At 41.7% G+C, this 144,179-nt stretch overlaps 7 protein-coding genes and 2 long non-coding RNA genes across 11 annotated transcripts; 3 read left to right on the top strand and 6 right to left on the bottom strand.

The window, feature by feature from the left end:
* The first annotated feature begins 3,286 nt into the window (after nucleotides 1-3,286).
* LOC139420844 (uncharacterized) lies at nucleotides 3,287-59,926 on the top strand. Its single transcript, XR_011635546.1, has 2 exons — nucleotides 3,287-3,516; nucleotides 54,995-59,926. It is a non-coding gene; the product is annotated as an uncharacterized lncRNA (long non-coding RNA).
* On the bottom strand, nucleotides 9,007-13,543 carry LOC139420842 (hepatitis A virus cellular receptor 2 homolog). Of its 2 annotated transcripts, XM_071171191.1 has the most exons (7): nucleotides 13,247-13,543; nucleotides 12,196-12,531; nucleotides 11,955-12,005; nucleotides 10,105-10,181; nucleotides 9,858-9,969; nucleotides 9,586-9,616; nucleotides 9,007-9,380 (listed from the first exon to the last, which is right to left on the bottom strand). In XM_071171191.1, exons 1-7 carry the CDS (start codon nucleotides 13,536-13,538, stop codon nucleotides 9,215-9,217), a joined length of 1,065 nt encoding a protein of 354 aa, XP_071027292.1. In that variant the 5' UTR covers nucleotides 13,539-13,543; the 3' UTR covers nucleotides 9,007-9,214. The 2 variants fall into 2 exon arrangements, with proteins under 2 accessions (XP_071027292.1, XP_071027291.1); XM_071171190.1 differs by lacking the exon at nucleotides 9,586-9,616 and having other exon boundaries at nucleotides 9,319-9,380.
* On the bottom strand, nucleotides 14,202-17,158 carry LOC139420843 (T-cell immunoglobulin and mucin domain-containing protein 4-like). Its single transcript, XM_071171192.1, has 7 exons — nucleotides 16,953-17,158; nucleotides 16,348-16,689; nucleotides 15,699-15,773; nucleotides 15,513-15,580; nucleotides 15,320-15,413; nucleotides 15,131-15,167; nucleotides 14,202-14,414 (listed from the first exon to the last, which is right to left on the bottom strand). The coding sequence occupies exons 1-7, from the start codon at nucleotides 16,999-17,001 to the stop codon at nucleotides 14,243-14,245; spliced, it is 837 nt and encodes a 278-aa protein (XP_071027293.1). The 5' UTR covers nucleotides 17,002-17,158; the 3' UTR covers nucleotides 14,202-14,242.
* LOC139422086 (T-cell immunoglobulin and mucin domain-containing protein 4-like) lies at nucleotides 20,073-24,402 on the bottom strand. Its single transcript, XM_071173235.1, has 7 exons — nucleotides 23,468-24,402; nucleotides 22,863-23,204; nucleotides 22,232-22,306; nucleotides 22,046-22,113; nucleotides 21,853-21,946; nucleotides 21,664-21,700; nucleotides 20,073-20,947 (listed from the first exon to the last, which is right to left on the bottom strand). The coding sequence occupies exons 1-7, from the start codon at nucleotides 23,514-23,516 to the stop codon at nucleotides 20,776-20,778; spliced, it is 837 nt and encodes a 278-aa protein (XP_071029336.1). The 5' UTR covers nucleotides 23,517-24,402; the 3' UTR covers nucleotides 20,073-20,775.
* LOC139422087 (T-cell immunoglobulin and mucin domain-containing protein 4-like) lies at nucleotides 27,053-30,118 on the bottom strand. The gene is made up of 7 exons (XM_071173236.1): nucleotides 29,982-30,118; nucleotides 29,377-29,718; nucleotides 28,746-28,820; nucleotides 28,560-28,627; nucleotides 28,367-28,460; nucleotides 28,178-28,214; nucleotides 27,053-27,465 (listed from the first exon to the last, which is right to left on the bottom strand). The coding sequence occupies exons 1-7, from the start codon at nucleotides 30,028-30,030 to the stop codon at nucleotides 27,294-27,296; spliced, it is 837 nt and encodes a 278-aa protein (XP_071029337.1). The 5' UTR covers nucleotides 30,031-30,118; the 3' UTR covers nucleotides 27,053-27,293.
* LOC139422089 (T-cell immunoglobulin and mucin domain-containing protein 4-like) lies at nucleotides 30,426-35,983 on the bottom strand. The gene is made up of 7 exons (XM_071173237.1): nucleotides 35,898-35,983; nucleotides 35,440-35,781; nucleotides 35,229-35,294; nucleotides 35,043-35,110; nucleotides 34,850-34,943; nucleotides 34,661-34,697; nucleotides 30,426-33,964 (listed from the first exon to the last, which is right to left on the bottom strand). Exons 1-7 carry the CDS (start codon nucleotides 35,944-35,946, stop codon nucleotides 33,793-33,795), a joined length of 828 nt encoding a protein of 275 aa, XP_071029338.1. The 5' UTR covers nucleotides 35,947-35,983; the 3' UTR covers nucleotides 30,426-33,792.
* Nucleotides 36,302-48,012, bottom strand: LOC139420841 (hepatitis A virus cellular receptor 1 homolog). Of its 2 annotated transcripts, XM_071171189.1 has the most exons (7): nucleotides 47,829-48,012; nucleotides 47,399-47,743; nucleotides 37,841-37,963; nucleotides 37,528-37,641; nucleotides 37,328-37,398; nucleotides 37,034-37,133; nucleotides 36,302-36,751 (listed from the first exon to the last, which is right to left on the bottom strand). In XM_071171189.1, exons 1-7 carry the CDS (start codon nucleotides 47,887-47,889, stop codon nucleotides 36,609-36,611), a joined length of 957 nt encoding a protein of 318 aa, XP_071027290.1. In that variant the 5' UTR covers nucleotides 47,890-48,012; the 3' UTR covers nucleotides 36,302-36,608. The 2 variants fall into 2 exon arrangements, with proteins under 2 accessions (XP_071027290.1, XP_071027289.1); XM_071171188.1 differs by having other exon boundaries at nucleotides 36,484-37,133.
* A 57,900-nt stretch (nucleotides 59,927-117,826) lies between the features above and the next one.
* LOC139422090 (uncharacterized) lies at nucleotides 117,827-118,691 on the top strand. The gene is made up of 3 exons (XR_011635707.1): nucleotides 117,827-118,124; nucleotides 118,239-118,415; nucleotides 118,512-118,691. It is a non-coding gene; the product is annotated as an uncharacterized lncRNA (long non-coding RNA).
* A 4,154-nt stretch (nucleotides 118,692-122,845) lies between these two features.
* On the top strand, nucleotides 122,846-136,249 carry LOC139422091 (alpha-1A adrenergic receptor-like). Its single transcript, XM_071173238.1, has 2 exons — nucleotides 122,846-123,815; nucleotides 135,714-136,249. Exons 1-2 carry the CDS (start codon nucleotides 122,846-122,848, stop codon nucleotides 136,247-136,249), a joined length of 1,506 nt encoding a protein of 501 aa, XP_071029339.1.
* Nucleotides 136,250-144,179: the final 7,930 nt, after the last annotated feature.

Consider the following 144,179-nt stretch of genomic DNA (forward strand, 5'->3'; position numbering starts at 1 on the left):
ATACACCTAGGTTGGAGTCATTAAAACTTGTTTTTCAACCACTCCACAAATTTCTTGTTACAAACTATAGTGCTGGCAAGTCGGTTAGGACATTTACTCTGTACATAACACAAGTAATTTTTCCAACAATTGTTTACAGACAGATTTTTCACTTACAAATCACTGTATCACAATTCCAGTGGGTCAGAAGTTTACATACACGAAGAAAATGATGTAATGGCTTTAGAAGCTTCTGATAGGCTAATTGACATAATTTGAGTCAATTGGAGGTGTACCTGTGGATATATTTCAGATCCTACCTTCAACCTCGGTGCTTCTTTGCTTGACATCATGGGAAAATCAAAAGAAATTAGCCAGGAACGTAGACCTCCACAAGTCTGGTTCATCCTTGAGAGCAGTTTCCAAATGCCTGAAGGTACCACATTCATCTGTACAAACAATAGTACGCAAGTCTAAACACCATGGGACCACGCAGCCGTCATACCGCTCAGGAAGGAGACGAGTTCTGTGTCCTAGACATTAATGTACTTTGGTGCAAAAAGTGCAAATCAATCCCAGAACAACAGCAAATGATCTTGTGAAGATGCTGTAGGAAACGGGTACAAAAGTATCTATATCCACAGTAAAAACGAGTCCAATATCGACATAACCTGAAAGGCCGCTCAGCAAGGAAGAAGCCACGGCTCCAAAACCACCATAAAAAAGCCAGACTACAGTTTACAACTCCACATGGGGACAAAGATCGTACTTTTTGGAGAAATGTCCTCTGGTCTGATGAAACAAAAATAGAAGTGTTGGCCATAATGACCATCGTTATGTTTGGAGGAAAAAGGGGGAAGCTTGCAAGCCGAAGAACACCATCCCAACCATGAAGCACGGGGGTGGCAGCTTCATGTTGTGGGGGTGCTTTGCTGCAGGAAGGACTGGTGCACTTCCCCAACTAAATGGCATCATGAGAATGATAATTATGGTGGATATATTGAAGCAACATCTCAAGACATCAGTCAGGAAGTTAAAGCTTGGTCGCAAATGGGTCTTCCAAATGGACAATGACCCCAAGCATACTTGCAAATTTGTGGCAAAATGGCTTAAAGTGTTGGACTAGTAACCGGAAAGTTGCAAGTTCAAACCCCCGAGCTGACAAGGTACAAATCTGTCGTTCTGCCCCTGAACAGGCAGTTAACCCACTGTTCCTAGGCCGTCATTATTTGGCTAAGGTGTATGTGAACTTCCGACTTCAAATGTAGATGTCACTTGTTAAATCCACTTCAGTGTAGATGAAGGGGAGGAGGCAGGTTCAAGAAGGATTTTAAGCCTTGAGACAATTTAGACATGGATTGTGTATGTGTTTTATTCAGATGGTGAATGGGCAAGACAAAAAAGTACCTTTGAACGGGGCATGGTAGTAGATGCCAAGCTCACCAGCCTGGTCTCAAAGACTAGAGGTAACATAGTAAATGTCAATCTGACATACAAATTAGTATGATATGTTACTTTTTGGTATGGTTACATAAGACAGATGGTTACTTAAGGCAGAAACTAAAGTAGGGTGGTTGGTTGGGGTGGATGGTTGGACGTATAACGTACACGTCAAGCAACTCAAAAGTTGCGAGTTAGAATATCATGGACAACTATAACACTTTAACTAATTAGCAACTTTCAACTACTTAGCTTAACCCTAACCCCTAATCTTAACCCTAACCCCTAACTTAGCTAACATTAGCCAGCTAGCCACCGAGCTAGAATTAGTCAAATATGATACGTTTTGCAAATTTTGAACATATTGTATGCTTTGAAAAATTCTTACCATATAACACAAATTGAGTGCACAAAACATTAAGAACACATGTTACGAATTACAGTGTATAATGATAGAAGAGAAGCTGTATGGATCTAATTATAAACAAGTTGACTAACATTTAGCCTACCAAAATGTCAGAAAATTATAAGCAGAAACTTATAAGCAGAAACATATATACACTGCACTCCATGCCCCAAAACATGTCTGCTGTCTGACTGTAGCCTATAGTGCCTTTTCTATATTACCAGTTTAGGGTTGGGTGCAGGCCTCAAGATTGTCACTTTTTCACATACAGTGCATTCGGAAAGTATTCAGACCCCTTGACTTTTTCCACAATTTGTTACCTTACATCCTTTTTCTCTACAAACAATACACCATAATGACAAAGCAAAAACAGGATTGTAGAAATTTTTGCACATTTATTAAAAACAAAAAACGGAAATATCACATTTACATAAGTATTCAGACCCTTTACTCAGTACTTTGTTGAAGCACATTTGACAGCGATTACAGCCTTGAGTCTTCTTGGGTATGACACTACATGCTTGGCACACCTGTATTTGTGGAGTTTCTCCCATTCTTCTCTGCAGACCCTCTCAACCTCTGTCAGGTTGGATGAGGAGCTTCACTGCACAACTATTTTCAGGTCTCTCTAGAGATGTTGAATCAGGTTCAAGTCCGGGCTCTGGCTGGGAAACTCAAGGACATTCAGAGACTTGTCTATGCCACTCCTGCTTTGTCTTGGCTGTGTGCTTAGGGTCGTTGTCCTGTTGGAAGCTGAACCTTCGCCCCAGTCTGAGGTCCTGTGTGCTCTGGAACAGGTTTTCATCAATTATCTCTCTGTACTTAGCTCTGTTCATCATTCCATCGATTCTGACTGGTCTCGCAGTCCCTGCAGCTGAAAATGCTCAGTTTGCAGGGCAACCAGCTCTAGGAAGAGTCTTGGTTGTTCCAAACTTCTTCCATTTAGGTATGATGGAGGCCACTGTGTTCTTGGGGACCGTAAATGCTGCAGACATTTTTTGGTAGCCTTCCCCAGATCTGTGCCTCGACATAATCCTGTCTTTGTGCTCCATGGACAATTTCTTCAACCTCACGGCTCGATTTATTTTTTTATTTTTTTTGCTCTGACATGCACTGTCAACTGTGGGACCTTATATAGACAGGTGTGTACCTTTCCAAATCATGTCCAATCAATTGAATTTACCACAGGTGGACTCCAATCAAGTTGAAGAAACATCTCAAGGATGATCAACGGAAACAGGATGCACCTGAGCTCAATTACATAGCAAAGGGTCTGAATGCTTTTGTAAATATGACATTTCGGTTTGATTTTTAAAAATAAAATAGCAAAAAATAATAATAATAATGTTTTCTCTTTGTCATTATTGGGTAGTGTGTAGATTGATGAAGATTTGTATTTATTTAATCCATTTTAGAATGAGGCTGTAACGTAACAAAATGTTTAAGTCAAGGGGTCTGAACTCTTTCCGAATGCACTTATAGTCAGGCTGTTGCTGACAGGTTACAGTTATGGGCGGGTGCGGGTGAACAAACAGCTGACCTGCACACCACTAGTATTTATGACTAAATTTCCCCAAAACATAGACTCTTACCCACTGGGCAAAAAACTGGTTGAATCAACATTGTTTCCAAGTCATTGAAAAAAACGAAACAATATAATGAAACTGAGTGGATTTTTTAAAGTCATCAAGGTAAGGAAATTTTGTGGTATTATCACCCAACTTTGAACCTACATCTAATGGCATGGTGAATTTCTTTGTTGATTTCACCTTGAATTCACGTTAGTTGACAACTCAATCAAATGCTGATGCCTGTGCCCAGGGGCAGTCTCTTTCATTTGACACCCAATTTTTAAATGCTCCTCTGAACTTCACATGTATGCTCATGGGTCCTTTTACATGGAAATGGCCAGATCTAGGAAGACGGTGCTCATTCATCTTTGGTGGTAATCCGTTAATGAGATCACGCTATTCTCCTCTTATTGCAGCTCATGAGATTACACTGTTCTCCTCTTATAGCAGGTCATCGATTTATGCCAGACAACGTCGCTCTCAAAGCGCACTGATCCAGAACTGGAGTCACTCCCTTTAAAACCATTAGCACACTTTCCTCCTATCAGTGTGTCACGCCCTGACATTAGAGATCCTTTTTATGTCTCTATTTTGGTTTGGTCAGGGCGTGAGTTTTAGTGGGCATTCTATGTTGTGTGTTTCTATGATTTTCTATTTCTATGTTTTGGCCAGGTATGGTTCTCAATCAGGGACAGCTGTCTATCGTTGTCTCTGATTGGGAACCATAATTAGGTAACTCTGTTTGATGGCACATAGCCTGAAGCTTCACGGTTTGGTTTGTATTGTTGGCGTCATTTTGAATAAAAGAGAAAATGTACGCTCACCACGCTGCACCTTGGTGTAGTGCTCTGTTATCACAGTGCTCTGTTATCTATACACCTTGGCCTCACTCTTTAAAGAGGTAGTGGGAAAAGAGGAATTATCTTTAGAATTGTGCTACTGGCTCTATTCAATACATTTTGTGTGGATTTCTTAGCGAATATGTCTAGAAATAATAGACATAGTTGCCATTGTAACAAGTTCGTGTTGATTCCTCATGAGAGTTTTTAGGGAATAATGAGATACTACCACATCAGCAGGAGCAGTAGGACTTGTGACAAACCTACATTTCAGGTCATTATGAGATTGTCAGAGCTAGCTATCAAATATTTGACAAACACCACCAATAAAAGTCCTATTCTGTTTCCATGGGAACTCAGAGAATTGGGCTTGAGCCCTGACACATGCAGAGAGAGAGAGAGAGAGAGAGAGGCAATACCAAGATCAAGTGCCTGATAGAAATTGTCAGTGTTTTCTCATCCCAAAGTATGTACTTTTCTAATCACAATAACTGCATTGTAAATCATATTATTGTTCTTGTAGGCACGACTTTAGCTACTTGATCTCACTGATCAACTGTCGTCAAAGGGGAAACTTCACATTATCCAGCCACAAGTAGTGGCTGTAACGCATTTTCTGGGCTTAAACATGGCGGATAGCTATTCCACAAATAGCGCCTCAACGATTCCCAGAATGAGGTGATTAGTGGAACGAACGTTTTAGAGAGATTGGAACAGAGGAAGAAGTGACTCATTTGATTAATTAGATATAAAAAGCATTCTTCTGACCACAATGCTGTAATGGTCCATTTCATTTCGTTTATCACATTTATTTGACCTATCGGCTCGATATGTATGCAAGTATGAAATATACTGTAATTCTGCATTAAAACTTATATCAAAAAGTGTATGCTTTTGAAAGAGAAAGGCGGGGAATACCTTTCTGTTTTTCTCTTTTCCTATGCTAAAGAGGATAGCAGTGACCTACACATCACAAAGCTCAATGTTGTGGTGGAACAGACCACTGGCCGATGGTGTGGCTGTGGCAAATAGCTCCACTCCGCAGGTGTAAGGTTACCTCAGGGAGCTGCACTCAGAGGATATTCTATCCTAATGTGTCTGGAGAGAGCAACTCACCCTCAAACACATACCTCATAGCAGAGGAACCATGTGTAAAGTCAGTGACCTTACACCTACGCTGTCATTACTTGCATTTTTTTCCTACAGAAGAGCTACATAATTATGACTAAAGTTAAAGAGCACAGGAGACGTCTGCACTTCTATTTTGTTGGAGAGATAATGATCTAGTCTTACTCTTTAAGTATGTCCTCAGAGGGTCGCAATGGTAGCATTTCTGTCTGCCCATTGACTCAAAAACTCGACTGGTTAGTTATTATGTGTTGTACAACACGGTGTTCCTGTTGTGGAATGCTCAAACCAGATGAAAGTGCAGTGAGTGAGAAGGCCTATTCACGCTGAAGTGTACTGATGGTCAAAGCAGCAAACAAGGTCTTTCCATTTTCACAATGTTACTTCATGATGACCTTCGTGGTGTGTATGTTCCTGATGTGTTTGTTCACGATGAGTCAACAAACTGCCCACTGAATCCACCTCATTCAAAGCCTCCACTTCAGAGGACAAGAGCACTGCAGTGCTGCTTTATGGTGCTGTTTTGCTTTGACAGTGGGAGAATTGATCTTAGTACCAACTTGTTGTGATGTATTGAAGCGGGGGATTTGATTATACTGGATTGACAATACTGAAATAATGTATAATTCCTTATCACTTTGTTTTCGAGGAGGAAGTGAAATCCTTCAGATCCATGTGAAGACAAAGTGAATCCCCTGCTGATGTTTTGTCAGCCTCAGCCTGGTCAGCCTTTGTCAGCCTTTGTCAGCCTGGTTCAGTACACATGTTGTTCATGACTCGTTTCAAGTGACTGAGAATTGAATTGCTTCCTTGTGTACAATATTCAATATGTCAGGTCTGACATTTCGGTTACTTGAGAGTCAATAACGTTTTGTTATGGTCTCTTTAATTGTCCCCTCCCCGTTTGTATTTGTATTTCAGTCTGTCCCCTGGCCTCCAGTGACTCCAGGCCTCTCCCATCTGGGCTACCAAGTCCCCACATCTGGCTTCTCCTCTGTACCTTGCTGGGCAGGTTGTGTGTGTGTGTGTGTGTGTGTGTGTGTGTCTTTCTGTCGGTTTTTCTATCTGTCTGTCTGACTAGTCCTGGGACCAAGCTCTCTCTCCCTCCAATGGTGCACAGCCTTGATGTGTGGCACATAAATGCCCACGTTCCTCACTTCCGTCCATGTGGCTCCATGGTTGAGTGTTGATTATTCCCCATCTCTCAGTGGCTGCTGTTGCTGCTCCCCACTGGGGGCCTGGTGCACAGGGGGCTTGTCTGCCTGATCTCCTTCCGCCACATGACTGTGTTTCTGTTTCTGCTGAGGAATCTGAGAAGCAATGTTTAAATTGACATAATTTGGTTTTTCCATCCAGTTTGCCGCTGAGGTGTCCTGGTTGTCAGCTTGAGGCTCTTGAGGGTACTCTGATCTGACACATCCAGACAGGCATTGTATTGCGTTGTCTGTCTGTCACAAACACAATGAACTGGGTGGTAGTAACATTATAGAGTCAGCAGTTAATCGTAAAAAAATTAGATTGGTTAAGTATCTTCATTCTGTAAATGAACTGTGAAATTAAAGTCTAATAGAAGTTGATGTTACGGGCAGAATTAAGCATATGAACATGTGAAAGCACATTCTGTACAGCTGAGCAACAGACCCTCAGGGTTACACTTCAAAAGCTCATTGAATTTGACCCTAAAAATAACTTATACTTTGTATTGGTGCACTTTCACAACTATATCAAAAAAGGCAGTATTACCTGTTGCTGTGCAACATAAAATATCTTAGGCTTTCCTGACTGAGAAATCATCAGTACACTATGTAGCCTAAGGTGTAGTTGCCTAACGTTCCATCTGTTTTTAACACACATTTCCCAGGAAGACGAACTTGCAGTCAATACTTGCCCAGCAAACATTCACTGTATAGTGCTGCCATCATGTGGGGAAAAAATGCAATTGCATTTTTAAAAAACAAGGCAAGTCAGTTAATAACAAATTATTATTTTCAATGACGGCCTACCAAAAGACAAAAGGCCTCCTGCGGAGACGTGGCTGGGATAAAATATATATATACATACAGTTGAAGTCAGAAGTTTACATACACCTTAGCCAAATACATTTAAACTCAGTTTTTTACAATTCCTGACATTTGATCCTTGTAAAAATGCACTGTCTTAGGCCAGTTAGGATCACCACTTTATTTTAAGAATGTGAAATGTCAGAATAATAGTAGAGAGAATTATTTCAGTTTTTATTTCTTTCATCACATTCCCAGTGGGTCAGAAGTTTACATACACTCAATTAGTAGTATTTGGTAGCATTGACTTTAAATTGTTTAATTTCAGGTAGCCTTCCACAAGCTTCCCACAATAAGTTGGGTGAATTTTGGACCATTCCTCCTGACAGAGCTGGTGTAACTGAGTCAGGTTTGCAGGCCTCCTTGCTCGCACATGCTTTTTAAGTTCTGCTCACACATTTTCTATGTGATTGAGGTCAGGGCTTTGGCCACGCCCATACCTTGACTTTGTTGTCCTTAAGCCATTTTGCCACAACTTTGGAAGTATGCTTGGGGTCATTGTCCATTTGGAAGACCCATTTGCGACCAAGCTTTAACTTCCTGACTGACGTCTTGAGATGTTGCTTCAATATAACCGCATAATTTTCCTTCTCATGAAGCCATCTATTTTGTGAAGTGCACCAGTCCCTCCTGCAGCAAAGCACCCCCACAACATGATGCTGCCAACCCCGTGCTTCACGGTTGAGATAGTGTCCTTCGGCTTGCAAGCCTCCCCCTTCTTCCTCCAAACATAATGATGGTCATTATGGCCAAACAGTTCTATTTTTGTTTCATCAGACCAGAGGTTATTTCTCCAAAAAGATCTTTGTGCAGTTGCAGACCGTAGTCTGGCTTTTTTTATGGTGGTTTTGGAGCCGTGGCTTCTTCCTTGCCGAGTGGTCTTTCAGGTTATGTCGATATAGGACTCGTTTTACTGTGGATATAGATACTTTTGTACCTGTTTCCTCCAGCATCTTCACAAGGTCCTTTGCTGTTGTTCTAGGATTGATTTGCACTTTTCGCACCAAAGTACGTTAATCTCTAGGAGACAGAACGCGTCTCCTTCCTGAGAGGTATGACGGCTGCGTGATCCCATGGTGTTTATACTTGCGTACTATTGTTTGTACAGATGTGGTACCTTCAGGCGTTTGGAAATGTTCTGACATTTCACATTCTTAAAATAAACTGGTGATCCTAACTGACCTAAATGTATAAAACTCCTAAAAGGAGACCATTGATTCAACTTAAAATACGTGGCTATGAAAAGGAATTTGGCAGGAGAATTTTGCATGCAGCACCATTCCCTTCCCCCTACATCCATTCTGCCTGTGCCTTTGTTATCAAAGAGAATCCACTAGAGGAAAAAAACAGACTCTTTGTTTTCTTGGGGGTATAGCCTCTAGAAATTCCAAACGTTGAACACCGTGTTAATTATCAACAAAATTGCTGGTTGGGTTTACTTGATGTTTTATTAGAAAGAGACTAAATTCAGACAGTTTGTAAAAAACAATCCAACACTGTGTATCAATAAGAAAAAACCACACAGTACAATAACAATGTAGAAACAATTGAAAAAATACATTTTACTTGGGGGGGGGGGGGACCCAAACTCTTTTTCATTAGTTTGAATCATCCTTCAAGGTGTCTCCCTGTACAACAGTTCCTTCAGTAGGTGAAAATAGAGCCTTTGAGATAGGTGTTCATTGTGAGGCAGGTTTCAGGCGACCGTGATCAGTTAACATGAAGATGTGAGGACAGCCAGTCTGATGTCTGTGTATCACAGTGGTTACGTCCCAAAAGGCACCCTGTTTCCTACATACTGTATGTGGCACTACATTTGACCAGAGTCCTGGTCAAAAGTAGTGCACTATATCGGGAATAGGTCCCTCCTCCCTTGTCCAGAGTACAGATGTTCTCCTCCACAGGTCTCCTCATGCGAATCTCATAGATGATGTGGGGCGGCTCCTTGGCTGACAAACTAGGGAAGCAGCACAACATCATCACACGCTGATCATAGACAGGTTTAACTGTAACCTAGTGCAGTACATTCCTGTACACATAAGTATACCAGACATGTAAAACATATTGCACACAAAACATAAACATTTACCAAGACAATTATTGCTTATGTTTTATGTTCAATATGTTTGCATGTCTGTTACGCTTACCACGTGTTTGCTTACCAGCCTGCCTTTAGAGCTCTTCTGTGCATCCCTCACGAGAAGAAAATAAATAGTTCAAATCAACATAAAGTCAAATCCACGTTTATTAGTCATATGCACAGGAGGATACATACAGCGTACTGTACACGGTTCAATGAAACGCTTACTCTTACTTAGTTAGCGGCAATGCACTTTTACATGGGCAAACATTTCACATCACAGCAAGATGTCTGAATAAGTGATCATGGGCACACTGGGCTTTTCTACAGAGGATGTGAGTTTGTGGTACATACGTTTGAACCCCAGTATGACCAATGCCCCCACTATGAGTAGGAGTAGACTGAGGGAGAGAGAGAGCACCGGGATGTTGATCTGGAGAGAGAGGCTGGGGAAAGGGTCATCCACCTGGTTCCAGAGCACAGAGAGAGAAGCGAGCGGGTTAAACACATGGGGGGCTTATTTTGTCTCTCATAGTCTTCCATTAACGCTGTGTAAAGTGTGATTATATGTCGGTGGTGTTACGGTAAACCGTTTACTCACCAGTGTTACAGAATGCAAAACACTGGTGTTCTGTCTTGGAATGGCTATGTGTGACGACTCAACAGCTTTCCAGTGGTCTACAAAGGGAGAAACGACACACAATGGCGATGATGATGATGGCACAAGCAAGTCATCTCTTCCCCGTCCCTTCTCAGGAAATCATGACATTTTATCACCCCTGAGACATCATCAACCACTGCTGCTTGATATGCTCTTGAAATGAGGGCTGTCATTTCAACGCTAGTTTGTGGTTTCCTATGAGGTCTGCTGCACTTGCACTGAGCAACACAATGGGATTCACGATCACACTGCACAGCCAAACAGCACACCCTGTTTCATCAAGGTGATGTTTGAGATGAGGCTCTTTCAGTGATCAATCAGCCCTAGAAAAGGAGTTAGACTTGTGGTCTGAGACTACTCTCTCTGAGAAGGGGTCTCCTCGTAGTCATTTTGAAAGTGAATGTTTGTAAGGCACAATGGTTAGCACATTTTACTCCCTTTGATGAATAACCACATCCTGGAACTGTGGGAGGCAAAGTAGTTTAATAATTGACGTTGTACCACTGATGTGTGACTGAGGGGTAAATGTAGGCAGTTTTCTTTCCCATCGCTCCTTCTTCTTTGGAATGTTATCGCAGACTACACCTGCTGTGCAGTTGACAACCACAGTAATAAAACGCTATAAAGTCCACCTTCCTAACATGCAACACATCGGGATCCCTCTGTTGAGAAGGAATAGTATCAAGGTGGCTCTCCTCCTGCTACCGTTACTTCTTCAACATCCCTCCTTTCTCCCACTCTTCTCACCGCCTCTGGATAGGAGACTTGCTGGACAGCCCTTATTATTGCCACCTCTGACTCCTTCAGCCTAACAGGGTTCTTCAGGAATTCGCGTGCATGTTCCCCGCCACAATTGCAAGCGTTTAGGCTCAGCTGGCATTAAAATACTCCTCCCGTCTGCATATACACTTGACACATGGCCGAGTCATTTACATTCATCACACATGCATGTGTTTGGGTACGAAGGCTCTCGCAGGTAATCTCGTATGACCCAAATACATGTGAGAAGCAAGAGACTCTTCATCAAAAAAAACAATAGAATGGATGGAGTGGTCTTCCTCACTCCATCCAACATGTGGGTCAGCGGGTGTGCACCAACCAGTTGATCCAATTCGTCACGTATATCCTTTGCGTTTACTTCTAGCCCCACCCCAGAGATAACACCCTTGATAGGCGCCCTGCTTCGAGGTTCCACACACGACACATTCCAATCGGACATCTTCTTGAGTTGCGAAGCACTTTCCTTCTGTTCCATAGAAACGCCAAAAAAAACTACGAAATAAGCCCACTTCTTGTTATTCTTATTGACGCCACCTCATCCAACACATCCACGATTTTAACTTCAACCAGATCTCTCAGGGAACAACATGGGATCCAAAACCCTTATTCCAACCAAAAAAAGACTCCAAACCTGGTTTTGATTCACTAGATTCCACTACCACTTTAATTCTCTTATTTCCTTTTGCATTCTCCGCTGTGATCCAGGTCTTCTTACTCTCCTCTCCACGCCATCTGATTCAAACAGAACATCTGCCTCCGCCATTTTCCCGTCCTCCCCGTCTTTAAATGACTCTTTCTCTTTCCTCTTCCCCATCTCGTAAGGATTTCTCAACTTCAACTAACCACACATGAGTCATCATCATTACCACCGTCATTATCAACACAGAAATAATATTCATTTTAATATCATCTCTGATAAGGAATATGCATCACACACACACACACACACACACACACCTGGATCACATCATTTTTTTTTTATTATTATTTTTTTTTTACAATATACTCACCCGTGGCAGGGTTAGCTTCTGTGGTTGTTGACATAATGGTTACTGGAGCAGCTAAAAAAAATAAAACATTTTTTTTATAACAGACGTATTAGGAGAGTCAATTGCATTTTAGGTCTAAAGATCTGAGTTCACAATGTAAGTCTGCTGTACAAAGCAAATGAAAACTAGAAAGTCCATCGATCCCCATTTTTGCCCAATAATTTTAAATAGGGACATAAAATAATATTTTGCCACAAATTACCTTTCATGACCCTCAAGTTTTGGATGACTTTTTTGTCGTTGAAAATGCCGTCTATGTCCACTCTGCAACAGTACGGCCCGCTGTCCGTCTGCTTGACGTCGAGAATTCCAAGGTCCATTTCTCCCGCGAGGACATCACCTGTCATCCTGTATCTGTCCGAAACCTTGGAGATGACCCCATGTTCGTCTGTCTGCACGAGAATGTTATTGCACCAGAACGTGCCACATTCTCGGCCCCAACACACACCGCTCAAACCCAAACGGCCCACTGAATATTGACAGGACAATGTCGCAGTAGCACCTTCCATCACCTTGAACGCCGACACCGAACACCTGGCTGTTGAGTGGGGGGAAAGAAACACAGGTTTGACAAGGCTATTTCCTTGTTCCGGAGTTCCATACACACGTTGTCAACATCCCGAGGTCGACTACCAAACTCTCTCAATAGTCGCCTGACGTTATGGTCAAAAGGCTATATTTTGTAGCTTGCTAGGTAGGCCCCTCAACTCGGTTGCTATAATTAAAGTAAAAGTAGGGTAGTCTTCTAAATAGTATATAAAGTGCATTCGGGAAAGTATTCAGACCCCTTGACTTTTCCCACATTTTGTTACGTTACAGCCTCATTCTAAAATGGATTAAACAAAACGTGGGGAAAGGTCAAGGGGTCTGAGTACTTTCCCGAAGGCACTGTGGGTTAGGCCTATGTTGGTGGGAATACAAGCTAATACACAGCAATGCTAAAGAACTCGGAGGTAACATCTTAACACACAGCCTAATTGTACAAAAATGTCCATGTCTCGTTGAATAGTTAGGCCTAGTCAATGTAGCTACAGACAGCAAACACCATCACTTCCAACCTATATGTCTAGAACAAAGCCATTGGAGAGCTTGTCACTATTTAGAGGTGAACAAAGGCACAAAGAGTGAGCTGTCCTTTCCGTGGTGTTTGAGTCCATTTATGGGGACATTCAATTTAAACTACATCAACGTTCCCAATCCCTCAATAGCCTAACCTCCAATTATTTGTAGTGTTTTAGATTAAATGTCCTTGCCTGAGACTGTTAGGAGGACAAGGATCCAACGCAGGAAAGATGGTCCAGAACCAGCAGCCATTCTGTATGTCCAGTATGTAGGAGTGGAGGGTGCACACAACACTGCGTTGTGCTGGGCGCGGGCAGGACGGCTCAGAGACAGGGCATCTGAATGGGCAACTGTGTTCTCGGTGCCACTGCCTGTGACATCTCCAGGTTGGACAGCCAGAGTCACTTTGACCCTTCTGTCAAACTCCTCCCATTGTTGATGGGATTTCCATCTGCATTTTCCAGCATTAAAAAAAAACTGCATTGATGAGTTAGGAGGCTCATCTCTCACGGTACACAGTGTACATATCTGCACACAGGGATGGACTTTTTAAAAGCTATCCCCTAGCCTGAGGCTAGTAATAGCTTGGCTGGCCAGTGCCCAAAATCCTTAAATTGATTTTGTTAGGGCTTTTAGTAGTTTATTACAATGTATAAGTGGAACAACAGTGCTTACCTATCAATAATAAGACATGTTTGAGTTTCAAGTTAGAGTTTTTATTCATTATCATGCAACAGGTTGGGTTTGAATAAGGCAGTACAGTGCAAAGTTGGGTGGAGACAATGTGTGAAGAAAGCTGTGGTTATGTTTGACCTTTCACTTAGCTGCCTTGCCTGGTTCCTGTTGCAGATGGGTGAAGCTAAATGTCATGGTTAGAGGAGATGGAGGGGGCAGAAAAGGCTCCTTCAGAGAAAAATAATTGCCTTTGAGCCATTCTTTGTACCTTTTATTACATACAAAAAATACAGTCATCGTAATTGAAACCTACACTGTTAGTGCTGAATACACATCGATAGCCATACTAGTGAGCTTTTCCTTTCAAACAAACATTTCAAAAATACAAATCAAGTAAAGTTTTACTCATTTAACACCAAAAAGCATCTGATTTTATAGTAGCTTGTCTTGTCCGGTTGAATCATTAGCCTATAAGTTCAGACTCAGCCCTGTAAACACAGAGCTACCGCGTGTTAACAGCGTGACTGTGGTGATGTGTCCATGCTTTGTCGGGGGCACTCCTCATAGTCGTCTCTCTCGTTGTCATCTATTTGATAGACGTTCTCCACCGCCATCTCTCGAGTATGCACACCCAAGCTGGACTCTGAGTTGCTGTACAGGACTGAGCTGCCAGAGTGCTCTGGTCTGATAAATGAAAGAACAGTAAATACACAGCCAAGGGAGACATGCATGCTTTTATTGACTGCATTATATCGCTTAGTTCCACTCTAGTGATTTCACCAATACAGATGAATTAATGCTGAGGAAAGTTTGAGTTTTAGTGTATAAGCTGACATAGCAAATAAAGTTTGTATTGATTTAAGATACTTATTTTGCTCTGCATTGCGACTATTGAGCATTTTATTTATTTATTTATTTATTTATTATTATTTTTATTTAACCTATATTTAACTAGGCAAGTCAGTTAATAACTTAAGAACAAATTCTTATTTACAATGACGGCCTACCCCGGGCAATCCCTAACCCGGACGACGCTGGGCCAATACTGTATGTGTAATGTTTATTAGATTCTAAAAGCAATGACCTACTGGCCAGTTAGGTCATCTCAAGTCATATTTCTTAACGACACAGACAAGAGTAGCAATGGCTCACAAGATGTTCACATGAGTGTTCAGAAGAAGCCCGGTTGTTTCACTTCCTCAGAGTGTTGTGTTCTTGGGTCTCATTAGTCAAAGTTTCAGTATTACCTCAGGTCAGTTGCCATAATGTGTTTTGCTAATTAGGCAGACATGTCTCATGGAGGGACATTGCACTTTGACTCAGTTATTCTATTGGCATATTGTGGTATTTCATCTACTCTTGTCAGTTGGAAGAAATACAGGCATGATTAGCATACTTACATTTGGACTACCGTAGCAATTGTTTTCCATCGCTTTCCTGTAATTACGTTAACAAAGACTGTGTTAAAGTATTCAGAAAAACTTAAATAGCCAACTATTGCTTCTTGTAACACTGTCAACACCATTAGGGATATATTCACGAGAATTAGTACTTATTATGCAGGCTAATGTAGAGATGTGTGTACTTACTCAAGACGACAAGTACAGACACAATCACCACCCCTGTCAGAACCAGTAGAATGGACACCAGGATCACAGGCAGCTTATGACCTGTCATCTGCTCCTGTTAACATCACAGATTAAAACGACATCTCAGTACAGTACCAGATCACACAGTGGGATTTCTTATTTGCCAGAATTTGCAGTGTGGAACTATGCATACCAAAATTGATTCGCTGTAAAGTGGCGTGGATGTGTCTGAATACTCTGTGGAATTTGTGGTCACATGACCTACACAGTGAGGAATGTACAGGTTGTATTTTCAGATGTAAGAATAATGCTGCACTAAAAACGATATAAAAGTATGATTTTGATGGACTGATGTTATTCTGTGCGCTGTGTTCCATACAGTGTGTGTGGTTGTCCATGGTCTGTTGAGTTATGATCACATTAGCCGGTGTCTGAGATGTTGTCGGGACAGGTGCTGAAATCAGAAAGCAATAAAATACTAACTGCTCAGCTTGAGAAGTATAGATGCTAAGAAATCATATATATATATATATATATATATATATATATATATATATGTCAAGGCTGTGGGTAACTGGTGAAAGGAGTCAGGCGCAGGAGAGCTGAGAAGCGTGGACAAGGTATTTAATACAAGATAACACCAGTATAAACACAATACTGTGGTGCTGGAAAAATACCGGTACCAGGAAATAAACGGGCGTAACAACAAAACCCGGTAACAAAATACCAGCCGTCAGATACAGCCTGAACAATAAAACAAACACGCACACAAACATGGGGAAAACCAGAGGGTTAAATAATGAACATGTAATGGGGGAATTGAAACCAGGTGTGTAAAAAAACAAAGACAAAGCAAATAACAAGTGGATCGGTGATGGCTCTGGAAGGCCGGTGACGTCGAACGCTGCTCGAACAAGGAGAGGGACCGACTCCGGCGGAAGTCGTGACAATATCACTCATTAGAATGACAATGATCACCTGTAAAGCATCGAGTTACTGTATATCATAGCATGTTGTGCATTTCTTACCTTTCTCAATGTTCAAGTTGACATGATATTTCTCATCATTCCACAATCCGTGAACATGCACACGACAGCCGTATCGTCCAGAGTCTTTTACAGTGACATTGAGGATTGTGAGAGAGACATCCCCTGTCTTCAGCACCCCGAATAAATGATATCTAACCGAAGATCTCCATGTCACTTTAGTGCCATCAGATGAGATGATTTCCTTGTTACAACCAGAGTTCGGTACGGCTCCTCTCCCCCAGCATATGGCTGATACACCTTGCTTTATGGTGTTATATTTACATGGCAGAGTGACATTCTGGCCCTCAATACCAATGACTTTTGGGTCAATGCATTCACTGACTGGAAAAGAGGGAGGGAGAGGAGGACAGAGATACTTTCAATTGTAAATTATGAATTCACATATTATCAAGTAAATAACCAGCCTAAAAATCAAATCAAATCAAACTTTATTTGTCACTTGCGCCGAATACAACAAGTGTAGACCTCACAATAACATAACAATATTGTGTTACTTTTAATTATTTTGTACTTTAGTTTATTTGGTAAATATTTTCTTAAACCTTCTTGAACAAAAAGAGATGGGACCATCGTGCATCACTTACCTGAAAGTAGACAGAGGAGAAACCAGCCTAAAACACAGGGAGTCTCCATGATAGGGTCATATCACTTCACCCTTCGCCATTCAAACACCAACTGCATATATACACAGTCATCTGAACAGTCATAGTCATATATGCACAGTCATCTCTCTCTCTTTGATAAAGTTGAACCTCCTGAGCACATGACTTCATCTTGACATCTGCTTTCAGATGTTTCCGTTGCACTCAGAGAGGCAGAAATGGTCATTGTGGTTATTTTTTTTGTAGGTTTCAATTTCCAAATTATATAACACACGGAACTGCACAGGATTTTAGAAAGTTCACAAAGTTCTCAATTGAAAAGAAATGAAAACCAAAACCATTTGTTCATGTCAATTCTGGCGGGAGGTTGTATTTCATGTTATGTAGTGTACTGTAGAATCAAGACTCCAGGGAACAAACGTTCTCTTCAGTGGTATTTATTCTTATTTTAATTTACACCTTATCACAAGAAACTAGATAGCACACACTGAGTATACAAAACCTTAAAAACACCTGCTCTTTCCATGACATATACTGACCAGGGGAATCCAGGTGAAAGCTATGATCCTTTATTGATGTCACGTGTTAAATTCACATCAATCAGTGTAGATGAAGGGGAGAAGACAGGTTAAAGGATGATTTTTAAGCCTTGAGACAATCGAGACATGGATTGTGTATGTGTCCCATTTAGAGGGTGAATGGGCAAGACAAAAAGCTCAGTATTAGTAACCTTATGAGTGGTCCTATATTAGCTACGTCACAGCGTGTTGAAGAACTGAGGTATGCCTATGCTAGAGGGGATCCAGATGTTTCTGTGATGGTCAGTGGTTGTTCTGTCGCGTTTGGACAATAGTTGGGATGACAGTTGGGAAGACAGGTGCTAAAGGAGTTTTTATTTTATTTAAACAACAACATACATTTCTGTTTAAAAACACAACACTGCTGGGGCAGTTGTGACAAAAGGTGCTAGAAATGAAAGCATAGATTTTATGGGATATTTTTTTGTTTACAAACATATAGCCTAACACATTGAAGGAAACCTCAACCTATAAAGAGAAACACGAGGTTACGTTAAAGACAGTGACAGACAAAAGGTGTGTCTGTGATGGGCAGTAGTTGTGCTGGTGCAGTTGGGATGACAGTTGGGATGACAGTTGGGATGACAGTTGCTACAGGAGTAAAAACAACAACATTTGATTTCTCTTTAAAAACACATTTAAATAAGGTGATATTACAGACGGTTTCAAAATTATAACTTTGTTTTTTTATAGACTTGTTGTTTCTGGAAAAAGTGCACATTTTGCATAGTAGCGATGGTCCTTGTTGCAACAGAATAATCATTCATGATTCATGCGTCAATGACACAGAAGCCACAAATGGGGAGGAAAATCAATACAGCTACATATCGGTATATCATTTTCGATGCCATATTGTGCCTTATCATTTTCACAATATTGCAACATTGTTTTTGTGCTAGTTGGCTGTACCTGCACGAAAACTCCAGTATGTTTCCTTCATAGCGTGTTCATCACTTTTATTTCCATGACTGATCAAAACTTGTTTTCTCATGGCTGGCTCTCTCTTGTCCCTCTGCAGCAGACTTTACAGTGCATACGAAAAGTATTCAGACCCCTTCACTTTTTCCATATTCTTTTACGTTACATCAATCTACACACAAAACACCATAAAGACAAAGCGAAAACAGGTAGAGACATTTTTTTCAATGTATTAAAAGTAAAAAACATAATTACCTAATTTACATAATTATTCAGACCCTTTGCTATGAGACTCGAAATTGAGGCACAGATCTGGGGAAGGGTACCAAAACATTTCTGCAGCATTGAAGGGCCCCAAGAAAACATTGGCCTCCATCATTCTTAAATGGAAGAAGTTTGGAACCACCAAGACTCTTCCTAGAGCTGGCCGCCTGGCCAAACTGAGCAATCGGGGGGGGGGGGCTCAGTATTATTCTTGGTCAGGGAGGTGACCAAGAAACCTATGGTCATTCTGGCAGAGCTCCAGAGTTCCTCTGTGGAGATGGGAGAACCTTCCAGAAGGACAATCATCTCTGCAACACTGCACCAATCAGGCCTTTATGGTAGAGTGGCCAGACAGGAGCTACTTCTCAGTAAAAAGCACATGACAGCCCGCTTGGAGTTTGCCAAAAGGCACGTAAAGGACTAACAGACCATTGGAGAAACATAATTCTCTGGTCTGATGAAACAAGAATGAACCCATATAGAATCCTGAGAATCAGAATACATATTGGTGAGGGCACTTAGAGTGTGGTGTCAGGAAAACAACCTCTTTCTCAACGTCAAGAAAATAAAGGAGATGAGAGTGGACTTGAGGAAACAGCAGAGAGATCAGCCCCCTATCCACCTCGACGGGACAGCAGTGGAGAAGGTGGAAAGTTTTAAGTTCCTCGGAGTACACATCACGGACAAACTGAAATGGTTCACCCACACATTGTGGTGAAGAAGGTGCAACAGCGCCTCTTCAACCTCAGGCTGAAGAAATTTGTTGTCACCTAAAACACTCTCAAACTTTTACAGATGCACAATCGATAGCATCCTGTTGGGCTGTATCACCGCCTAATATGGCAACTGGTCCGCCCACAACCGCAAGGCTCTCCAGAGGGTGGTGCAGTCTGCACAACGCATCACCGGGGGCAAACTACCTGCCCTCCAGGACACCTACAGCAACCGATGTCACAGGAAGGCCAAAAAGATCATCAAAGTTGACAACCACCCGAGCCACTGTCTGTTCACCCCGCTACCATCCAGAAGGCGAGGTCAGTTCAGGTGCATCAAAGCTGAGACCGAGAGACTGAAAAACAGCTTCTATCTCAATGCCATCAGACTGTTAAACAGCCATCACTAACACAGAGAGGCTGCTGCCTACATACAGACTTGAAATCATCGGCCACTTTTATAAACGGATCACTAGTCACTTTAATAATGTTTACATATCTTGCATATCTCATCTCATATGTATGTACTGTATTTTATACCATTTATTGCAGCTTGACTATGCCGTTCTGTCATTGCTCATCCATATATTGATATGTGTATATATTCTTATCCAATTCCTTTACTTAGATTTATGTGTATTAGGTAGTTTTTGTGGAATTGTTAGATTACGTGTTAGATATTTCAACACTGTCGGAACTGAAAGCACAAGCATTTTGCTGCACTCGCAATAACGTCTGCTAACCATGTGTATGTGACAAATACAATTTGATTTGATTCGATCGACACCTAAGTACACCACATGGCCAAAAATATCCGGACACCCTTTCAAATGAGTTGATTCAGCTACTTCAGCCACTCTCGTTGCTGACAGGTGCATAAAATCGAGCACACAGCCATGCAATCTCCATAGACAAAACAATGGCAGTAGAATGGCCTGTAATTAAGAGCTCAGAGATTTTTAACGTGGCACCGTCACAGGATGCCACCTTTCCAACAAGTCAGTTTGTCAAATTTCTGCCCTGCTAGAGTTGCCCCGATAAACTGTAAGTGCTGTTATTTTGACGTGGAAGGGTCTAGGCACAACAATGGCTTACTACATCAAGAAAATACAGTCATTGTAATTGAAACCTACACTGTTAGTGCTGAATACACATCGATAGCCATATTAGTGAGCTTTTCCTTTCAAACAAACATTTAAAATATACAAATCAAGTAAAGTTTTACTCATTTATCACCAAAAAGCATCTGATTTTATAGTAGCTTGTCTTGTCCGGTTGAATCATTAGCCTATAAGTTCAGACTCAGCCCTGTAAACACAGAGCTACCGCGTGTTAACAGCGTGACTGTGGTGATGTGTCCATGCTTTGTCGGGGGCACTCCTCATAGTCGTCTCTCTCGTTGTCATCTATTTGATAGACGTTCTCCACCGCCATCTCTCGAGTATGCACACCCAAGCTGGACTCTGAGTTGCTGTACAGGACTGAGCTGCCAGAGTGCTCTGGTCTGATAAATGAAAGAACAGTAAATACACAGCCAAGGGAGACATGCATGCTTTTATTGACTGCATTATATCGCTTAGTTCCACTCTAGTGATTTCACCAATACAGATGAATTAATGCTGAGGAAAGTTTGAGTTTTAGTGTATAAGCTGACATAGCAAATAAAGTTTGTATTGATTTAAGATACTTATTTTGCTCTGCATTGCGACTATTGAGCATTTTATTTATTTATTTATTTATTTATTATTATTTTTATTTAACCTATATTTAACTAGGCAAGTCAGTTAATAACTTAAGAACAAATTCTTATTTACAATGACGGCCTACCCCGGGCAATCCCTAACCCGGACGACGCTGGGCCAATACTGTATGTGTAATGTTTATTAGATTCTAAAAGCAATGACCTACTGGCCAGTTAGGTCATCTCAAGTCATATTTCTTAACGACACAGACAAGAGTAGCAATGGCTCACAAGATGTTCACATGAGTGTTCAGAAGAAGCCCGGTTGTTTCACTTCCTCAGAGTGTTGTGTTCTTGGGTCTCATTAGTCAAAGTTTCAGTATTACCTCAGGTCAGTTGCCATAATGTTTTTTGCTAATTAGGCAGACATGTCTCATGGAGGGACATTGCACTTTGACTCAGTTATTCTATTGGCATATTGTGGTATTTCATCTACTCTTGTCAGTTGGAAGAAATACAGGCATGATTAGCATACTTACATTTGGACTACCGTAGCAATTGTTTTCCATCGCTTTCCTGTAATTACGTTAACAAAGACTGTGTTAAAGTATTCAGAAAAACTTAAATAGCCAACTATTGCTTCTTGTAACACTGTCAACACCATTAGGAATATATTCACGAGAATTAGTACTTATTATGCAGGCTAATGTAGAGATGTGTGTACTTACTCAAGACGACAAGTACAGACACAATCACCACCCCTGTCAGAACCAGTAGAATGGACACCAGGATCACAGGCAGCTTATGACCTGTCATCTGCTCCTGTTAACATCACAGATTAAAACGACATCTCAGTACAGTACCAGATCACACAGTGGGATTTCTTATTTGCCAGAATTTGCAGTGTGGAACTATGCATACCAAAATTGATTCGCTGTAAAGTGGCGTGGATGTGTCTGAATACTCTGTGGAATTTGTGGTCACATGACCTACACAGTGAGGAATGTACAGGTTGTATTTTCAGATGTAAGAATAATGCTGCACTAAAAACGATATAAAAGTATGATTTTGATGGACTGATGTTATTCTGTGCGCTGTGTTCCATACAGTGTGTGTGGTTGTCCATGGTCTGTTGAGTTATGATCACATTAGCCGGTGTCTGAGATGTTGTCGGGACAGGTGCTGAAATCAGAAAGCAATAAAATACTAACTGCTCAGCTTGAGAAGTATAGATGCTAAGAAATCATATATATATATATATATATATGTCAAGGCTGTGGGTAACTGGTGAAAGGAGTCAGGCGCAGGAGAGCTGATATGCGTGGACAAGGTATTTAATACAAGATAACACCAGTATAAACACAATACTGTGGTGCGGGAAAAATACCGGTACCAGGAAATAAACGGGCGTAACAACAAAACCCGGTAACAAAATACCAGCCGTCAGATACAGCCTGAACAATAAAACAAACACGCACACAAACATGGGGAAAACCAGAGGGTTAAATAATGAACATGTAATGGGGGAATTGAAACCAGGTGTGTAAAAAAACAAAGACAAAGCAAATAACAAGTGGATCGGTGATGGCTCTGGAAGGCCGGTGACGTCGAACGCTGCTCGAACAAGGAGAGGGACCGACTCCGGCGGAAGTCGTGACAATATCACTCATTAGAATGACAATGATCACCTGTAAAGCATCGAGTTACTGTATATCATAGCATGTTGTGCATTTCTTACCTTTCTCAATGTTCAAGTTGACATGATATTTCTCATCATTCCACAATCCGTGAACATGCACACGACAGCCGTATCGTCCAGAGTCTTTTACAGTGACATTGAGGATTGTGAGAGAGACATCCCCTGTCTTCAGCACCCCGAATAAATGATATCTAACCGAAGATCTCCATGTCACTTTAGTGCCATCAGATGAGATGATTTCCTTGTTACAACCAGAGTTCGGTATGGCTCCTCTCCCCCAGCATATGGCTGATACACCTTGCTTTATGGTGTTATATTTACATGGCAGAGTGACATTCTGGCCCTCAATACCAATGACTTTTGGGTCAATGCATTCACTGACTGGAAAAGAGGGAGGGAGAGGAGGACAGAGATACTTTCAATTGTAAATTATGAATTCACATATTATCAAGTAAATAACCAGCCTAAAAATCAAATCAAATCAAACTTTATTTGTCACTTGCGCCGAATACAACAAGTGTAGACCTCACAATAACATAACAATATTGTGTTACTTTTAATTATTTTGTACTTTAGTTTATTTGGTAAATATTTTCTTAAACCTTCTTGAACAAAAAGAGATGGGACCATCGTGCATCACTTACCTGAAAGTAGACAGAGGAGAAACCAGCCTAAAACACAGGGAGTCTCCATGATAGGGTCATATCACTTCACCCTTCGCCATTCAAACACCAACTGCATATATACACAGTCATCTGAACAGTCATAGTCATATATGCACAGTCATCTCTCTCTCTTTGATAAAGTTGAACCTCCTGAGCACATGACTTCATCTTGACATCTGCTTTCAGATGTTTCCGTTGCACTCAGAGAGGCAGAAATGGTCATTGTGGTTATTTTTTTTGTAGGTTTCAATTTCCAAATTATATAACACACGGAACTGCACAGGATTTTAGAAAGTTCACAAAGTTCTCAATTGAAAAGAAATGAAAACCAAAACCATTTGTTCATGTCAATTCTGGCGGGAGGTTGTATTTCATGTTATGTAGTGTACTGTAGAATCAAGACTCCAGGGAACAAACGTTCTCTTCAGTGGTATTTATTCTTATTTTAATTTACACCTTATCACAAGAAACTAGATAGCACACACTGAGTATACAAAACCTTAAAAACACCTGCTCTTTCCATGACATATACTGACCAGGGGAATCCAGGTGAAAGCTATGATCCTTTATTGATGTCACGTGTTAAATTCACATCAATCAGTGTAGATGAAGGGGAGAAGACAGGTTAAAGGATGATTTTTAAGCCTTGAGACAATCGAGACATGGATTGTGTATGTGTCCCATTTAGAGGGTGAATGGGCAAGACAAAAAGCTCAGTATTAGTAACCTTATGAGTGGTCCTATATTAGCTACGTCACAGCGTGTTGAAGAACTGAGGTATGCCTATGCTAGAGGGGATCCAGATGTTTCTGTGATGGTCAGTGGTTGTTCTGTCGCGTTTGGACAATAGTTGGGATGACAGTTGGGAAGACAGGTGCTAAAGGAGTTTTTATTTTATTTAAACAACAACATACATTTCTGTTTAAAAACACAACACTGCTGGGGCAGTTGTGACAAAAGGTGCTAGAAATGAAAGCATAGATTTTATGGGATATTTTTTTGTTTACAAACATATAGCCTAACACATTGAAGGAAACCTCAACCTATAAAGAGAAACACGAGGTTACGTTAAAGACAGTGACAGACAAAAGGTGTGTCTGTGATGGGCAGTAGTTGTGCTGGTGCAGTTGGGATGACAGTTGGGATGACAGTTGGGATGACAGTTGCTACAGGAGTAAAAACAACAACATTTGATTTCTCTTTAAAAACACATTTAAATAAGGTGATATTACAGACGGTTTCAAAATTATAACTTTGTTTTTTTATAGACTTGTTGTTTCTGGAAAAAGTGCACATTTTGCATAGTAGCGATGGTCCTTGTTGCAACAGAATAATCATTCACGATTCATGCGTCAATGAAACAGAAGCCACAAATGGGGAGGAAAATCAATACAGCTACATATCGGTATATCATTTTCGATGCCATATTGTGCCTTATCATTTTCACAATATTGCAACATTGTTTTTGTGCTAGTTGGCTGTACCTGCACGAAAACTCCAGTATGTTTCCTTCATAGCGTGTTCATCACTTTTATTTCCATGACTGATCAAAACTTGTTTTCTCATGGCTGGCTCTCTCTTGTCCCTCTGCAGCAGACTTTACAGTGCATACGAAAAGTATTCAGACCCCTTCACTTTTTCCATATTCTTTTACGTTACATCAATCTACACACAAAACACCATAAAGACAAAGCGAAAACAGGTAGAGACATTTTTTTCAATGTATTAAAAGTAAAAAACATAATTACCTAATTTACATAATTATTCAGACCCTTTGCTATGAGACTCGAAATTGAGGCACAGATCTGGGGAAGGGTACCAAAACATTTCTGCAGCATTGAAGGGCCCCAAGAAAACATTGGCCTCCATCATTCTTAAATGGAAGAAGTTTGGAACCACCAAGACTCTTCCTAGAGCTGGCCGCCTGGCCAAACTGAGCAATCGGGGGGGGGGGGGGGCTCAGTATTATTCTTGGTCAGGGAGGTGACCAAGAAACCTATGGTCATTCTGGCAGAGCTCCAGAGTTCCTCTGTGGAGATGGGAGAACCTTCCAGAAGGACAATCATCTCTGCAACACTGCACCAATCAGGCCTTTATGGTAGAGTGGCCAGACAGGAGCTACTTCTCAGTAAAAAGCACATGACAGCCCGCTTGGAGTTTGCCAAAAGGCACGTAAAGGACTAACAGACCATTGGAGAAACATAATTCTCTGGTCTGATGAAACAAGAATGAACCCATATAGAATCCTGAGAATCAGAATACATATTGGTGAGGGCACTTAGAGTGTGGTGTCAGGAAAACAACCTCTTTCTCAACGTCAAGAAAATAAAGGAGATGAGAGTGGACTTGAGGAAACAGCAGAGAGATCAGCCCCCTATCCACCTCGACGGGACAGCAGTGGAGAAGGTGGAAAGTTTTAAGTTCCTCGGAGTACACATCACGGACAAACTGAAATGGTTCACCCACACATTGTGGTGAAGAAGGTGCAACAGCGCCTCTTCAACCTCAGGCTGAAGAAATTTGTCTTGTCACCTAAAACACTCTCAAACTTTTACAGATGCACAATCGATAGCATCCTGTTGGGCTGTATCACCGCCTAATATGGCAACTGGTCCGCCCACAACCGCAAGGCTCTCCAGAGGGTGGTGCAGTCTGCACAACGCATCACCGGGGGCAAACTACCTGCCCTCCAGGACACCTACAGCAACCGATGTCACAGGAAGGCCAAAAAGATCATCAAAGTTGACAACCACCCGAGCCACTGTCTGTTCACCCCGCTACCATCCAGAAGGCGAGGTCAGTTCAGGTGCATCAAAGCTGAGACCGAGAGACTGAAAAACAGCTTCTATCTCAATGCCATCAGACTGTTAAACAGCCATCACTAACACAGAGAGGCTGCTGCCTACATACAGACTTGAAATCATCGGCCACTTTTATAAACGGATCACTAGTCACTTTAATAATGTTTACATATCTTGCATATCTCATCTCATATGTATGTACTGTATTTTATACCATTTATTGCAGCTTGACTATGCCGTTCTGTCATTGCTCATCCATATATTGATATGTATATATTCTTATCCAATTCCTTTACTTAGATTTGTGTGTATTAGGTAGTTTTTGTGGAATTGTTAGATTACGTGTTAGATATTTCCACACTGTCGGAACTGAAAGCACAAGCATTTTGCTGCACTCGCAATAACGTCTGCTAACCATGTGTATGTGACAAATACAATTTGATTTGATTCGATCGGCACCTAAGTACACCACATGGCCAAAAATATCCGGACACCCTTTCAAATGAGTTGATTCAGCTACTTCAGCCACACTCGTTGCTGACAGGTGCATAAAATCGAGCACACAGCCATGCAATTTCCATAGACAAAACAATGGCAGTAGAATGGCCTGTAATTAAGAGCTCAGAGATTTTTAACGTGGCACCGTCACAGGATGCCACCTTTCCAACAAGTCAGTTTGTCAAATTTCTGCCCTGCTAGAGTTGCCCCGATAAACTGTAAGTGCTGTTATTTTGACGTGGAAGGGTCTAGGCACAACAATGGCTTACTACATCAAGAAAATACAGTCATTGTAATTGAAACCTACACTGTTAGTGCTGAATACACATCGATAGCCATATTAGTGAGCTTTTCCTTTCAAACAAACATTTAAAATATACAAATCAAGTAAAGTTTTACTCATTTATCACCAAAAAGCATCTGATTTTATAGTAGCTTGTCTTGTCCGGTTGAATCATTAGCCTATAAGTTCAGACTCAGCCCTGTAAACACAGAGCTACCGCGTGTTAACAGCGTGACTGTGGTGATGTGTCCATGCTTTGTCGGGGGCACTCCTCATAGTCGTCTCTCTCGTTGTCATCTATTTGATAGACGTTCTCCACTGCCATCTCTCGAGTATGCACACCCAAGCTGGACTCTGAGTTGCTGTACAGGACTGAGCTGCCAGAGTGCTCTGGTCTGATAAATGAAAGAACAGTAAATACACAGCCAAGGGAGACATGCATGCTTTTATTGACTGCATTATATCGCTTAGTTCCACTCTAGTGATTTCACCAATACAGATGAATTAATGCTGAGGAAAGTTTGAGTTTTAGTGTATAAGCTGACATAGCAAATAAAGTTTGTATTGATTTAAGATACTTATTTTGCTCTGCATTGCGACTATTGAGCATTTTATTTATTTATTTATTTATTATTATTTTTATTTAACCTATATTTAACTAGGCAAGTCAGTTAATAACTTAAGAACAAATTCTTATTTACAATGACGGCCTACCCCGGGCAATCCCTAACCCGGACGACGCTGGGCCAATACTGTATGTGTAATGTTTATTAGATTCTAAAAGCAATGACCTACTGGCCAGTTAGGTCATCTCAAGTCATATTACTTAACGACACAGACAAGAGTAGCAATGGCTCACAAGATGTTCACATGAGTGTTCAGAAGAAGCCCGGTTGTTTCACTTCCTCAGAGTGTTGTGTTCTTGGGTCTCATTAGTCAAAGTTTCAGTATTACCTCAGGTCAGTTGCCATAATGTTTTTTGCTAATTAGGCAGACATGTCTCATGGAGGGACATTGCACTTTGACTCAGTTATTCTATTGGCATATTGTGGTATTTCATCTACTCTTGTCAGTTGGAAGAAATACAGGCATGATTAGCATACTTACATTTGGACTACCGTAGCAATTGTTTTCCATCGCTTTCCTGTAATTACGTTAACAAAGACTGTGTTAAAGTATTCAGAAAAACTTAAATAGCCAACTATTGCTTCTTGTAACACTGTCAACACCATTAGGAATATATTCACGAGAATTAGTACTTATTATGCAGGCTAATGTAGAGATGTGTGTACTTACTCAAGACGACAAGTACAGACACAATCACCACCCCTGTCAGAACCAGTAGAATGGACACCAGGATCACAGGCAGCTTATGACCTGTCATCTGCTCCTGTTAACATCACAGATTAAAACGACATCTCAGTACAGTACCAGATCACACAGTGGGATTTCTTATTTGCCAGAATTTGCAGTGTGGAACTATGCATACCAAAATTGATTCGCTGTAAAGTGGCGTGGATGTGTCTGAATACTCTGTGGAATTTGTGGTCACATGACCTACACAGTGAGGAATGTACAGGTTGTATTTTCAGATGTAAGAATAATGCTGCACTAAAAACGATATAAAAGTATGATTTTGATGGACTGATGTTATTCTGTGCGCTGTGTTCCATACAGTGTGTGTGGTTGTCCATGGTCTGTTGAGTTATGATCACATTAGCCGGTGTCTGAGATGTTGTCGGGACAGGTGCTGAAATCAGAAAGCAATAAAATACTAACTGCTCAGCTTGAGAAGTATAGATGCTAAGAAATCATATATATATATATATATATATGTCAAGGCTGTGGGTAACTGGTGAAAGGAGTCAGGCGCAGGAGAGCTGATATGCGTGGACAAGGTATTTAATACAAGATAACACCAGTATAAACACAATACTGTGGTGCGGGAAAAATACCGGTACCAGGAAATAAACGGGCGTAACAACAAAACCCGGTAACAAAATACCAGCCGTCAGATACAGCCTGAACAATAAAACAAACACGCACACAAACATGGGGAAAACCAGAGGGTTAAATAATGAACATGTAATGGGGGAATTGAAACCAGGTGTGTAAAAAAACAAAGACAAAGCAAATAACAAGTGGATCGGTGATGGCTCTGGAAGGCCGGTGACGTCGAACGCTGCTCGAACAAGGAGAGGGACCGACTCCGGCGGAAGTCGTGACAATATCACTCATTAGAATGACAATGATCACCTGTAAAGCATCGAGTTACTGTATATCATAGCATGTTGTGCATTTCTTACCTTTCTCAATGTTCAAGTTGACATGATATTTCTCATCATTCCACAATCCGTGAACATGCACACGACAGCCGTATCGTCCAGAGTCTTTTACAGTGACATTGAGGATTGTGAGAGAGACATCCCCTGTCTTCAGCACCCCGAATAAATGATATCTAACCGAAGATCTCCATGTCACTTTAGTGCCATCAGATGAGATGATTTCCTTGTTACAACCAGAGTTCGGTATGGCTCCTCTCCCCCAGCATATGGCTGATACACCTTGCTTTATGGTGTTATATTTACATGGCAGAGTGACATTCTGGCCCTCAATACCAATGACTTTTGGGTCAATGCATTCACTGACTGGAAAAGAGGGAGGGAGAGGAGGACAGAGATACTTTCAATTGTAAATTATGAATTCACATATTATCAAGTAAATAACCAGCCTAAAAATCAAATCAAATCAAACTTTATTTGTCACTTGCGCCGAATACAACAAGTGTAGACCTCACAATAACATAACAATATTGTGTTACTTTTAATTATTTTGTACTTTAGTTTATTTGGTAAATATTTTCTTAAACCTTCTTGAACAAAAAGAGATGGGACCATCGTGCATCACTTACCTGAAAGTAGACAGAGGAGAAACCAGCCTAAAACACAGGGAGTCTCCATGATAGGGTCATATCACTTCACCCTTCGCCATTCAAACACCAACTGCATATATACACAGTCATCTGAACAGTCATAGTCATATATGCACAGTCATCTCTCTCTCTTTGATAAAGTTGAACCTCCTGAGCACATGACTTCATCTTGACATCTGCTTTCAGATGTTTCCGTTGCACTCAGAGAGGCAGAAATGGTCATTGTGGTTATTTTTTTTGTAGGTTTCAATTTCCAAATTATATAACACACGGAACTGCACAGGATTTTAGAAAGTTCACAAAGTTCTCAATTGAAAAGAAATGAAAACCAAAACCATTTGTTCATGTCAATTCTGGCGGGAGGTTGTATTTCATGTTATGTAGTGTACTGTAGAATCAAGACTCCAGGGAACAAACGTTCTCTTCAGTGGTATTTATTCTTATTTTAATTTACACCTTATCACAAGAAACTAGATAGCACACACTGAGTATACAAAACCTTAAAAACACCTGCTCTTTCCATGACATATACTGACCAGGGGAATCCAGGTGAAAGCTTTATTGATGTCACGTGTTAAATTCACATCAATCAGTGTAGATGAAGGGGAGAAGACAGGTTAAAGGATGATTTTTAAGCCTTGAGACAATCGAGACATGGATTGTGTATGTGTCCCATTTAGAGGGTGAATGGGCAAGACAAAAAGCTCAGTATTAGTAACCTTATGAGTGGTCCTATATTAGCTACGTCACAGCGTGTTGAAGAACTGAGGTATGCCTATGCTAGAGGGGATCCAGATGTTTCTGTGATGGTCAGTGGTTGTTCTGTCGCGTTTGGACAATAGTTGGGATGACAGTTGGGAAGACAGGTGCTAAAGGAGTTTTTATTTTATTTAAACAACAACATACATTTCTGTTTAAAAACACAACACTGCTGGGGCAGTTGTGACAAAAGGTGCTAGAAATGAAAGCATAGATTTTATGGGATATTTTTTTGTTTACAAACATATAGCCTAACACATTGAAGGAAACCTCAACCTATAAAGAGAAACACGAGGTTACGTTAAAGACAGTGACAGACAAAAGGTGTGTCTGTGATGGGCAGTAGTTGTGCTGGTGCAGTTGGGATGACAGTTGGGATGACAGTTGGGATGACAGTTGCTACAGGAGTAAAAACAACAACATTTGATTTCTCTTTAAAAACACATTTAAATAAGGTGATATTACAGACGGTTTCAAAATTATAACTTTGTTTTTTTATAGACTTGTTGTTTCTGGAAAAAGTGCACATTTTGCATAGTAGCGATGGTCCTTGTTGCAACAGAATAATCATTCACGATTCATGCGTCAATGAAACAGAAGCCACAAATGGGGAGGAAAATCAATACAGCTACATATCGGTATATCATTTTCGATGCCATATTGTGCCTTATCATTTTCACAATATTGCAACATTGTTTTTGTGCTAGTTGGCTGTACCTGCACGAAAACTCCAGTATGTTTCCTTCATAGCGTGTTCATCACTTTTATTTCCATGACTGATCAAAACTTGTTTTCTCATGGCTGGCTCTCTCTTGTCCCTCTGCAGCAGACTTTACAGTGCATACGAAAAGTATTCAGACCCCTTCACTTTTTCCATATTCTTTTACGTTACATCAATCTACACACAAAACACCATAAAGACAAAGCGAAAACAGGTAGAGACATTTTTTTCAATGTATTAAAAGTAAAAAACATAATTACCTAATTTACATAATTATTCAGACCCTTTGCTATGAGACTCGAAATTGAGGCACAGATCTGGGGAAGGGTACCAAAACATTTCTGCAGCATTGAAGGGCCCCAAGAAAACTTTGGCCTCCATCATTCTTAAATGGAAGAAGTTTGGAACCACCAAGACTCTTCCTAGAGCTGGCCGCCTGGCCAAACTGAGCAATCGGGGGGCTCAGTATTATTCTTGGTCAGGGAGGTGACCAAGAAACCTATGGTCATTCTGGCAGAGCTCCAGAGTTCCTCTGTGGAGATGGGAGAACCTTCCAGAAGGACAATCATCTCTGCAACACTGCACCAATCAGGCCTTTATGGTAGAGTGGCCAGACAGGAGCTACTTCTCAGTAAAAAGCACATGACAGCCCGCTTGGAGTTTGCCAAAAGGCACGTAAAGGACTAACAGACCATTGGAGAAACAAGATTCTCTGGTCTGATGAAACAAGAATGAACCCATATAGAATCCTGAGAATCGGAATACATATTGGTGAGGGCACTTAGAGTGTGGTGTCAGGAAAACAACCTCTCACTCAACGTCAAGAAAATAAAGGAGATGAGAGTGGACTTGAGGAAACAGCAGAGAGATCAGCCCCCTATCCACCTCGACGGGACAGCAGTGGAGAAGGTGGAATGTTTTAAGTTCCTCGGAGTACACATCACGGACAAACTGAAATGGTTCACCCACACATTGTGGTGAAGAAGGTGCAACAGCGCCTCTTCAACCTCAGGCTGAAGAAATTTGTCTTGTCACCTAAAACACTCTCAAACTTTTACAGATGCACAATCGATAGCATCCTGTTGGGCTGTATCACCGCCTGGTATGGCAACTGGTCCGCCCACAACCGCAAGGCTCTCCAGAGGGTGGTGCAGTCTGCACAACGCATCACCGGGGGCAAACTACCTGCCCTCCAGGACACCTACAGCAACCGATGTCACAGGAAGGCCAAAAAGATCATCAAAGTTGACAACCACCCGAGCCACTGTCTGTTCACCCCGCTACCATCCAGAAGGCGAGGTCAGTTCAGGTGCATCAAAGCTGAGACCGAGAGACTGAAAAACAGCTTCTATCTCAATGCCATCAGACTGTTAAACAGCCATCACTAACACAGAGAGGCTGCTGCCTACATACAGACTTGAAATCATCGGCCACTTTTATAAACGGATCACTAGTCACTTTAATAATGTTTACATATCTTGCATATCTCATCTCATATGTATGTACTGTATTTTATACCATTTATTGCAGCTTGACTATGCCGTTCTGTCATTGCTCATCCATATATTGATATGTGTATATATTCTTATCCAATTCCTTTACTTAGATTTATGTGTATTAGGTAGTTTTTGTGGAATTGTTAGATTACGTGTTAGATATTTCAACACTGTCGGAACTGAAAGCACAAGCATTTTGCTGCACTCGCAATAACGTCTGCTAACCATGTGTATGTGACAAATACAATTTGATTTGATTCGATCGACACCTAAGTACACCACATGGCCAAAAATATCCGGACACCCTTTCAAATGAGTTGATTCAGCTACTTCAGCCACTCTCGTTGCTGACAGGTGCATAAAATCGAGCACACAGCCATGCAATCTCCATAGACAAAACAATGGCAGTAGAATGGCCTGTAATTAAGAGCTCAGAGATTTTTAACGTGGCACCGTCACAGGATGCCACCTTTCCAACAAGTCAGTTTGTCAAATTTCTGCCCTGCTAGAGTTGCCCCGATAAACTGTAAGTGCTGTTATTTTGACGTGGAAGGGTCTAGGCACAACAATGGCTTACTACATCAAGAAAATACAGTCATTGTAATTGAAACCTACACTGTTAGTGCTGAATACACATCGATAGCCATATTAGTGAGCTTTTCCTTTCAAACAAACATTTAAAATATACAAATCAAGTAAAGTTTTACTCATTTATCACCAAAAAGCATCTGATTTTATAGTAGCTTGTCTTGTCCGGTTGAATCATTAGCCTATAAGTTCAGACTCAGCCCTGTAAACACAGAGCTACCGCGTGTTAACAGCGTGACTGTGGTGATGTGTCCATGCTTTGTCGGGGGCACTCCTCATAGTCGTCTCTCTCGTTGTCATCTATTTGATAGACGTTCTCCACTGCCATCTCTCGAGTATGCACACCCAAGCTGGACTCTGAGTTGCTGTACAGGACTGAGCTGCCAGAGTGCTCTGGTCTGATAAATGAAAGAACAGTAAATACACAGCCAAGGGAGACATGCATGCTTTTATTGACTGCATTATATCGCTTAGTTCCACTCTAGTGATTTCACCAATACAGATGAATTAATGCTGAGGAAAGTTTGAGTTTTAGTGTATAAGCTGACATAGCAAATAAAGTTTGTATTGATTTAAGATACTTATTTTGCTCTGCATTGCGACTATTGAGCATTTTTATTTATTTTTTATTTAACCTATATTTAACTAGGCAAGTCAGTTAATAACTTAAGAACAAATTCTTATTTACAATGACGGCCTACCCCGGGCAATCCCTAACCCGGACGACGCTGGGCCAATACTGTATGTGTAATGTTTATTAGATTCTAAAAGCAATGACCTACTGGCCAGTTAGGTCATCTCAAGTCATATTTCTTAACGACACAGACAAGAGTAGCAATGGCTCACAAGATGTTCACATGAGTGTTCAGAAGAAGCCCGGTTGTTTCACTTCCTCAGAGTGTTGTGTTCTTGGGTCTCATTAGTCAAAGTTTCAGTATTACCTCAGGTCAGTTGCCATAATGTTTTTTGCTAATTAGGCAGACATGTCTCATGGAGGGACATTGCACTTTGACTCAGTTATTCTATTGGCATATTGTGGTATTTCATCTACTCTTGTCAGTTGGAAGAAATACAGGCATGATTAGCATACTTACATTTGGACTACCGTAGCAATTGTTTTCCATCGCTTTCCTGTAATTACGTTAACAAAGACTGTGTTAAAGTATTCAGAAAAACTTAAATAGCCAACTATTGCTTCTTGTAACACTGTCAACACCATTAGGGATATATTCACGAGAATTAGTACTTATTATGCAGGCTAATGTAGAGATGTGTGTACTTACTCAAGACGACAAGTACAGACACAATCACCACCCCTGTCAGAACCAGTAGAATGGACACCAGGATCACAGGCAGCTTATGACCTGTCATCTGCTCCTGTTAACATCACAGATTAAAACGACATCTCAGTACAGTACCAGATCACACAGTGGGATTTCTTATTTGCCAGAATTTGCAGTGTGGAACTATGCATACCAAAATTGATTCGCTGTAAAGTGGCGTGGATGTGTCTGAATACTCTGTGGAATTTGTGGTCACATGACCTACACAGTGAGGAATTTACAGGTTGTATTTTCAGATGTAAGAATAATGCTGCACTAAAAACGATATAAAAGTATGATTTTGATGGACTGATGTTATTCTGTGCGCTGTGTTCCATACAGTGTGTGTAGTTGTCCATGGTCTGAGTTATGATCACATTAGCCTGCGATGTTGTCGGGACAGGTGCTGAAATCAGAAAGCAATAAAATACTAACTGCTCAGCTTGAGAAGTATAGATGCTAAGAAATCATGATGTCACTCATTAGGCTGACAAAGATCACCTGTACAGCATCGAGTTACTGTATATCATAGAATGTTGTGCATTTCTTACCTTTCTCAATTTTCAAGTTGACATGATATTTCTCATCATTCCACAATCCGTAAACATGCACACGACAGCCGTATCGTCCAGAGTCTTTTACAGTGACATTGAGGATTGTGAGAGAGACATCCCCTGTCTTCAGCACCCCGAATAAATGATATCTAACCGAAGATCTCCATGTCACTTTAGTGCCATCAGATGAGATGATTTCCTTGTTACAACCAGAGTTCGGTATGGCTCCTCTCCCCCAGCATATGGCTGATACACCTTGCTTTATGGTGCTATATTTACATGGCAGAGTGACATTCTGGCCCTCAATACCAATGACTTTTGGGTCAATGCATTCACTGACTGGAAAAGAGGGAGGGAGAGGAGGACAGAGATACTTTCAATTGTAAATTATGAATTCACATATTATCAAGTAAATAACCAGCCTAAAAGAGATGCTACCATCGTGCATCACTTACCTGAAAGTAGACAGAGGAGAAACCAGCCTAAAGCACAGGGAGTCTCCATGATAGGGTCATATCACTTCACCCTTCGCCATTCAAACACCAACTGCATATATGCACAGTCATCTGAACTCTCTCTCTTTAATAAAGTCAAACCTCCTGAGCACATGACTTCATCTACTTGACATCTGCTTTCAGATGTTTCCGTTGCACTCAGAGAGATGGTCATTGTGGTTATTTTTTTTTGAGGCCACACATCATCCAAATAATATAACACACAGAACTGCACAGGTTTTTGGAAAGTTCATAAAGTTCTTAATTGAAAAGATATTAAAACCAAAACCATTTGTTCATGTCAGTTCTGTTGAAGGTTGCATTTAATGTTATGTAGTGCAGAATCAAGACTCAAGGGAACAAACTTTCTCTTGAGTGGTATTTATTTATTTTTTCATTTACACCTCATCACAAGAAAAACATGGCTAGATAACATAGCTAGAGTACACAAAACATAAGCAATTCCTGCTCTTTCCATAACAGACTGACCAGGTGAATCGAGCTGAAAGCAACTCAGTGTTAGTAACCTCTTATGAGTGGTCCTACATTGGCAATGTCACAACGTGTTGAAAAACTGAAGAACTGAGTGCCTACGCTACATTATTTTAGTTCTCTAAATACTTAATGAATTATTGAGTGAAATAGTACACATGATAATGTATTTTGATGAGTCTACACATCTGTAGGAGCATCATAGATCCAGGCATCTGTATCATGGTGACTGAGGGGTATTTCCGCTCTAGGGTTCCTGCTGCTGACACTGGGGGAACTGGCAGGTTCTCCTCTGACTCTGCTATTTCTGGACCGTCTCAGACCTAGATGCAGGGGGGAGGGGCCAGACAGACTTTTAATGCACACTATGCAGAAATAACGGGAGTCACCACTTTCACATCCCCTTTGAGAGGCAAACTGTTTTAAGCAGCTCAATTCTTCTCTAACATGATTAGCCCCTGAACAAAGAATTGGTACAATAGGATCAAGAACAGACCGTTGCAACACATTGATTAAGCTAATGCCCTGATAGAACAAGAAAAGTATTATATTCATGTTATCATCGATGAAAGAAATGTAATTGCTGTGACTGCTCCACCACTCACGAAGAAGAACTGCTAGGATCAGACCAGGGATGAAGGCGATTGCTCCCACTCGGACAGTGTGTCCTATGTAGCTTTCCAGAGATGGAGATGCCATTTTCTGCTGTGGGTTACAGTCATAGTTTTGCTTCAGGCACAGTGATTGAAGACAAAGTTGAAACAGAAATGTTGAAGTATTTGCATAAGATTAGACATTATAGCTCATAAGGCATTTAGGTTTTTATGTACAATATTCTGGTTGTATGTAGCTTAGGGACATTTTGGATATAATTTGCTTCATATCCAGTAGCACTGTACCTTAATTCCCTTGACAAGACCTATTATTGGGCCTGTAGTGCAGTCATAAAGGATAGCGGGACCTTTCTCACCTAGTAAGAAAAAAAATGCCGACATATCAAACCTTGACTAACTGTAGTATTAATTACTTTTTCTGATCTATCTTTATGTGCAATACAGGTTCATCAAACATATTCAGTGTTGGTGTTGATGTCAGATACCTTCTCTGCTCTTCTCTGGTGTGAAAGGGGACCCAGATGTTTCTGTGATGGGCAGTGGTTGTTCTTCTGTCGCGGTTGGGACAATAGTTGGGGTGACAGTTGGGATGAGAGGTGCTAAAGGAGTAAAATAAAACAACAACATATATTTCTGTTTAAAAACACAACACTGCTGGGGCAGTTGTGACAAAAGGTGCTAGAAATGAAAGCATAGATTGTATGGGATACAAACATATAGCCTAACACATTGAAGGAAACCTCAAACTATAAGGAGAAACACGAGGTTACGTTAAAGACAGTGAGAGACAAAACATACCTTGTCTGTTATTATCTGGTATAACAGAGGACCCAGATGTGTCTGTGATGGGCAGGAGTTGTGCTGGTACTGTTGGGATGACAGTTGGTACGACAGTTGGGATGACAGTTGGTACGACAGGTGCTACAGGAGTAGAAAACAACAACATCGATTTCTATTTTAAAACACATTAAATAAGGTGATATTACAGACGGTTTCAAAATGATAACTATGGTTTTTATAGTCTTGTTGTTTCTGGAAAAAGTGCACATTTTGCGTAGGTGCGATGGCCCTTATTGCAACAGAATAATCATTCATGATTTATGCGTCAATGAAACAGAAGCCACACTATTTGTGATGGGGAGGAAAATCAATACAGCTACACATCGGTATATTGTTGTTACAGTACCAGTCAAAAGTTTGGGCACACCTACTCATTCAAGGGTTTTTCTTTATTTTGACTAATTTCTACATTGCAGAATAATAGTGAAGACATCAAAACTATGAAATAGCATATATGGAATAATGTAGTAACCAAAAAAGTGATAAAAAAATCTAAATATATTTTATATTTGAGATTCTTCAAAGTAGCCACCCTTTGCCTTGATGACAGCTTGCACACTCTTGGCATTCTCTCAACCAGCTTCACCTGGAATGCTTTTCCAACAATCTTGAAAGAGTTCCCACATATGCTGAGCACTTGTTGGCTGCTTATCCTTCACTCTGCAGTCCAACTCATCCCAAACCATCTCAATTGGGTTGAGGTCGAAGGGGGCTGCAGGGCATGGGTTAACTTCTACATCACCAGAGGAACAGATATGGCATAGCAGTCAGACGTGTGTATCTACACCAAGATGGTGTAGCAGTCAGACGTGTGTATCTACACCAAGATGGCGTAGCAGTCAGACGTGTATTTGTCTTGTCCCGTCCTGTAACGTGTTTATCGTTTTCTTCGTATATATTTTAATTTATTATGTGTATATACTTCAATCTCACTTTCCTTCTACGAACTGAATATACTCTCCTGCAACCCACCTCACCCAATGTGGTACAGATCTGCTATTTTTATACTTTAGAACCGGAACCCTGATCAGAAGCTAGCCAGCTAACTAGCTGCTAGCTAGTAGTCAGTTAGCCACTGTTAGCGGTCCTCACCATTAACTCGGACATCAGCCAGCCTCAACCAGGTCAATTCCTGCCAGTCTGCACAGCGCGATATCAACCCAGAGCATATCGGACTGCTTTTTCTCTACCACATCTCTTGATTCCTACCGCAAGCTCTGAACCTTTAAACTGTATAATCGCAGCTAGCTAGCTGCTATCCGAGTGGCTACTCCTGGCTAACATCTCTGCCCCAAAGCAAGCACCAGTTAGCCTGGAGCTAGCCTGGAGCTAGGCCCATCTCCCAGCTAGCCAAAGAGGTCCACCAGCCAATTATTGGGTTACAAAAGGCCTGGACCCTTTACTGCCGACACGGCGCCCCGCAGATCTATCACAACTGGTCTGCCGACATAACCATCCGAGGTGGTTTCAACAGGCTCTTCCGTTGCGACGTTGCCAGATGCCCATCTGCTAGCCCCGGCCTGCTAGCTGTCTGAATCGCCGTGTCTCCAGCTCGCCTAGTGTAGCAGCGACTACGGAATTGCCTCCCTGACTCACCACGTGCTACTCTTTGGACCCTATGATCACTCGTCTACACATGCCTCTCCCTAATGTCAATATGCCTTGTCTACTGCCATTTTGTTTTGTGATTATTGTCTTATCTCATTGTACAGTCCCTAGCCCTGTCCAATAGGCCTTAGATAGCCCTTATGTTACAACCCCACACATGCGGTGACCTCACCTGGCATAACTGGTGCCTCTAGAGTCAAAACCTCTCTCTTCGTCACTCAATACCTAGGTTTACCTCCACTGTACTCACATCCTACCATACCCTTGTCTGTACGTTATGCCTTGAATCTATTCTTCCTTGCCCAGAAATCTGCTCCTTTTACTCTCTGTTCTGAACGCACTAGACGACTAGTTCTTATAGCCTTTAGCCGTACCCTTATCCTACTTCTCCTCTCTTCCTCTGGTGATGTAGAGGTTAACTCAGGCCCTGCAGCCCCCAGCACCACTTCCATTCCCCAGGCGCTCTCATTTGTTGACTTTTGTAACCGTAAATGCCTTGGTTTCATAAATGTTAACATTAGAAGCCTCCTCCCTAAGTTTGTTTTATTCACTTTCAAATAAATTATATTTTATTAATTAATTAATGATCCTATATTGATGGAACGGTCCACAACCCTATACACTGGACACCCACCTGAATGACCCAGATACTAAGGAGAAGTCCCTAACTGTTTTATGGGCCTGCTGTAAGCGGTCTGTATGCAGCCAAAATGCGGTCAGAGACCTAGAGCAGCACTGCCCCCTCAAGATTCTAAGTCTGCTTGGCAGGGTTGGTTCTGCAAAGTCAAAGCTCCCTAAAGGGAGAGCACACTATACAAGGACATTCTCAAAGCTGCTAATGAGAACCTTGACGACCTTGTACCTAGCCGGTGGGGATTCCGGTGGGGTGCCCTCACCCAGGCAGTGGCAGTGCTGGCAACACTAGCTGCAGTAACCCATGGGGAGGGTCACACTCGGACATTCAGAGAGGGGGTATATTATTGTGGCCCTAGAGGCACAAAATCAAAAGTCTGACTTCATGGAGATGCTTGGGAACATGGTCAATACGGGGGACCGTGTTGTGGGTGTTTCACGGAAAAGGTGTACATTTGACCTCCATCTTCTCATACGGCTGCAACTGTAAATGCATTTGTAAATCAAGACCTTTCTTGAGTTGGGCTCTGGGATGGTGCAACTGTTGAGAATGTGAGCCTATGGTTGTGTGGGGGGAAAGGGTTGAGTGTGTATGAGTGTGTGTGTGGGTGTATGTGTGTATCCCACAACTGTTGCGAAGGAGTAAAAGATGTTAGGGACAATAGAGGATGATTAACAACAATTGTTTGCTAATATAATAATTGCTTGTAATAATGTCATTTTGATAATGGCGAGACTGGTGAGGTAAAATCCTTTTCAGAAATTGCCTACATTACGACAAATATTAATAGCTAATTATGTAAAATAAGAAACTGGATTCTTATATATATATATATATATATATATACAGTGCCTTGCGAAAGTATTCGGCCCCCTTTGAACTTTGCGACCTTTTGCCACATTTCAGGCTTCAAACATAAAGATATAAAACTGTATTTTTTTGTGAAGAATCAACAACAAGTGGGACACAATCATGAAGTGGAACGACATTTATTGGATATTTCAAACTTTTTTAACAAATCAAAAACTGAAGAATTGGGCGTGCAAAATTATTCAGCCCCCTTAAGTTAATATTTTGTAGCGCCACCTTTTGTTGCGATTACAGCTGTAAGTCGCTTGGGGTATGTCTCTATCAGTTTTGCACATCGAGAGACTGACATTTTTTTCCCATTCCTCCTTGAAAAACAGCTCGAGCTCAGTGAGGTTGGATGGAGAGCATTTGTGAACAGCAGTTTTCAGTTCTTTCCACATATTCTCGATTGGATTCAGGTCTGGACTTTGACTTGGCCATTCTAACACCTGGATATGTTTATTTTTGAACTATTCCATTGTAGATTTTGCTTTATGTTTTGGATCATTGTCTTGTTGGAAGACAAATCTCCGTCCCAGTCTCAGGTCTTTTGCAGACTCCATCAGGTTTTCTTCCAGAATGGTCCTGTATTTGGCTCCATCCATCTTCCCATCAATTTTAACCATCTTCCCTGTCCCTGCTGAAGAAAAGCAGGCCCAAACCATGATGCTGCCACCACCATGTTTGACAGTGGGGATGGTGTGTTGCTTTTACGCCAAACATAACGTTTTGCATTGTTGCCAAAAAAGTTCAATTTTGGTTTCATCTGACCAGAGCACCTTCTTCCACATGTTTGGTGTGTCTCCCAGGTGGCTTGTGGCAAACTTTAAACAACACTTTTTATGGATATCTTTAAGAAATGGCTTTCTTCTTGCCACTCTTCCATAAAGGCCAGATTTGTGCAATATACGACTGATTGTTGTCCTATGGACAGAGTCTCCCACCTCAGCTGTAGATCTCTGCAGTTCATCCAGAGTGATCATGGGCCTCTTGGCTACATCTCTGATCAGTCTTCTCCTTGTATGAGCTGAAAGTTTAGAGGGACGGCCAGGTCTTGGTAGATTTGCAGTGGTCTGATACTCCTTCCATTTCAATATTATCGCTTGCACAGTGCTCCTTGGGATGTTTAAAGCTTGGGAAATCTTTTTGTATCCAAATCCGGCTTTAAACTTCTTCACAACAGTATCTCGGCCCTGCCTGGTGTGTTCCTTGTTCTTCATGATGCTCTCTGCGCTTTTAACGGACCTCTGAGACTATCACAGTGCAGGTGCATTTATACGGAGACTTGATTACACACAGGTGGATTGTATTTATCATCATTAGTCATTTAGGTCAACATTGGATCATTCAGAGATCCTCACTGAACTTCTGGAGAGAGTTTGCTGCACTGAAAGTAAAGGGGCTGAATAATTTTGCACGCCCAATTTTTCAGTTTTTGATTTGTTAAAAAAGTTTGAAATATCCAATAAATGTCGTTCCACTTCATGATTGTGTCCCACTTGTTGTTGATTCTTCACAAAAAAATACAGTTTTATATCTTTATGTTTAAAGCCTGAAATGTGGCAAAAGGTCGCAAAGTTCAAAGGGGCCGAATACTTTCGCAAGGCACTGTGTGTATATATATATATACTTTGATGGCTATATATAATACAAATCGAGGTAAGGGTGTTGGAAATAGATTTGGCAGTTGATCTACTGCTGTTCTGTAAATGGCAATGTGTGCTCTTTTCGAAGGATGGATCCCAGTCTCTTCAGGGCTATGGGATACGGGGGTCGGGGGTGGTCTGCCGGGCATTGGGATGACAACCCAACTGCCCCAAAGCAACTCGGGATGAGGAGGGCTTTTAGAGGGTGGAATAGTTGGGACCAATTGGAGGTTTACTTAGTAGCAATGCAAATATCATGGTACAGCTATATAGACGCTCAATCATCATGTTACTTTTTAATGGTACATTTACAAACATATATTTGATAAATATAATTGAAAGTTGTGTATCATTATGGTAAGTGGTGAAATAAGTATAGCCAGTTATAATTTTACATTACCATGTCGTTTACCAATTAAATGGTCTGACGGAGATGTGGACAAACTCGGTATTCGAATCCCAAAAGAAAGAAATGATCTCACTCCAATAATATTTATATAATGTTAGCAAAACTAGATAAGATCTTGCTACCATCTATTTGTGGAAAAATCACCCTGATTAACTATTTAGTCATATCACAGTTTACCTATTTGCTTATGGTTTTGCCTACACCTAATGACCTGCTTTTTAAATTATATGAACAAAAAATATTCTATTTTATTTGGAACGGCAAGATTAAATTAAAAGGGCCTGTTTATATAACGAATATGAATTCGGAGGGCAGAAATGATTAAATATTAAAGCATTAGTCCTCTCACTAAAGGCATCAGTCATACAAAAGTTATACTTAAATCCAAACTGGTTCTCTAGTAAATTGGTAAGAATGTCTCATCCTATGTTCAAGAAGGGCCTTTTTCACATTATTCAGATTGCACCTGGGAAAGTTCCTTACTTTTTCCCCTTCTACTTGCTTCTTCCATTTTGTCAGCCCTGTATTAATGTCAGCCCTGTATTAAAGAACATAAATGGTTAAAGACAAGTATGATAAATAAAAACATATACCAATTTCATTTAAGGACCAAAAATCTGACAGCTGTGCCATATAAATTGCAAAATAGTTGGGAAGAGATTTTCGATGTACCCATTCCATGGCACATGGTTTATGAATTGATACGCAAAACAACGCCGGATTCAAAACTTCAAATTTTTCAATTTCAATTATTATACAAAATTCTTGCAGCCAATAGAGTGTTGTATATATGGGGGATACAATCTTCCAAGCTCTGCAGATTCTGCTGTGAGGAGGCAGAGTCATTAGATCATTTATTTTGGTAATATAACTATTATAAAATAAATTGTGTCTGTAAAATGTGTATAATATGTATAAACTGAAGGTAGAAGGTATTGTTTATTAGTTTACTCCAATTGGGGGAGGGGTGGTAGGGTTTGTGGGGAATAATAAAGGTATATTCTAAAAAAAAGTAGGTACGTCTATATAGGTATGTATATATGTGTATATGTATGCATGCGTGTATGTATATGGTTATATATATTTACCAATTTTCTTTTTTTTAAATGCATGCTCTTCAACCGATTGTTGCCCGCACCCACCCGCCCGACTAGCATCACTACTCTGGACGGGTCTGACTTAGAATATGTGGACAACTACAAATACCTAGGTGTCTGGTTAGATTGTCAACTCTCCTTCCAGACTCACATTAAGCATCTCCAATCCAAAATTAGATCTAGACTCGGCTTCCTATTTTGCAACAAAGCCTCCGTCCCTCAAGCTGTTAAACATACCCTCGTAAAACTGACTATCCTACCGATCCTTGATTTCGGCGATGTCATTTACAAAATAGCCTCCAACACTCTACTCAGCAAACTGGGTGTAGTCCATCACAGTGCCATCCATTTTGTCACCAAAGACCCATATATTACCCACCACTGCAAGCTGTATGCTGTTGTTGGCTGGCCCTCAATACATATTAGTTGCCAAACCCACTGGCTCCAGGTCATCTATACATTTTTTTCTAGGTAAAGCCCCGCCTTATCTTAGCTCACTGGCACAAGCTCCAGCAGGTATATTTCACTGGTCATCCCCAAAGCCAACATTTACTTTGGCCGCCTTTCCTTCCAGTTCTCTACTGCCAATGACTGGAACGAATTGCAAAAATCACTGAAGCTGGAGTCTTACTTCTCCCTCTCTAACTTTAATCATCAGCTGTCAGAGCAGCTTACCGATCACTGTACCTGTACACAGCCTTGCTCTTGCTCTTTTGCACCCCAGTATCTCTACTTGCACATCATCATCTGCACATCTATCACTCCAGTGTTAATGCTAAATTGTAATTATTTCACCTCTATGGCCTATTTATTGTCTTACCACACTACTCTTCTACATTTGCACACACTGTACATAGATTTTTCTATTGTGTTATTGATTGTATATTTGTTTATGTGTAACTATGTGTTGTTGTTTTTGTCGCACTGCTTTGCTTTATCTTGGCCAGGTCGCAGTTGTAAATGAGAACTTGTTCTCAACTGGCATACCTGGTTAATTAAAGGTGAAATACATTTTTTTTTTTATATAATGATTGTGGCGGCCAGGTCATCTGATGCAGCACTCCATCACTCTCCTTCTTGGTCAAATAGCTCTTACACAGCCTTAAATGGAAGAAGTTTGGAACCACCAATACTCTTCAAAGAACTTGCAAGATTCTCTGGTCTGATGAAACCAAGATTGGTATTCAGGACAAAGAGTTCAATCTTCACATCTGGAGGAAACCTTGCACCATGCCTACGGTGAAGCATGGTGGTGGCAGCATCATGCTGTGGGGATGTTTTTCAGTGGCAGGAACTGGGAGACTAGTCAGGATCGAGGGAAAGCTTAACAGACCAAGCACAGAGAGATCCTTGATGAAAACCTGCTACAGAGCGCTCTGGACGTCAGACTGAGGCGACGGTTCACCTTCCAACAGGACAACGACCCTAAGCACACAGCCAGGACAAAGCAGGAGTGGCTTCGGTACAAGTCTCTGAATGTCCTTGAGTGGCCCAGCCCGAGCCTGGACTTGAACCTGACCGATCGATCATCTTTGGAGAGACCTGATAATAGTTCTGCAGCGACGCTCCCCATCCAACCTGACAGAGCTTGAGAAGATCTGCAGAGAAAAATGGGAGCAACTCACCAAATACAGGTGTGCCAAGCTTGTAGCGTCATATCCAAGAAGAATCGAGGCTGTAAGCGCTGCCAAAGGTGCTTCAACAAAGTACTGAGTAAAGGGTCTGAATACTTTTTTATTTTTAATACATTTGCAAACATTCTAAAAACCTGTTTTTGCTTTGTCATTATGGGGTATTGTGTGTAGATTAATGAGGGGGAAAAACTATTTAATCCATTTTAGAATTAGGCTGTAACGTAACAAAATGTGGAAAAAATCAAGAGGTCTGAATACTTTCCAAGTGCACTCTGTGTTGAGCAATATGTTTAGAGCATCAAATCTCAAGAAAATCACAGTAACGAATCATTATACATATAGAATCGTGAGAATCTGAATTCATATCATATTGGCACCTAAATACACTACATGGTCAAAAGTATGTGGACACCCCTTCAAATGAGTGGATTCGGCTACTTCAGCCACACTCATTGCTGACAGGGGTATAAAATCGAGCACACAACCATGCAATCTCCATGGACAAACATTGGCAATAGAATGGCCCGTAATTAAGAGCTCAGTGACTTTCAACGTGGCACTGTCATAGGATGCCACCTTTCCGACAAGTCAGTTTGTCAAATTAATACCCTGCTAGAGTGCTGTTATTTTGAATGGAAGCGTCTAGGAGCAACAACGACTCAGCCGCAAAGTGGTAGGCCGCACAACCTCCCCAAATGGCACCGCTGAGTGCTGAATTGTCTGTCCTCGTTTGCATCACTCACCACCCGAGTTCCAAACTGGAAGCAACATCAGCACAATAGCTGTTAGTCGGGAGCTTCATGAATTGGGTTTCCATGGCCGAGCAGCCACACACAAGCCTAAGATCACCATGCGCAATGTCAAGCGTCGGCTGGAGTGGTGTAAAGCTTGATTCCATTGGACTTTGGAGCAGTGGAAACGTGTTCTCTGGAGTGATAAGTCACGCTTCACCATCTGGCATCCCGACGGACGATCTGGGTTTGGTGGATGCCAGGAGAACGCTACCTGCCTGAATGCATAGTGCCAACTGTAAAGTTTGGTGGAGGAGGAATAATGGTCTGGGGCTATTTTTTATGGTTTCTGTTAGGCTCCTTAGTTCCAGTGAAGGGAAATCTGAATGCTACAGTATACAATGACATTTTAGACAATTCGGCGCTTCCACCTTTGAGGCAACAGTTTGGGGAAGGCCGTTTCTTGTTTCAGCATGACAATGCCCCCGTGCACAAAGAGAGGTCCATACAGAAATGGTTTGTCAAATTGTGGAAGAACTTGACTGACCTGCACAGAGCCCTGACCTCAACCCCATCGAATACCTTTGGGATGAATTGAAACGCCAACTCTGAGCCAGGCCTAATTGCCCAACATCTGTGCCCAACCTCACTAATGCTCTTATGGCTGAATGGAAGCAAGTCCCCGCAGCAATGTTCCAACATCTAGTGGAAAGCCTTCCCAAGAAGAGTAGAGGCTGTTATAGCAGCAAAGTGGGGACCAGCTCCATATTAATGCCCATGGTTTAGGAATGAGATGTTCGACGAACAGTTGTCCACATACCCCTGGCCATGTAGTGTATCATTGTGAGGTCCCTGACAATTCCCAGCCTTAACCTTTTGTATTCATGATAACAGTTGTATATTCTCACCTTGTCGAACAATTAAATGAACGGTGTGCGTCAGGTCGTTGAACAGTCCTGATAGCGCCACACGGCAGTGGTAGAACCCAGAGTCTCCCTCTCCGACGTTGTAGATAATGAGAGAGACATCTCCACTCTGAAGCTTCCCTGGTAACCTGTGTCTGTAGGACCTCCTGTAGGTTACCTCTACTCCATTAGTAGCAATGACTGTGTTCTCACAGCCGAAGAGAGACGGCTGTGCTCCTCTCCCCCAGCACACCTCTGTCAGACCCAGGGTAGCGGTGTCATACCTGCAGGTCAGAGATGCCGTCCTACCTGCAACACCAACCACTGTCTCCGTGACGCCATCACACACTGCAGGCAACGGAAAAACAATCGCGGACACGTTAGTGGGACCTGAGGCTAATGGTTTACAGAGATTAAGACAGGCAGGACTTACATGCCAACAGAGAGACTGTGAGAAGGGTATGAAGTGTAGACCGCATTGTCGTTGTGTTCATCGAAACAAGACAGACAATCAGTTTTGTCTCACAGTCTGGCACCGCTTCCCTTTTTTAACTGAATGAATAACAGATGGCTTTAAACAGACTGTGTGTGCCAATCAACCTCGAATCCCACAGCACTTCTCTACCATCGCCCACAAACCTTGCCAGGGATTTCAGCATTCACCCACCAGGGGGAGTAGTGAGACTGTCTTTTATATCCACGGCAACAGGCCAACGCTTCAGAAATCAACATTACTGTGAAACAATGTGTATTAGAGGGATCTTGGAATGGCTGATTTACTACATTTTCTTTGTTTATCTCCATCCCTACAAGTATAACTTGGCAACGCCATAATAACTGTCTTTCATAGTGTCGTTGTGAAGGGATGATTTCCCATGATAACTCTGTGGTTTATATATCTTTAACCTGCAGTTTGTTTCGACACTTATCCAGGAACAAAATCTATCTCCCACTTGACGGCAGAGTTGTAATTTGATCACACAGGGAGGAGTGGGAACAGGATAGAAAGAAATGTCAGGTATAAATGTTTGGCTTGTGCTTTTCATCTGAGTGATCTTCTCTGAAGATAGTGTTTGTGACATATCCCACAGATAGTTGAGACACTGTTCATGGCCATTGTCTAATGTGGCTGATCTACTTTTTCCGGTATGTCCAGACGTTCCATTTGATGATTTAAATAAGAGAGCTGACCTAGAGAAGGGGTTTTTACATGGGTTGCTTGCCTTGCTGAATGCTCTAGCGCTACACGGAGGTGCTGTCGATGTACACTGAGGCCCAGCGTACCTTCGGTACGCATGCTGTTCCACATTCCAAATTAAGACTGAGCGACTCAGTATATTAGCTATGAATAGATCTGTTGTTACGGAACAGCTGTTTTCCTAGTCACTGAAAAGCAGTAGGACCAGGTCCCTGTTCTGAGAAAGAATTTAATAGGGGGTTTCAGATGAGTCATGAAAGTTTATGTCTAACTGCACTGGAATTGAGAGCGTAACAATCAGTTGCAAACAGTAAATGTCCCTCTAGTGCCTTATTCATCTCATGTCTCATAGTTTCTGGTGACAGGTGGAACCATGACACTGTACAGCATGGTGCTGTGTAGAACACACTAGTTGTGTTCGAATACTCATGCTAACCCACTAACCATACTATTTGTAATGTAAATTGAGTATGTACTATGATTATTAGTCATAGTATGGATATAGTTAGTATGCCAAAAGTTGCCTTATGTCCTACTACATTTGCCCAAATACTAAGTATACAAGCAGTGGACAATACATCCATGCTTTTGGGGCCTATAATGAAATTCTTCAGAAAATGAGCGTGGCATAACAACATTTTCAGATTTGGAATAAATTATGGAAAATATGCAGCCAAAGTCCAATGAGAGCAGATACAAATTCATTCCTTCAACTAATTATGACAAATGTTTAAAAAAAATGTTAAGCATTGTAATAAAGTATTGACTTTTCAAATGAATTAAGTTACATGTTATGCTGTCTGACAATTTGTTAGCTTCGCTTGCCTTATGAACCGCATAGCATATCATTACAGCAGTTGCTTGTATGTACCGCCGGTATGTACAAATACTTAGGTGTCTGGTTAGACTGTAAACTCTCCTTCCAGACCCATATCAAACATCTCCAATCCAAAGTTAAATCTAGAATTGGCTTCCTATTTCGCAACAAAGCATCCTTCACTCATGCTGCCAAACATACCCTTGTAAAACTGACCATCCTACCAATCCTCGACTTTGGCGATGTCATTTACAAAATAGCCTCCAATACCCTACTCAACAAATTGGATGCAGTCTATCACAGTGCAATCCGTTTTGTCACCAAAGCCCCATATACTACCCACCATTGCGACCTGTACGCTCTCGTTGGCTGGCCCTCGCTTCATACTCGTCGCCAAACCCACTGGCTCCATGTCATCTACAAGACCCTGCTAGGTAAAGTCCCCCCTTATCTCAGCTCGCTGGTCACCATTGCATCTCCCACCTGTAGCACACGCTCCAGCAGGTATATCTCTCTAGTCACCCCTAAAACCAATTCTTTCTTTGGCCGCCTCTCCTTCCAGTTCTCTGCTGCCAATGACTGGAACGAACTACAAAAATCTCTGAAACTGGAAACGCTTATCTCCCTCACTAGCTTTAAGCACCAACTGTCAGAGCAGCTCACAGATTACTGCACCTGTACATAGCCCACCTATAATTTAGCCCAAACAACTACCTCTTTCCCTACTGTATTTAATTTATTTATTTATTTTGCTCCTTTGCACCCCCATTATTTTTATTTCTAATTTGCACATTCTCCCATTGCAAATCTACCATTCCAGTGTTTTACTTGCTATATTGTATCTACTTTGCCACCATGGCCTTTTTGCCTTTACCTCCCTTATCTCACCTCATTTGCTCACATCGTATATAGACTTATTTTCTACTGTATTATTGACTGTATGTTTGTTTTACTCCATGTGTAACTCTGTGTCGTTGTATGTGTCGAACTGCTTTGCTTTATCTTGGCCAGGTCGCAATTGTAAATGAGAACTTGTTCTCAACTTGCCTACCTGGTTAAATAAAGGTGAAATAAAATAAAATGTTAGCTAGCTACCGTCCTAACGTTAGTTGGCTATTAATATATTGAACTCGCCAGTATATTAACTATATGCTATCTAACTAACTACCCAATGTTTATTGACTTGATTATTCAAGTCATTCTTGGCTTAGCTAAGTGGTATAGTCTTTGTGCGTTCTCAATAGACATTGTTAATGAAGTTGTAAGATGTCAAGCTAGTAACTTGTTAGCTATGCTAACAAGCTAGCAAGAAGTTGCATAGCAACAGCATCAACTTCCGGTAGACAGGCAAAGCACTAGTACTCTCAACTGAAAGGAGACCGTTTACATTATACTAAAATGAACTAATAGTATGTAGTATGTACTATACAGTATGTTAGTATGGGTATTCAAACACAGCTACTGTGTACAGAATGGTGCTGTGTAGAACACACTGCCTCCAGAATGATGCTGTGTAGAACTGCGTAGAACACACTGTGTACAGAATGGTTCTGTGTAGAACACCCTGTGTGCAGCATGATGCTGCGTAAATGTCTGCTGCCCACCACTGTATGTCATTTCACATTGGGGCTGCCATGTGAACTTCCTCCCTCTATTATGTACATTGAAATTGTATAGGCCATTGTATGCCAAGCAATTATTTTAGGGTTAGCGACCCTACAGTCCGAAGCAGTTTTTGGTTAAAAAAAAAAGAATCTGTTGCTAAGTATTCGCACGAATAATAAAAGAGACGTGATCATGTCTCAATTTGCAGTGTACAAATTATTATATTATGTTACGGCCCCCCCGACCATCCACTTAGACAAAAATCATCTAGCAGCTGAATCTAGTTTCCTACCCCTGGTCTACAGGTTCTTGGGGGGCACTGAATAGCAAGGGCACCAAACGGGGGTCATGTTTGTGTTGGTGTAGAGGTAGTTGCTGTCAACAGCAGTGCTGCTGAGAAAAGAGAGCCTATGAGTCAGTCTGGTGCGAAATACTATTATCCTTGATCTCTTGAGCCACTCAATTTTGTTGCAGGAAAAGAGGGGACTTCCATTCTCTGGACAACCTATTGTGACCATTAACCAGAAACATTGAACGGAATGATTGCTCTTGACCATTGCTCTTTGTCAGACTGTGAGACGAGACTCTCTCTTCACAGGGGAAACATGGTCTAGAAGGGGGATGTTTAGGGAGCACTGCAGTGGTTGCACACTGCACAGGCTGTGTGAGCACGAGTCAGGTGTACTCATTCTTCGATTGCAGTGAGACTACTGAGACCGAGAACCTCTTTTAGCAAAGCCACTGATGCATCCCATTTATTTAATTAAAAGTTAGTGAGGGAGAACTCTGATGCACCTGTGTCTTTTTCAACTCTTTGAAAAACGGTGAGGTCGAGATAAAGGCAGTGTGGACTTAATGATGTGGTTATGTCATTGTGTTGAGGATGACACTGCAGAAGAGAGGGTTAAAGGGACAAAGCCCTGGAGCAGACCCAGTAGATATCTCCCTGATCTGCTCTTGTCATTCCCTTCACTTTTCGCTTTTATCTTGGTTCAGCAGTAAGCATCACAGAAACCCTGAGTCAGCGGCTATGGGGCTCGAACGAAGGTCACTTCCTGAGTGGCCATCACGTAGAGACGGGCAGTAAACAATGACGTTCATTAAGATGAATCACAATTACACACCTAATTACGCACACATCATACACACAATACAGTACACAGGCACGCACATACAACAAGCACGCACAAAACACACATGCGGTCACGCTTTCTTACTCAACAACACACAATATTGAAGTACCACACAGAACTTGACTAGGTTATCTCGAAATTGATCTGTATTAGCAGTGTAACCTAATGAAGAAGACCAAATGAGCAGATGATGTGTCAGAGTTTGATCTGGACAGAGGAACAGTGTGTTTAATACCATAACAATGTTTCACACTTCCATCTTGGAGGTTGTAACCGAAGAAGGACACATTGCTACACAAGCAGAGCTTTATTTTATTTTTTGACAGTCCGGTTACAAAACTACTTTCTCAGCGTCATTTGACCCATAAGAAGTTCACTAATCTGATTACAATCCTGGGTAACAAAATAAGAAATAAAGGCCTAGCCTTTTCGCTCTTATTTTTGTCTCTTCCCATCTCTATCTCATTGGCTAATTCAATCATTTGTCCAAGACGATTTTGTTTGTTCCCCTTGTTTTTTTCGTTTTATTACAGAGTTGCGTACTTGTGACTTTTCTTCTGATAATTCCACTTATCATGCCAGTATCCGCTGATATACCGCTGATATCCTTCCTGGTAGTGTACAATTAGTACTACCATACATCTACCGTATTGATGGATTCTGTAACTAATAGCCGTATATACTGTTGGTTCAGTCAAGTACAGTAAAATATGTGAATTAGGAGGTGGTTGTGTGATTTGAGGTTATGGCCACATGTTGATGAGGGATTAGAGGGGGCGCTGTATCCTCATACTTGATGAGGAGGAAGACTTCCACCAACTTCCTCTTCCAATTAGTCTTATTCTCTAAGGGCAATATTGCTCTGAGGCCAAAAGCAGGACTGATCTACGGTGCAATTTATAACACTTCCATTCTGGAAAAAATAATAATGCTGTTTTTTGTTTGAAAATGTGCTATACCGTAAACCTAGTAAACCACTTTTCTAGTAGCTTGCTGTGTTTTATAGTGTTAAAGGAAATAAATAATTCAAATAACTATTGCGCTGAGGTGTAAAGGTATTGAATCATATAACACTTGCAATGCAGCAAGTCTTATATTCAAAACCTTTAATTGTGCATTCATTTAGTTTGGAGACATCTTTCACCCCACAGCCATTGATCCAAAATATATGTTTACTGTGAAATACCATGAGAACATTGGTTTAATCAGCAAAACACAACATCATGATATCTTCTCAATTCCTTTGTTGTAACAACCAATTTATCCAATAGCCCCCAAAAAATCAAATAACATTTCAAAATTGCCCTTTAAATGTAATATGCTACAGTACTGTAAACTAACCTGTACCCCTGCACATTGACTCGGTACCGGTACATCTGTATATAGCCTCGATATTGTTATTTTATTGTGTTTCTTTTTATTTTATTCTTTACTTGAGTTTATTTAGTAAATGATTTTCTTAACTCTATTTCTTGAACTGTATTGTTGGTTAAGTGCTTGTAAGTAAGCATTTCACAAGAGGACATACCTAAACCAAACAAAAAGCAAATGTACTTATAATGAGTTTATATAATTAGATTCAAGTATTTTAGTACAAGAAATACATTGACCACTTTCCACAGAACTGCTGCACAAGATTGTCTCAACCAAATCAGCCGATCAATATTTCAATGGTTTATACTCGGCAGGCAATTTCAGTCTATATGTGAGTAGTCAGGGACAAAGCAGCGACATGGGTCTCTCTGAAACCTTGTGTCTGATCTCCAGACAGAGGTAAATGTAATAGTAAGGCTAATGAGCGTCATAGGTCTGAGCAGGCTACCTCAGGATCATGTGTACATTGGAACAGGCTCTTTTGAGCCTAACCCTTTTGTTTTTCTCCACAAACCAACCATGTTCATCTCCAGTAATAGATTCATCCATTCAGATCTGCAGAACACATCTTCACTTTTGCCTGCGGTGGTAGATTCATAGGAGCACCAGTTGACAAAACTCTTTGACAAGTACAATTTGTTCTTTAACTAAAATATATTATCAAAGCAAGTTTTTAAAAACAAATCTGTCAGGTTGTCCACCAGCAAGATGCTAATATAAAGTTTAATATCATAGCGAGATAACAGACAGAACAAATAAAATATTAATTCTCGAGTTGATTTGAGGAAACAGTTTGGTTTTTGTATTTTTTCTTAAAAGCCGATTTTCCAGGATGTTCTTTTCAATGGCCTTAAACATTTTGTATTCCTGGGACCTGACACGTACATGCATTAATTCATTCTGCTGTCCTTAGAATCAGCCCCTACTGAGTTTAGCCTAAAGGGAATGCGGTGGAAGGAGGGATATTTCATTGATTTCTCTACAAAAGGCCTGATAGACAGTGGTGTGCACTCATGGATGCCAAGGGAAGCCAGGTTTCCCCAAAAAACAATTGATATTTTGTCTGTGTTTTCATCATGTTCCTTCAATTTGCAAGAGGCTGGATGTATCTCGCCGGAAAAAGCATCTAAGCGAGTGAAACAGTGCCCATCTGTCTCTGTATGTGTAGGCCATCTATTTGATGCAATCTGGTCATAAAGAGTATGGACATTGTTACCGCCCATAGCATTGAATGCAAGGGAAGTCAACGAGCATCCCTTTGATAAAAAACAGTTTAAATAATAGCCAATCAGGGTTGAGAGCAGATCCCCCACCAGCTGCAACCTGTTCCATAATCAAGACCTGTACAAATACTCAGTCCTGCCACTTCCACACTGCCAGAACGTAATCTCTGCCCAGTCAGTCCATGGTTCTAGTATGTTCCTGTTGTGCCTGTTTTCCCTTGCCTGACGCTGTTTTCCTCTCCGCTACAGTTCTGCGCGATCTGACTCTGGTCCCTGTCTCCAATCAGACTTCTGATCAGTCCTGCTACTCTGTCCTGGATTCCCCAAGCGCTAACCACTAGGCTACCTGTCACTCCACAGAACATTTGTGCCGCCCCGGAGAACACTATATCCTTTCATTTAAATTTGAATTGCAGTTCTGTATCCTGTTCACTACTTCAAATTCCTTTTAAATGGGGTGCGTGCTTAATCCCTTCTGTACTCCCTGTTTATCAATGACTGTGTGGCCATGCACGACTCCAACACCATCATTAAGTTTGCCAACGACACAACGGTGGTCGGCCTGCTCAACAACGACTATGAGACAGCCTACAGGGAGGAGGTCAGAGACCTGGCAGTGTGGTGGACAACAACCTCTCCCTCAACGTCAGTAAGACAAAAGTGCTGATCATGGACTACAGGAAACTAGGAGCTGAGCACACCCCTGTTCACATCGACGGGGCTATAGTGGAGCAGGTCGAGAGCTTCTAATGTTCACATCATAGGATCTATCATGGTCCAAACACACCAACACATTTGTGAGGGAGCATAACAATGCCTCTTCCCCCTTCTACAGCTGCACCATTGAGAGCATCTTGATTGGCTGCATCACCGCTGGTATGGCAACTGCTTGGCATCTGACCGCAATGCGCTACAGAGGGTAGTTCGTACGGCCCAGTACATCACTGGGGCCGAGCTCCTTGCTATCCAGAACCTCTATACCAGGCGGTGTCGCAGGAAGGCTCTAAAATTGGCAAAGACTCCAGCCACCCAAGTCATAGACTGTTGTCTCTGCTGTCGCACAGCAAGCGGTACCAATGCAGCAAGTCTGGAACCAACAGGACCCTGAACAGAGTCTACCCCCAAGCCATAAGACTGCTAAAGAGTTAGTTCGAGTAGCTATTTGGTTAACTCTTTAGCTATCTGCATTGACCCTTTTTGCACTAACTTTTTTGATTCATCACATACACTGCTGCTACTGTTTACGATCTGTCCCTTTATTCCTAGTTATATATACATACAGTGCATTCGGAAAGTATCAAATCAAATGTTTTTGGTCACATACAGATGGTTAGATGTTAACGCGAGTGTAACGAAATGCTTGTGCTTCTTTTTTGTAGACCGTGCATTAATATCTAACAAGTAATCTAACAATTTCACAACTACCTTATACACACAAGTGTAAAGGAATTAATAAGAATATGTACATATAAATATATGGAGGAGAGATGGCATAAAGTACAGTATACACATTTGTGTAACCATTATTTAACTAGGCAAGTCAGTAGGAACAAATTCTTATTTTCAATGACGGCCTACACTGGCCAAACCCAGACGACGCTGGGCCAATTGTGCGCCGCCCTAAGGGACCACTGCACCACTCGGGAGCCCATATGAGATGAGTAATGTAGGGTATGTAAACATTATATAAAGTGGCATTGTTTAAAGTGACTAGTGATACGTATATTACATCAAATTTTTTATTATTAAAGTGGCTAGAGATTTGAGTCAGTATGTTGGCAGCAGCCACTCAATGTTAGTGATGGCTGTTTAACAGTCTGATGGCCGTGAGATAGAAGCTGTTTTTCAGTCTCTCGGTCCCCGCTTTGATCACCTGTACTGACCTCCCCTTCTGGATAACAGCGGGGTGGACAGGCAGTGGCTCGGGTGGTTGCTGTCCTTTTTGGCCTTCCTGTGACATCGGGTGATGTAGGTAGGTGTCTTGGAGGGCAGGTAGTTTGCCTTATTGTTGTGGACGGAGCAGTTGCCGTACCAGGTGGTGATACAGCCCGACAGGATGCTCTCGATTGTGCATCTGTAAAGGTTTGTGAGTGTTTTCGGGTGACAAGCCAAATTTCTTCAGCCTCCTGAGGTTGCTTCTTCACCACACTGTCTGTGTTGGTGGACCATTTCAGTATGTCCGTGATGTGTACTCCGAGGAACTTAAAACTTTCCACCTTCTCCACTGCTGTCCCATTAATGTGGATAGGGGGATGCCACCTCTGCTGTTTCCTGAAGTCCACGATCATCTCCTTTGATTTGTTGACGTTGAGTGTGAGGTTATTTTCCTGACACCACACTCCGAGGGCCCTCACCTCCTCCCTCTCGTCATTGATGGTAATCAAGCCTACCACTGTAGTGTTGTCTGCAAACTTGATGATTGAGTTGTTAAGTGTGCATGGCCACGCAGTCATGGGTGAACAGGGAATACAGGAGAGGGCTCAGAACGCACCCTTGTGGGGCCCCAGTGTTGAGGATCAGCGGGGTGGAGGTGTTGTTTCCTACCTTCACCACCTGGGGGAGGCCCGTCAGGAAGTACAAGACCCAGTTGCACAGGGCGGGGTTCAGACACAAGGCCTCGAGCTTAATGATGAGTTTAGAGGGTATTATGATGTTAAATGCTGAGCTCTAATCGATGAACAGCATTCTTAGATAGGTATTTCTCTTGTCCAGATGCATTAGGGCAGTGTGCAGTGTGATTGCGATTGCGTAGTCTGTGGACCTATTGGGGCGGTAAGCAAATTGGAGTGTGTCTAGGGTGTCAGGTAAGGTGGAGGTGATATGGTCCTTGACTAGTCTCTCAAAGCATGATGGAAGTAATTTCGCTCAGTTACCTTAGCTTTCTTGTGAACAGGAACAATGGTGGCCCTCTTGAAGCATGTGGGAACAGCAGACTGGGACAGGGATTGATTGAATATGTTCGTAAACACACCAGCCAGCTGGTCTGCACATGCTCTGAGGACACGGCTAGGGATGCCATCTGGGCCGGCAGCCTTGCAGGGGTTAACGCGTTAAAATGTTTTACTCACGTTGGCAGTGGTAAAGGCGAACCCGCAGGTTTTGGTAGCGGGCAGTGTCAGTGGCACTGTATTGTCCTCAAAGCGAGCAAAGAAGTTGTTTAATTTGTTTGAGAGCAAGACGTCAGTGTCCGCGATGAGGCTGGTTTTCTTTTTGTAATCCATGATTGACTGTAGACCCTGCCACATACGTCTCGTGTCTGAGCCTTTGAATTGTGACTCTACTTTGTCTTTATACTGACACTTAGCTTATTTGATTGCCTTGCGAAGGGAATAACTACACTGTTTGTTTGTATTCGGTCAAACAGTCAAGGGGTATTCAGACCCCTTGACCTTTTCTACATTTTGTTATATTACAGCCTTATTTTAGTCAATTTTAATTAAAAATATACACAACTGAAATATCACATTTACATAAGTATTCAGACCCTTTACGCTGTACTTTGTTGAAGCACCTTTGGCTCTGAAAGTAGCCTTGAGTCTTCTTGGGTATGACGATACAAGCTTGGCACAACTGTTTTGGGGAGTTTCTCCCATTCTTCTCTGCAGATCCTCTCAAGCTCTGTCAGGTTTAATGGGGAGCATCGCTGCACAGCTATTTTAAGTCCCGGCTCTGGATGGGCCACTCAAGGACATTCAGAGACTTGTCCCGAAGCCCCTCCTGTGTTATCTTGGCTGTGTGCTTAGGGTCGTTGCACTGTTGGAAGGTGAACCTTCAGCCCAGTCTGAGATCCTGTGCGCTCTGGAGCAGGTTTTCATCAATGTTCTCTCTGTGTTTTGCTCCGTTCATCTTTCCCTCGATCCTGGCTAGTCACCAATTCCCTGCCACTAAAAAACATCCCCACAATGTGATGCTGCAACCACCATGCTTCACAGATTGGCTATTAGGCTGGGGGTGAAACCCGAAGGACAGGCTGGCCAACGAACCAATGAGTGTGCAGAACACCTTCCAGAACAGGGACGAGAACTAGGGACCACAGTCTGAGAAAATGTCCACCAGAAGACCATGGATCCGGAAGACGTGCTGCACCATGAGCTGGGCCATCTCCTTGGCTGAGGGTACCTTGGGGAGGGGAATGAAATGGGCGGCTTTGGAAAGCCTGTCCTCCACCGTAAGGACAGTGGTGTTGCCATCAGACGGAGGGAGACTAGTGACAAAGTCCAGAGATATGTGACCAGGGATGAAGCTGGAGTAACTTCCGGGCAGCCTCTCTCCCGGACAACAAAGAATCTAAAACCTTTTTCACCCCAGCCACGAAATCCTCCAGACTAAATCACATGGCAGATTGTTATTCCCACACGAACGTAGCCCAGATGAGGGCCATCCCGGACATCAGCATTATGAGGTATTCTATCCTCGAGCTCCGAGGGAAAGGACGAGGGCTGCAGCTCAAAGATGAGGGAACACTGCGAGAGCAATGCATTCCGGAGAAGGTAAGCGGGGTTCTCGGGAAGCTGGGGTGTCCTGGAGAGACATGCTGCTGACAGCGGGGTTACTGAGGAGCTGGGAGGTTACTGTTGTGGCTGGATGCCTAACAATGTAATTAAGGCACGGTCTGGTAGGCTTGACGAGACACGACGAACTGGCAACCGACAAACAGAAAACGCAGGTATAAATGGGAAAAATGGGCGACACCTGGATGGGGGTGGAGACAAGCACAAGACAGGTGAAACAGATCAGGGTGTGACAGTTATATCTACAACAGCTTTATTTGGACTGATCCTTTCAACACCATACTTCAAAATCTTAGCTTAGTTTGCAGTCATCATCATGAATCAAGTTGACAATCTAATGGCAAATCCTTGTCATATGAAGAGATATAACTAAGAGAAATTATAAATAAAATGCATCGGTGCCATTGTACATAAACATTACACAACAAGTTGGAAATCTCAAATTCAACAATGATTGGTTTGGAAGGAATCAGTGGCTAACTGCAAGCATTGCAATGCAAATCACTAACCTGATATTGTAACGGCCGCCGTACGTGGAAGAAGGTGAGGACCAAGGTGCAGCGTGGTATGTGTCCATATTTATTAAATGAACACGGAAATAACAAAATAACAAAGAGAAACAACCGAAAACAGTTCTGGCTGGTGCAGACACACAACAGAAAACAGAAAACAATCACCCACGAAACACAATAGAAAACAGGCTACCTAAATATGGTTCTCAATTAGGGACAACGATTGACAGCTGCCTCTGATTGAGAACCATACCAGGCCAAACACAGAAATATTAAATCATAGAAAAAGTAACATAGACAACCCACCCAACTCACGCCCTGACCATACTAAAACAAAGACAATAAAAGAACTAAGTGACAGATATTCACTAACGTGACAGATATTCAGTGGAGTGGGTGTGTGTTCCCAAGTCTGGGTTTAACGGTCTCTTTTCCAAGTTCGAAAATATTAACATTCAGCATTACTTCTGCCGTGCTCAAAACAACTGGAAACTCAGACCTGGGAAATTTGTTTTCATTGAGTTCAAAACAACTGGGAATTCTGGGTAAAGAACGAGCTCCGACTGGGAAAATAAGTTTTGAACGGTCATCCAACTCGGAATTGCAAGTCGGGAACCCCTTTCTAGAGCTCTGACCTGAAGATCACTGATGTCATCATGATTCAACCTTGTTTTTTTTCTGAGTTCCCGGTTGTCTTGAAAGTACCATAAATCCAGAGAATGCCAGACTTTAATGGCAAAGTTTGATGACAAAATTTGCCCATGAAGGACCACCTTTCTGTTCAAGTGAGCACAGCACAACAAGGTGAGTCCGAAAATGTCTGGTATGCTGCTGCATAAATTATGTAATATGCCAAGGAGATATGTGTACTGTAGCTAAGAAAGTAATACTAAGTACATGTTGTGTAGTAAGATGTTAGTAGCCAACGTGCCTCCCCTAATAGTTTGGTCCTGTTTCCCTCCTAATTTTCTCTACTGTTCTGATTTGGTGCTGCACATGTAGCATGTAGCCTGTTTTAGAGAAATGCAATCATTGAGCTTTCATTGTCTGCTTATATTCCCCCTTCATTTATCCTACTTTTCTGACTTGGTGTACAGGGAGAATACGGTAGGAACAGCCCATGTTCTGAATTCTGTTCGCTGTACACTTCAAAAGTGCTGAACAAATAGTTATATTGACTACGTCCATCCTAGCTCGCTCATTAATGTCTTAATCGAAATTACGGATTGCCTCTTATATGCTCATTGTCCCCTTATGCCATAGTTTGTACAGCTCAATTTTCAGTAGAAACCACATGTGTTTAATAAACCAATTAGGCACATTTGGGCAGTCTTGATACAACATTTTGAACAGAAATGCAATGGTTCATTGAATCAATGTAAAACTTTGCACGTACACTGCTGCCATCTAGTGGCCAAAATCTATATTGCACCTATGCTGGAAAAATATATTATGGCCTTTCGCAAAGATAATGGTGCAAAGATAATGGTACAAAGATAATACCCCAAAAAACTGTTTTTTTTTCTCTGTATTATCTTTTACCAGCTCTAATGTGTTATATTCTCCTACATTAATTTCACATTTTCACAAACTTCAAAGTTTTCCCCTTCAAATGGTTTTCAAGAATAAGCATATGCTTGCTTCAGGTCCTGAGCTACTGGCAGTTCGATTTTTATTTAACCTTTATTTAACTAGGCGAGTCAGTAAAGAACTAATTCTCATTTACAATGACAGCCTACCGGGGAACAATGGGTTAACTGCCTTGTTCAGGGGCAGAACAAAATATTTTTACCTTGTTAGCTCAGAGATTTGATCCAGCAACCTTTCAGTTACTGGCCCAACACTCTAACAACTATGCTACTTGTGGCTCAAGATTTGGTTATGTCATTTTAGGTGAAAACTGTAAATGAGGCTGAACGAACTGCCAGACAAGGCTCCACTGATATCCAGGTGTAGCAGTGGTAAGGTGTTGGGACAGCTTTATGTAGGCCCTAACAGTGTTTGGGCACAGTTTGTCACCGTTCTAGTGCAATTAATGTGTTGTGTTGTGTTGCGTAGTGGGTTTGCTGGCATGCATCTAAAAATAAAAATAAGTATTTTGCCCCACCAAGATTTACAGGCTAAAATCTCCGCTGATGAAGCCCAAAACAAGCTTTAGTGGAACTTCTAGTTTCCTTTCCGAGCGCAAAGGCTTTGATTTATCCCGCTCCCTTATATCAAGACGTACAGTACTAACAAACGATATTCTGACAATTAATGGCAAAAAAAAATACTTTTCAGCAGCAGTGCCCTAGCTACCCTGTCCCTGGTCTGATGAAATGGCAAGTCATAACTCATTCACCTGGAACCAACAGTGCTACCTGAACGTAGAGTCACCTCCTCATCAAGAGAACACAAGGGGTATAAGGAGCAGTCTGTCAGTCACCCTGCCCTGGCTGGCTGGCTGGCTGTCTATTGTGGCTCCGTGCTTCTGGCAGAGAGAGCATGCTCTCTTCACACTGGAGCAGTTCCCTTAATACACATTGCCTTTTACTGAGAGTGGAAGCCACAGTGGAAAACTACTCAGGGTAATAACAGATGGATTAACAGTAAATGAACACATGCAGTGCTGACCACTGAATGTAATCATCACCATGGAAACAACATTACTTCCTTAATGTTGCATTATTCATGTCTGTCCAGGTAACTCAGATTTCTGCATAGACCATGCATTTATATCAATGTGAGTTTGGTTTCAGCCCATTTTTAAAAAGCCTTTATGGTACCTTAAAATCACATATATCTCTCAAACTCATCTTGCTGTCCATGTTGTTTAAGTTTTATATTGTGAAGAAAGGTGATTACCGTACTTGGCATTCACTTTTTCTGGTATTGAGTTGACCTTGTGTAATAGTGACGTTACTTCAGCTTCACACCACAGATTAGTGACCTTACCTGGAAGTGATGTAATAAAACATTCCCCGGAGACAGAGTGGCAATTCCAGCCTTCGCTGCCCACCGGCCCTTCAGCCCACCACCGTGGGTTTGGTGTATCTTGGGGTTTATTTATGGGGCCTGTTTTACAGGTCTATATGATTTGCTGCAACTGGTTGCTGCTGATGTTTTTGTTCTCTCTGTGTGTTGAGCCTGCTCTTTTCCAGCCTTAGGGGGCTCTCTCCCGCTGAGCTCCATGGCATTCATCATCCCAGACAGTGTCACTGCTGTAAAAGTCTATCTCTGGCCGTGTCACATGTGACTCATCTGAGCTCATGGGCAGGGATGACATCCCATCACCCCCTCTGCGATTTATCTCCTTCCCATTGAGACACCAGATTGAACACCTGGGAAATGAGCTGGAGTCTGGGCGAAAAGTTTTGGAATCCTGCTCTCAGGGTACCAGCCCCCATGTCGTGTCTGCTGCTGTGGGCAGCTGCCGTGAAGCGTTGCATGGGCACCGATCACTAGGCATACCTCACCCGTGTTATAGGCATACCTCACCCATGTTATAAAATGAACCTCATAACAGGAAAACCACATTTGTTAAAACAGCCAGCTTCAGTCAGCTGATTCTAGCCATCCCTTCTGGTTAGTTCTAGTCGGCAGATTAGTCTACCATTCAGAGGACCCCCACTTTATTAGTGTCTTATTGGTCAAAGTCACGCCAAATACTTATCACCATACCACATTCTCAGTTATCTTAACCATGAGTGGTCAGATGTGTGTGTGTGTGTGTGTGATGTGTGTGTGTGAATGTGGACATCTTCTTCCATTTAATTAACTCCCCTTAACCTGGACATCCGCCTCATTGGTTATCCGTGCAGTTGGTCCTTTTCATGGTAGGAATGTAAAACAAAACATCCAAAGAAAAGTATCATTACATGAACTTTTCAGAGTGCTGGTACTGTGTTCAGCTGTTAGATGAATCATACCAAGTTCCTAATTTGAGTCCCATAGCTGGCATGGCCAGCAGCAGTATCAATCTCTAGCCAGAGAAAGGACAACAAGGACAACAGGGCCATCCCTTTGCATTTTGTTAACACCTTCTGTTTGAAGATTTATTATCAATAATTGAGGTATCTAAAATGGATCAAAACAAATCAAATTTGATTTGTTACATGCGCCGGAAAAAAACAGGTGTAGACCTTACAGTGAAATAAAAGCAGAACCTTGCATTAGCTGGAACAGTATGTTTAGTTACACCTTATGAATAGACATTGCCTGAGTCTTAATTCAAAATCTTGATATTTATATATAAAATATATTTATTGTTATTATATGGTGGGGGTTGACTTTTATATAGTCTAACCTTCACATCTAGGATGATACCTTTGTGAGTCACAACACCCCAGACAGCAATGAATCACCCTTCAGAAAGTCCTGGACTGGAAACCATATCTACGATCAGAGGGTTAGAAAATAGAATTTACTGTCAAAACATATTTCGCCGGATCCACTCATAAATTACATAAATGGATGCTGGAGCAAAGTCAAACATAGTAGCCTTGGATAGATATTGTCTTTGTTTTCCTAGTCTCATATTTCCCTGGGTCACCAATCCTCTGATATGTACTGGACTTTTATGAATTGTTCTCTCCATAATGTCAGTGTTTTACTGATGTCATCTCACATGTTAGGTGCCACTGAAAACTAAATATTCATTTAAAAAAAGTGAAGACTTAAACAATCTGTAATAACACAATAAGGTTAGACACATCCATTCAGGAATTTAAAGTTGCTATGGTAATCATAACTAGCTATGCTGTGATCGGTTCGATCCTATAATAATTGTCAACTACTGTGTATTCCAGGGACCTTTACCCACGATGAAGACACCATCTCTTGGAAGGGGCATGCTGTGTTGCCATAGAGATTATTCGGGGTTACCCTGGGGGTCAGGTGTGGGGCTACACCAATGCCATGATTACTGTATATATATGATAACCTTTGTATGCTTGCAATGTGCAATGATGGGTACATGGAGATGTACTGCTTTAGTTCTCAGGCTGAGAATTGTCTGCACCTGCTGATAGTCACACAGGCTAAAGGCCGAGATAGCAGAGTGAGAAACCACAGTCTAGGCATGTTTTTCTCATCTTAGATACTTTATATGTAATCCAATGCAACAATGACTACTGAGGTATACTGTATGTGAAACTCTGTCTGCAATTGCATTTTATTACTAAAGAGTTTTATACCAAGGTTCCTGTGTCTGTGTCATCTATCTGGAAGTCTGATTGTTAAAGGAAACTTACATCACCCCATGCAAAGGACCACCCAACAAGATGACAGGTGACATCAGCCTTGGGATCACCAACCCCCATTACAGGCCTTCTGGTGGTGGATGTTAGCCTTGTGAGATAGATAAGCAGCCTACAGTATGCTTCTCATAATGCTCTCAGTTGAGCAGAAGCTTTCGGTATGGGGCTCAAAACATTTCAGTCCTGAACCTTTAATGGGCCTGTCCCAAACAGGATTCTATCCAACCTATTTGTGAGAGTAAAGTATGTCAGAAATAAAACATTGATGGAAACAGCTAAATTGTCGATAAATATTCCAGATGTCAATCAAATAAAATATACTAGACAAGATGGAATCTTTTTCTGTCAGTAAAATTAATTATGCAAGAAATGGCAGTGGAAACCTCTTTATGCACAAATATTTACATCATAACCATCATATCGAAGTAAAATTGGAGACACGCGATGACATGTGTGGTCCTCTCACTATGACTCGGGAAAGCATGCAGTTTATTAGGCTGCAAAGTAAATACATTGTGATGTACTTCACAGGGTGTTGAAAGTGCACGGTGATGAGATTTCCAATAAATATCAAGGGTCTTATTCTGGTGACATGATGATCGATGCTTGGCTGCCGATTGACAAATAAAAAGAATGTAGCTCTTTTCTCCATAATAATCTCATCGTGTAGGTAGCCTATACCCGCACTGTATCTGCAAGCTGTTAGCTAGAACGCAAGTGTCAAGACCAGTGTGCACATTCGCTATATAACGCAACATTCTTTCGGACAAAACAAATTGTATTTTTTTATTCAGGACATGAGAATTTAACGGCTAAATCTATTTTTATGTGCATTATGTCATCACGCACAGCTTTTTATCCGCAATTCAATTTGATGGAACAGATCTCTGGTTGGAAAATTCGCATATTGCTTATATGTGGATTTTACAATTGTCGCACTAAAATCTGTCAACAATTGGATGGAAAACCTTTTTTTTCCCCGGTAACACCATCTGCAGTTCCGGCTCTTGTCATTGCCAATTTGACTAGACTACAGCGGTCAATTTGCATTACAATAGTGAATTACATGTCTTTGATGTTTTCTATTTTGGATAGACTTGATCACTATTGAATCCTCGACTGATATGAAATAGTAGAGTTTCTAGGAAGCAGTATTTAAACCAGTGATTAAACGAAACATGATACCTGAGGTGTGTTCAACAAACTCTGTTTGAAAAAAACACAGTTAGCTGCTAACGATTAAGAGCACATTCCTTGTTGATCTCACCTCAGATCATCTGACAATATCACTAACCTTTTTCGGTGTCTTGATTGATACCAATTAACTTTTTTTTGCCATGAATTGGAACAGTGCCTCATTTTTTTATTTTATTTTTACATGTCCCTAGAAATATTAAAACATTTTTGTTATAGATTATAAAACTATATGAATAGTTTTAATTGCTTTCACAAAACCGCCAAGCCTGATCTGAATTGCCTTGACTAGAGTGGTGCATTGTACAGTGCACCACTGAATCCCCACCCGCACCGTGTGCCCTGTGTACCCAGCCTCTCACCTAGTCAGACTGCTCTCTGTTACCTGGCCCTGCTCCAGCTCCCTGAGTAGTCCAATCAAAAAAGCCAGATAGGAATGTATCTGAATCTAACAGCAGGACTGAAGGTTATCACCCTTTTATTCGTTATGTTTTTCTTTACTTTTCTTTCAAGATATCATCAAATTATTCCTACACACCTGCAAGGATCAACTTCAGATGTGTGAGTGCTTTTCCTATGTCGGTGTTATCTAAAGTCTGTCATTTAGATAACCTCAGTGAGACTCGGTCCAATCCACAGGCTTTATTATCACCTGAAATTAACACCAGGTAGGAGTGTCTCTTCTATGCAAAACCTCTTTCTTTACTAATGATTTCTTTATATAAATACGTATGTATGTCCTAACATTGTTGGTGCTATTGGAGAATGGCAGGTGTGTGAGGGGAGCAGTGAGCGAGTCCGGCTGTCCATGAAGATGAATCTCCAACAATTAGGACTTTTTACCAACTGATGAAAGTGAATTAGACCGTGTGGGAGGAGCATGGAGGTATAAGTGAGTATACAGCTGAGAGTGCTGATTCAGTTACCCCCCTCATCCCCCAGTCTCCTCGCTCTTGTACCATGCTGCTGTGACACTGCAGGATGCAGCATTTATCTGCAAAGCCCCAAATTAGATAAAGGAGTTCAATACACCAGGGGGCAGCCACCATCACCACCCCCATAACACGCACCTGCACCTCTAATGAAGATATTTTCTTCAACAGCGTGCCAAATGAATTAATGTCGGATTCCAAACAACGCTAGGTTGACACTAATGTTTTCCTCCCCCTCTCTCCTTTTTCTTGATCAGCTAGTCAGATTAAGGTGCTATTTTAGCTAAGGGAAAATAGCTGATTAAGATTTGAATGTTGCAGAGGTTCTTGAGCACACATGACTGATGTGTTGGAGCACTAGAGGGTATTAACGGCCCAGTTCATCCGTTGATCAAAACCGATGACCGCTGTGAGAGAGTGTTACGTCATGTACACGGCGGCATCATTTTCAAATCAATGTGAGTCGGTCAGACGTGATTAGCTTTTTATTGGACTCTTAGGCAGTTGCAAGGATCCAGTTTATAAACGTACTCCCAGACTGAGAAGAATGCTTCGTGTCCAGGAATAGGCTTCATAGTGTTGTTTATCCAACTTCCCCATAGTGTTTGAGACAGATCGTAACACAACTTAATAAGGCTGGGATAGAGCAGTTGCTTAGAGCTTACTTTTGTCTCCTCAATAGAAATGACATATGTTCCTAAATTGTCAAAACTGTGAGGACAGACGCTGGAAGACGAGAAGCAAGTACAGTGAGTGAATATTTAATAAATGACGGACATGAAACAAGACAAGGACAGCGTCTGGACAGGGGGAACAAAACAACATTAATGCAGACGCAGGGAAGAAACTGAGGAAGTGACAGATATAGGGGAGGCAATCAATGAAGTAATAGAGTCCAGGTGAGTCCCATGAAGCGTTGATGAGCGTAACGATGGTGACAGGTGTGCGTAATGATGGGCCACCTGGTGCCAGAGAGGGGGAGCGGGAGCAGGCGTGACAAATACTGCAATGAAAATGGACTACGCCAGACTGTGTGTATCTTTGATTTGTGTACTCAAATGTTGTTTTTATTAGGATGCTGAGATTAGTCATTATTCCTATGAAGTCCAAATCTACTGCTGGCTGTTTCCAGCTGTCAATTCATGTCTCATCCTTCATTAGTTTGTTACCTTCCCTTCCCTTCCCTGTGTTGATGCTGAAAACAGATAAAGCTGTGAAAGTCTCGCTCAAATAAACAGCACTTTTTAAGAGATTAGTTTACCAAAACCTTAACCCACAGCCAGGTCAGTGATGTTCAATCTCTAGGTGGTTGTGATTGTTAAACACCTGTAAATCTAAGCAGTTGGGGGGAGGGGGTTCTAAGCCATCATTGGAATTGTTTTAAGATGGTCATGCTCTGGATCATTTAGCTATTTGATTTTGAATTTTAGGACCCCTTTAGGTCAATTTTTTTAAATAATGTTTTGAGGGAATACAATATTGAATTTGGCCTTTTCTACTATAGCCCAGAAAAACGCATTGAATAACACATTCATAAATGGCAAGAAAGACAGTGAAGAAAAATTATAATAAGAAACAAGTATTTAGCTCTGCTACCTTTCACCGCATATGCAGAAGTGCAACATTGGCAGATGTGGTGGATTGAGATGCAACCAATGCAAAAAAACATATCTCTAGTTTAAACTGACGGATTTGGGGATTTTTTTATAATGTTACTTAACTTTCTGACTGATATCTTGAGATGTTTCTTCAATATATCCACATAATTTTCTATCCACATAATTTTCCATCCTCATGATGCCATCTATTTTGTGAAGTACACCAGTCCCTCCTGCAGCAAAGCACCCCCCACAACATGATGCTGCTTCACGGTTGGGATGGTGTTCTTCGGCTTGCAAGCCTCCCCCTTTTACCTCCAAACATAACGATGATCATTATGGCCAAACAGTTCTATATTTGTTTCATTAGACCAGAGGACATTTCTCCAAAAAGTACGATCTTTGTCCCCATGTGCAGTTGCAAACCGTAGTCTGGCTTTTTTATGGTGGTTTTGGAGCCGTGGCTGCTTCCTTTCTGAGCGGCCTGAATGCATATCTGTATTCCCAGTCATGTGGAATCCATAGATTAGGGCCTAATTCATTCATTTCAAATGATAGATTTCCTCATATGTAACAGTAAAATATTTGAAATTGTTGCATGTTGCATTTATATTTTTGTTCAGTATAGGGGTTAAAATACTATATCCTTTATTCTGTGGGCATTTTCACAGGTATTATTATTGCATCAACTTTATGTATCAAAGAAATTGACATTGGGACAACTTATTTGAGGTTTAAAAATCTATATTTTACAGACTCAGCAACCAAAACACAATGTTGATAAATTAAGTTTTACACGCAGGGCTGTTTCCTTCCACACAAGAGACAACCATGTAATCTAATATGTCCAAAGAGCTCAAAGGCCCTTGGATGGGCTGCCCCTCCCCATCTCCCAGATGAATGCCAAGGAACATTTATTTGTGGACATGATAAACTGCAAACTCATCCGAAAAATGTTAACAGAGCTACTGAATTTTCACCAGTGATACATGAATAATGCCATATGAATAGAACTTAATTCCCTTAGCGGGAAAGCTAGTGTGGAGCTCCCTACATGTCTTGGAAGGAATTCCAGAAGCCTTTCATCATCTCTGTCTTTTATTATTTTTGTATTTATATATTTTGTATTTTTTTAGATGGTGGATCAGCTTTAATATTGCGTATAGATTGTTGCTTCCTTCAATGTAATTGTCTGCATCATTTCCAATCCCCCAAATATTTTTGGGGTAAATATACTGTATATATAGATATATATATATATATCTATATATACATACATACACATACCCACATATATACATACCAGTCCAGAGCGTCCGGCAACAGTACCCAGTCCAGAGCGTCCGGCAACAATCTACAGACCGGAACCTCCTACGACGGGCCGCAGTCCGGAACGACGGGCCGCAGTCTGTAACCTACCACGACGGGTCACATTCAGGAAACTACCACGACGGGTCGCAGTCCGGAACCTACCACGACGGGCCGCAGTCTGTAACCTACCACGACGGGTCGCAGTCCGGAACCTACCACGACGGGTCGCAGTCCGGAACCTACCACGACGGGTCACAGTCCGGAACCTACCACGACGGGTCACAGTCCGGAACCTACCGCGACGGGTCACAGTCCGGAACCTACCACGACGGGTCGCAGTCCGGAACCTACCACGACGGGTCGCAGTCCGGAACCTACCACGACGGGTCACAGTCCGGAACCTACCGCGACGGGCCGCAGTCCGGAACCTACCGCGACGGGTCACAGTCCGGAACCTACCGCGACGGGTCGCAGTCCGGAATCTACCGCGACGGGTCGCAGTCCGGAACCTACCGCGACGGGTCGCAGTCTGGAACCTACCACGACGGGTCACATTTCGGAACCTACCACAACGGGTCGCAGTCCGGAACCTACCACGACGGGTCGCAGTCCGGAACCTACCAATCCGGATCTGCCAGAGTCTCCCTCTAGTCCGGATCTACCAGAGTCTCCCTCCAGTCCGGATCCGCCAGAATCTACCTCAAATCCAGAGGTGCCACTCACTCCAGACTCGACCATCAGTCCAGTGGTGTCCTCTAGTCCGTGGTCGGCGGTGAGGGTTCCCGCTCCAGAGACATTAAGTAAGGGTGAAGTGGAGCGGGGTTCACGTCCTGAGCCAGAACCGCCACCTCGGAGTCATGCCCACCCACACCCACCCATATAGGTTTAGGTGTGCGGCCGGGAGTCCACATCTTTGGGGGTGTTGGGTATTGTCACGCCCTGACCTTAGTATTCTTTGTTTTCTTTATTGTTTTGGTTAGGTCAGGGTGTGACATGGGTGATGTATGTGTTTTTGTACTGTCTAGAGGTTTTGTAGGTTTATGGGTTCGTTTACTATCTAGGTGTTTATGTATGTCTATTGTTGCCTAGATTGGTTCTCAATTAGAGGCAGCTGTTTATCGTTGTCTCTAATTGGGAACAAAATTTAGGCAGCCATCTGCTTTGAGTATTTCCTGGGTTATTATCTATGTCTATGTCTAGTTGCCTGTGTCTGCACATTTAGATTATATAGTGTCACGTTCGTTTGTTATTTTGTATAGTTTGTTTAGTGTCTATCTTTATTAAAAGTAACATGTATTCATATCACGCTGCGCCTTGGTCTCCTCACTACGACGATGGTGACACTATTGGTTGCAAGATTTTTGTATAATAATTTCAATAGAAAAATTCTAAGTTTTGAATCTGGTGTCGTTTTGCGTGTCATTTCATAAACCATGTGCCATGGAATCGTTACATCGAAAATCTCTTCCCAACTATTTTGCAAATTATATGGCACAGCTGTCAATTTTTTGGTCTTTAAATGAAACTGGTATATATTTTTGTTTACCACCATTTTCTTGAACCAATTTTGGTCTTTAATGCAGACAGACAAGTTCCTTACCTTTTCTCCCTTCCACTTGCCTCTTCCATTTTTGTGGTAATGCTGCAATTAGTTGGTTGTAATTTTGGGTAGAACATGTCTGTATTAACTGCATGTGTGACATAAATCTACCGGTCCTATTTATGATATCATTTACAAAGATTATACCTTTTTATCAATTAGTATATTTGAGTTTAACCACAATATTTGTTGTATTATTTGCTCTGTCTTTTCAGGTGGATTAAACTGAAATTGCAACCAACTTTCTATGGCTTGTTTAAAAAAATAACGATATATCGTAGATTATTTCATTTTCAAATAACCAAAAGTGAGCGGTTGTAATCTGAATAAAGTGAAAAAGGTCACTCATGAACATGGGGTGAGACATTCTTACTAATTTACTAGAGAACCATTTCGGATTTAAGTATAACTTTTGTATGACTGATGCCTTTTCATGAGAGGTCGATTGCTTTAATATTTAATCATTTCTGCCCTCCTAATTCATATTCGTTATATAAATAGGCCCTTTTAATTTTGTATGGCTTGCCATTCCAAATCAATTTGAATATTTTTTGCTCACAATTTAAAAAGCAGGTTGCTAGGTGTAGGCAAAACCATAAGCAAATGGGTAAACTGTGATATGACAAAATAGTACATCAGGGTGATATTTTCACAAATATACAGGTATTTCCCTTTCCATGGTATCAAGATCTTATCTATTTTTGCTAACTTTCTATTAAAATGTATCGGAGTGTGTCATTTATTTATTTTGGAATATGTATACCGAGAATGTCCACATCCTTGTCAAACAATTTTAATGGTAAACTACACGTTAATGTAAAAATTAAATGTTTTTGTGATCCAATACGTATCATAATTTGGTTTTAATCTAGAGGTTAGAAAAAGTATCTAGATCCTCTGAGGCTGTGGAGGGATTCGAATTGTGGTTTTAAAAGAAAACATGAATCATCAGCGTACAATGACACCTTTGTTTTTAAGCCATAGATTTCAAATATTTTAATATTATTGTTGGATCTAATTTTAACAGCTAACATTTCGATGGCAGTAATAAATAGATATGCCGATATTGGACAACCTTGTTCTACTCCTCTTGACAGTTTAAAACTTTCTGAGATGGAGCCATTATTTACTATTGTACACCTAGGATGACTATACATAACTTCAACTCATTTTATAAGAGATTCTCCAAAATTTAAATATTCCAGGCATTTATATATAAACTCCAGTTGTACTATATCAAAAGCCTTTTCAAAGTCAGCTATGAAAACCAGGCCTGGTTTCCCCAATATTTCACGATGTTCTATTGTTTCCTATGCTTGTCTTATATTATCTCCAATGTATCGTCCATGTAAAAAAAACTGTAAGATTAGGATTAATAATATCTGACAAAAAACTTTTGAATACTATGCGCTGAGCATTTAGCTAGTTTTTGCATCACAACACTGTGTAAGAGGCCTCCGATTTTTTTTATATACCTCTTGAATACTGTTTCAGTAATAATGAAATCAGACCTTCTTGTTGAGTGTCCGATAATCTACCATTTATATTGGACTGTTTAAAACATGCTAATAAAAAAGTTTGGTATACTTCCACTGGAATGCCATCCTGCCCTGGAGATTTCCCAGACTTAAAGGCTTTAATTGCATCAAGAAGTTCCTCCTCTGTAATTTGGCCTTCACATGAGTCTTTCTGTACAGATGCTAATTTTACATTATTAATAGGAAAATAATCCATGCAATTCTCCATCTCTGTTTCTTTTAGTATCTCAAAGGCTGTCCAGTGCATGTTGACAACATATGCTGCTTGGTGTCTTAAGACTTAATTCACAGGCTGAAAAGATTACATGTACTCTAGTTGTGATGTACACAACTGTTGAAAAGTTTGGGGTCACTTAGAAATGTCCTTGTTTTTCATGAAAACATACATGAAATGAGTTGCAAAATGAATGGGAAATATAGTCAAGATGTTGACAAGGTTATAAATAATGATTTTTATTTGAAATAATTGTGTCCTTCAAACTTTGCTTTCGTCAAAGAATACTCCATTTGCGGAAATGACAGCCTTGCAGACCTTTGGCATTCTAGTTGTCAATTTGTTGAGGTAATCTGAAGAGATTTCACCCCATGCTTCCTGAAGCACATCCCACAAATTGGACTGGCTTGATGGGCACTTCTTATGTACCATACGGTCAAGCTGCTCCCACAACAGCTCAATTGGGTTGAGATCCGGTGACTGTGCTGGCCACTCCATTATAGACAGAATACCAGCTGACTGCTTTTCCCCTAAATAGTTATTGCATTGTTTGGAGCTGTGCTTGGGTCATTGTCCTGTTGTAGGAGGAAATTGGTTCCAATTAAGCACTGTCCACAGTGTATGGAATGGCATTGCAAAATGGAGACATCTTTGTACCCTGTACAAATCTCCCACTTTGCCACCACCATAGCACCCCAGACCATCACATCCACCATGCTTGAAAGATGGCGTCAAGCACTCCTCCAGCATCTTTCAGTTTTTCTGTATCTCACAAATGTTCTTCTTTGTGATCCGAACACCTCAAACTTAGATTAATCTGTCCATAACACTTTTTCCAATCTTTCTCTGTCCAGTGTCTGTGTTATTTTGCCCATCTTAATATTTTATTTTTATTGGCCAGTCTGAGATATGGCTTTTTCTTCGCAACTCTGCCTAGAAGGCCAGCATCCCGGAGTCGCCTCTTCACTGTTGACGCTGAGACTGGTGTTTTGTGGGTACTATTAAATGAGGCTGCCAGTTGAGGACTTGTGAGGCATCTGTTTCCCAAACTAGACACTCTAATGTACTTGTCCTCTTGCTCAGTTGTGCACCGGGGCCTCCCACTCCTCTTTCTATTCTGGTCAGAGCCAGTATGAGCTGTTCTGTGAAGGAAGTAGTACACAGCGCTGAGGAGATCTTCAGTTTCTTGGCAATTTCTCGCATGAAATAGCCGTCATTTCTCAGAACAAGAATAGACTGAGGAGTTTCAGAAGGAAGTTCTTTGTTTCTGGTCATTTTGAGTCTGTAATCAAACCCACAAATGCTGATGCTCCAGATACTCAACTAATCTAAAGAAGGCCAGTTGTATTGCTTCTTTAATCAGAACAACAGTTTTCAGCTGTGCTAACATAATTGCAAAAGGGTTTTCTAATGATCAATTCGCCTTTTAAAATGATACACCTGGATTAGCTAACACAGCGTGCCATTGGAACACATGAGTGATGGTTGCTGATAATGGGCCTCTGTACGCCTATGGAAATATTCCATTAAAAAAAATCTGCCGTTTCCAGCTACAATAGTCATGTACAACATTAACAATGTCTACACTGTATTTCGGATCAATTTGATGTTATTTTAATGGAGAAAAAATGGTGCTTTTCCTTCAAAAACAAGGACATTTCTAAGTGACCCCAGACTTTTGAACGGTAGTGTACATCCATAGGTGTATGTGTACATCACCATCTTGACCTGATTCCCATGGTAATGGTGTAGCCTACTCACAGAGTGACAGGTACATATGCTTTCACACAGAAGGCCAGGGACACAACCTTTCTATGGTAGCCTACATTTTGAGACCTTGTCATCCCTTAATTCAGAGAACATGCACTGGATATCTGCATTACTGTATACTGTGAAAATGTTTTACGGAGGAACACGTTTGTGTATGGTCCTTTTGTTTTTGTCAAGAAGATGGTTTTGACAAATTTACAAAGTCATACAGTATACTAATATACAGTAAAGCTACAGAATCCAACTAAGGGTGATCGGCCCTATACTGCATACTGTATGTTTATGTAGATAAGATAATGTATTTGAAGGACATTTACATATATAATATCAGCTACTGCAGTTAATGTAAGGACCAACACTGGAGATTTATTCAGGAACAGACAGGTAACAAAACAGGAACAGCGTCAGCACATGGGTAAACAACGACAAATGACAATTAATGCTGAAGCAGGGAACAGAGCGGGGAACCAGAGAGATATAGGGGAGGTAATGACAGAGGTGATTGAGTCCAGGTGAGTCCAATAATCACTGATGCGTATGGCAAAAGGCAGGTGTGCGTAATGATGGTGGCAGGAGTGCGTAATGCTGGGGAGCCTGGTGCCTTTGAGCACCATGGAGGGGGAGCGGGAGCAGGCGTGACTGTTAAAGTATGCTGTATGCCAAGGATCATCAACTAGATTCAGTCGTAGGCCAATTTCTATCTTGGTCAGGGTTCCGGGAAATAATAAACAATTATTTGTAGACTGCAAATTGGCCGCAAGAAACTCAAACAGATATAATATTTGACTAAAACAATAATTTCAATTAGCTAACTGTCCCACAGTGTTTTCAATATTGACATTTTTGTATTATGAAATGGTTGGAAAGAAGTCTAGCATGTTCATAAATGAACAGTAGGCTAATTGACAAAATAAGCAGCTAATGCATATTCAGTGATATTATGTAAATATTAACATGTACTTCATTAGCCTTTGAAATTAGTTTTGCTCACAATGAGGCTAATTCATTTACATTCTAGCCACAGGGTTCTCAACAGCTTTGTTAATTAAAGTAGTGAAATGAATCCTCTGTCTCATTTGACCATTCATGCCAATTATTCAGACTATGACTCACTGACAGGTGCAACAGAATACACTCAAAAAATGAAGAGATTCATATATAGAGAGCGTAATCTCAATTTCAAGAAAAGTATGTATGTTATATAAATGGGATTTGAAGGTGTAGGTTAACTATTTGGTTAAAGGCACCTAACCATTTGGTATCCAGACTTGAGGTATTCACATCTAGCGTTGGCCGTGATCCATTTCTGTGAATACTAATGGTGTAATTCACCGACTGCGGCACTTGTGCCACGGTTGGTGAATTAGTTGTCTGGTGAAGGGGGTGAGACAGTGAGGGTTGGAGAGAGCTCAGGGGTGACATGGTTCAGGCCCTGAGGGTCCGGTGCTATGAGGTCTATCTGTCCTCAATGTATGAAATTCAAGTTAGATGTGCTTGTTGGACATTGTCCCCTTTTCCATCCATGCATGTTGCCTGGTGTGAAGTGTGCTGTTTTGATAATGCCGAAATATAGAGGCCCCACTTCCCCAATGCTGGCATCTATCCCCTCCCAATTTGTCATCGGTAGATGTAATAACAACTGAGAAGAATAACAATAGTATTTTCTCTGGCAGGAGAAACCACTGTGGCTTCATGTTCTGTTACGATTTGGAATAACGGAAGCATGCTGATCACGACAACGCTGTTATAACTGTAACCTGTCCTACTGAATATTACTCTGCGGATGAGAAGTGGGGTTGTTTAAGGTCTGAGGGGTGGTTTGAGTGTTTGATGTCTACGCACAGCCATGAGGTTAACCATCGTACTGTACTGTACTGTACTGTACTGTACTGTACTGCACTGCCTCCAGAAAGGCATTACACTGTACTTGTGCAAGTGACATAAAAAAAAAACAATAATAAAACATGAAACGTGAACGGTAGTGGACCTTTACAGTACAGCGGAGGTTTATTGGATTATTGTTTAGATCTGGTATACAGTAACATTATTATTGGTGTTTTTGTCATACAGTTACTTAAAATGAAAAGGAGGAATTGGACATGTGTGTTATCTTCGCTCATGTAGCTAAACATATTGGTCACATTACTCTGGCGCTGAACAAGCTGCTCTCTGGTCTCGTGAACACATTGCCTACATATCCTTTGGACAAATACGTTTTTTTTTCTCAACAATCCATAGGGATGTGTTTTGACTGCAAAGGCCAATTAAGCATCTCCTGGCTGTGTGACATAAACGAGATGCAATTATCTCTGACGTGTTTAAATCCTGTTGTCAGTAACACTCCAGATACTTCAGTGAATATACAATGCACACTCTAGGTCCTTATTTCTGCGTTTTGTCATCCATTTAGAAAGGAGACATTAATCAAAATAACAGGTTACAGTAGCAAATGAAGAATTGTCACCGCACTAGAAGCAATTCTGAACTACTGGTTGTGAGTTTGTTTTGTAACTGTTAAACCAGCTCTTTGTATTCCCTTCCCAGATAAGAGCCAAACAAACTTTCACTAAATGAACCAGCTCTGCTAATTTGTTCCTTTATTTTCAGAGGCATTTTATTGACGTAGACAGGGCAGCCATTTTATCATCATAGAGGGTTTGTTATGATGTTGCCAGACCTACTGCACATAGAGAGGCCTTTGAGTTGTTCTAGCATGATAGTTACAGCACACTGGCACCCGCCCACGTCGTCACAATTTGTATCGTATTTATTTGATCAGCTTGCAGAATAATATGGCCTAGAGTACTACACTGAATTTCACTTAAATTCCATGTGTTACTGGTCAATAGTGCCACCACCTCTCTTATTATTAGATCCTATTGAAAGAAAATACTGTAGAACAAGCAATTTGTCTGTTTTGGCAAAGAATCATCAGGGTCAACCCTAACCCTAACACTATGCCATATCATGCAGACTTGTTGTTTTGAATAGATGCATTTTGTGTTATTTAATCACAAGTCAACTCTCGTGACTTGACCTGTAAATCACCGCAGTCACGATGCAGTATCGGAAATGCATCTGTGCTGATGTTCTGTTCCATTTGATCTCTCAACCAAGAGTGTTTCTGAGAAAGCACTCTGAGAAAACACGTGGACCAAATATGGTCCGGCATTAGCTTGCCTCTTTGTGTAATCTCTAACTTATTTATATACGACTAAATTTGATTTTGCCTTCTTTCGAGCAATTGGATTTAGTTATTTATTTTGTTGTCTGTCTAAAAAAATCCTTGTTACTTTACTCTAAATAAGCTTTTGTAGCAGCAACAATACCTTTTGCACAGAAGTTGGAAATTTACAGCAATTAATTAGGCCTAATTGTGATTGTTTCACATGGTAATTTCTTTTCTTTTTATTTCATTCCTTTAAATACTGTAGAACTGCACTATAGTTCTAAAAATCGAGAGTAATCCGTGCCTATTTAAAAATGGTGTCTGAAATAACACATATGGAATCATGAGGGCCCTGAAGGTCAGTGTTTGAGAGGGTAGGGTGTGATCTGTGTGTATGATCTAGGGCTAGGCTATTTGACTGTGTTTGTGTCTATGTGAACATATGTTTCTGTGGCTCTCACTGTGATATGTGCTTATGTTGATTGAATCCAGATCTGATGTCATGTAGACTTATGGGCTTGGAGGTTAGAAGTCAGTCACTTCCCAAGCAATCTGTCTCCTCAACCCCCAATACCATCAACCACCACAATAATACACTGAGTGGACATAACATTGATCCAAAAAAAGCTTGTAGAGTCCATGCCCCGACGAATTGAGGCTATTCTGAGGGCAAAAGACGGTGCAACTCAATATTAGGAAAGTGTTCCTAATGTTTTGTACACTCAGTGTATGTGAGGTCTGCAGTGTTTGGATTTGGTTGAGGTGTACAAATACACCTCCTGAAATACAATTAATCCCCCAAGCATAGCTGTGACTGTGCCAGGAATCAGGTGATTTACTCAGCCAGGAGTGCCTCTAATACCCAATATTCAACCATACCTCCTTCTGGGCCGTGGGGTGTATTTAAAGTGTAAAGTGGTGTTTAAGATCTCTTTGTGGACCACCCAGTCAGAGATGTCAGACTGATCATTCCTTAGCAGAGTTCCTTTTGTCAACAGCAACAAGATTGTCAGGGATACTGATTTACCGCTTTAAATCAGTGTGCTACCAAAAAGTAGGAGTTTAGGGCCTCTGGCTGCAATCTTTATCTCAATATCTAGTTTATTTTTGATGAAATTCTCTGCTCCATCTACTCTGCCAGTTTGTCTCCTCCAGTGAAGTGAAGACCCATTTGGAAGAATGTTCCAGGTCTGTGCACAGATCATCTGAGCTCCTGGCTAGACATGCTAAGTCCAATAGTAAGCCTATTTTTAGGACCCCTTTAAGTCCACCCAAAAATATAGACCAAAATGATTAGATAAAATATTGAATTTGGCCTTTAGTACACATGAGGTTGGTGGCCCATTAATTGTGGAGGACAGGCTCGTAGTAATAGCTGGAGCGGAATGGTGGAATGGTAACAACTACACCAAACACATGATTTCTATGTGTTTGATGCCATTCCATTCACCCCATTCCAATAATTATTATGAGCCGTCCTACCCTCAGCAGCCTCCACTGCTTTACTATTATATCCCATAGAAACGCATTGAATAACACATTCATAAATGTCAGAGTCAAAGAAAATAAACCATAAAGAAAAAGGTTTTGAAGTGTCTGTTTTTATTTATTTTATGTATTTATTTAACCTTTATTTAACTAGGCAAGTCGGTTAAGAACAAATTCTTATTTACAATGACGGCCTACCAAAAGGCAAAAGACCTCCTGCGGGGATGGGGGCTGGGATTAAAAATAATAAAAAATTAAATAAATAACGTATAGGACAAAACACACATCACGACAAGAGAGACAACACAACACTACATAAAGAGAGACCTAAGGCAACAACATAGCAAGGCAGCAACGCATGACAACACAGCATGGTAGCAACACAACATGACAACAACATGGTAGCAACGCAACATGGTAGCAGCACAAAACATTGTACAAACATTATTGGGCACAGACAGCAAACAGCACAACGGGCAAGAAGGTAGAGACAACAATACTTGTCTCTAGTCTGTCCTATATCTAGGAGATATAAGAAATTGCAGGAAATATGTTTGGTTTTTGACACATAAAGTGCCTTGCGAAAGTATTCGGCCCCCTTGAACTTTGCAACCTTTTGCCACATTTCAGGCTTCAAACATAAAGATATAAAACTGTATTTTTTTGTGAAGAATCAACAACAAGTGGGACACAATCATGAAGTGGAACGACATTTATTGGATATTTCAAACATTTTTAACAAATCAAAAACTGAAAAATTGGGCGTGCAAAATTATTCAGCCCCCTTAAGTTAATACTTTGTAGCGCCACCTTTTGCTGCGATTATAGCTGTAAGTCGCTTGGGGTATGTCTCTATCAGTTTTACACATCGAGAGACTGACATTTTTTCCCATTCCTCCTTGCAAAACAGCTCGAGCGCAGTTTTCAGTTCTTTCCACAGATTCCCGATTGGATTCAGGTCTGGACTTTGACTTGGCCATTCTAACACCTGGATATGTTTATTTTTGAACCATTCCATTGTAGATTTTGCTTTATGTTTTGAATCATTGTCTTGTTGGAAGACAAATCTCCGTCCCAGTCTCAGGTCTTTTGCAGACTCCATCAGGTTTTCTTCCAGAATGGTCCTGTATTTGGCTCCATACATCTTCCCATCAATTTTAACCATCTTCCCTGTCCCTGCTGAAGAAAAGCAGGCCCAAACCATGATGCTGCCACCACCATGTTTGACAGTGGGGATGGTGTGTTCAGGGTGATGAGCTGTGTTGCTTTTACACCAAACATAACGTTTTGCATTGTTGACAAAAAGTTCAATTTTGGTTTCATCTGACCAGAGCACCTTCTTCCACATGTTAGTGTGTCTCCCAGGTGGCTTGTGGCAAACTTTAAATGACACTTTTTATGGATATCTTTAAGAAATGGCTTTCTTCTTGCCACTCTTCCATAAAGGCCAGATTTGTGCAATATACGACTGATTGTTGTCCTATGGACAGAGTCTCCCACCTCAGCTGTAGATCTCTGCAGTTCATCCAGAGTGATCATGGGCCTCTTAGCTGCATCTCTGATCAGTCTTCTCCTTGTATGAGCTGAAGGTTTAGAGGGACGGCCAGGTCTTGGTAGATTTGCAGTGGTCTGATACTCCTTCCATTTCAATATTATCGCTTGCACAGTGCTCCTTGGGATGTTTAAAGCTTTGGAAATCTTTTTGTATCCAAATCCGGCTTTAAACTTCTTCACAACAGTATCTCGGCCCTGCCTGGTGTGTTCCTTGTTCTTCATGATGTTCTCTGCGCTTTTAACGGACCTCTGAGACTATCACAGTGCAGGTGCATTTATACGGAGACTTGATTACACACAGGTGGATTGTATTTATCATCATTAGTCATTTAGGTCAACATTGGATCATTCAGAGATCCTCACTGAACTTCTGGAGAGAGTTTGCTGCACTGAAAGTAAAGGGGCTGAATAATTTTGCACGCCCAATTTTTCAGTTTTTGATTTGTTAAAAAAGTTTGAAATATCCAATAAATGTCGTTCCACTTCATGATTGTGTCCCACTTGTTGTTGATTCTTCACAAAAAAATACAGTTTTATATCTTTATGTTTGAAGCCTGAAATGTTGCAAAAGGTCGCAAAGTTCAAGGGGGCCGAATACTTTCGCAAGGCACTGTATTTAACCCCTTTTTTAGGGTAAGAACAAAACTACCTCCATACTTCCATACATTTTTAAAAGCATTTACCTTCAGACGGGTCCTGTGACACTTGTGGCGGTTGTAGAGCAAAAGGGACACCCTATCACATTTCAGGACAAGACCCAGATGCAGACATTGTCGAAGTAACTAAAGACTTCAGGCAATGAGCGTGGCAGAATGGGCTCCAGCCCATGATGGCACCAGCAGACCAGTCAATAAGGGGATTGTGTAGCTGGAGCCAAGAGAATCCCAATACCACGGGAACCTGAGGAGACTTAATAAGCAGGAATTGGTTCGTTTTGCTGTGGTTCCCTGACACACGTAGGTTGAATTCGGGTGGTATTGTGAGTGACCCGGCCTATAGAGCGCCCGTCCAGCACTCTAACATCCATGGGAATGGAGAGGGGCTGAGTGGGGATGCCCATCTCGGACGTCAAGGTAGCGTCCGTAAAGCTCTCATCGGCCCCAGAGTCAATGATTACCCGGAGAAATTTTGACTGGTTCCCCAAAGCAAGATGCCATGAAAAGGGGTGCAAGTAAGGGGAGAGGAAAAGTTCTCCGTATGCCCTACCAGAGTACTCGCTCCTACCGGTGAGCCTGGTCTTTTAGTGGACAGGTGGCCACGAAATGACCGGTAGTCCCGCAATACAGGCAACAGTTCATGTGAAGCCTGTATAGCCATTTGGCTGGGGACAGCCTAGCTCTGCCTAATTGCATCGGCTCAAGAAGAGCTGACTTGGCAGACTTCGGAGACTCTCGGGGAAACTGGGGTAGCCTCAGGTTCTTTCAGAAATAGACCCGTCGGGGACTTCCAGGATTTCTCGGAGGCGAAGTGAAAGCCTTGGGTCGGCAAGTGAAATTGAACCTCCTCTCCTTCCTTCGCTCTGGTAGTCACCTATCGATCCGAATGGTCAAGGCGATGAGCGAGTCGAGATCTGTCGGTAGTTTCCGGGCTGCAAGCTCGTCCTTTACTTCCTCCGAAACTCCGTGCGGGGAACATGTCGAACAGCGCTTCCTGGTTCCAGGCACTCTCAGCTGCCAATGTGTGGAAATCCATAGAATAGTCTGCCACACTGCGGGAGTCTTTTCGACGCTGGAGTAGCTTCCGGGCAGCCTCTCTTCCGGGCAATGGAGCATCGAAAACTTTCTTCACCTCCACCACAAATTCCTCCAGACTGAAGCATACAGCCGACTGTTGTTCCCATACTGCTGTAGCCCAGACGAGAGCCCTCCTGGACATCATCGTGATGAGGTACACTATCTTAGAGTGGTCCGAGGGGAAGGAGGAGGGCTGCAGCTCAATGATGAGGGAACACTGAGCGATAAACGCCCGACGGGTGCCCGGCTCTCCATTGACGCGTTCCGGGGGTGGGAAGCGGGGTGGCCAGGGAGTTACTGAGGTGCTGGGAAGTTACCATCGTGATAGGCTGCCTAACTGACAACTCGTGGACTTGCTCCAGCAATGTGTTCAACGCTCAGTCATGGAGTTCGGCCAAGGTCTGGAACCCTTCCATAAGACCACGAAGCAACTCCTCGTGCCTTCCAATGGTGGCTCTTTGGGAGGAGATGGCGTTGCAGAGCTGGTCTGAGTCTGCTGGGTCAGTCATGACCAGTTTGTACTATCACTTTTCAGGAGGAAACCCAGATGCAGACAGTGTCAAATTAACAAACATTTATTACTAGAACAGGGGGCAGGCAAAACAACAGGTCAAGGGCAGGCAGAGGTCAGTAATCCAGATCAGAGTCCTTAAGGTAAAGAACGGCAAGCAGGTTCAGGGTCAGGGCAGGCAGAATGGTCAAAACCATGAAAACTAGAAAACAGGAACTAGAAAAAGACAGGAGCAAGGGGGAAAATGCTGGTAGGCTTGACAAACAAAATTATCTGACAACAGAAAAACAGAGAACACAGGTATAAATACACTGGGGATAATGGGGAAGATGGGCGACAACTGGAGGGGGTGGAGACAAGCACAAAGACAGGTGAAACAGTTCAGGGTGTGACAGACCCTCGTGTTTGTGAGAACCCAAACGGTTCGGAATCTACAAACCAAAGTAGGTACATCAACGGTACCAACTTCAGACGAGTCCTGTGGCTGTTGTAGAGGAAAACGGAAAACACCATTGTGCTCGTAAGAGTCGTTTTTCTAGAGTGGTTAAATTAGTTTTGGATGCTACAGACGTTTTTGTGAGAAAACCGATTTTCAGGATGTCTCATGGTCCAATAAACACCTCTGTAGCTCTGTTATCTTCCAGCGCAGATGCGGGAGACGCAGCCCATGCAAAAAAACATATCTTTAGCTTAAACTGAAGGATTTTGATGGGGATTTTTAAAATGATGTTACTTCGATTGATGCACTGGTGAGTCAATAGACTCTAGAACAGCAGTTCCCAAACTAGCGGTCACAACCCCATGTGGAAAATGGGGTCGCGAGAGAATTGCCAAAATCCTGAAAAAATATATAAAATACAAAAAACATATAAACCCAGCAAAAACAGAAATGTCCCTGTTTCAGGACCCTGTCTTTCAAAGATAATTAGTACAAATCCAAATAAATACACAAGATCTTCATTGTAAAGGGTTAAACACTGTTTCCCATGATTGTTCAATGAACCATAAACAATTCATGAACATGCACCCGTGGAACGGTCGTGAAGACACTAACAACCTACAGAAGGTAGGCAATTAAGGTCACAGTTATGAAAACTTAGGACACTGAAGAGACCTTTCTACTGACTCTGAAAAACACCTAAAGAAAGATGCCTAAGGTCCCTGCTTATCTGCGTGAACGTGCCTTAGGCATGCTGCAAGGAGGCATGAGGACTGCAGATGTGGCCAGGGCAATAAATTGCAATGTCTGTACTGTGAGACCCCTAAGGCAGCACTACAGGGAGACAGGACGGACAGCTAATTGTCATCGCAGTGGCAGACCACGTATAACAACACATGCACAGGATCGGTACATCCGAACATCACACCTGCGGGACAAGTACAGGATGGCAACAGGATGGCAACAACAACTGCCCAAGTTACACCAGGAATACACAATCCCTCCCTCCATGCTCAGACTCTCCACAATAGGCTGAGAGAGACTGGACTCTGGACTGAGGGATTGTAGGCCTGTTATAAGGCAGGTCCTCACCAGACATCACCGGCAACAAAGTCGACTATGGGCACAAACCCACAGTCGCTGGACCAGACAGGACTGGCAAAAGAGATTTCAGGCAATCTAAACGCTGTGCGTTACAGGGAACACATACTTCTCCCTCATGTGGTACCCTTCCTGCAGGCTCATCCTGACATGACCATGCCACAAGCCATACTGCTCGTTCTGTGCGTGTTTTCCTGCAAGACAGAAATGTCAGTGTTCTGCCATGGCCAGCGAAGAGCCTGGATCTCAATCCCATTGAGCACGTCTGGGATGGCTAGGGCCATTCCCCCCAGAAATGTCTGAGAACTTGCAGGTGCCTCGGTGGTAGAGTGGGGTAACATCTCACAGCAAGAACTGGCAAATCTGGTGCAGTCCATGAGGAGGAGATGCACTGCAGCACTTAAGATACTGACTGTTACTTTTGATTTTGACACCCCCCCCCCCCTCTTTGTTCAGGGACACATATTTCCAATTATGTTAGTCACATGTCTGTGGGACTTGTTCAGTTTGTCTCAGTTGTTGAATCTTGTTATGTTCATACAAATATTTACACATGTTAATTTTGATGAAAATAACGCAGTTGACAGTGAGAGGACGTTTCTTTTTTTGCTGAGTTTACATCATAATATTGTCTTTGTATCTCAAAATCATTGTTATCTGGTTAACCTTAAAAATCTAACTGAAAATTATTCAAATATAAAATTCAAACGGAGATCATGGGAAAAAGCTGCACTGAATCATTCCCACGGTGAATGGCTAGGCCTGCTACGCTATGAAAGCACACACTATTGCAGAGACTTGATATCACCAGCCACAATTTATATGGTGAAAACAATATGTGGGGAGACAGAGGCACAGAAGCTCACATCAATATCTTTGTCAGATAACACTGTTAAAATGAAGAATGTATGCTATTGCTAGCAATCAAAAGGGAACTCTGACTGAAGGACTCCCCAGCTTATGTTCCCCAAATGGACATTAAATGTGAGGGCCGATATGCCCATGCATTTACTTTTCTTTCCTATACATGTTGTGGGATGCTTTTCACGAGGACATATTGTTCTGTCTCACAATTCCCGAGCATGAAACGGCATATGGGATGTTCAGTGTGCTGCGTGGCTATGTTGACGGGAAAACAATATTTCATAAGGGATCGAAAGGTGAGCTTTTATACAGATGGGGGTCCATCTATAACAGGACTGCGAAAAGGCCTCTGCACTAGAGTTATTAATGTGTCTCCCTCTGCCAAGCATTGTATGATACACCAAGAACACCTGGCGGAAAAAGAGCTGAGGAAAGTACTCTGAGATATATACATTACCAGTAAAAAGTTTGGACACACCTACTCATTCAAGTTTTTTTTTGTTGAGAGTTCCTCTGTCCAGTGTCTGTGTTCTTTTGCCCATCTTAATATTTTATTTTTATTGGTCAGTCTGAGATAATGCTTTTTCTTAGCAACTCTTTCTAGATTGCGAGCTACCCGGAGTCGCCTCTTTACTGTTGACATTGAGACTGGTGTTTTGCGAGTACTATTTAATGAAGCTGCCAGTTGAGGACTTGTGAGGCGTCTGTTTCTCAAACTAGACACTCTAATGTACTTGTCCTCTTGCTCAGTTGTGCATCGGGGCCTCCCACTCCTCTTTCTATTCTGGTTAGAGCCAGTTTGAGCTGTTCTGTGAAGGGAGTAGTACACAGCGTTGCACGAGATCTTCAGTTTCTTGGCAATTTCTCGCATAGAACAGCCTTCATTTCTCAGAACAAGAATAGACTGACGAGTTTCAGAAGAAAGTTTTTTGTTTCTGGCCATTTTAGCCTGTAATCGAACAAACAAATACTGATGCTCTAGATACTCAACTAGTCTAAAGAAGGCCAGTTGTATTGCTTCTTTCACAGTTTTCAGTTGTACTAATATAATTGCAAAAGGGTTTTCTAATGATCAATTAGCCTTTTAAAATTATAAACTTGGATTAGTTAACAAATGTGCCATTGGTACACAGGAGTGATGGTTGCTGATAATAGGCCTCTGTACACCTATGTAGATATTCCATAAAAAAATCTGCCGTTTCCAGCTACAATAGTCATGTACAACATTAACGATGATCAGTTTGATGTTATTTTGACGGACAAAAAATTAGCTTTTCTTTCAAAAGCAAGGACATTTCTAAGTGACCGCAAACTTTTGAACAGTATTGTATATACATATAGTGCATTCAGAAAGTATTCAGCAGTTACTTTGGCTATATGGAAGACATTATATATTAAAACATGCAAAATTATAAATGTAAATCAGGGTGAAAAAAAAGTACTACCCTCCCCTGTGCCCCCCCCCAAAAAAATACAACCCTCCCCACATAAAAAAAAAGCTTGACAACCCTCCCCTATTTTGGACCAGCCCCCCCACCCCAATCATTTCAAACGGTCCCTTATTTAATCAAATGTGAAGTATGGTTTATTGTACATGGAACTGTGTACGGTTAGTGTCTACATAAGTTCAAAAATTGCATTATTTTCATATTACTCTATACGCCACTGAATTGGTCAGTATCCTAAAGAGTGGTAAGAAAAGTCCCATATGAAAATTTACGATAGTATACTATTTTCTAAATACAGTAGTATTCATTGTAGTGTTTTGTACAACTTACTCTAGTATTTACTGTAGTGTTTTTACAGACATGACTGTAGTTTATTATAATATTCACTGTAGTGTATTTGTGGACATGACTGTAGTATTCTATAGTATTCACTCGTGTTTTTGCAGACCGTATTATAGTATTTGTTATAGTGTTTTTGTATTATATTGTATTAACACTTGCTGACTAGGGTTAACTAAAATGGCACAGCTACCAGACTACGCCAGTTACTGTTTAATAAGAGGAACACCTCAACCAGAACATAAGACCCACAGTCTTGTGACAGGTCACCTATTGAGTTGGGTCAACAGTTCTGGGCCCGGTTTCCCAAAAGCATCTAAAGACTAAGTTTCAACTTCTGACACCGACAGAGATGGCCGCCTCGCTTCGCGTTCCTAGGAAACTATGCAGTATGTTGTTTTTTTAAGTGTTATTTCTTACATTGGTACCCCAGGTAATCTTAGGTTTTATTACATACAATCGGGAGGAACTATTGGATATAAGAGCAACATCAACTCACCATCATTACGATCAGGAATACGACTTTCCCAAAGCGGATCCTCTGTTTTGCCCACCACCCAGGACAAGGGATCGGATCCCAGCCGGCGATCCAAAACAATAACACCGTAAAAGGGGCAGACGAGGTGGACTTCTGGTCAGGCTCCGGAGACAGGCACATCGCCCCCCGCTCCCGAGCCAATGTCCAGTCTCTTGACAACAAGGTAGATGAAATCCGAGCAAGGGTAGCATTCCAGAGAGACATAAGAGACTGTAACGTTCTTTGCTTCACGGAAACATGGCTCACTTGAGACAAGCTATCGGAGTCGGTATAGCCAGCTGGTTTCTTCACGCATCGCTTCGACAGAAACAAGCATAATTCTGGTAAAAAGAAAGGCGGAGGGGGTATGCCTTATGATTAACGAGACGTGGTGGGATCATAACAACATACAGGAACTCAAGTCCTTCTGTTCACCTGACTTAGAATTCCTTACAGTCAAATGTCGACCGCATTATCTACCAAGAGAATTCTCTTCGATCATAATCACAGCCGCATATATTCCCCCCCAAGCAGACACATCGATGGCACTGAACGAACTTCATTTGACTCTATGAAAACTGGAAATCACATATCCTGAGGCTGCATTCATTGTAGCTGGGGATTTTAACAAGGCTAATCTGAAAACAAGACTCCCCAAATTCTATCAACATATTGATTGTGCAACCAGGGCTGGTGAAACCCTGGATCATTGTTATTCTAACTTCCGCAACGCATATAAGGCCCTCCCCTGCCCTCCTTTCGGAAAAGCTGACCACCATTTTGTTGCTCCCAGCCAATAGACAGAAAAGAAAACAGGAAGTTCCCACGCTCAGGTCTGTTCAACGCTGGTCCGACCAATCTGATTCCATGCTTCAAGATTGCTTCGATTACGTGGACTGGGATATGTTCCGCATTGCGCAAGCAACAACATTGACGAATATGCTGATTCGGTGAGCAAGTTTATTAGCAAGTGCATCGGCGATGTCGTACCCACAGCTACTATTAAAACATTCCCGAACCAGAAACCGTGGATTGATGGCAGCATTCACGCGAAACAGAAAGCGGGAACCACTGCTTTTAAACATGGGAAAGGTGACCGGAAACATGTTCGAATACAAACAGTGTAGCTATTCCCTCTGCAAGGCAATCAAACAAGCTAAGCGTCAGTATAGAGACAAAGTAGAGTCGCAATTCAACGTCTCAGACACAAGAGGTATGTGGCAGGGTCTACAGTCAATCACGGATTACAAAACGAAAACCAGCCCCATCGCAGACCAGGATGTCTTGCTCCCAGACAGACTAAACAACTTCTTTGCTCGCTTTGAGGACAATACAGTGCCACTGACACGGCCCGCTACCAAAACCTGCGGAGTCTCCTTCACTGCAGCCAACGTGAGTAAAACATTTAAACGTGTTAACCCTCGCAAGGCTGCCGGCCAGACGGCATCCCCAGCCTCGTCCTCAGGGCATGCACAGACCAGCTAGCTAATCCTTATCCCAGTCTGCTGTTCCCACATGCTTCAAGAGGGCCACCATTGTTCCTGTACCCAAGAATACTAAGGTAACTGAGCTAAACGACTACCGCCCCGTAGCACTCACTTCCGTCATCATGAAGTGCTTTGAGAGACTCGTCAAGGACCATATCACCTCCACCCTACCCGACACCCTAGATCCACTCCAATTTGCTTACCACCCCAACAGGTCCACAGACGACGCAATCGCAACCACACTGCACACTGCCCTAACCCATCTGGACAAGAGGAATACCTATGTGAGAATGCTGTTCATTGACTACAGCTCAGCATTTAACACCATAGTACCCTCCAAACTCGTCATCAAGCTCGATCAAGCCCTGGGTCTCGACCCCGCCCTGTGCAACTTGTTACTGGACTTCCTGACGGGCCGCCCCCAGGAAGTGAGGGTAGATAACATCTCAACCCCTCTGATCCTCAACACTGGGGCCCCACAAGGGTGCATTCTGAGCCCTCTCCTGTACTCCCTGTTCACCCACGACTGCGTGGCCATGCACGGCTCCAACTCAATCATCAAGTTTGCAGACGACACTACAGTGGTAGGCTTGATTACCAACAACGACGAAACGTCTGCAGGGAGGAGGTGAGGGCCCTCAGAGTGTGGTGTCAGGAAAAAAACCTCACACTCAACATCAACAAAACAAAGGAGATTATCGTGGACTTCAGGAAACAGTAGTGGGAGCACCCCCCTATCCACATTGACGGGACAGTAGTGGAGAGAGTAGTAAGTTTTAAGTTCCTCTGCGTACATATCACGGACAAACTGAATTGGTCCACCCACACAGACAGCGTGGTGAAGAAGGCAAAGCAGTGCTTCTTCAACCTCAGGAGGCTGAAGATATTCGGCTTGTCACCAAAAGCACTCACAAACTTTTACAGATGCACAATCGAGAGCATCCTGTCGGGCTGTATCCCCGCCTGGTATGGCAACTGCTCCGCCCAGAACCGTAAGACTTTCCAGAGGGTAGTGAGGTCTGCACAATGCATCACCGGGGGCAAACTACCTGCCCTCCAGGACACCTACACCACCCGATGTCACAGGAAGGCCATAAAGATCGTCAAGGACAACATCCACCCGAGCCACTGCCTGTTCACCCCACTATCATCCAGAAGGCGAGGTCAGTACAGGTGCATCAAAGCACGGACCGAGAGACTGAAAAACAGCTTCTATCTCAAGGCCATCAGACAGTTAAACAGCCACCACTAACATTGAGTGGCTGCTGCCAACATACTGATTCAACTCCAGCCACTTTAATAATGTAAAAATGTATGAAAAATGTATCACTAGCCACTTTAAACAATGCCACTTCATATAATGTTTACATACCCTACATTACTCATCTCATATGTATATGCTGTACTCCATACCATCTACTGCATCTTGCCATCTTGATGTAATACATATATCACTAGCCACTTTAAACAATGCCACTTTTATATGTTTACATAGCCTACATTACTCATCTCATATGTATATACTGTACCCGATACCATCTACTGCATCTTGCCTATGCCGTTCTGTACCATCACTCATTCATATATTTTGATGTACATATTCTTCATTCCTTTACACTTGTGTGTATAAGGTAGTTGTTGTGAAATTGTTAGGTTAGATTACTCGTTGGTTATTACTGCATTGTCTGAACTAGAAGCACAAGCATTTTGCTACACTCGCATTAACATCTGCTAACCATGTGTATGTGACAAATAAAATTTGATTTGATTTGATTTATCGTTAGAACCTTTGAAGCATAATCATTAAATCTCCGAGCTGTTTCCCAAAACCATCATTTTTAACATTGCACTTGAATACACTCGGAATCTAATGGCTGCCTCAGACCACTTGTAGAACAGCCAAGTGCCTCGTTATGCCCTGTGTACACTAGCACGCCTTCCTTCATTTTCAATTGAAGGAAAGCGAGTAGAAGCGTAGAGGGCTGGGGACCGTTGGGCGCCGCCAACGTGGCGTGGGAGGCGGTGAAAAAGTTCAACATTTCCCAACTTTATGCAAATCACCAGCGGCGATCACTAGGCGATGACCAATCATATCCAATCATATCGAGTGGTTTCCATGACGAATTTGACACAAAAATACTAGGATAGAAGCAAATATAAGTAATTATAACGTCATAACTGTTTCGTATTTCACTGAAAGAATAAACGTTTTGTTTTCGAAATGATAGTTTCCAGATTTGACCATGTTAATGACCAAAGGCTCAAATTTCTGTGTTTATTATATAATTATTAAGTCTATGATTTTATATTTGATAGAGCAGTCTGACTTAGCGGTGGTAGGCGGCAACATGCTCGTAAGCATGCATTCAAACTTTATTGCGTTTACCAGCAGCTCTTAGCAATGCTTGAACCACAGTGCTGCTTATAACTTCAAGCCTATCAACTCCTGAGATTAGGCTGGCAATACTAAAGTGCCTATTATCAAATCAAATCAAATGTATTTATAAAGCCCTTCTTACATCAGCTGATATCTCAAAGTGCTGTACAGAAACCCAGCCTAAAACCCCAAACATCAAGCAATGCAGGTGTAGAAGCACCTATTAGAACATCCAATAGTCAAAGGTATATGAAATGCAAATGGTATGAGAGAAATAGTCGACGCGTCCTAATTCCTATATTAACTACAACCTAAAACTTCTTAACTGGGAATATTGAACCACCAGCTTTCATATTTTCTCATGTTCTGAGCAAGGAACTTAAACGTTAGCTTTTTTACATGGCACATATTGCACTTTTACTTTCTTCTCCAACACTGTTTTTGCATTATTTAAACCAAATTGAGCATGTTTCATTATTTATTTGAGACTAAATAGATTGTATTTATGTATTATACTAAGTTTAAATAAAAGTGTTCATTCAGTATTGTTGTAATTGTCATTATTACAAAAATATATAACAATCGGGCGATTAATTTGGTCCTCCAATAATCGCTATCGCCGTTGAAAAATCATAATCGGTCGGCCTCTAATTCATATATACAGAAATAGAATTTAAAACCAGTACACTCCACCTCCTATGCATCACGTAAATACTCTAAAACTGGTTAACCTTAATATCTAATTTCCTTCATCTGCATTGATCTGATAACACAGGATAGGCGTGGTATTTCATCAAATGAGAGACTTAATTTAAACCAGTAGAGAATGTGAAATGCTTTATTGAAAGAAGTTGTTATACATACATAATACATGCATTATGAATATTATTTAAAAAAATAAAGACAGAAAGGGAAAGAGATAAGAACAGGAGACACAATTACATAATAGTGTATCTAGTGGTGTCTCCTAACCAGCCTTTGGCTCCCAGTCGGCCCGAAGGTTATCTTAAGAGCAGGTGAGATGGCGATAACAGGACTGGAGGTTGGCATCCTCTCTCACATCAAAACATACCTGCAGACAAGAGACAGCTGGAGAGAGAGAGAGAGAGAGAGAGAGAGAGAGAGAGAGAGAGAGAGAGAGAGAGAGAGAGAGAGAGAGAGAGAGAGAGAGAGAGAGAGAGAGAGAGAGAGAGAGAGAGAGAGAGAGAGAGAGAGAGAGAGAGAGAGAGAGAGAGAGAGAGAGAGAGAGAGTTTAAGCCTTGTTTTCTTTTCCATTCTAACACTGTCAGTCTTCATAATCACCAGGAGGTGAAATGCAAAACTGACCATGGACCATTAACTCTAGGACTACTACATCTCTGTCTGTATAATACTTCCTGATGACCCGACTAAGAGACCTCTCAGCTCTGATCATGCTGTTCCCTCTATGTAGCCAGTTCAGATGCGGGAGGGTTTCACCGACACAGCTGATATTATCTAGAGGATTTAGGGAGAAGGGGAGAGGGATGAAGCAGGATGAAGAGGGAAGCGAAGGAGAGAGACTTATTGAGAAAATAAGGTAGTTAAAGAGACCGTGTTCAACAGGAATCTGTGTGTGGCCTCACCTGGTGTCCACACTAAGTGGCTGCAGTGTACTTTATGCTGAAACACATGCACAGACACGAGGACAAACAATATAGTGTAGTTATAGAAATAATGAAGTGTCTTACTATTCTCCATGGTTGGTCTTCTTGCACAACACAATCCATCAATCAGATTGGTACATGAGTGTGTAGGTGTGGGTTATAAGATGTCAAATTTTTCTTAAAATAGCCTGTTTTTGTACAGACATCACACCCTTACCTAAACAGCACCCTCACCTGGGAAGTAGAAATCAAAGGGAGAGAAACTGGGAATTGAATAACTGCAGTTGACATAGCTAAGTCAATGCAAGAATACTCATATTGCAATGTGGATGGCTCTTAAAATACCCTTTGGTTGTGCATAGTGTAGTCTATGGTGTTGCCAGCACCCTCTTCAATAAAGTAGGAGCTGAAGATCTCTCGCACATGGATTGCCTCTCTTGCTGCGTTGTCGGACCCCATCCTTGAAACATCCTGCAGAGCAGCAGACTTCTCCTCTGGCACACAGCTGCAGATCCCCTCCTGGTCCTCGTGTCCATCCTTATGAAGTTATGCAGGACACAAGTAGCCTTCACATGCCTGAATTCTCCCAGGAATTCACCCAACATTGCAGTGCCCTACACAGTAACTGGAGGCAATCATTTTGAAGGAATCTCCAGTTACAAGGTATCTGTAGGAATATGGAGGATAATGTCATTAGTAGACTTTTACATTACCAGGTCATTGTAGATTACTACAGTACACTGCTCAAAAAAAAAAAAAATCCTAGATCTGAATGAATGAAATATTCTTATTAAATACTTTTTTCTTTACATAGTTGAATGTGCTGACAACACACATAAATTATCAATGGAAATCAAATTTATCAACCCATGGAGGTCTGGATTTGGAGTCACACTCAAAATTAAAGTGGAAAACCACACTACAGGCGGATCCAACTTTGATGTAATGTCCTTAAAACAAGTCAAAATGAGGCTCAGTAGTGTGTGTGGCCTCCACGTGCCTGTATGACCTCCCTACAACGCCTGGGCATGCTCCTGATGAGGTGGCGGATGGTCTCCTGAGGGATCTCCTCCCAGACCTGGACTAAAGCATCCGCCAACTCCTGGACAGTCTGTGGTGCAACGTGGCGTTGGTGGATGGAGCGAGACATGATGTCCCAGATGTGCTCAATTGGATTCAGGTCTGGGGAATGGGCGGGCCAGTCCATAGCATCAATGCCTTCCTCTTGCAGGAACTGCTGACACACTCCAGCCACATGAGGTCTAGCATTGTCTTGCATTAGGAGGAACCCAGGGCCAACCGCACCAGCATATGGTCTCACAAGGGGTCTGAGGATCTCATCTCGGTACCTAATGGTTGTCAGGCTACCTCTGGCGAGCAGAGAAATACCACCCCACACCATGACTGACCCACCGCCAAACCGGTCATGCTGGAGGATGTTGTAGGCAGCAGAACGTTCTCCACGGCGTCCCCAGACTCTGTCACGTGCTCAGTGTGAACCTGCTTTCATCTGTGAAGAGCACAGGGCGCCAGTGGCGAATTTGCCAATCTTGGTGTTCTCTGGCAAATGCCAAAAGTCCTGCACGGTGTTGGGCTGTAAGCACAACCCCCACCTGTGGACGTCGGGCCCTCATACCACCCTCATGGGGTCTGTTTCTGACCATTTGAGCAGACACATGTACATTTGTGGCCTGCTGGAGGTCATTTTGCAGGGCTCTGGCAGTACTCCTCCTGCTCCTCCTTGCACAAAGGCGGAGGTAGAGGTCCTGCTGCTGGGTTGTTGCCCTCCTACGTCCTCCTCCACGTCTCCTGATGTACTGGCCTGTCTCCTGGTAGCGCCTCCATGCTCTGGACACTACGCTGACAGACACAGCAAACCTTCTTGCCACAGCTCGCATTGATGTGCCATCCTGGATGAGCTCCACTACCTGAGCCATTTGTGTGGGATGTAGACTCCGTCTCATGCTACCACTAGAGTGAAAGCACTGCCAGCATTGAAAAGTGACTTAAACATCAGCCAGGAAGCATAGGAACTGAGAAGTGGTCTGTGGTCCCCACCTGCAGAACCACTCCTTTATTGGGGGTGTCTTGCTAATTGCCTATAATTACCACCTGTTGTCTATTCCATTTGCACAACAGCATGTGAAATGTATTGTCAATCAGTGTTGCTTCCTAAGTGGACAGTTTGATTTCACAGAAGTGTGATTGACTTGGAGTTACATTGTGTTGTTTAAGTGTTCCCTTTATTTTTTTGAGCAGTGTATAATATCCCTTATAACAAATCACGATAACATTGGATAGATAGATGCATGTGTACACACATGTGCATGTGACAATAGCAGGATCATATCAAGGATAGTATCACAAATGAATACATAAATACCACTTGAAGCTTGATGGTGAGTTGAGCATTTGAATCAGCTGCGTAGTGCTTTGGCAAAAACAAGTAGTAGCCATGACCAGGACTGAGAACCACTGCTCTTCATTGGGACCTCATCTGCAGACAGGCTTTCATAGCTGAGGACAGAAAACCTTGCAAGAAACATACTTCATTATACTCAAATTAGACTGCACTGAATATTATGTTGCTATTATCTCTGTCCTCATCTCTAGGGACTGGAACTACACAAAAGTACCTGCCCTACCAGAATAGCCTACTCTCTCACTTTGACAGTTGGGGCTGCCATCCTTTCACCCTCCTCCATGGTTGTTAGCTAGCTACCTACAAATGCATTTGGAGTTTTTTAGAGTGATAAATATATCAAGATAGCTAGCTAATATGAAGTTAGGTAGCTGGTGATAATTCATTCACTTTGCTAGCTATTTATACAGTATGTAAAGTTGGCTAGACAGCTAGAAGGGTACGTTAGCAGCTCATTTGAGTTAGCCTGCACTGTAGCTAGTTAATGTAAACTCGCCCCATTCCGTACAAATGTGCGCAACCGCAACATTCAAAGGAGGCTACAAAGAAAACTAATGGGACTGTAGCGACTGTGTTGACTTCAAAATCGGGGGTGTGAACTAGGTTTCTATTCAAGCGTTGATTGACATGGTAATGGCTCTATAGTATTGGGAAAAGGTTGAAAAAACGGACGTTCTGTTACGTGTCATGTTGTAACGTACAGCACGCATAAAGCAACTATTTCTGTTTTACAATCTCTCTCCACCAGGTGTAGCACTTCTCTCATCATTTAAAAACAAAAAATGGACAGTGACGGGGGTAAGGGGGGATGGGATACCTAGTCATTTTTTGCGTCATCATTGCATGCGATCCTCATTCTCAAAGCCGCTGTTTACTTCTAAGATCACTTTAGCACCGCCCTAAAAACACGATTCAAATTCGACACAAACCTTCAAATAGGTATGTAGTGACACATTATATAAGCTCTTTATAGTGTTTTATTTTCCTTTTAGAGGCGATAAGGTGATGGACAGATCTAGTGAAAAAAAGCAGTTTTCCCACATGACAACTGTCCTTCTATCACGCATTAGTTTTGCTTCCCCACCTGCCATTTTTAAAAAGACCTGAAGGGCTCATTGCCTGCTTGAATTATGCAGAAACGGGCAGCGTTTAGGTCATGTAATTGATTCTGTTGGAAAGGGGAGAAATTGTGCTTTACACAATTGATCTGGAAGTATTACGTTTTTGGGGCGCTAAACTAAGGGCAATTGTACGGATCAAGGCGATGTACGAGTTTACGTGAGTTTACGTTAGCTGATAATACATCGTTCCTTTTTTACATTTTCGAAATGTATTTACATACTTGAATAGGTTCTCCCAGACATGTGGACGATTGGAAACAGGGAAGCAAAGTTTGTTTGTCACCAGAGCAGTTTCGAGCATATTACTATTTACCTGTGAATAAATTCATGAAATGGAAAATGGATTAAACTATTTACCCATTTAATAACCAGACCTTCATACAAAACTTGCTATGCTGAATTCTTGATGCACCGTCGAACATGCTGCTATATGCTGCTAGCACACCCACAAGCGAGCCACTCTGGGCGGCCTTAGCCGCACGCTGCAATTTACCTCGTTCTAGTTTACATGAGCCGTTAGATGCATTTTCTCCTTTATACACAGAAGATCACCTCTAAACCTTATGATTCTATCTCTATGACCTCCGATAACTTCAGAGCAAATTTGACTACAAATACAAAGTTGCCAATGTCTTTGCAATTGATACAAACAGCCAAAGTAATATAAACAACCTACAGTAGATTATAGGCCCATTTCGTTCATATAGAAATACATATAATGTTCAATAAATTCTGTCTGTAGGCTACGGCCTGTAATTTGTCTCAAAATATTTCATATGGATATGGATATATATGGATATATATGGAGCCTAACGTGCGCAAGCCTAACATGTGCGCAATTAAGTGCCAAAACGGTGATTTAGTGCATTTGTATTGGGTAAGCATTAGAATAAGCTGCCTCAATATTTCCAGCCATAGGTGGTAATATTTCTACAGGAGCTGGTCCGTCGTCTGTATTGTGACATAATGCTAATGTTAAGGAAAGCTTTGAATGGAGAAAGTACTGCTCTTGGATCAGCAGTTTTTTTTTCAATCACATCAGTATGCGCCAATGAAGCGACTGTTCTCTCTGTGGGCTGTTTTGGGTAACGCATGTTACATCTTTGGCCGTTGTAGGAAAGATGCATCTTTAAAACATTCGTAAGTCTAAGATCCATCTCTATCTGGAAACTGGGCCCATTAAAGGAAACAGTACAGAAGCAGATAAAGAACAAGCCAAGTTTAAAGCTTAGAGGATTAGGTTTGCTTGTTTGATGCAGATAAAGAACACATTAACAAGAGTAGACCAAAATAACTTCTAGTTAGCTTTCTGAAATACAAGAGTGTCTCACAGCGATTCAGCTGACCAAGTTCAAAATATGACCAAAAATGGTGACAAAAAATATTGTACTTCTGATGGTAGAAAATAAAGAACAGTTAACCACTGCATTTACATAAACAATAGATCTTTTAGAAATACAAATTACTCAAAGACCTTATTGGAGGGCGTTGTCAATAAACTGTTTGGACTTCAAACCAGAAAAGCCTCTCCAAAGAAACCAACTGAAAACTAAATTACATTATTCAAATCAAATTGTATTTGTCACATGCGCCGAATACAACAGTGAAATTCGTACTTACAAGCCCTTATTAACCAACAATGCAGTTAAGAAAAATAAGTGTTAAGTAAAAAAAATGGATAAATAAAAAATAAAAGTAACAAATAATTAAACAGCAGTGGTAAAATAACAATAGCGAGGCTACATACAGGGGGTACCGATACAGACTCAATGTGCGGGGGCACCGGTTAGTCAAGATAATTGAGGTAATATGTACATGCAGGTAGAGTTAAAGTGACTATGCATAGATAAACAGAGAGTAGCAGCAACGTAAAAGAGTGTGGGGGGGGGCAAATAGTCTGGGTAGTCATTTGATTAGCTGTTCGGGAGTCTTATAGCTTGGGGATAGAAGCTGTTAAGAAGTATTTTGGTCCTGAATGGCAGGAAGCTTGGCCCCAGTAATATACAGGGCCGTACGCACTGCCCTCTGTAGTGCCTTGCAGTCGGGGGCAAAGCAGTTGCCATCCCGGGCGGTGATGCAACCAGTCATGCTCTTGATGGTGCAGCTGTAGAACTTTTTGAGAATCTGAGGACCCATGACAAATCTTTTCAGTCTCCTGAGGGAAATAGGCTTTGTCATGCTCTCTTCACAATTATTGCAGAGGCCTTACATAATGAACATCTTCAATATTGTCACACACTGACAAACTCATCACATACCATTCAGAACAATAGACCACACCCCCAAAAATCTATTCAAGACATCATGGTCACAAAATGGTTGCTCACAGAAATAAACCAACAGCACCAACACCATGCAGCCTATTCACACAAAATACCTTCCAGGTACATGTCTTCTTCTTCTGTGGTATAATTGCATTCGCAACAATTTTATTGTGCATGCCCCCACCTACTGTGTGGGTGAATAATTAGGATCCCAGAAAAGGAAAAACATTTGGGTATAAATAAAATATCATACAAACCACCAAAAATTAAATTAACTAAAAATCAACCTGGTTCTCTGTAAAAACCTCATTCTAATCAAGTCCCAACACAGGTTTAGAAGCCTCTTGTGAGGGCGGGACATCTCCATGCGACAAAAGTCCTTGTAGTGCTTCTGCCGTAAAGTCTTGGAACCCCAAAAACGTATCGGCTGCAGATATAATGATATCCAGCTTCTTGGACTTCTTAGACACCTGTGCTGTACAATTATTCACTGTGGCTATAAATGCCACAGAATTCACCTTCTTCACAATGAGTGTATCCAGATCACCCGATGGACTTAAAACACTAGCAAAAAAAACGTACATATCCTTTTCTATTTATTTTACATTTTTCGATGTTATATGTTTTATGACTGCTGCAAGATAAATTGCCTCTTTGAGGACATCCAAGTTTTCTTAATCTGAATCTGAATAGCAACTGGTGGCAATGCATCCACCGCCTCTTCAACACTGTGGCCTCTTGCCCCTTCGACTCTCTTCACCGCCTCTTCAACACTGTGGCCTCTTGCCCCTTCGACTCTCTTCACCGCCTCTTCAACACTGTGGCCTCCTGCTCTTCGACTCTCTTCACCGCCTCTTCAACACTGTGGCCTCTTGCCCCTTCGACTCTCTTCACCGCCTCTTCAACACTGTGGCCTCTTGCCCCTTCGACTCTCTTCACCGCCTCTTCAACACTGTGGCCTCTTGCCCCTTCGACTCTCTTCACCGCCTCTTCAACACTGTGGCCTCTTGCCCCTTCGACTCTCTTCACCGCCTCTTCAACACTGTGGCCTCTTGCCCCTTCGACTCTCTTCACCGCCTCTTCAACACTGTGGCCTCTTGCCCCTTCGACTCTCTTCACCGCCTCTTCAACACTGTGGCCTCTTGCCCCTTCGACTCTCTTCACCGCCTCTTCAACACTGTGGCCTCTTGCCCCTTCGACTCTCTTCACCGCCTCTTCAACACTGTGGCCTCTTGCCCCTTCGACTCTCTTCACCACCTCCACATAGGAGATCCGCTGCGCAGCCCTGATCCTTGACACCTCGACCTCCTCACCACTGTTGCAACATTTTCCATTCATAGATTATTCAATATCATACTTCTCCCGTCTGCAAACATTTGACACATGACCATATCCTTTACAATTTCCACACTGTAATGGTTTGGACACAAATTCTCTCACCTCACCTCACATATCCAAGCTTCATGTAATGAACACGATGGGAGACAGAGAGCTGGTTTCAAGCGCAGCGCGCAGCAGGTGTTTATTTGTAAAGCAGGTAGCTGGGTCCAGGGGCAGGCAGAAGGTCATACACAGGGGGTCCAAAAGGGAAACAGTACAGGCAGGGAAAAGGCTAGTAACGTCATCCGGTAGATCAGGCAATAGGTTGATAACAGGAAATCCGATAGGCTAAAGTACAGGCAGGGAAAAGGCTAGTAACGTTATCCGGTAGATCAGGCAATAGGTTGATAACAGGAAATCCGATAGGCTAAAGTACAGGCAGGGAATAGGCAAAAGGCGTCGTTAGTGAGGCAGGCAAAAACTATCATACACGAGAGGGTTAAATTACGGGAAAAACAGAGCTTCGAATAGAAGTGTGTCACAAAGCAAACAATACCTCACAATAATGGGGTGCAAAGAACTGAACTAAATAGTGTGTGATAATAACAGGTGATCAGAATTCAGGTGATTGGGATCTGGAGAGTGAGCTGCGTTCAGGGGACCTATGTGTTTGAGAGTGTGAGTTGGAAGCAGACGTTACACTTCACAAATACAGGTAGAGTCTCCTCAAACAACAATAATATCGACAGGCTTTTCTCCTTCCTTCCATTTACCAAACGGATCAGGCAACGTGCACTGACCACTCCTGGGATTTTCTGACTAAGGAATTGAATCATCTATATCCATCGAGACTCCAGCTATAACTCCTTTGGCAGGTGCCCTGCTCCGAAGATCAATACATTTTACTTCTGACCTAAATAATTTTTCCAGATCCAGTGCACGCTTCTTCTGTTCTTCAACACAATTAACCAAAACAAGGCCGTTTCTAGTCACCTTGACTGAATCCACCTTTCCCACTGCTTTCTTCACAGTCCTCGATATTACAAATGGATCTCCCAAATGAATCTCCAGCCCAATAAGAAATGCATTAATGGACCGGTCCTTTTATATACATTTCCTGCATGTCCTTTCCTAATAAGGGTGCCCAGGGAAACACTGACCAAAACGTTGGTTCCAAGCCTGGCACACAATATACTTCAGTTACAAGATTGTAACTGATTGAGGTTTAGGTGAGGGTTACGGTGATACTAATCTACTGTGGGACTCCAGTTAAAGAGCAGGCAGAGATGCAGTTCAGTTTTAGAATTCAGGTAATAGAGTCGATACATGGCGGGGAATAACTGACAGTTGTTGACATGAAACGTTTGTTCTTGAATTGAGACTTTGTTGGCTTTCTATGGAGTATGGTTTATCTACAAGGAAAAACAGAAAGGTGCAAATAATAATAGCAATGAACATATGTAATGAATTGGTTGTTAATGGTAATAATTAATGAGAATAAGCAAACGCAATAATTATATAAATGGGTAAAACGATGCATAAATATAGCAGCAGTTAACAATGATTGGCCAGAAACAGGGTGCAATAACATGTGGCATGGTAGGCCGAAGCTATAGCAGGCTAATGTATCAACGGCTACATAGCATAGCATGGCAAGCAAAAAAACAATATCAAGCTAACAAAAGTAGTAAACACAGCCATAAAGCAGGCCTAATTAGTATAATAAAGGAAATTCACAAAAGGTAACAGTATTGATCTAATTACCTCAAAACGGCGGATAGCATTTCGCAGTCATCAGCTGCCGGTATCAACCGTACAAAACAAACAATGGAGCAGTTTTCAGTGTAGTTTATTTGCATTATAACTGTGTTACTACTGCAGTTTCATTTCAGTCATAGTGAAATTTTACTGAAGTAATCACACTGCACTTCTGCACTGTGGTTTAGAGCAGGGGTTCCCAAACATTTTGGCCAATTGAGGTGTCTGTTGAGTCGCGACCCAGTCGGCACAGTGGGCCTGGGCATATTCCGTTTGAGACCTGGGAAACTTTGCATCGACTCGGGGCTTAATGCGGGCCGAGCTATTTCCGAGTCCGGCCGAATCGTTTTACTCTGGGTTCCGGCCAATGGTATTTGGGATGATTCCAGTTCAGCACTCAATTTAAAAGTGCACATACACTTCCATGACATTTGTTCTAACAGAATGTAAGATTAAATGCACTGCACAATAATAAATGAACAAAGTAGCACTAATGGACTATGCCCTTATAAAAAATCACTCCTGCTGAAATGCAGTATAACTGCAGTACAGTGAATTAATAGTTGCTTAATTAAAGACATCTACTGTGCTGGTAGTTTGCTGTGTTGACTTCCTGTTTGTCTGTGTTCATTGCACCGTTTATTGTGCTGCATATTTTATTCTGTTCCACTGAATGTAAATGTTATGTTCTATTGTTATGGCAAACTAAATTTGTTTTCAGAATTTAACAAATAAAATATATGTATTTTTTTTCCAATATCCTACAATCCACTAAGATCTATTTTTATTCTATTTCCCCCAACAGGTAAAACAATTATTGCACTTGAAATATAACAATTACATTTGGCCTCTTATTCTACTCTGTGTGCAGGCCGCCTGCTAGCTCGTGCATCAGCAATCCATTTCATGGTACACAACAACAACCCTTGCTGGAAAACTATGGTTTCTCGAAATGTACACAAATAACTTGGAAAATATCTGACTGCTGAGTGGTAGTCTCTGTTGTCTTGCGCTCTTGTTTAAATTTCGCAAAATTAGCGACGGTTTGTTGGAGAGACGAACGTTAACAAAGGTTTTTCGAGCTAGCTTAATGAACTTAATTGGTAATCACGATTCGCCTCTGTCTTTGCAGTTTCTTTAACATGGCAATGTTAAATGATGCATGGCCTCTACAGCAGTCCATGGCCACCCACTCAGTTACCAGTGACCTATTCAGCTGCATCCCAGGGAAAGGAGGGGGCAGAACCACCACCACTCCTGAAATGTGTTTTTCTCTCTTTCATACTCTGATCTTCAATGTGTATTGATTCCTACAAACCAGTTTAGTAAGAGCTATGTTTGTATTAGCTATGCGAGAATGCTGTTCGTTGAATATAGTTCCGTATTTAATGCTATTGTTCCCTCCAATCTTAACACCAAGCTCAGAGCCCTGAGTCTGGACACCACCCTCTGCAACTGGATCCTGGACTTCCTGACAGGCAGACAACAGGATGTTTGAATTGGCATTACCACCTCCTCTAAATCAAATCAAATCAAATGTTATTTGTCACATACACGTGTTTAGCAGGTGTTATTGCGGGTGTAGCCAAATGCTTGTGTTTTTTGGGTGAGAGGTTATTTTCCTGGCACCACACTCCCAGAGCCCTCACCTCCTCCCTGTAGGCTGTCTCATCGTTGTTGGTAATCAAGCCTACTGCTGTTGTGTTGTCTGCAAACTTGATGATTGAGTTGGAGGTGTGTTTTGCCACGCAGTCATGGGTAAACAGGGAGTACAGGAGGATGCTGAGCATGCATCCTTGTGGGACCCCAGTGGTGAGGATCAGCGAAGTGGAGGTGTTGTTTCCTACCTTCACCACCTGGGGGAGGCCCGTCAGGAAGCCCAGGACCCAGTTGCACAGGGCGGGGTTCAGACCCAGGGCCTCAAGCTTAATGATGAGCTTGGAGGGTACTCAGGTGTTGAATGATGAGTTATAGTCAATGAACAGCATTCTTACATAGGTATTCCTCTTATCCAGATGGGATAGGGCAGTGTGCAGTGTGATGGCGATTGCATCGTCTGTGGATCTATTGGGTTGGTAAGCAAATTTAATTGGGTCTAGGGTGTCAGGTAAGGTAGAGGTGATATGATCCTTGACTAGTCTCTCAAAGCACTTCATGATGACAGAAGTGAATGCTACGGGGCGAGTGCGACATAGACTCTTAAAACAGTGGCCCCCCAGGGGTGTGTTCTCGGCCGTCTGCTGTACTCCCTGTTCACCCACGACTGCGTGGCTTTGCATGACACCAACTCCATCATCAAGTTTGCTGACGACACCATGGTTGTAGGCCTGATAACAAACAAACAAGTCAGCCTATAGGGAGGAGGTAAGTGAACTGGCATTGTGGTGCCAGGATAACAACCTCTTCCTCAATGTGAGCAAAACAAAGGAGTTGATTGTTGACTTCAAGAAGCAGAGGAGGGAACATACCCAGATCCGCATCAACGGGACTGCAGTAGAGAGTCAGCAGTTTTAAGTTCCTCGGCATCCACATCACAGAGGACTTGACATGGACCAACAACACCACCACTCTTGTCAAGAGGGTGCAACAGCATCTCTACTTCCTATGGCAGCTGAAGAAATTGCATCCCACCCCGGGTCCTGTCTAAATACTACTGTTGCACCATCGAAAGTGTCCTGACCGGTTGCATCATGGCCTGGTATGGGAATTGCTCTGACCACTAACCACAAGGCCCTCCAGGGGGTGTTGAAGATGGCCCAGTACATCACTGGGAACGTGCTCCCACCCATTCAGTACATCTACTCGAAACTGTGCCTGAAGAAGTCCTGCAGCATCATCAAGGATCCCATACACCCCAGCCACGAGCTGTTCACTCCCTTATCTATCTGCAAGCCATCAGACTGCTGAACACTTGAACTGGACTGACCACTTGCTCTGATTTTCTATACATTAGCACACACCCACACAGACATTCAAGATAATGCCTGAGAAGCCGGTGTTTGGAGGATATATTGGAACGGGTGTTGTTAGGCCCAAGACAAAGTCGACAATGGGTTACCAGCATATTCAAATAATGATAGACTTACACTATATGTGTATAAATGTGTATAAAATCTAGCACACAGCCATGCAATCTCCATAGACATACATTGGCAGTAGAATGGCCTTACTGAAGAGCTCAGTGACTTTCAACATGGCACCGTGATAGGATGCCACCTTTCCAACAAGTCAGCTTGTCAATTTTTTGCCCTGTTAGAACTGCCCCGGTCAACTGTAAGTGCTGTTATTGTGAAGTGGAAACATCTAGGAGCAACAACAGCTCAGCCGCGAAGTGATATGCCACACAAGCTCACAGAACGGGACCACCAAGGGCTGAAGTGCATAGAGCGAAAAAACCGCCTGTCCTCGGTTGCAACACTCACTACAGAGTTCCAAACTGCCTCTGGAAGCAACATCAGCACAAAAACTGTTAGTCGGGAGCTTCAAGAAATGGGTTTCCATGGCCGAGCAGCAGCACACAAGCCTAAGATCACCATGCGCAATGCCAAGCGTTGGCTGGAGTGGTGTCAAGCTCGCCGCCATTGGACTTTGGAGAAGTGGAAACGTGTTCTCTGGAGTGATGAATCACACTTCACTATCTGGAAGTCTGATGGACGAATCTGGGCTTGACCAACTGTAAAGTTTGGTGGAGTAGGAATAATGGTCTGGGGCAATTTTTCATGGATTGTTCGACGAATAGGTGTTCACATACTTTTGGTCACATGGGGCGGCAGGGTAGCCTAGTGGTTAGAGCGTTGGACTAGTAACCGCAAGGTTGCAAGTTCAAATCCCTGAGCTGACAAGGTACAAATCTGTCGTTCTACCCCTGAACAGGCAGTTAACGCACTGTTCCTAGGCTGTCATTGAAAATAAGAATTTGTTCTTAACTGACTTGCCTAGTAAAATAAATGTAGTGTATTTCCATCAAACACTTTATTTGAATGAATTTATTCATACTTTTTCATCCTTCCACAAGTTATTGTCCTGGCACTAATCTAGGGTTTCTACCCAAGCCAGCTGGTTGTTTGTTCTATCTACGCAAAGTCTTTTTGTTCTGTATCTATGGATGCGACCCAGTCATTTGTTCTAAATGTTCTATTGCCATACTGGCTGGCAACATTCTTATCCCTTGCTTGCCAGCTACTTATAACTTAAAGTTATGTCAAACAGTGCAGCCAGAATAACAGCAAAGTAGCTGCATTTGCATTTGTTTAACCTTTTTTCTAGTGACATTTATTTGGATAAATTCATAAGAATGAGCTAATGATATGCAATTTCTCCTGGCATAAAAAATGTTCTCTCTTGTCAGGACACTGTTGTTCAGAGGAGCTAGCCAACAACACAGCTAACACAATCACTTCAAACTGAAGCTGGAAAGACTGCAAACCAGCTGCATTTTGTTTAATTTGACATGTTTTCTATTGACATTTATTTGTTTATATCCATAAAAAATTATGCCGATTCATGATTTCGACTGGCTGAGAAAAGCTTCCTGCCTGTCTGTCTCGTCCTGACTCTCAACCCCTACACGTTCATTACTATGAGACAGCAGAGGAAGCACCCCCCCTATCCACATCGACGGGACAGTAGTGGAGAACGTGGAAAGTTCCTCGGCCTGCACATCACAGACAAACTGAAATGGTCCACCCACACAGACAGCCGTAAGGCTCTCCAGAGGGTAGTGAGGTCTGCACAACGCATCACCGGGGGCAAACTACCTGCCCTCCAGGACACCTACATCACCCGATGTCACAGGAAAGTCAAAAATATCACAGGAAGGTCACATGAATAAAGATCACAGGAAGGCCAACCACCCGATCCACTGCGTGTTCACTCCGCTGTCATCCAGAAGGCGAGGTCAGTACAGGTGCATCAAAGCTGGGACCGAGAGACTGAAAAACAGCTCAAGGCCATCAGACTGTTAAACAGCCATCAATAACATTGAGTGGCTGCTGCCAACATACAGACTCAAATCTCTAGCCACTTTAATAATACAACATTGGATGTAATGAATGCATCACTAGTCACTTTAATAAACAATGACACTTTATATAATATTTGCACACCCTATATTACTCATCTCATATCCATATACAGATACATTTAAACTCAGTTTTTCACAATTCCTGGCATGTAATCTTAGTAAAAGATTCCCTGTCTTAGGTCAGTTAGGATCACCACTTTATTTTAAGAATGTGAAATGTCAGAATAATATTATAGAGAATAATTTATTTCAGCTTTTATTTATTTCATCACATTGCCAGTGGGTCAGAAGTTTACATACACTCAATTAGTATTTGGTAGCATTGCCTTTAAATAGTTTAACTTGGGTCAAATATTTTGGGAAGCCTTACACTAGCTTCCCTCAATAAGTTGGGTGAATTTTGGCCCATTCCTCCTGACAGAACTGGTGTAACAGTCAGGTTTGTAGGCCTCTTTACTCGCACGTGCTTTTTCAGTTCTTCCCACAAATTTTCTATGGGATTGAGGTCAGGTCTTTTTCAGCTGCCTGCCATCCAGGATCTCTACACCAGGCTGTGTCAGAGGAAGGCCCTAAACATTGTCAGCCACCCCAGTCATAGACTGTTCTCTCTACTACCGCATTGCAAGCTGTACCGGAGAGCCAAGTCTAGGACAAAAAGGCTTCTCAACAGTTTTTATCCCCAAGCCATAAGACTCCTGAACAGGTAATCAAATTGCTACCTGGACTATCTGCATTGTATGCCACCCCCAACCCCTCTTTTATGCTGCTGCTACTCTCTGTTTATCATGTATGCATAGTCACTTTAACTATACATTCATGTACATACTACCTCAATTGGCCCGACCAACCAGTGCTCCCGCACATTGGCTAACCGGGCAATCTGCATTGCAAATTCAACAATGAGTGGTTCGGAAGGAATCAGTGGCTAACTGCAAGCATTGCAAAGTAATCACTAGCCTGCTACTCAGTGGAGTGGATGTGTGGTCCAAGTCTGGGTTTAAGGTTATCTATTTCAAGCTTAAATGTATTAACATTCAAGCATTGGCCTTGCTGTCAATCCAGCATGACTCCTGACGCTTTTCCTCATCGTCCTCTAATGCCGTAGTTTGTACATCTCAATTGTCAGTAGAGACCACATTTGTGTAAGCAAGTCAACCATTTCAGCGATGTTTTTTTTTAAGTCAGTAAATGAGGCCGAATGAACTGTTTCACTGCCAGACAAGGCTCCGCTGATAGGCAGGTGTAACAGTGGTAAGGTGTTGGGACTGATGTTGAGACGCTGCGGTTTGGACATCTTTATGTAGGCTCAAACAGATTGTGGGCACCATTTGTCACAGTTATAGTCCAATTAATGTCATGTTTAGTGTTGTGTTGTGTAGTGGCTTTGCTGGCATGCATCTAAAACTATTTTTTTGAGTTTGCCTCACCAAGATTTACTTGTTAAAATTGCCACTGCATAGCACACATACTCACCAGACATGTCACCCATTAAGCATGTGTGGGATGCTCTGGATCAACGTGTTCCAGTTCCCAGCAATATCCAGCAACTTTGCACAGCCATTGAAGAGGAGTGGGACAATATTCCACAGGCCACAATCAACAGCCTGATCAACTATATGGGAAGTAGATGCTGCATGAGGCAAATGGTTGTCATATCAGATACTGACTGGTTTTCTGATCCACGCCCCTATCTTTTTTTAAGGTATCTGTGATCAACAGATGCATATCTGTATTCCCAGTCGTGAAATCCATAATTTATGGCCTAATTAATTGTTTTCAATTGACTGATTTCCCTATATGAACTGTAACTCAGTCAAATCTTTGCAAATGTTCCACGTTTCGTTTATATTTTTGTTCAGTGTAGTTCTGTGGAGTGTTTTAGGGAGATAAAGAGTGATTGCAAAATCTCCCTTCTTGTTTCCATTCCAGTCCGTTGCAGGATATCCTCTCTGAAATTACCACTGACAAAGAAAACAAAGAAAACATTCCCAGTCCCAAAGTTTCCTTGGCATTCTACAGACACACACACAAATCAGTGGAGCACATCAATTATTTCATCATGGCTAAATCAAAACTGAATTCTTGGCTAATTTTTGCATCAAAAATGTAACGTTTGACCAACATGCAGTGTAAGAGAGCAGTTCTCATAACCTCTCATCGTTTGGCACCTTTCCATGTGTGTCATAAAGCCACAGACTGTGATCATATTCATGGTTCCACACCAGCAGGACATTCTGGGTAAATGGCTGCCTCAGAATAACACAGATCATTAAACTACGCCCCACAATGTGGAGAATATCCTAAATGAGACCAGACCTCCCAAAGGAGAGGGGGAAGTTAGGTAAGGAGTTTGGAGAATGCAGAATTTATGAATATACGTAATACTATTTTTGTTAAGCGACTCCCTGTACATTTATTCAGATGCCCTCGTCCAGTTATGATGATTCAGTTGTTTATATTCATCATTTGGTTTGATGCCTGTTTAGATGCAATGCAATTCAAATAGCTTTGTGTGATTGTTCAGTCTTACTGACTGTAAAAGGATGAGGCTCTTGGCTTCTATTTCCCCTGGCACTCCCTTTGATGGAGGAGTATGGGTTTGTGTGTGTGCACGTCTCTATACACATTTGTGTGCGTTCGCGCGCGTGTGTGTGTATGTGCCTATGCATAGACCTGCACCAACACAAGTGTGAAATAAATTGTCAGATGACTCTCAGATTTGGCAAAGGTAGCTAAGTGCATCAAGCTACTTGTGTCGACAGAACTCCATTGTGGCACCATTGCCATTTTATTCCCCAGGTATTAATGAAAGAGTAAATGGTTTGTGTTCAGAACTCCACTACTACCAGCATGGCTAATCACTTCACTTACTACAACCAGTTGTACACCACTCCCCGGAGCTTTAAAGGTTTGAGGCTCAGACAGTTAGACAAAAAAAATTGCAGAGTAAAGAGCAAAGATGGTCGTTAGACAATCAATGCCCATTTCTCTACAGTTACAGACTACAAATCTAATCTTAAACAATGTTATGTTATTTTGTCTCAGTATTTTTAAAGGAAAGGGACAGAAATAAGGAGGACAAAGTCTGAGTTGAATTGAGTATATACTGATGGCTCATTCCCATAGTTATCCTTTGACGTGGCTCCCTCCTCCCAATGAGATACAATATTTCTGCTCAGATGTAAACTGAGCTTGGTTCAAAGTAATGCATAAACATTCACCACACAATGTCTTCAAGTTTAAACATTTCCATAATTGGCTATACTGTAAACCTTAGGAAAGTGGGGTATCAATATTTTCTCATTATATTTATGAAGGCTCTAGAATCAGATCAGACAAATCCCCTACATTTTCCTAAAGATGAAAGAGGGTCAAACATCAACTAAGCCATTAAGATACATTCAATTTGACTCCTTTCAGTTTATCCCACAAAACATTTGTGGGGTTGTGATGTGAACTCAGAAGTATTATTGTCTGCAGTGGGAGAAAAAGTTTCCAATTGTCATACTTGAGTAAAAGTAAAGATACCTTAAAAGGACTGGACCCTGTTTTGACATTTTCACCTAAAATGACATACCCAAATCTAACTGCCTGTAGCTCAGGACCTGAAGCAAGGATATGCATATGCTTGATACCATTTGAAAGGAAACACTTTGAAGTTTGTGGAAATATGAAATTAATGTAGGAGAATATAACACATTAGATCTGGTATAAGATAATACAAACAAAAAATGAAATGCAAGAGATAGGCCATACATTAAGATAGGATCCTAGGTGTAATAGGATAGGATCCTAGGTGTAAGATTTTGTCAACAAGATGGCAGCAGTGTGTGTGCAAAGTTCAGACTGATCCAGTGAAGAATTACCTCACTACACAATATTTTGCACCATGTCTGCCAGGAGTTTGCACAAATGTGCCGAATTGGTCAATTTATACATATTCAAGTACATAACTATAGAGAACATACAAAAATGCTATGGTAATAAACAATTTAAGTTCACACACTCCCAGGATTGTCATACATGATGGATCATTAACTAACACTAACTTTCACACATCTAGATGGCCGGGCGGGGTGGGTGTGGAGCCAGAGACAGCAGGGGTTCAAACTGTAGAACTACATTTGAATATAAAAATGGATTTTATCAAGCAAAACTATGCTGCATTTTATCTCTGGGACCCTCAGGATGACAAATCAGAGCAAGATTACTGAATGTAAGTACATTTTTTACCTTCAGATGTGAATGTATCAGACCAGTTGACCATGATAAAAGTGTTTTGTTGTTGTGCACTATCCTCAAACATTAGCATGGTCTTTTTTCTGTAATAGCTACTGTAAATTGGACACTGCGTAATGCACACCTGTCACCCTCGAGCGCCGGCCTGACAGTACACACCCCCCCCCCCCCCCGGCCGAGGCATGGGTGCCGGACAAGCCAGCTGAGGCGTAGAAGCCCGACGAGCAAGCTGAAGTGTGAAAGCCTGACGATCCTACTGAGGCGTGGGAGCCTGGCGAGCCGACTGAGGCTTAGGAGCCTGACGAGCCGGCTGAGGCATGACGTGGGATGGGAGCCTGCCGAGCCAACCTAGGCAAGGAAATCTCTCGAGCCAGCTAAGGCGTGGAAGCCCGACGAGCCAGCTGTGGCACCCCCGGTTCCATTGGCAGCGGCACCCAGACCCGACTTCACCAACAAAAACAAAAAATTAAAACTCCCTGATGCTTCAAATTGTGGTGTCAGCATTCTGTAAGGACAGATGCTGGGAGACAAGAAGCAAGTACAGGGAGTGAACATTTAATAAAACCGACAAGAAACAAACAAGGACAGCGTCTGGACAGGGAAAACATAATGACAATAATTCTGACACAGGGATAAAACTGAGGAAAAGACAGATATAGGGAAGACAATCCAAACGTGAATGAGTACAGGTGAGTCCAATGAAGCGCTGATGCGCGTAACGAAGGTGACAGGTATGCGTAATGATAGGCAACCTGGCGCCCTCAAGCGCCAGGGAGGGGGAGCGCAAGCAGGCATGACAAACAGAGCATGTGTGTTTAGTACTTCTGCCAGATGTTCTCTTGCTAATTGTGTGACTTGGACCATTTTCCTGTCCTGCTAAGAATTCAAAATGTAACTTTTGGGTGTCAGGGAAAATGTATGGAGTAAAAAGTACATTATTTTATTTAGTGAATGTAGTGAAGTAAAGGTTGTAAAAAATATCAATAATAAAGTACAGATACCCCCCAAAAACTTCTTAAGTAGTACTTGAAAGTATTTTTACTCAAGTACTTTAGACTATCAAAATAAAGAAAGTCGCACACTCCATGTATAATCTCCCAGCAATTTAATAGGTATTTACCAACATTTCGGCATCACTGTGCCTACCTCAGGGGGAAAAAGATAAGGGGGAAGGCACCCTGAGGTAGGCACAGTGATGCCGAAATGTTGGTAAATACCTTTTAAATTGCTGGGAGATTATACATGGAGTGTGCGACTTTCTTTATTTTGATAGTTTATAGTTTATTCGCCGTTAATAAGCACCTCCACACAAACTATTATTCTGGGTGTGCGCCTGCTCATGTTGTTTTATCTACTAAAGTACTTTACACCACTGATTGCCTGCATATCTGTCAAATTAAAAAAACAGGTACAGAACATAAGATTACCCATAAAACTCTTTTAAGAAGAATGGGTTGGAAGCAGGGAAGAAATAGCACTTTGATTCATGTCCTATAGGACTTTCTATTTCAATCTGATTGTGCTGAATCAACTGTTTATATGTTTATGGCTGTGTTCTTCTCTGTGAAGTACATCTCAGTTTAAAGAGCTGTATTTTCTGCTCAGGGTTCAGATGGATGAATTATAATGACTTTTATCTAGATTACATTATCCAGACCTCTCATAATAGTGATCAATTCTGTAAACATCCCATTACTATTTTTTTGTGCAGGCTTTTCATATCTCATGCATGCACAATTGAACCTTAATGTTCAAAGTAAGGAAGAATCCCTGTTGAAGTATCAAGATAGTGTGATTGTTTTTTTCAACAGTATGTTAATCCTGACAGAAAAAAACTACAGTAAATTCCCTGCTAACATTTTGGTTCTTTATTAAAAGTCAACAACAGAACAGTTAGTCCTGCCATGACTCTCAATGATGTCCAATCTGATGACAAGCTCATGTTTGAGTACCAACCTACAAGCCATACATGCGTATGTTATTACTTTAATGTAATAGCATGGGCAGTTCTTTATGGCCTGTTTGCAAATCAATATATTGTTTTTTGTTGTGGAAATAACATCATACTTTAAAGATTTACCATTTGAAATATTGTAAGTGGGTGGTGCACAACTGATTCAGTGGTGTTCATAAATAAGTCTAATAAGAGGGGGTGGGCATATTTACTATTTTGGAGTCTCTCTCTCTAATACTTACGGTGAAAGCCATTAAAAGGATCAGCTCCAACAACAGGCCTGAAATGTCTGGGTGCTTTAGGACATGGTAAAATAAATGAAGTGAGCAAAAAGTTAACAGGCGATTCCCATGGACTTTGTACCATTAGATTGATCCTAAATCCTAGGATCGGTAACTGTTTGAGTCTAGTGTGTACAGCGGATTATAAAATGAACAGCTCTGTGTGTTTCCAAACCTCTTTGTAGTTCCCAGCTCTGTGGGAGAATTGTGTCATGGAATCCCACTCAGCCATTTTTGCTGACTTCGTATATACCCTTAAGTCACCCTCGCCCATTCATCAACCGGAGGTAGTTCAGGGGGAAAACGGAATCACTTTAAATGTTCATCGATGTGTTACTTATCTTGGCTACAGATCAAGAGTTATATGAAGAGATGAGGTATTAGTGTGTGTTCAATATTTATATCCGTCATACCTCTTTATCTTGCCTGGATTTGGTTTTATACTGTGGTCGGCACTGATCTCTCATGTGTCAATGCATCAGACTCCCACACACCATCTTTAAATTCCCTGCTTCAAGGCCTTAGTGCAGAGGCTGCCATATTCAATCGATCTTAGAAAGTTTGGCAGTGCCATCTAAGAATAAGGCAAAAGGTCTAGACTTCATGCAATGACTGCAAAAGAAAGACTGGACTACAGTAGGCCTACACACACAGTGAATAACATTTCAGTTATGGTTACTTTGTAATACAATCCATTGTAGTTTATTTTCCGACTCTTTCAAGAGCATTCCCAGGTGTTTGCATTAAATCAGACACCGGCAGGTGTCTAACGCTACTGAAAACAACAAAGATTTGGCAGCAAAGTTGTTCTTAATCACTTTGGTACAATTTACAGTACGTGGTACATTTTCAAAACTCTAAGCACATTTTCAATTAACTGAGTAGAATAAACAAAGTAACTTGTTCACTGCACCAAAACACTCTTTCAATTTGGATACATATTCAATCTAAGTATCTGCTTTTCAAAACGTAATATTCACAACTTTTTATATGATTTTCTTGTCATTTGTTAACAATAAAATGAACTATTACTTAATCAAACTGCTCAAAACGGATAACTACTGAACCAAAATCACAAAAGGTGATCTTGTACAATGCTGCATGGGGCAGAAATGGCAGACAACACTGTGTTACGTTTTTTTGAATAGCCAACTGCTTTACAATAGGCTACTCCTATCTCTAATGATTTCTCCTACATATAAGTATAATGAAACTGTAAGACTGACATATTTCTCAACATGCTCACAAACTGCCATTGGATACAAATTATGTTTAAAACATGTGCATGTCAAGTTGTAATCAAATACTGTGTGTAAGATTATGTTTACCATCTACTATTCGTTCTATTCAGCACATCAAAAAGAAGAGTTTAGAAATGTGTAGCTTGTATTTTTTGCTATTGGATTAAATGGTAGATAAAATGTCAAAATGTTGAGCCTGTCATTATCTGATGTATTGGTGACTAAACTAAATGTTATTGTGGTATTTCATGGAAAACTTTTGCATGAATGAATCAGGGGTGAAAGATGTGTGAAACACCAAAGAATGCACAATCAAAGATTAAGAACATAAGCTAGGGGCATTACAAGTCTAATCAGTTTAGAGTTTAGTACGTTTTTTTACTTCTGAAAATAGCACCAAAGCGTTTTGAAATATAATATTTGGCCTGCCAAGGGAGACTGTGTGCGTGTGCGTGTGCGGGAACGGTTCCAGGCATAATCGACATAAGCTGTCTCTTAGGGGCCCGGGGTCACTAGGAGGCACCCAACGAAAAAAACTCAGTTGGCGTCTTAACTTACTATTGAGAGTAAGAATAGTAGAATACACCAGGTGCAATTTCTAAATTTGGTTGTGCATTAGCAATTTTTCTATTGTTAAGTCAGTCACTGACAGCCACTCATTCAGCCATGTCAGCTAGCGTGCACAGGTGCCCTGACCTCCAGGGGGCATGTCATGCCAAATATTGTCCCCCCTCCACTGATATAGTTGTCTGTCATATTGAGGTATCTAGCTATAAGTGAATCCTGATCAATCAAATGAATAGGTGTAAGCGAATATGGTAATTCCAAATGCCCTTAACTAGGTGTCTTTGCTAGACAGACACACGGAGGGGGGGGTGAAAGTGAGAGAGGGAGAGAGAGGTGGGAAGAGAGTGGAGGACATACAGAGAGAGAGCTGAAGAGAGAGAAACAGAGAGAGAAAGACATAAGTGCAAATCTACTTAGACTCGAGTATTTCAACAAATCTTCTCTTCCAACTTGTTAGGCAATCATATGTACCTATGGTGGAAGGATAGCCAGCCACACAGAAGGGTGATTTTCACTGAGGAGAAGGAGGCCGTGCTGACTGAGATGCATGCTGGCCATTTCAGAGTGAAGAGCATGATTGCCAAAATCAACCTACGCTTCTTCTGACAGGGAATTGTCAAGGAGGTGGACAGCTGGGCAAGTTAAATAACATTTTGTTTTACCAATCACATTCTATTAGATCTGAAATGATTATGATTTCAATGGATGTCATATCAGAGAGCATACAATGTTTTCATTTGTCTCTTTTTGCTTCAAGGTCAGTACCCTGTCTAGCCTGCCAGAAGTTTGAGAGGGCAACGACTGTGGCGCCGGAGTTGAAACCCATCAAAGTTGTATCACCATGGCACTGTCCCAATTCAAATTTTGCCCTGATAAGTTGTTTTGTAATGGTTGCATTAGTTGACCACAGCAGAGTTCAATATTATAAAATGTGTGTGTGTGTGTGTGTCAGTATCCTTACAAATATAAAAATCTGCATACTGTATGACACAGATAAGAATAAAGGGTAATGGGTAAGAATAAAGTAATCTTCTCTCCAACACTTTTATATGTTAGGGGTGGACCTCATCGGACCACTTTAAATGTTAGGGGTGGACCTCATCGGACCACTTTAAATGTTAGGGGTGGACCTCATCGGACCACTTTAAATGTTAGGGGTGGACCTCATCGGACCACTTTAAATGTTAGGGGTGGACCTCATCGGACCACTTTAAATGTTAGGGGTGGACCTCATCGGACCACTTTAAATGTTAGGGGTGGACCTCATCGGACCACTTTAAATGTTAGGGGTGGACCTCATCGGACCACTTTAAATGTTAGGGGTGGACCTCATCGGACCACTTTAAATGTTAGGGGTGGACCTCATCGGACTACTTTAAATGTTAGGGGTGGACCTCATTGGACCACTTTAAATGTTAGGGGTGGACCTCATCGGACCACTTTAAATGTTAGGGGTGGACCTCATTGGACCACTTTAAATGTTAGGGGTGGACCTCATCGGACCACTTTAAATGTTAGGGGTGGACCTCATTGGACCACTTTAAATGTTAGGGGTGGACCTCATCGGACCACTTTAAATGTTAGGGGTGGACCTCATTGGACCACTTTAAATGTTAGGGGTGGACCTCATTGGACCACTTTAAATGTTAGGGGTGGACCTCATTGGACAACTTTAAATGTTAGGGGTGGACCTCATTGGACCCTTCACAAAATCCAGGAATGGCAACAGCTGGTGTCTGATGGTGACCGATCGCTTTACCAAGTGGGTGGAGGCAATACCCATTAAGGTCAGTAAATTAAGGGTACGTGCTTAACTCGAAATTCCCTTCTGTAAACCATTAAACAGGTGCTTGGAACCAAAAATAGATTTTTGTTTTGTATGATACCCATCAAGTCCGAGACTGGCGAGGCCAACTCCAAGGCGATGATGGACATCTTCAACCCACGGTTCACCCATGATTGACTTAGTGTTGTTGTTTGTCTATTGCTATTTTTGTATAACATACTTTCAGATCACTGAAACCCCACCTGATCTGGAGGAAGTTGTCGAACCAGATCAGAACACCTTCGAGGGCCACCTTCAGGCACGGACTGAGAAGGATGTGGAGGTTTTTGACCAGGTAAAAATGATTGTCTGCTGTTAATTTATTTTCTGGCCCTCCAAGTGACATGTAAGAAATGTATTTGTAATATGAAATATAATTGGATTCATTCATGTTATCAATCATGGTGAGACTGAACATCGACAAGACGTAGGAGAAACAGGAGAGCTACTGGAGCAGAATCAAGAAGGGGACCAAGTGCTTCGACATTCGGGCAAATGACTTGGTTTGGAAGAAGGACGAAAGGAAGGCGAGACCTGGGAAACCTCACTGCTCTTTCACTCCTAGCTGGGGTCACCATCTGTTAAGGTGAATATAAAAAATCTCAGATAATAACTATTTGCATTAGCACACAAAATAACTTGAAGCTAGTTGTAGTTTCCCTAACACTGACATTTTTCTCAGTCTTCCGATGGTTACCTTGGTGGAAGCCAGCAATCTTCTCCAGTTGGGGCAGTTGTATGGTCGACCACTGAAAGCACTGATGCCCTACACTTCGGTGAAGCCCAATAGACAAGAAATTGTAGTTATGCTGAGCTTATAAAAATGTTGTTCTTCAGTTTACCTCTCCAAATGACTTGAGGTCCAACAACCCCCCAGAAGGTATCCCATCCACCAGAACCAATGAGTTCGGATCAGTCTGATTCTCTGTGCTCTGAGTCGGAGGGGGGACCAGCTTAAGGTAGGCTATAACTTCCAAAAGTGTTGAAAAGTACATATCCCCCATTTATAACACTGCACTAATCCATCACATTTTCTCACAGTAAAGTGTAACCTGTGTGTTTACTTGTTAACGTCTCTGACTGTTCCCTTTAACTCTGCTCCTGTTCTGCATGACCTAGGGGTTCTTCCCAACACCCATGGATCCACCTGATGTCCTCCATTACCAACCACCCTCCAACTTTTCATTACATCATCTACAGCTACCGTTGTTGTCATGTTGTCATTATCTGCTAAGAAGGTTTTTTTGCTCTATCATACTGAGCACATAATATGTGAGATACATAGATTAACTAAAAACACTAGCACTGCAAACACTCAGAACAAAGAGAGCAGCAGTGCCTGGACTTTCCAGCCTCCCTCTTCTAGTCCCCCTTCTGAGACTGGCTGCCTGTTGAGAACAAGTGACAGGCAGAACCTCCCACCCACCCACACAGCAACCACCTCCTCAAAATTCCACACATCACAATTCTGTACTTTAGTCTACGATGTGAGTGTACAAAAAAATCGGTGGAAAAAAAATTGGTGGAAAAATAATCTACGTTTATGCATTACAATCTCAAATATTACCAAGTTGGTTTTCACAGCTGTTTCACAAGGTGTTCATTATTGTAAGTTGTAAGGTATCCATTGATGGTATTTATTTGTTCCACATTATTCATTGTTGTATTTTAGCACATACAATGGATATATACAGTTGAAGTCGGAAGTTTACATACACCTTAGCCAAATACATTTCAACTCAGTTTTTCACAATTCCTGACATTTAATCCTAGTAAAAATTGTCTTAGGTTAGTTAGGATCCCCACTTTATTTTAAGAATGTGAAATGTCAGAGTAATAGAATAAATAATTATTTATTTCAGCTTGTATTTCTTTCATCACATTCCCAGTGGGTCAGAAGTTCACATACACTCAATTAGTATTTGGTAGCATTGCTTTTAATTGTTTAATTTGGATCAAACATTTCAGATAGCCTTCCACAAGCTTCCCACAATAAGTTGGGTGAATTTTGGCCCATTCCTCCTGACAGAGATGGTGTAACTGAGTCAGGTTTGTAGGCCTCCTTGCTCGCACACACTTTTTCAGTTCTGCCAACACATTTTCTATAGGATTATGGTCAGAGCTTTGTGATGGCCACTCCAATACCTTGACTTTGTTGTCCTTTGTTGGCCATTTTGCCACAACTTTGGAAGTATGCTTGGAAGTATGTCTTTATCCATTTGGAAGACCCATTCGCGACCAAGCTTTAACTTCCTGACTGATGTCTTGAGATGTTGCTTCAATATACCCACATCATTTTCTATTTTGTCAAGTGCACCAGTGCCTCCTGCAGCAAAGCACCGCCACAACATGATGCTGCCACCCTCATGCTTCACGGTTGGGATGGTGTTCTTCAGATTGCAAGCCTCACCCTTTTTCCTGCAAACATAACGATGGTCATTATGGCCAACAGTTATATTTTTGTTTCATCAGACCAGAGGACATTTCTCCAAAAAGTACAATCTTTGTCCCCATGTGCAGTTGCAAACCGTAGTCTGTATTTTTTATGGCGGTTTTGGAGCAGTGGCTTCTTCCCTGCTGAGCGGCCATTGTATGTGAGCCTACTGTGAATTAGCCATACATTAGTCATATATTTGTCATTTTATTTGGAATTAACTTACAGTACCAGTTAAAAGTTTGGACACACCTATTCATTCAAGGGTTTTTCTTTATTTGTACTATTTTCTACATTGTAGAATAATAGTGGAAATAACACATATGGAATCATGTAGTAACCAAAAAAGTGTTAAACAAATCAAAATGGATTTTTGATTTTAGATTCTTCTAAGTAGCTACTCTTTGCATTGATGTCATGAGGTAGTCACCTGGAATACATTTCAATTAACAGGTGTGCCTTGTTTGCGGAATTTCTTTCTTTCTTACTGCATGTGATCAAATCAGTTGTGTTGTGACAAGGTAGGGGTGGTATACAGAAGATAGCCCTATTTGGTAAAGACCAAGTCCATATTATGGCAAGAACAGCTCAAATAAGCAAAGAGAAATGACAGTCCATCATTACTTTAAGGCATGAAGGTCAGGAACATGTCAAGAACTAAATGTTTCTTCAAGTGCAGTCGCAAAAACCATCATGGGCCCTGATGAAACTGGCTCTCATGAGGACCGCCACAGGAAAAAAAGACCCAGAGTTACCTCTGCTGCAGTGGATACGTTCATTAGAGTTACCAGCCTCAGAAATTTCAGCCCAAATAAATGCTTAACGGAGTTCAAGTAACAGACACATCTCAACATCAACTGTTCAGAGGAGACTGCATGAATTAGGCCTTCATGGTCAAATTGCTGCAAAGAAACCACTACTAAAGAACGCCAATAAGAAGAAGAGACTTGCTTGAGCCAAAAAACATGAATGGAAATCTGTCTTTTGGTCTGATGAGTCCAAATTTGAGACTTTTGGTTCCAACTGCCATGTCTTTATGAGATGCAGAGTAGGTGAACGAACGGATGATCTCCGCAAGTGTGGTTCCCACCGTGAAGCATGGAGGATGAGGTGTGATGGTGTGGGGGTGCTTTGCTGGTGACACTGTCTGTGATTTATTTAGAATTTAAGGCACACTTGATCGGCATGGCTACCACAGCATTCTGCAGCGATACGCCATCCCATCTAGTTTGTGCTTAGTAGGACTATAATTTATTTTTCAACAGGACAATGACCCAACACACCTCCAGGTTGTGTAGGAGCTATTTGACCAAGAAGTAGAGTGATGGAGCGCTGCATCAGATGACCTCACCTCTATAATCACCCGACCTCAAACCAATTGAGATGGTATGGAATGAGTTTGACCGCAGAGTGAAGGAAAAGCAGCCAAAAAGTGCTCAGCATATGTGGGAACTCATTCAAGACTGGTGGAAAAGCACTTCAGGTGAAGCTGGTTGAGAGAATGCGAAGAGTGTGCAAAGCTGTCATCAAGGCAAAAGGGTGGCTACTTCGAAGAATCTAAATTTGTTCAACACTTTTTTGGTTACTACATGATTCCATATGTGTTATTTCATAGGTTTGATGTCTTCACTATTATTCTACAATGTAGAAAATAGTCAAAATAAAGAAAAACCCTTGAATGAGTAGATGTGTCCAATCTTTTGACTGGTACAGTACACATTTTCAACATGTCTCTTTGCTTTCAATAGCATTTGCTAGTGTGTTGAGTTACCTTATGCAATTGAGGATGATTTGCTGGAATATTTGTCCACACTGCCATCCTTTAATGCTGGGCTCCAGAGTGGCTGGTAGGGGATCCCCGAGACTGCCTGACCCTTCCCTTACGCAATTAATTTCCGAAAGCTTACTACCTAAGAATGTTTACTCGTGCTAATAATAAAACACACATTGTAAACGTCTAACTTTCATCAGTAGACTGTAATGGTCCCCTTAAAGATATTGAAAGAGTCGCCTAAATGATTTTTTCACAATAAATTGCCCATGAGTTTGTGTAGATTGCAGTAATGAGCAGTACAGGTTAGTGCTTTGATTTGTTGTCCTTTCTATATCAATTCAACAAGTTATTGTTAGCGCGCTGGTATTTACATGCAGTATATTGCTTATGGGTGTCAAAATGTTTAGGTCAATCCAGAAAGGGGAGGAAAGGTTGTATCTTGTGCGCATGGATGCGGGAGGGGTCCCTCAGTGGTGTCGCTGTGTTTCAGCAGTTTGTATCACCACGGTGGGAGCGCTGCAGTGGGGAGGGAACTGAGTGAGAGGCGACAGTCACGACGACTGTAGTAGCTGGTTAAAGTTATATAATCATGTGTTATGAGACTTCATTTTTCCGGACATCATGGGATTATGGAATCACACCATAAAAGGCAATTGCGCTTTTTCTCGGAGTTTTGCGCTCATTCTTCGTATTGTTTTAGTTTGATACCATTGAAAATGAAGTACACAGGTGATGTAACAAAATAAACAAAGTTTGTGTTGATCCATGGATTTACACATACCTGGTATGGAGGAACAGGGTCGTCAACATGAATTTTGATACTGCTGATGAAGTCAACTTCTGGAGTAACCGTTCCTCGGAGCTGTACTCGGAGACACAGGGACCATTATCTGCAAATAATTCCAACTTGACCACAGCAAATGGCACAGACAATAACACAGACACGAATCCGCTGGACCTTACCCGAGCCGTGTCCGTTGGTATAGTTCTGGGCGCGTTCATTCTGTTCGCAATCGTGGGCAACATACTCGTAATACTTTCCGTTGTATGCAACAGACACCTGCGCATCCCAACAAACTATTTCATTATCAACCTCGCCATTGCGGACCTGTTGCTGGGTACAACGGTGCTGCCCGTGTCTGCAACATTGGAGATTCTTGACTACTGGGTATTCGGGAGGATATTCTGTGACATCTGGGCGGCAGTGGACGTGCTATGTTGCACTGCTTCCATTATGAGCCTGTGCGTAATATCCATAGACCGTTATATAGGAGTGCGCTACCCACTGCAGTACCCCTGTATAGTAACGGAGAAAAGAGCCCTTTTGGCCATGCTCGGTGTTTGGGTTCTCGCTACTGTCATTTCCATTGGACCTCTGCTCGGGTGGAAACAACCACCCTCAAATGACGACACCATTTGCCCCATCACCGAAGAGCCCTTTTACGCACTGTTCTCGTCATTGGGTTCCTTTTACATACCTCTGGCTGTCATCCTTTGCATGTACTGTCAGGTTTATGTAGTTGCCAAACGGACCACTAAGAACTTAGAGGCGGGGGTCATGAAAGAACACATGGACTCGAATGAGCTCACGCTCAGGATCCACTGCAAAAACGCACAACTACAGGAATACTGCGGCGCAGGCAAGGGCCAGACACGGAGCACGCTAACAGTCAAACTGCTCAAGTTCTCCCGAGAGAAGAAAGCTGCTAAAACGCTCGGTGTCGTGGTGGGCATGTTTATTCTCTGCTGGCTGCCATTCTTCCTCGTGCTGCCCATCGGTAGGTTTGGGGTTTTGTTGAGCAAACTGTTGTCATCATTGCCCCCTAGTCGCATTAGGTTAAATTGAACCACATAACTGATAGACAGGACACTGAATGCATTCATTCTGTTTATAACAAAGAAACCTTGAAAATGAGTGTGGCCACCAGGCACGAGCACATATAGGGCTCTCCCTGGCAGAGCACATTACCCTTTGCCCTTCCGGTCTCCAAAGTGCCCTTTTGTGTGGTGGTATTATTTTCCCCAAAAATATATATTTTTGTATATTTTTTTTGTCATTGTTGTTCGGATCCCACTTCCCGCAAGTCATCAAGTTCGCCACCCCCCACCCCCCACCCAGTCTGTTGGTTGCGCATGTTGATCGTTTGTCCTTCCGCGTCACTTTACACACAGACAATGTCAGCTAAACATAGAATGAAGATGTTTATTTGTCTCTCTGTGGCGGCCGAAAACTTCATAGTTGAATATTAATAGCCTAAAAAGTTCGCAATGTTATAAACAAGCGAATCAATGCTACATTTTTTCAGATTTAAAACAAGCCAACTGAATGCTAAATATAAGCTAAATATTGACATCACTTTCATGTAGGCCCACGTGCAATCGATAGACCTACATCCGAGCCGCTACAATGTTCTTATCTATTAAGCCCATAGGCTACTATTATCTAAAAGCTTACGCATTTCACTGTAGCCTAACCAAGAACCTAAAGGTCAACATATTAGGTATATGTCAACGTTGCTACTTCATGTTTAATTATTTTAATTGTTTATTTATTTCATTGTAGAATAGCTGTACCCTAGGACTACTTTAAGCTCAATTCCTGCCTGCCCTTAGGCTACAATGATTTGTTGAGCTAAATTTGCGAAAACCATTGTCATATCCTATTTTTAGGTTACATTGATAGTTTCTATAGCAAACGAGGGAATGAGCGACTTTTACAGTTTACACAAACTGAAGAAATTCAGAATTTACATAAACCAACATTACATACAAAATAGCACGAGAACACTTAGAATGCATAACACATGGCAAACATATTCAACAAACACTTAAATACATAATAGGCTACAACACATGTTTTCTCATAATTGGAAAACTGTACTGTGTAAAAAAAATATATATATAAAAAAGATTACTTCGAATAGCCATAAAACATGTAAAAGCTACAGCGAGCTCTGTGGTCTATATACTGGAGTCATTTTCAGCACGGGACAGCTCCTGTAAAGGCCGTTCAGTTTCAGATTGTAACAAGTGCACTGCGTGGTGTTTTGGGAAAAGGGCGTGACATCTTATTTTTAGGATGCATCGTTAAAACACATTTGTAAACCTAAATTCCATCACTATCGGGATTCGGGAAACCCGGCCCGGGCCTTTGTCCCAGTCTGCCCTGTACGGGGCATATAACGCCCGGTACCCAAATGTCACTGTCGGAGTGTGTGCAGCTAGCTACCTAGTATAAATATCAGCAGTACTGCCACAACAGCGTTATATTTGATTAATACTTGATAACACCAGATTTAGCCTACATAATTCGGTCTGGTTGGCTGATATGCGCAGCAGATAGCGACAAAAAGACAGAGGTAGGCGAAATCACAATCAGTAAAATTAATTAAACTAGCTGGCAGATCAACATCAAAGATCAGCTGATAGCCGACTCCCATTTTCCGATGTCAACCAAGTAACTAGGTTACTTACAATTTGTGATGATGAGAAAAATAAAACAAATCTTTACAGGCATTTTGGTATGTTATGAATTTCGAGTTATGATTTATGAAAGTAAAACAAAAAATCAAGCAGGGTGCCTTTTTTCAAATTTTGAGCACCTGCCCCCTGAAAGGTCTGTGCATGGCGCTGTGTGTGTGACATAAGAGGACAGCATATATATCTGTACAGGATATTATCTGCTTATCATTCTCACACAAGCACACAGGCCTTTATTTACACACACACACGCAGTCTCTCTCTCTCTGGCACACACACAGATACTATTTTTTCCAAATACAATATGCCAATAATATAGAGTTTTCATAAGTCTGATGGTAGTCATGTCAAAAATAAAATAATTAGGTTAGGCAGAAAAGGGGTTAATCAGACGCAGTAGGTCTACACCCATGCCAAAACGTGAAAGTGGGGTATGACAGTAAAATATAACTTCCTTTTATTATCGAAAGGTTAACTTGTCAAAAATGTAAAGATAGAAAAAGACCATACTTCCCAGCCTGTGGCACCAGAAAATGGAGGTAGCTAGTTAGGGGTAGCTTGGTTGTAGCATAAGGGTGCAATGGTGCACGAATCTGGTGTACTAATAAATAATTTATTGTGGGTGCTAATGGGGGTGGTTGGCCTCTTCTTGTGTGTGTTTTAGCGCCGGCAAGCCTCTATCTTGAGTTTCCCATGTTCCCAGCACCTCTTAAATCAAGTGAGCAACACATTACACATCAAAGTGGATTCCTCCTACATCTGTTGTTGGCATGGAAAAGTTCAGAGAGATGAAACAGACTTTTATACATGAGTCCTTTCCATCCCCTGCCCTCTATATTCGTCTATATTTACTGAATTATGCCCACCCTGAAACACCATGTCCATTTAGAAATGTATACCGTAGCATGCTCATGCTCTTTGAAAGTCTCATTTCCAAATCGCAGGCCCAAAGTCTTCATTCTCTCCATCTGGACTTCACACAGTTAACTGGACATCTTTCATTTCAATTTTGTAAAGCAAAAACTCAGTAGGCCTATACCACAGGGAGAGTATATAAATACAGGAGATACTATATTTTCAATTATTGATTACTGGTATACTAATTATTCTGTGCTTTTACTAAACCAGTGTGTCTATCACAGAAATAAATCCTGAATGAAGGGTGATATCAGTCAGTCATGACCTTGCGTGAGATAAGAGAAATGAACAGCTTTGTGGTGATAATCAGGTTATTTTGCTTTGCTCAAATTACCCAGTTACAATGTCAAATTGTGGCTCCCTATTGGTTCCTGAGGCCTTCTCAGGGTGTGATGTAGACTGGCTGTGTGGATGACAGAGTTGGAGACAATAATATACGCACTGAGCAGAGCGGTGACCTAGCCTGGCCACACCATGGACGTGGAAGCAATGTGTAGAGTAGAGGGATGACATCTAGTACAGATCACACAGAGTACTTGATGGTGAGCAATCCGACAGTGCTTTGGGTAGTAGCCTAGTTAGTCAAGTTCACAAATCATGTTTTTATTGTCAATTGCACAACTACAGTGAAATGCCTTTCTTGCTTGCTCATTGCAGTAATCAATATCAGTAGTACAATAAAAAAAAATGTTTTTAAGTCAAGTAGAACAAAAACACACAAGAAATAGAAATAAGAACATAAGAAAGTAAGTAAGCTATATATATATATAGGGTCAGTTCCAGAGTCAGTGCCAATACCATATTTACAATGTGCAGGGATACTGGAGTGGTAGAGTTAGATATGTATAGGGCTAAGGTGACTATTTGCATCAGGATATATGATAAACTGAGTAGCAGCAGCGTATATGATGGTTGTATGTGAGTGTGTGTGTGTGTGTGTGTGTGTGTGTGTGTGTGTGTGTGTGTGTGTGTGTGTGTGTGTGTGTGTGTGTGTGTGTGTGTGTGTGTGTGTGTGTGTGTGTGTGTGTGGAGTCAATATGAATGTGTGTGCGTGTTATGTATGAGCAAATTAAGTGTGAGTTTTGGAGTGTCAGTGTAAGTGAGTGTGAGTGAGTGAGTGTGTAGAGTGTGCATAGAGTGACTGCTGCAGACGTCGGTGTCGTTGGACCCTCATCCAGACACTCGGGGACTTCTGTTAAAGATAATACAAATGTTGTTGGTTTGAAGGATTGTAGCTTTCCTGACATTGGTTGTAATTTCCTCCTTCTATGGTTTTTGGAAAATGATGTCTGATATATTTTTTATGAGTCCAGGAAGCAACAATAAGCCCTGAATAGCCCTGTCTTTGCTATCTCTACCAGTATATCAGTGATATTATCTAAATTATATTAAAACTATATAATCTGTTACATCACCTGTTATTATTTACTGAAGGTATGGAGATTGGGAGTGGTTATTATCTCAGTTATGCAATAAAGCCCTAGATTTAAACAGTAATAATTGGAATATAGATGGTGTTTTCATTGGAAATGAATGGTAGTCCTTAAAAGCACTCCCTTGGACAAATTTGATAAAAATAGCTGGGTGAAGAATTCTTGGTGTTCATATTTGACAGACTTGTTGCTATTGCAACTGCCAGGATTTTAAAGTAAAGTGAAGAAGTGAAGAAAGAAGGATAGATTTTATGGGACAAACAGGAAACAGCATTTTTTCAATTGACCACTGATGGTGTTGATCAGTATAGCTGTTGAGGGCTTATGCTTTTTTCATCCCAGAACTCACTAGATGAACCAAAATATTACCTGCTAAAGATACTGACCCTCCAATGATTGTTGCTTTCCAAGTTACATAACCAATATTTACTATTTTACCACGGTTACAGTTAAATGCATATGCATGATATTGCATTGCCACCATATTTAATAGATGTTTCCCATAATGTTTCAGATTAGTTAACTTATCAACCCAAATTCTCCAGTGAGCTGGACCTTGAGTGTGATATGATGGTGATAGGTTCCTGATGCTTTTAGAGGGCAGGGGGCAGGATTGCAGTGGGAATGCCAAGACACTCATACAGTAGGTCCCACTTATTATCATGCATCTTAAGCCCTCTTTAAAAATGGCTTTTGACATGATATTTTATTCCATGCTTTTGTCCATTAATGTGTGTACGGAGCTGTCCAAGGGCATTAAGTTCCCAGGTAGATCTCAGGGTCTTTTTCCGGCACTATATGGCGCCGGAGAAGATGGCTGCCGTTTTATGGGCTGTTTACCAACCATGCTATTTGGTTAGATTTTTTCACACTGTTGGTAACTTATTTTGTACATAATGTTGCTGCTACTGTCCCTTATGTCCGGAAAGAGCTTCTAGAAATCAGAACAGCAATTTCTCGCCTTGAACTGGAGGAATAATTTCTCTTTAATGAGTCGGATGAGAGGGATTTACTCCAGACACCCGAACAAGGCCCTCATCCCGTCATTCGCAGAAGAAAGAGACGGAAAAGATAATGCAGAAGGATATCGGGGTGCCTTGTGAGGATCCGCCAACGATTGGATAATGTGCCCTTGCCATCAGTACTTTTGGCCAGCGTACAATCGCTGGATAATAACTTGGACGAACTAAAAGCACTTATATCCTACCAACGGGACATTAAAAACTGTAATATCTTATGTTTCACCTAGTCGTAGCTGAACAACGACATGAATAGCATACAGCTGGCGGGTTATACATTGTATCAGCAGGATAGACAGCAGCCTCTGGTAAGACAAGGGGAGGCAGACTATGTCTATTTGTAAATAACAGCTGGAGCATGATATCTAAGGAAGTCTCTAGGTTTTGCTTGCCTGAGGTAGAGTATCTCATGATAAGCTGTAGACCACACTATCTACCTAGAGAGTTTTTATCTGTATTTTTCGTAGCTGTCTGCATACCACCACAGACCGATGCTGGCACTAAGATTGCACTCAATGAACTGTATACCGCCAAAAGCAAACAGGAAACGCTTATCCAGAGGCGGTACTCTTAGTGGCCGGGGACTTTAATGTAGGGAAACTTAAATCCATTTTACCAAATTTCTACCAGCATGTTAAATGTGCATCGAGAGGGGAAAAAACTCTAGACCACCTTTACTCCACACACAAAGACGCGTACAAAGCTCTCCCTCGCCCTCCATTTGACATATCTGACCATAATTATATCCTCCTGATTCCTGCTACAAGCAAAAATGAAAGCAGGAAGCACCAGTGACTCGGTCAATAAAACAGTGGTCAGATGAAGAAGATGCTAAGCTACAGAACTGTTTTGCTAGCACAGACTGGAATATGGTTCTTCTGATAGCATTGAGGAATACACCACATCAGTCACTGGCTTCATCAATAAATGCATCGATGACGTCGCCCCCTCAGTGACTGTATGTACATACCCCACCCAGAAGCTATGGATTACAGGCAACATCCGCACTGAGCTAAAGGGTAGAGCTGCTGTTTTCAAGGAGCGGGACTCTAACCCGGAAGCTTATAAGAAATCCCGCTATGCCCTCCAATGAACCATCAAACAGGTAAATCAAATCGTACTACAACGGCTCCGACGCTCATCGGATGTGGCAGGGCTTGCAAACTATTACAGACTACAAAGGGAAGCACAGGCGAGAGCTGCCCAGTGACACTAGCCTACCAGATTAGCTAAATTACTTATGTGCTCGCTTCGAGGATAATAACACTGAAACATGCATGAGAGCATCAGCTGTTCTGGACGACTGTGTGATCACGCTCTCCATAGCCGATGTGAGAAAGACCTGTTGTAACTACCCATCCCGTGTCCGGGATCGTTGTCATCATCTGACACTAATTAGCATAACGCAACGGACATAAATATTACTAGAAAATATTCCTATTCATGAAATCACAAGTGAAATATATTGAAACACAGCTTAGCCTTTTGTTAATCACCCTGTCATCTCAGATTTTGAAAATATGATTTACAGCCAAAGCAAGACAAGCATTTGTGTAAGTTTATCGATAGCCTAGCATAGCATTATGTCCAGCTAGCAGTAGGCAACTTGGTCACGAAAATCAGAAAAGCAATCAAATTAAATAGTTTACCTTTGATGAGCTTCGGATGTTTTCACTCACAAGACTCCCAGTTAGATAGCAAATGTTCCTTATAAACGTTATATGTTCGTTATAAACGTTGTTTATAATCAATCCTCAAGGTTTTTTTCAAATATCTATTCGATAATATATCAACTGGGACAGTTGGCTTTTCAGTAGGACCGAGAGGAAAAATGGCTACCTCTGTATTTTACGCAAGAATCACTCTGAGAGTCATCAGGTGACCACTTATGCAATATAGTCACTTACGCTCATTCGTCAACATAAATGCGTGAAACTACTTGGGGAATACGTAGAAAAAGGAATCTGGTTGATAGCCCATTCACTGCTCAATAGGGACGCATCGGAACGCAGAGCTTTCAAAACATGAGTCACTTCCGGATTGGATTTTTCTCAGGCTTTCGCCTGCAATATCAGTTCTGTTATACTCACAGACAATATTTTTACAGTTTTGGAAACTTTAGAGTGTTTTCTATCATAAGCTGTCAATTATATGCATATTCTAGCATCTTGTCCTGACAAAATAGCCTGTTTACTCTGGGAACGTTATTTTTCCAAAAATGAAAATACTGCCCCCTAGTTACAAGAAGTTTTAAACAGGTCAACATTCACAAGGCCACATGGCCAGACGGATTACCAGGATGTGTACTCCGAGCATGTGCTGACCACCTGGCAAGTGTCTTCTCTGACAATTTCAACCACTCCCTGTCTGAGTCTGTAATACCAACATGTTTCAAGCAGACCACCATAGTCCCTGTGGCCAAGAACACTAAGGTAACCTGCCAAAATGTCTACCAGCCCATAGCACTCACATCTGTAGCTATGAAGTGCTTTGAAAGGCTGGTCATGGCTCACATCAACACCATTATCCTAAACTAACATGGTCCAAGCTAGCACACCAAGACAGTCGATAAGAGGGCACGACAAATCAAATTCCACCTCAGGAGATAGAAAAGATTTGGCATGGGTCCTCAAATCCTCAAAAGGTTCTACAGCTGCACCATCGAGAGCATCCTGACTTGTTGCATCACTGCCTGGTATGGCAACTGCTCGGCCTCCGCCTGCAAGGCACCACAGAGGGTAGTGCGTATGGCCCAGTACATCACTGGGGCCAAGCTTCCTGCCATCCAGGACCTCTATACCAGGCAGTGTCAGAGGAAGGCCCTAAAAATTGTCAACGACCCCAGCCACCCTAGTCATAGACTGTTCTCTCTGCTACCACATGGAAAGCGGTACTGGAGCACCAAGTCTAAGTCCAAGTGTCACGTTCTGACCTTAGTTCTTTTGTTATGTCTTTGTTTTAGGTTGGGTCAGGGCGTGAGTTGGGTGGGCAGTCTATGTTCTTTTTTCTATGATTTGGTATTTCTGTGTTTGGCCTGGTATGGTTCTCAATCAGAGGCAGCTGTCAATCGTTGTCCCTGATTGAGAACCATACTTAGGCAGCCTGTTTTCACCCTTGAGTTGTGGTTGATTATTTTCCATGTTTGTGTTTGAGCCACACGGGGCTGTTTTGTTTGTTTCACGTTGTTGTTTTGTATTTTGTCATGTTCAGTTTTTCTTATTAAATGATGGACACTTACCACGCTGCAAATTGGTCCGATCTATCTTACTCCTCATCAGAGGAAGATGACGAACATTACACCAAGAGGTTTCTAAACAGCTTTTACCCCCAAGCCATCAGACTACTGAACATCTAATCAAATGGCGACCTAGACTCTTTACATTGCCCCACTGCATCGCCTATTCACTATTTTACGCTGCTGCTGCTCTCTCTAATTATCTATGTATAAGTCACTTATATATTTCTTCCTACATATTATCTCAATTACCTCGAGTAACCAGTGACTCTGTACCGGTACCCCTGTAATTTTTTTTATTTAACCTTTACTTAACTAGGCAAGTCAGCTAAGAACAACTTCTTATTTACAATGACAACCTAGGAACAGTGGGTTAACTGCCTTGTTAGTGGGCAGAACAACAAATGTTTACCTTGTCAGCTCGGGGATTCAATCTGGCAACCTTTCGGTTACTGGCCCTAGGCTACCTGCCGCTATGGCTGTTTATTGTTTATTGCTGCTCTAAATTATTGTTATTATTATTTATTTATTTTTTTAAATGTTTTTTTCTTAAAACTGCATTGTTGGTTAAGGGCTTGTATGTAAGCATTTCACTGTAAGGTCTACACCTGTAGGCACATGTGACAAATACTATTTGATTTGATTCTACACTATCATAATCAGGTATGTGTTAGCAAACATGCCCAAACCAGAAAATGGATAAATCCTTCCTATGAAAATTAACTGCTCCTTTTGACTGAATCTGTAGTCAATGTTTCTGTCCTAAAATGGAAATACCAGTTATGTAGCTAAAATGCGTAGCACAAATAGTAATTTGACAGCATCAGTGATAAAAGTAAAAATATTCCCAGTCTGTCTGGACCTCTGAGAAATTAATGTGCTGACATGACTGTTGTTTTCTCATTCCATGTTACTCAATCAATGCCCGGGCATACAGTTCCTCTAAGGACCTCCACATTTGTAGAAGAGGGCATGGACTCAGAGATTCCATTTGAGATGATTTCTATGTATGGCGATTGATTGTGAAACCATGATAGATTGAGGAGTTTGCTGCATTATCCTGAGTTCTCCTCCCCCTCCCTCTAGCATGCTGTTTTTTAGCAGCACTCAGGACATAGCCAGGAGATGTGTTGAAAGGCAGCAGCCTCACAGGGCTCTGCATTACTGGAAGCCTACTGTACGTTTGACTGTCCCCCCATTCATAGTCAAATGTATTGCATCAGTCTTTGCTTTGTTATTTACTACCTCTTCTCTCTAGAGCAACATTGACTACCTTTCTGTGGTTGGCTCATTAGTTTGTCAGAATTCAGCAGCCGTCAAGCCGGACTCAGACATTTTGTAGATAAGACGGGCAGTCAATGTTGTCCGGATGTGTGAAAGACTTGGCGAGTAGATGAAATGGTCAACTGGTATGTGTAAATAAAGCCCTAGGAGATGGACTGTGCAAGTGGAATTGAGAGAGAAGTTGGACAGAGTGCACTGTGATTTGTTAGCCTGGATTCCACAGTTGCACGGCGCGAAGAAGCATCCTAAATCTTTGCATGTAAGCACTATCAGAGTAAAGTGGGTTCCTGGCTTCTGGTGACTACAGAGGTTGGGGGATGAGGACGTTACAGTTAGTGGAATAGCGTTGTGGAAGCTCCGGCTATGAAGGCACTTTGCCCTGGACAATAAAGCCAGCCAGTAGCACATGATTAAAGTGTAAACACAGTCTCTCCTAGGGACAGGCTGGGAAATGACAAATGTGTCCTTGAATTAGATGGTTCTATGAGCCATGGCTCTATTCTGAGGAAACACTGTAATAACTCTTGTTAATCCTCTCTCCATCCCAAAGCCGAAAGAGAGAAATAGGATAGAATGCAACATCTTTCTCTTCAGGTTTTCATCCAATAACGTGACAGCCAAGGCTTCTGTGCCAGGACATACCAAAGTGGATGATTACACAATGCTGAGTCCAAAAAGGCCAAAAAAGGGGATGCGATGTGCATCGGGGGATGAGTGCGAGGGTTTGTTAAAGAGCGGACTCCCAGCAGTGAAAGCCTCTGGGATTAGTGTGCCTGTAAAATGGGGAATAATTTGGAATGATGGCGGATGTCTGTGACCTTTGTTTATGAGCTGGAGACAGCAAAGATGAAACTTGAAAAAGTGCACAGTAGTGTCGGCACAGTGGTGTTATATTTTACTGTAATGATTTCTATATTTAATTAGGCTGCTTGTAAATCCTGCCTATAACTTTTTTTTACTACTTTTCTTCAAATTATTGGAAGCTTAGTAGCTTATTCAGAATCAGTGGAAGCACATGCAAGGTTGGTAGGGTTGACCTCAGGGATTAAAGGCCCAGTGCATTCAAGGTGCAGTTTTTCCTGTGTTTTGTGTCATATTGTACAACAGCTGATGAAACTAACACTGAAAAAGTGTGAAAACATTTGATCAGTGTTATTTCCTGATAATTGCTGGTTGAAAACACAATCTACACAGGACCTTCTAATCAGCAGGTTTGAATGGGAGGGAATTTGTGTCTTTCCATGCGGTAATTGGTTAATAGACCAATAACAAAGAGTTTTCAGTTTCCCCCCCTCAGACCATTCCCAGACAGTCCTAGTGAAATTCTTGCAAGAGAAATAGTTTTTTGCTAAAAATCTATTTTTGCCCATTTGAATTCAAATCTATTACAGTAAGATACTTAATTGTGACCCATAAATTATTTGATATTGATATAAAACCAGCTGAATTGGGCCTTTAAGGAGAGTATAGTACTGTGCACTAATGACGTGTGCTGTCAGTGAGTCATGCTATCTTTCTCTAAAACATTCCAAAACAGGAAACAGTCAAGACAGTAGAATCAGCACCAAAATGGTAATACTTGGAATCACTGTGCAAACATTGTAATAATTGGAGAACCACCAATCTCTATATCTCTATAGTGTATGATACTCCCGTGTCACTATACACCGGAGGCACGGGAGTTCATACACTATAGATTATGCCCTCTATAGTTGAATGAATGTATGATTAAAAATAAATACTTTCGCCAGTTGTACAATTGATAATAGTGTTTGATGCTTCAACAAAACCATCAGACAGACGCAGAAGATGGTAGTAAAAGAGTTGAGTGAAGCCCCGCTTGTACTCCTTAAAAGTTCTCATCAGCTTGGTCACTGATCGTTGATCTGAAAAGTCTGGGAAGGGGAAAGTTGAGCGATTGAATCCCCACCAAGCCTATATTTCACCTTTCCCGTCTTTCCAGATCCTTGGAGAGAGAGGAGAGAGGAGAGAGAGAGAGGAGGATGTCCGTGATAAAGTAGCTGCTGGTACATTGACTGTCTGTGAGGTTCTTTGGATGAATGCTGCCATCTATTGATAACCAAACATAATGCATTGAAGAGATGGTTCAGCGTTTACATAGTTTTCTCAGACACAGTATATCTACCACCACAGTGCATACCACATCTTATATTTAAAATGTCAAGTTAAGTTAAAATATATAACAGATATAAGATATATATATATATATATATATATATATATAATGACATTGTTTTTGGAAATCTCTGTCCATTTATGACACGTTTTCTCCATGTAATGTCCCAGGGTCATTCAACGCCAACCTGCGTCCCCCGGAGACGTTCTTTAAGGTGATCTTCTGGCTGGGCTACTTCAACAGCTGCCTGAATCCCATCATCTACCCCTGCTACAGCCGAGAGTTCAAACAGGCCTTCATCCGCATCCTCAAGTGCCGCTGCCATCAGAAGAAAAAGCAGAAGGGCTGGAGGGCCTACTACAACTACCGTTCCTCTCACCTGGGCTCCACCAACAACTCCTACCTGAATGGGAGTCAGCAGACCCTGTCCTCTGTCAACCCCAGCCCTCGCTGTGTGAGCAAAGGATCCGGCTCTCGCCTGGAGTGGGGCCATGGCTCCCTGTCCCCCTGCCTGTCTCTGCCTGGGAGCCCCTTCACCAGCCAGATGAGGGCCCTTCCTGGGGCTGTCTGCCAGAGCACCAGCAGAACTATCAGAGTCAACCTGGCCTCCCCCCTGGCCAGGGAGCCAGTGCATGCCAATGGACAGAGTGGGAATGGAAAGGTGGAGCATGGGGCAATCCGGGGAACACCTGAGACAATAATGTAATGGCGGGTTGGAGCATCAGTCAAATGCCTGGACAATGCCGTTTGATAGTCTGTACTTATGCAACGGTAGCCTTTACATCCAGGTGAATGTGGGTATTTTATAATGGATGCTGAAATATGGACAAAGGCCTAACTACTGTAGCAGTCTGGATTTAAGATTTACGCATCACACCAGAGGGTCAATGGTCAATGTGTCCGTAAGTATTTATTACTAAAAGTCTGATTGCTTGTAGTTCCATGTCCTCCAAATGTCCTTTTAAATAATTATTTGTATTATTAAAGGATACTTTTAGACAGAACACTGAAGGCCTCTGCTACTGCACAAAACCTTTTCAGATTAACATGTGCAGCTCTGGCACATACAACTTTTTATTTTTATCGTTTTGGTACTATTTTCACAATTATGATGTGAATTTTCAAAACTCTTAGTACAAAACTCAAAATGGGTAGCACTTGTAATGCAGCCTGTCTTAATTCAAACCCTTTCATTGTCCATTTATTTAATAAATAATGGGGATAATGGGGAAGATGGGCGACACCTGGAGGGGTTGGAGACAAGCACAAGGACTGGTGAAACAGATCAGGGCTTAACAGTTTAAAATTGCATTTTTTATGTAATATGCTACAGTACTGTAAATTACAGTACATTACACCTTTTTTCACATCAGGCAATACACCTGCACTACCCATTAAAATTGACTGAACATTAAATTTCCATAATGTCCATTATCCCATGTGTGATGAAAGGTGTGACTATTGAAGACATCTGTTTAACAGGCACTAGTTTGCAGTAAATATCTTCATTGTTCATGCACCTGGGGAAAAAGCTTTTGGCATGGCGAATCTAAGCCTGACATTGGTCTGAATTGATGTAATCATATGCCTCGTCCATGGCCTGAAGGAGGGTGTTACATTCATGGAGATGACATTCATGCATCTTCCAAATGTATTGTAATCGTGTATTGTATTGGTTCTGTACATGGCTCAGTGCATAAGAGCATGGCACTAGGAAAAGGGGATACCTAGTCAGTTGTTCAACTGAATGCAGTCAACTGAAATATGTCTTACACATTTAATCCAACCCCTCTGAATCAGAGAGGTGTAGGGGGCTGCCTTAATCAACATAGGCAAGTAGTTGTTGCTTAACTGCCAAAAGAGTATTGTGGAGTAAAATCATGAAAGTAGTACATTCGAGAGTATAAATATACAGTTCAAGTCGGAAGCTTACATACACCTTAGCCAAATAGAATTCAACTCAGTTTTTCACAATTCCTGGCATGTAATCCCAGTAAAAATCCCCTGTCTTAGGTCAGTTAGGATCACCACTTTATTTTAAGAATGTGAAATATCAGAATAATAGTAGAGAGAATTATTTACTTCAGCTTGTATTTCTTTCATCACATTCCCAGTGAGTCAGAAGTTTACATTAGTATTAGTATTAGGTAGCATTGCCTTCAAATTGTTGAACTTGGGTCGAACGTTTCGGTTAGCCTTCTACAAGCTTCCCACAATAAGTTGGGTGAATTTTGGCCCATTCCTCCTGACACAGCTGGTGCAACTGAGTTAGGTTTGTAGGCCTCCTTGCTCACACAAGCTTTTTCAGTTCTAACCACAAATGTTGTATAGGATTGAGTGAGGTTAGGACTTTGTGATGGCCACTCCAATACCTTGACTTTGTTGTCCTTAAGCTATTTTGCCACAACTTTGGCTGTAGGCAGTAAGACCCATTTGCAACCAAGCTTTAACTTCCTGACTGATGTCTTGAGATGTTGCTTCAATATATCCACATAACTTTCCTTCCTCGCGATGCCATCTATTTTGTGAAGTGCACCAGTCCCTACTGCAGCAAAGCACCTCCACAACATGATGCTGCCACCCCCGTGCTTCACGGTTGGGATGGTGTTCGTCGGCTTGCAAGCCTCCCCCTTTTCCTCCAAACATAACAATGGTCATTATGGCCAAACAGTTCTATTTTTGTTTCATCAGACCAGAGGACATTTCTCCAAAAAGTATGATCTTTGTCCCCATGTGCAGTTGCAAACCGTAGTCTGGCTTTTATATGGCGGTTTTGGAGCAGTGGCTTCTTCATTGCTGAGCGGCCTTTCAGGTTATGTCTATATACGACTCGTTTTACTGTGGTTATAGATACTTTTGTACCTGTTTCCTCCAGCATCTTCACAAGGTCCTTTGCTGTTGTTCTGGGATTGATTTGCACTTTTCTTACCAAAGTACGTTCATCTCTAGGAGACAGAACGCGTCTCCTTCCTGAGCAGTATGACAGCTGCGTGGTCCCATGGTGTTTATACTTGCATACTATCATTTGTACAGATGAACGCGGTACCTTCAGGCGTTTGGAAATTGCTCCCAAGGATGAACCAGACTTGTGGAGGTCTACAACTGTTTTTTCTTAGGTCTTGGCTGATTTATTTTGGTTTTCCCATGATGTCAAGCAAAAAGGCACTGGGTTTTAAGGTAGGCCTTGAAAAACATCCACAGGTACACCTCCAATTTACTCAAATCATGTCAATTAGCCTATCAGAAGCTTCTAAATCCATGACATAATTTTCAGGAATTTTCCAAGCTGTTTAAAGGCACAGTCAACTTAGTGTATGTAAACTTCTGACCCACTGGAATTGTGACACGGGGAATTATAAGTGAAATAATCTGTCTTTAAACAGTTGTTGGAAAAATGACTTGTGTCATGCACAAAGTAGATGTCCTAACCGACTTGCCAAGACTATAGTTTGTTAACAATACATTTGTGGAATGGTTGAAAAATGATTTTTAATGACTCCAACCTAAGAGTATGAAAACTTCCAACTTCAACTGTATATAGTATATATATATATATATATATATATATATATATCAGTCAAAAGTTTTAGAACACCTACTCAATCAAGGGTTTTTGTTTATTTTTACTATTTTCTACACTGTAGAATAACATTGAATACAGTAAAACTATGAAATAACACATATGGAATCACGTTGTAACCGAAAAAGTATTTATATTCTTTGGTCTGAGATTTTTGGTTCCAACGGCTGTGTCTTTGTGAGATGCGATGTGGGTGAGCAGATGATCTCTGCATGTGTATTTCCCACTGTAAAACATGGAGGATGAGGTGTTATAGTGTGGGGGTACTTTCCTGGTGACACTGTCTGTGATTTATTTAGAATTCAAGGCACACTTAACATGCATGGCTACCACAGCATTCTGCAGCGATATGCCATCCCATCTGGTTTGCGCTTAGTGGGACTATCATTTGTTTTTCAGCAGGACAATGACCAAACGCACATCCAGGCTGTGTAAGGGCTGTTTTACCAAGAAGGAGAGTGATGGAGTGCTGCATCAGATGACCTGGCCTCCACAATCCCCCGACCTCAACCCAATTGAGATGGTTTGGGATGTGTCAGACCGCAGAGTGAAGGAAAAGCAGCCAGCAAGTGCTCAGCATATGTGGGAACTCCTGTAAGACTGTTGGAAAAGCATTCCAGGTGAAGCTGGTTGACAGAATGTCAAAAGTGTGCAAAGCTGTCATCAAGACAAAACATGGCTATTTGAAGACTCAAATACAAAATATACTTTGATTTGTTGAATACTTTTTTGGTTACTACATGATTTCATATGTGTTATTTCATAGTTTTGATGTCTTCACCATTATTCTACAATGTAGAAAATAGTAAAAATAAATAAAGAAAACCCCTTGAATGAGTAGTTGTTCTACAACTTTGGTATATATATATATATATATATCATACATTTTATGTTTCTACTTTACAAACATACATTTTCATTATGTAGTTCTCAAAATCTGTAGTTAACAAACCAATTTACATGTTAAATCTATAGGTTTACCATACATTTAAGTGATTATCAATTAAAAGCAGTCGAATTAAGTAAGAGTAAATGTCTCTTAAAAAAAGAGATGAGAATTATATCAAAATAATGAGAGCATTGCATTGTGAATAGCAATAACTTTATCTGAACATGTATTGCAATGTCAAAAATGTATTTCTAGATTAAACACTTAGTCAGTTGAAAATTTGCTTAGACTTCTGAAATAACTGCCTTTTTTATTATCTGTTTTGAGATTTGTACTAAGAGTTGTGAAAATGTACCACATACTTGTGAGAATTGCACCGAGGTGACAAAAAAAAACAGTAACTAGGCCCTTGAAGGGGATCAACTTTGCCCAAGTCTTGACTTTGGTTGCACTGCTCTGCATTGTAACATACACTGAGTGTACAAAAAATTAGGACACCTTTCCATGACATAGACTGACCAGGTGAATCCAAGTGAAAGCTATGATCCCTTATTGATGTCACTTGTTAAATCCACTTCAATTGGTGTAGATGAAGTGGAGGAGACAGGTTAAAGAAGTATTGTTAAGCCTTGAAACAATTGAGACATGGATTGTGTGTCTGCCATTCAGAGGGTAAATGGGCAAGACAAAATATTTAAGTGCCTTTGAACAGGGTATGGTAGTAGTTTCCAGGCGCACCGGTTTTTGTCAAGAACTGCAACGCTGCTGGGTTTTCACGCTCAACAGTTTCCCATGTGTATCAAGAATGGTCCACCACCCAAAGGGGGTGCAAATCGATAACAAACTCAGCAAAAAAAGAAATGTCCTCTCAATGTCAACTGTGTTTATTTTCAGCAAACTTAGCATGTGTAAATATTTGTATGAACATAACAAGATTCAACAACTGAGACATAAACTGAACAAGTTCCACAGACATGTGACTAACAGAAATTGAATAATGTGTCCCTGAACAAAGGGGGAGGGTCAAAATCAAAAGTAACAGTCAGTATCTGGTGTGGCCACTAGCTGCAATTAAGTACTCCTCCTCATGGACTGCACCAGTTATGTCAGTTCTTACTGTCAGATGTTACCCCACTCTTCCACCAAGGCACCTGCATGTTCCCAGACATTTCTGGGGGGGAATGGCCCAAGCCCTCACCCTCTGATCTAACAGGTCCCAGACGTGCTCAATGGGATTGGGATCCGGGCTCTTCGCTGGCCATGGCAAAACATTCCTGTCTTGCAGGAAATCACGCACAGAACGAGCAGTACGGCTGGTGGCATTGTCATGCTGGAGGGTCATGTCAGGATGAGCTTGCAGGAAGGGTACCACATGAGGGAGGAGGATGTCTTCCCTGTAAAGCACAGCGTTGAGATTTGCCTGCAATGACAACAAGCTCAGTCCGATGATGTTGTGACGCACCACCCCAGACAATGACGGACCCTCCACCTCCAAATCGATCCCGCTACAGAGTACAGGCCTCGGTGTAACACTAATTCCTTCGACGATAAACGCGAATAACCCCTGTGGAGACAAAACCGCGACTCGTCAGTGAAGAGCACTTTTTGCCAGTCCTGTCTGGTCCAGCGACTGTTTGTTTGTGCCGGTGATGTCTGGTGAGGACCTGCCTTACAACAGGCCTACAAACCCTCAGTCATGCCTCTCTCAGCCTATTGCGGAGAGTCTGAGCACTGATGAAGGGATTGTGCATTCCTGGTGTAACTCGGGCAGTTGTTGTTGCCATCCTGTACCTGTGCCGCATGTGTGATGTTCGGATGTACCGATCCTGAGCAAGTGTTGTTACACGTGGTCTGCCACTGAGAGGATGATCAGCTGTCCGTCCTGTCTCCCTGTAGCGCTGGCTTAAGCATCTCACAGTACAGACATTGCAATGTATTGCCCTGGCCAAATCTGCTGTCCTCATGCCTCCTTGCAGCATGCATAAGGCACATTCACGCAGATGTGCAGGTACTCTGGACATCTTTCTTTTTGTGTTTTTCAGAGTCAGTAGAAAAACCTCTTCGGTGTCTTAAGTTTTCATTACTGTGACCTTAATTGCCTACCGTCTGTAAGCTGTTAGTGTCTTAACGACCGTTCCACAGGTGCATGTTCCTTAATTGTTTATGGTTCATTGAACAAGCATGGGGAACCGTGTTTAAACTCTTTACAATGAAGATCTGTGAAGTTATTTGTATTTTTACGAATGATCTTTGAAAGACAGGGTCCTGAAAAAGGGACGTTTCTTTTTTTTGTTGCTGAGTTTAGGAAGGTGTTCCTAATCTTTCATACACTCAGTGTGTATAAAAGATAATTGTCTCGACTATTTTGGAGGGTGAAACACATTCTTCTTGTCATATTGTATTTGTTCTATTTGTATGTTTAGTGAAACATTTATATTTGATAGCTAGCTGCCCAGTAAAGGCTATTGAAAGCATTGTGTTGAGATCATTTAGGTTCATGGTTGACATCAATCCCCATGTGTATTTGGGTTTGTTCTCTCAATTTAAGAATGTATATGTAGTGTTCCACAACAGCCACTGTGTAATGTAATATTGCATTTTTATTGTTTGAAGGCATATGTATCTTGATTTACAGTATCGTATTGCAGCGTTTGTACACATCTGCAGCATTTGTAGTTCACATCTGCTAAACTTGGGATTGATATTGTATTTATTTATTTAGATGACGGTATATGTGATAGAAAATGTTTTATTTAAAGGGGGAATGTGCTTTTTATCTCAAACAATTTAGAGGGACAGTGCAGTAACAATCTAACTATGCCGAATAAGATTTCAAATAAATACATTAAATGAAATTAAAATCAAGACCCTCTATGGCTGTTCAGATTTCATGTTTTAATGTCATGTGCACAAGTACAGTGAAATGCCTTTCTTGCAAGCTCTGAATTGAAAGATATTGTAAAATCAAATGCCTTAATTCAGAAATACTACTAATAACGTTAATGGATGTTAGCCCTCTTGAAAATATGTAGTCATATTAAAATGTATCAATCTTAATTCAGACAAAAATTATTACTTTATAGCTGGACTATGTGAGGGAGATCGGACCGTTGGAAACGTACAGTATACTACTCCATTTCTCCTACCAATCACTGTACATTCTGTTCAGCAGACACAGATAAGACAGCACAGAGGTGATTTCTGTGTAAATAAATTGATTTGTAGTGCATTGTTATTTAGTTTTGATTGCAGAGGTTAAATAAACGTGATTTATGAACGTTCCTGGCTGTTCCTCATCATTTCTCAGTTTCATCATTATAATGAAAGTTATAACATACATATCACCCTCCTTTTAAGGGAATGGGACAAATATTTATGGATAACTTCATAGATCACACATTCCAGTATCAACAGTGTTTATTGTGGGTGAACAACAGCATTCACCAGGTGATAAAGGACCAGAAAATAAGCTCCTTATTAAGTGTGGCATCACTTGTCTGGGTCTTGTGGAATTTGGTAGCCTGAAGTGTTTATAGAACGATGCAAGTAATGATCTTAAGCACTGTCTGTTTGATGGCAGCATGAAAGCATAGCAGCAGAGGTCAAGGCATGACGTTTATCATCAGGGTCAAGAACACACTCCTTTGCAAATATGTCCCTAATCCATTCAGTGATACATAATACTGTGTACATCATAAAAAATAGATGTTCAGCAGAGAATGTGACAGAGACATTTTCTATGTCAGCATTCAGCTATAAAGCACTTTTTGAGGATGTATCTGTCCATGTCATTTGATCTCAATAATACCCTTTTCTCCCTCCCAAAATGGTCCCACAACTTGTATAATTTGTACCCAAGATAACAGCATTCGGATTTGTAGAGCAAGTACCATCTCTTATGCATATTTCAGGCTTTTTCTAGCAAATACTAAAAAGGGATCTCAAAGGGATGTTGATGATGAATGTTTTAGCGCTAACTGGGCTACACAAATGAGAAATGACTGAGACAGGGTTTTATCCAGTAAAATAACCTTCTCTCCACTCCATCCAGTTCAACCAAGCCCATTCATTGATTCCAGAGCCCTTAAATAAGATGAATGAGGGCTAATCTTTACACAGATCGCAGCTAACAACAAACATTCCCACAGCTTTAGAGAATGTTCCCTT

The sequence above is a fragment of the Oncorhynchus clarkii genome, chromosome 12 (assembly GCF_045791955.1).
Source record: "Oncorhynchus clarkii lewisi isolate Uvic-CL-2024 chromosome 12, UVic_Ocla_1.0, whole genome shotgun sequence".
NCBI classification, from domain to species: domain Eukaryota; kingdom Metazoa; phylum Chordata; class Actinopteri; order Salmoniformes; family Salmonidae; genus Oncorhynchus; species Oncorhynchus clarkii.

What these genes read in the sequence shown, in the direction of transcription:
- LOC139420842 (XM_071171191.1), bottom strand. Translation starts at nt 13,538, where the DNA reads ATGCAGTTTTTTTTTAATGCTGGAAAATGCAGATGGAAATCCCATCAA. An exon ending in TGTCCTCCTAACAGTCTCAG is followed by an intron (nt 12,532 to 13,246) that starts GCAAGGACATTT and finishes CCCACTCAACAG; the next exon opens with CCAGGTGTTCGGTGTCGGCG. An exon ending in GGTCATACTGGGGTTCAAAC is followed by an intron (nt 9,617 to 9,857) that starts GTATGTACCACA and finishes TCTTCTCGTGAG; the next exon opens with GGATGCACAGAAGAGCTCTA.
- LOC139420843 (XM_071171192.1), bottom strand. Translation starts at nt 17,001, where the DNA reads ATGGAGACTCCCTGTGTTTTAGGCTGGTTTCTCCTCTGTCTACTTTCA. An exon ending in TCTCCTCTGTCTACTTTCAG is followed by an intron (nt 16,690 to 16,952) that starts GTAAGTGATGCA and finishes CCTCTTTTCCAG; the next exon opens with TCAGTGAATGCATTGACCCA. An exon ending in TTTACAGCGAATCAATTTTG is followed by an intron (nt 15,414 to 15,512) that starts GTATGCATAGTT and finishes TGATGTTAACAG; the next exon opens with GAGCAGATGACAGGTCATAA.
- LOC139422086 (XM_071173235.1), bottom strand. Translation starts at nt 23,516, where the DNA reads ATGGAGACTCCCTGTGTTTTAGGCTGGTTTCTCCTCTGTCTACTTTCA. An exon ending in CATGGACAACCACACACACT is followed by an intron (nt 22,114 to 22,231) that starts GTATGGAACACA and finishes CTCACTGTGTAG; the next exon opens with GTCATGTGACCACAAATTCC. An exon ending in GTCTGTACTTGTCGTCTTGA is followed by an intron (nt 21,701 to 21,852) that starts GTAAGTACACAC and finishes ACGTAATTACAG; the next exon opens with GAAAGCGATGGAAAACAATT.
- LOC139422087 (XM_071173236.1), bottom strand. Translation starts at nt 30,030, where the DNA reads ATGGAGACTCCCTGTGTTTTAGGCTGGTTTCTCCTCTGTCTACTTTCA. An exon ending in TCTCCTCTGTCTACTTTCAG is followed by an intron (nt 29,719 to 29,981) that starts GTAAGTGATGCA and finishes CCTCTTTTCCAG; the next exon opens with TCAGTGAATGCATTGACCCA. An exon ending in TTTACAGCGAATCAATTTTG is followed by an intron (nt 28,461 to 28,559) that starts GTATGCATAGTT and finishes TGATGTTAACAG; the next exon opens with GAGCAGATGACAGGTCATAA.
- LOC139422089 (XM_071173237.1), bottom strand. Translation starts at nt 35,946, where the DNA reads ATGGAGACTCCCTGTGCTTTAGGCTGGTTTCTCCTCTGTCTACTTTCA. An exon ending in TCTCCTCTGTCTACTTTCAG is followed by an intron (nt 35,782 to 35,897) that starts GTAAGTGATGCA and finishes CCTCTTTTCCAG; the next exon opens with TCAGTGAATGCATTGACCCA. An exon ending in ATTGCTACGGTAGTCCAAAT is followed by an intron (nt 33,965 to 34,660) that starts GTAAGTATGCTA and finishes TTCATTTATCAG; the next exon opens with ACCAGAGCACTCTGGCAGCT.
- LOC139420841 (XM_071171188.1), bottom strand. Translation starts at nt 47,889, where the DNA reads ATGAACACAACGACAATGCGGTCTACACTTCATACCCTTCTCACAGTC. An exon ending in TCATTTAATTGTTCGACAAG is followed by an intron (nt 37,964 to 47,398) that starts GTGAGAATATAC and finishes CTACTCCTGTAG; the next exon opens with CACCTGTCGTACCAACTGTC. An exon ending in GTCTTGTCAAGGGAATTAAG is followed by an intron (nt 37,134 to 37,327) that starts GTACAGTGCTAC and finishes TGTAACCCACAG; the next exon opens with CAGAAAATGGCATCTCCATC.
- LOC139422091 (XM_071173238.1), top strand. Translation starts at nt 122,846, where the DNA reads ATGAATTTTGATACTGCTGATGAAGTCAACTTCTGGAGTAACCGTTCC. An exon ending in CTTCCTCGTGCTGCCCATCG is followed by an intron (nt 123,816 to 135,713) that starts GTAGGTTTGGGG and finishes GTAATGTCCCAG; the next exon opens with GGTCATTCAACGCCAACCTG.